This window comes from Cibotium barometz, chromosome 12 (assembly GCF_041138505.1).
Source record: "Cibotium barometz isolate CiBa-2024 chromosome 12, ASM4113850v1, whole genome shotgun sequence".
NCBI lineage: Eukaryota > Viridiplantae > Streptophyta > Polypodiopsida > Cyatheales > Cibotiaceae > Cibotium > Cibotium barometz.
Genome location: NC_141057.1, coordinates 9,427,891 through 9,572,069, shown reverse-complemented (window position 1 = coordinate 9,572,069; position 144,179 = coordinate 9,427,891). Strand labels below are relative to the sequence as shown.

The window sequence follows — 144,179 nt, the reverse complement described above, 5'->3', positions numbered from 1 at the left end:
CCTCTCTTACACACCCAACATTTCAACCCACATGGCAAGGACCCATTGGCCTATTTCTTAATCACCTCCTTAATCAAATGGAGTTTTACAGGGACCCTAGCATACCTCACCCTTCCCCTAATGCTAAACAAGAAAACCTAAGGGCATATGATCTGGGATTTCACACCTTCCCCACTAAACACTTCCATTATATTCATGTAAGGGCATATAAATACAATGCGCTTTGCCTGCGCGGAACGAGAGGACCCCTGAATATGAGCCGAAGTAGCCATGAGAGTATGGATGATATCACCCCATATAGTGTTGATGCAGTGAGACTCAAAAATCTAGACACCTTCAATTGCCTCCATGCATCTAGCTCTCCAAATCTGCCATGTTGTAATACTTACAAGAATCTCCCAACTGGTGTCAATCCTCTGTTTGGGGGGAGGAGGAGGTCTGGTCACACCGTTTGGCTCGGAACTGCAAGGACCAAAGGTGGTGTATGTATTTCAGTGTCAGCCTCTATCTTACCTTGTATTGAAGAAAGACTACCAATAATTGTGGTGAAAGTTGAGTCAGAGAAGGATGACAATGACCCAAATAAGGAACCTCCAGCAGCAAGATCAAGTGGGAAACCATCCTCGCAAGCACAAGCCCCCAAACACCCAAACACACAAGACAGGCAAAAACCAAAGACATGGTGGATTTTATAAGTGGTCAAGCTTGAATCCAAACTGACAGAGGCTGGCAATGGAACGACTTCAAGGCTTTGAATAGGGCGGACAAGAGGGAACCTTCCCAACTTACCCAACGCAGAGTACAATAATTTGTGGGAATTTCAAATAGCCCTTATTCACCAAATAATCAGCCTTCACCAGGATCAAGTGGGAAACCATCCTTGCAAACACAAGCCCCCAAATGCCAAAGCACACAAAAGCAAACCAAAGACACCCCCTTTGGATTAAATCCTACTTTAGCATTTACCTTCTTGATATTTTCACAAACTCTAGAGTTTGCCATTCTTTTTAGATACAATACAATGGGAAATGCTCACGTCTTACTATGCTCAATTTCAAATATGAAATCTGCATTAATGAGCTTGTCTAGCTCCTCTTTGATCTTTGCGGAAAAAATGTTGGTTATAGGCATAGGGTCTTTGCTTTGTGGGTTTAGCACCTTGTTTGATTGGAATTTTGTGATGGAAGATCTCTAGAATGACACCCCTCCAATTTTGTGATGGAAGATCTCTAGAATGACACCCCTCCAATTTTCGTATGACAAATCAAATATTCCTTGAGAGTCTTCTAATTCTTCTTCTTCTTCTTTGTTCTAGTGCTAATCCATAGCAATCCACAATGGTTTAGGCTCTTCGCTAGGTTCCACTAGATTGATCTCTTTGTCCCTCTTTTTGGCCCTCTATAGGTTTTGCAAACAGAATTTGTGGTTTCCCACCTTGAAGCTCTTGAAAAGTTATGAGAAACGTGCATTACATCCTTCTTCTGGTCTTCTGATGAAGACCAGTGCACTTTTAAGGTATCACTTGCACCAGAACTTGTACTATTACTTTGTTGGTCTCAATTACGTAATGAATGGTTGTCGGTTGCACTTGCCATTTCTTTTCTAAGACATTGACAAACTACTAACACTTGCCACACTTGCCACATGTCTTATCAATTGAACTTGTGCTTCCTTTAAGCAAGATACTTTCTTATATTAGAAAAATCATGTACCACATGATTCTAGATAACGCATCTAGCTGCATCATCCCAAACCTTCTCTCAACTAAATTTTCTATATGACATACTTATATTAACTCAGCCCACATTGCTCTAGCTCAACCTTGACCATCTTTGGTAGCCTGGAAAGAGCTACTTACTCTCAAAAATAGCACTTGCCAATCAAACTTTTACTATTGGCATAAACTTTGACCATACAATGCAATCTTTGCATTCAATATCCTAGTTTCTTTCAATTCAGCTATGCACTACTCTAGAAGTATATTGAGAAAAATACTAATTCTATTACGTACTTGTCTTGTTTTGTGTGTTCTTTAATTTGAAGGTACATATAATTGAGCCACTTACTCAGGAAACACTTTACATGTCAAAACCTTTCATAGTCTCACCATACGCAACTAGCGTATGTTTGCTCATAGTTTTATTCAACTCTCCTTTACTGACAAAGTCTTTGGTAGATCATAGATCTTTACACATTTAGATTAGTATCTGCATTGCTTTTCAATATAAGAATTGGTAATAAGATTAGTGTAGCATTTTTTGGTCAAGAAGAACGTGCTGACTTGCGCTTGGCACCTAAGGCAAGGTAGTGTTCACGAATGTGCAGAGAAAACCCACAAGTGAGGTAGATGGAGTCTATGATGGACACACAGAAGTCAAAGAAATAGACTTGGCTAAACTTGGAGAAGATTCTAAGCTAGTCTATATTGCAAAAGACCTGAGACCATCACAAGAGGTTGATCTTGTCGCTCTCCTCAAGGAATACAAAGATTGTTTTTCTTGGAGCTATCACAACATGAAGGGTGTTCCCTCTTCAGTAGTGCAACATACCATTCTTATGAATGAGAAACCTAGACCAGTCCAACAACAAACTTACCCAATGAATCCAAAACATGCTAAGATTGTTAGGAGGCAATTAAAAAACTCATTGAGTCTGGATTCATCTACCCAATTGAACACTCAGAATGGGTCTTACCCATTATGGTTATGCATAAGAAAAATGGAAAGCTCAAAGTGTGTCGATCTCAAAAAAGTGAACGTAACAACATCCAGAGATCATTACCCTTTTCCTTATTCAGAACATGTTCTTCAAAGAGTTGCAGAGAAGAAGACACAAATATTTTTAGATGGATATTCAGGTTATAATCTAATTTTAATTGCACCTGAGGATCAGGCTAAAATGGATTTGTGACCAAATATGGTGTGTATGCTTATAAAGTTATGCTCTTTGGGTTGACCAAAGCACCAAATACTTTCTAGAGGCTTATGAATACTACATTTAAGGAATTCTTAAGGAAGTTTTATGAAGGTTCCTTAGACAATATTTGTATTCGTTCAGCTTGGATAGAGCACCTATCACATCTAAGGAGGTGTTTTGAAGATGCATACTTTATGATGTATCTTTGAATCGTTTCAAATGCCAATTTTGGGTAAAACACGGATTGATCTTAAGACATATAGTGTTCTCTTTTCTATGCTAAGATAGCTCATCCTTTATATACAAGCTTCTCATATTATTTGAATAGACTAAAGAATGTGATCAAGCCTATGAATTGCTAAAACAAGCCTTGGCTAGTGCTCCAATCTTGAGAGTACCAAATTGGGATATCCTCTTTCATATGCATATCGATGCTTCAAACTTTACAATTGGATGTGTCCTAACCCAGCGAGGAGAACATGGACTAGACTACCCCATTAGTTTTACAAGCAAAGGCTGGCGGCGCTGATAAAAACCCTAATGGGCCTAGGCACATGGGGCTTAGGGGCATTTGCACATATGTTGTGTAGGGCATATGGGGCCCTTGGGACTATAAAAGACACCAGCCCTAGGATATTGTACCTTTTGATACCTTTTTGACATATTACCATTTTGGTTATCTTCTTGCCTAGACAAAGCTCCCATGGTGGCTGATTTCTACATAACTTTTGCATATGATGTGAGAACTTGATGAAACTTCTTGTATGTGATATTAAGAAGTTAAGAAGCCTATGGCATCAAAATTTCCTCAAAAATCCTAAAAATAGAGAAGTCACTTTTCTAAAAATGGTAAAAATTATCCAAAATAGTAATATACGATGTAATTTGGAGGGGTGTATAAAGTTATCAGCTTTTATCTGTGTCAAATTTTCTTTTTATTGCATTCAATATATATAGAGGAATTTTTCATGGTAGTTTGAGCCTGCTCTAAAATTATTTGGGCTGGTTTTTAGACCATATAGTAACATCTTGGGTGTTTTAACAAAATGATCCTAGAAGATGGCCATAAAAGCACACCGAATGTCATACATTTTTTTTCTTACTACTTTTATTCAACTTTGGCTAGGTGTTGGGCGCATTTCCCTAAAAGGATTTTACTTTTAGCATGATAGAATGTTTTTTTACAAAAATCTCTACAAGCCATAAAAGTGGCTTCTTCTCTACAAGACTAGTGTTAATTAAACCTTTTTTTAGCCTAAGCTAATCTTGTTTTAAGGGATGGAGTCATGGCCCCAAAGTGAAATCGTGCATCCGCCGGGGAAGTTGGTCCCAACAACGCAACGCACAACGCAACGCACAACGCATGCCTTAAGGAAGTAGCGAAACCGTTCTCACGACTGAGACGACGAAGCTAATGACAAAAGCATTTCTCTGCTCGAGTCTCAAAAACGAGCGTGCTCGTCTCTAACCCCAGCTCAAAAAACAAAAACACAATGCAGCCACCATGACCAACACTACACCAATCAACGATGTTAGACTGTCATTTTAAGTTCATGCATTGAAGTAAATAATTCAATTTTGCATAAAAAAAATAATAATATTTGAATTCTTATTTGAATGATAAAGTTTTAATTGAAAATAATATTTTCTTAGAGATAGAAAACATGTTTTTGGGTAAACTTTTTCAAGTGTGGAAGGGTTACGCTATTTGGTTGTGAGGGCACCTTGAAGAAGGTCTTCATCACACGAGCTTTGTAAATCTACCAAAAAAAGGAAGAAAAAAAAAGGGAAGGGAGGTAGGGATTGCCATGGCTAAAAGAGGGTGATAAAAGGGATTGAAAAAGAGCTCCATGAGCTTGGTGCATGCTCAAAATGTACAAGGAAGGGTTGCCAATGAAGGAGATGATTCAAAGTGTGGCCTTGCCTTGCATTTAATTGTGTGTGTGTGTGTATATATATTATAGCTCACCTCACTTACATAAGTTTAAATATATAGACATACACATATGTTACACGTTTTGGTAAGTAAGAATATTGAAACAGCTACCCATGCTCAGCACATCAATGAACATGACTAAAATGTATGCCCATAACTATGGATGCATTATATATATATATATATATATATATATATATATATATATATATATATATATATAGACACACTCTCTCTCTCTCTCTCTCTCTCTCTCTCTCTCTCTCTCTCTCTCTCTCTCTCTCTCCCTCTCTCTCTCTCTCTCTCTCTCTCTCTCTCTCTAAAATGCATAGTGTCATGTATACAAATAGAGTGGCCTAAATGTTTTATTTGGCCATGAATATATATATACATAAATATATCGCATATTAGAGTAAGTGAATCGGAAAGGGAAAAAATATAGGTTCTTATACGCACAGCTATACATTTTTTTTAAAATGAAAAAAAGGAATCGGTATAGTAGAACTCTTAAAAAGCTAAATATATATAAACATATATAAACCCATCTTAGATGATTTGGGAAAATCACAAATCCAATTTTAGAATCTTATAAAAGTGGGATCATGGTAAACCTCTTTATAAGTATACCAAAACCCCATCATGTGACATATTATTGGAAATCTTTTAAAGAGGAGAATATAAATACAAATTCTTTAATAAATTTGGAATTATGATGCTTGTCACATCTTTTCGAATCCCCAAATATGGTGTTTATATATAACACAACTATTTGCGCACAACTTTGGTAGCGCTAGATAAATTATGTGGTTACATAATAGGTCTTTGGTGTAGATAATTAGATAAAGAAAAAGAAAGCAGGGTATCCTAAACTATAGAGGAGAACAATGAAGAGATGAATTTATCTTTTTTTGTATATCAAAAGCTTAGGGGCTCCCTTGGAAAATATGTGAACTATCACTTGAGTTCAACACAAGGACTGTTTTTATTCATATTTTTTTAGGAGATTAAGAGATGCACCTTTATTTAGCTCAACTCAAATAATCTAACAAGTAAAAGCAATGATCCAGGTCTACTATATCACATGCTCTTAAGCAGATCAAGCCTAGCTAAAAAGGTAAAGCATTAACACACACTATTGTTTATCTCTCTCTCTCTCTCTCTCTCTCTCTCTCTCTCTCTCTCACACACACACACACACACACACACACACATGCACATTTGACCAACCTTGAGAGACCCATGTTGATGGCACAAACATGCACATGAAAGCATGATTGGGGCCTACCTATTTTCTCTTCATCTGTAAATTGCCTCATGACATTTTACTCCATAATATTGTGAAGGCAATCTCAATGTTGTGTAAATAAGCATTTACTTTTAAGATAGATGTTCAATGTAGGGGCATGCTTAATAAAGTGTCATCATCTTGCAAGGGGTTTGCACATTGAGTGTGGTTAGGGATTCAAATTATTTAGAGAAATTTAGCACTTCTGCGAAACACTTTCATTGCAAGATGCCTTAGAAATTCACACAACGATCCATTGAGCATCCACCACTTCCATGCAGATCGTTCTCGTGCTAGATCCTCGACAAACTTCTCGCTAAACTTCCCCTCCTTTAATTTGTATTTCAACAAGTCTTGAGCATTACTTGCAATGGCTATCGAGTCAAGATACATTGGATTCACAACATCATAGAAGTCATCCAATACTTCTTCTTTTGTATCCAAATTCATGAACCAATACTCCAGGTCTAACAAAAAAGCCACATTGTGAAAGGGGTTATAAATCTACATTGGAAGTTCATTAGCAATTTCTTGCATAATCTGCGATAAAAATAATCCATCGGATTATTCTAAATAATCCATCAAATTACCCAAAATAATCCAACATATTATTCTTAATCCCACGGATTATTCCCCTTATCCAAAGAAAAAATCTCGACCATTGAAATTTTGACACGTGACACCCGACACCTCAAAATAATATGACGCGTTATTTTTAATTCAACGAATTGTCTTCAAGTAATTTGGCAAATTATATTTTGATGGATTATAATTGGACGGATTATTTTTAATTTGACAGATTATATTCTAATGGATTATAATTGGCTTGATTATTTTTCATCGGATAATAAGCCTAAAATAATAATTTGACTGCTTATTCTAAATAATTCGACGGATTATCTCAAAAAAATCTAACGGATTATTCTTGCTGAAAAAATAATCCAACAAATTACTTTTGAAAAGTTGGTGACAAGGGTTGCTTAGAAATGATGTTGTGCTTGGCACGATTGTGCTTAATATGTATGCCAAGTGTGGTACTCTCTCCTCCAAAGCACATTGAGTGCTTGAAGAGCTTCCTATTTGGAATGTTGTCTCTTGGACTGCACTCATCACATCATATGCAGAATAGGGCCAAGCTATGAAAGCACCGAATAGTTTTGAACCGATGTAGCATGAGGGCCTTTATTCAAATGCCATGACCTTTATGTGCATCTGAAAATCTTATGGTACCATAGGAGCGATTGACAAGGGTGAATACATATATGATGATATTGCTAGACATGGTCTACTAGGAAATGATATTGTGCTTTGGCACTGCCATAGTCGATATGTATGCTAAGTGTGATGCTCTCGCAAATGCAACATGAGTGCTTGGGGAGATTCCTACATGGAATGTTTTCTCTTAGAATGCACTAATTATAGGATATGCACAACTGCGCAAAAGTGAGCAAGCATTGAACTATTTCCTACAAATACAGGGGGAGGGACTTTCTCCCAATGCAATGACCTTTTCATCCATGACAATAGTACTACCTTTGTGGCCTTACTAAGAGCTAATGCCAAGAACAAGAATCTTTGTAGTAGCATTCAAGTTCATAATAATGTTTTGAAAAGGGGGTTGCTCAAAAAGTGCTTGGACGATTTAGTCACCATATGCAAAATGTGGGGTTCTTGGGAAAGCAAAAGAATTTCTTAGTATGCATAAGAGCAAAAGGATGTATTCTCTTGAATTGATGTCATTGCTAGGGTATGCTCAAAAGGGGCATAGTGAGGATACGCTAAACTATTTTGAATACATCTCGAATAGATACAGCATGAGGGCCTCTCTCTAAATGCAACGACCTTTTCTTGCATCATAAAAGCTTGTAGCAGCATAGGGCAACTACAAAGGGAAACAAATTCATGATGAGATTGCTAGACAAGGGTTGCTTGTTGGAAATGATATTTGTGCTTGGCATGGCTGTGGTTGATATATGCATGCCAAGTGTGATGCTCTCGCCAAAGCACATCGAGTGCTTAAAGATCTTGAAGAGCTTCTTGCTCCCAGAATGTTATCTTTTGGACTCCACTTATCATTGCATATGAACAACATGGCCAAGCTAGGAAAGCAGTGATCTATTTTGAACAGATGCAACATGGAAAACTTTCACCAAATGTCATGACATTTATGTGCATCTTAAAATTTTGTGGTAACATAGGAGTAATTGACAAGGGCGAACAGATATATGATGATATTGCTCGACATAGTTTATTGGGAAATGATATCATGCTTACCACTGAGGTAGTTGATATGTATGCTAAGTGTGGTGCTCTAAGCAACACAATTACTTAGGGAGCTTCCTACGTGGCATGTTGTCTCCTGGAATTCACTAATTGCAGGACATACACAACAGCGCCAAGTTGAACAAGCACCAAATTTTTTCAAACGGATGTAGGGCAAGGGGCTTTCTCCAAATGTAGTCACCTTTTTATGCACTAGGTGGTGGACAATGCCAACCATAGGATGCGGCTTTGCATGGTTGTGAGAATGTTTTGTGCCTTGGAGAGGCAAAGCCCAGTTGAGTCTTGGGTTTTATTCAGTTATGTTGTTGACTCCTCTCTAGAGAAGAATCAATAACCACCTTGTGATTCTCCCTATATGGAGCATGGTTTGTTAACAAGATACAAGAGGGATTGATGATCAGCATAAAAAATAAATTTATTAGCAAGAAGATAATGCCTAAAATTCTTAACCGCATATACCATTCCTAAACGCTCGCACTCTGTGGTGGTATAATTAGTTTCAATCTCATTCAATTGACGGGTTGCAAAACAAATAGGATAGCCCAATTTATAATCACTGCTAGGCTAGGATGCATCTAATTGTAAAGTTAGAAGCATCAATATGCACATGGAAGAAAGCATCCCAATATGAAACTCATGCTAGCCAAAGTTTTCTTCGACGTGTCATAGGCTTTTTGGCATTAATCTGTCCACTCAAATATAATGAGAAGCTTGTACAAAGGTCTAGTTATCTCGGCATAGAATAATATGAACCATCGATAGTAGCCAACATGACCCATAAATCTTTATACGCCCTTGCAGTTTGTGGACGACGTCCAAAATGACTTTGATTGTTTTCCTCATTTGTAGAAATACCATTTTTGGACACTGTGTGTCCAAAGATCACTCCATGCTTGACCCAAAATTGGCATTTGAAAGGGTTCAATGATATGCAATAAAGCCTACACCTTTCAAAGATCTTTCTTAAGCATGCTAGATGTTCTTTCCACGATTAATGAACACATAAGTCATCTAAGAACGCTTCAAAAAACTCTCTTAAGAAGTCCTTAAAGGCAATATTCATCATCCTTTGAAACGTGTCCCACTTATCTTCTATAACAAATGTTGTTTTATCTTGGTCCTCAAGTGCAATGAAAATTTGATTATAACTTGAGTATCCATCTAAGCTTTGCCATGATCTTACAATCTAACAATCTTATTGTGCTACTATCCAAACTTACTTGGTAGATCTATTTTCTTATGACTTGTCATAGTAAGTGACTCCATATGTAACGTTGATCCTTGATTTCATGCAAGTGTGACAATTTCAAAGTAGACACTTATTGAGATCTTCCTCTTCTTTTTATTTAAGAACTCTGAGTCGTCATAGCTTCTTTGCTATTCATGTACTAGAGATCAATCAATCACCTCTGTTGTGGCCATCAATACACTTTTGAGTACAACTTGATGTTCCTGAGCGCACTATCAAAAGCTGCTTACATGCTGCAAGTATTAATCTTGCCCACCCTTCTTGTCATTACACAATAGTGTTCTCTATCACTTACAAGATTGTCTTGTCTAGACATCTAACCCAACAGCCTGCATGTCATCTATGTTCTTTAATGGCTAGTAGTCTATATAACTTAGCCTCTTATTATCACTCGCATTCTACATGGAAAACCACAATCCCTTGGTATAATGGTTGTACATTGTTCCAACCATTGGTCTCAGTTCAATTCTAAGAGAGATTGTACGAGTTTTATAACATTTTGCATGTGTTACAACCTTAGCATGTGTTCAAACATCAAATCTTTCACCATGTCAACATGCATGTTTCAGTATGATAGATGAATTCTATTGATCAATAGTCTTGAAAATGCTTGCTGAACAACAATAGAGCTAAAGCTTAATGACTTTTCTGGTTTTGTTACTAAGCTATATTGTTGTTGTATGTTCATCTTGGCTAATAAGAATGTTTAAGTTGAGACCAAGATTTGCTTGAAATTGCAAAAATCCTTCAATGTTGATGATGTTTTTTGGCCAAGCATTTTCAACTCTTTTAAGCAAAGATTTAAAATCTTTATAAACTTTACAAATTTGCACCAAGATTCTTCTTCAAACCTTCAAAAAGCACATAATATTTGCTCCAATCTGTATTCTGGTTTAAAATCTTCAAAATTCTACAACATAAACTTGTTCAAATTGGAAACATTACTCTAAATCTTAACAATGTCTTTGTAATAATCTGCACAAAACTATAATCTGCATAGAATTGTAATATGAATAATAACTATGCACTAATGTTGAATTATGCACTCAAATATGCAAGAATACTGTAATAGATCTTCAATCTGTTGACTACTGTTGAAAACTACACCAAAATCTGTAATATTTACAATGTCTCTAATATCTCTGATAATCAATACTTTTCTTAATAAATCTTTCATCAAAAAATTACATAACAACCAAGAATCTCTCCCAAAATGCAAAGAACTCAAAAGATCTTGCAAATACTGGTAAGAAACTAGGATTTGTGTTTAGATTTGATTTAAAAAATACTCTAAATCAAAAAGAAATGATTTTGAAAACTGCAAAAATTTATCATCCGAGAACAATTAATAGTAATCATAATAATAATAAAATTCTAAAAATTTAAAACACTAATTCAAAAATAATCAACATTAATTATAATAAAAAATACATTCTAAAAATTAAATTAAGAATAATTTAAAAAATTATTATCTAGTCACTCCCTAAGTAAAGATCTAAGCCAAGAGCTTTGATACAGTTGTAAGAAGATTAATTACTCAAGGCATGGAGTGACATGGATGTGAGTCATCATCCTAAGACAACAGCTAAGAAGGCCATGGAAGCTTGGGCATAAGCTCCAAGAAGACAAGATATTACATCATGATAGAAGGTATCAAAAGAGTACAATATTCTAAGGCTAGTGCCTTTTACAATCCCAAGGCCCCATATTCCCTACACGTGTAAAAGCAACTAAACCCCCGTGTGCCTTGGCCCATCTCCATATGTATGTGCACACTAACAATCCTTTCATTACAACACCTTTCAAAGGAATCCAAATGATGGGTCATACCATGGGACCAAGTTTTCGTCCACCAAAGTCCTAATCAACAATATACACGGAAAGCAAGTATGTACTCGAAGACCTTAAGACTTCTCCTATTTGACATTAACCACAAGGTAATGCAACTATAATGTTCCAATGTAGTCTTACATAACCTACAAAATGCTTAACATCCATACACCTTTCAAGGGAGTCCAAACGATAGGTCATACCATGGAACCAAGTCTTTGTCTACCACGATCCTTCAATTCAAAAATGTACCTAGAAAGATGAGGGTGGCAAGGGTATGTTGCATGCACACTTTGTCATACTTTGATGTATAGCGGGCAACTTTTTCGAGAAGATAATTTGACGTGCGTGAGGCCCGCGCAACGGTTATTTCTTAGGTTTAGGCAAGTGTGAACGTTTTTTTATGTTGAGTGCTCAACTAGCAATGAGTTAAAACAAGGTGTAGAGAAGCAAACTTACAAGGCGAGAGAGTTCTAATTTCTTTAGAACCACTGTGGAGGCTTTTGAGATTAAGGTATTGTGTGAGGAGTTAAATACCAAGTTGGGATGACGAGAAAGAATTAAAAACATTGATGAAAGAAGCTTGAGAAAAACTCCATAGCGCAGTCATGAGAAAGATGCTAGATACACCTGGCCTTTGTCCTTGCACCTAGGTATCTATGGATGTATCAATCCAAGGATAAGAGTATGATTAGGTGTACCGAGTTCTGAGCTTGCAACATTGTGTGAAAACCACCCAATAGATCTTTGCATGTTGGATTCTTGTAAATTCCATTATTTAATATATCTACTACAAGGGGAAAAAAGACTGCTATATCACTGCTTTATAACAATGTCCAAGAGACTACTTTTTCTTACATCTGAATCTGCTAATGACTTAGCAAAACAGTGCTTTTTGGTACACCTTCACCTGCTTCTACTGTCAAAAAGTTATCTTTTCGGCCCTGAAAAGGCTTGTGGATTGGGTTTTCCATCCACAGATAATGCTGACAAATGACTTAATGCATTCATTCATGCTACATAAGGCAAGAACTTAATTCAAAAATACTGTTTTACTCTTACACTCACATCTCAGTTCAAAACTTTGATAGACAGCACGTGCACCCACAGCCTTAAAACTATGCAAAATAATCAAAATCAGTAAGAGTGACCCATCACATTATTATTACTACAATGCGACCAGAATCTTAAAGCAGACGCAAATAATGATATGATTAGGTAAAACCTAGCATGACTGAGCAGCTGTTCGCACACTGAACTTTCCATTTAGTATGCTTCTGAATGCGATATAAACTTTCCTATATTATTAGAATAACAGCTTCTAATTGCTTGGGTTCCAAATTCTGGAGGATGCGAACAAAAAACGCTACTTGGCAGATTGTAGAACCCAAACAAGCCTGAAACATTAACTCTTTTATACTTCACAAATTTATATGTAGAACAACAGGCTCGGTCTATGGATGCCAGAGGTAGCCTTATTTGGCTTGTAACCTGCAACATTTTGGCAATGTTGCATCGTAGTGCATCTTTTGCTCGTAATTTACAAAAAAAAAGAAACAAGACTTGACTACAACACTTCTGACGTTCATATGCCGGATAGTATCCAGCATCTTAGGCATTTGAATCTATGTTACAGTTCCCCCCCTTCATCAGGCTGTTTTAAACCTTATGAGACAAATATTGCAAAATTGACTATCTACACTGCTACAAAATCAGTTCTTACCTATCTTTCCTCTTGGCAAGCAGGTGCCTGTGCCTGCTGCGAAGAGATCAACATCGGAGAGTAGCCATTCACTTCGTCTCCATGGGCTCTCTTCATGCCCATATCCTCATTAATGTTGACACCCACTGCATTATCCTCTGTAACATCATCCAAAACACCTACTTAGATGTAGGCCTTCCAAGCTCCAGCAAACTCACCAGCACATTTCAAATCCCATATTACGCTGGATATAGATAAATCCCCTCCTGGGCAAGATTGATGTCCAAGCCTCACGGCTGGTCAAAATGGGTCCCCTCATTGTGGACCACTTTTAGTACACGGATGTAAAACTTTGATAACCTTGTCATGATTTGTTATTGATATAAAAAGATGAAAACAGGGTGCTTACCAAAAATGGAAACTATCGATCTTCTTTTAGGAGGGCTCTTCTTTCGCAGCTCTCCTGTTGCAGAAAACAAGCTCTGTGAATCAACACCCTCAAGCTTGCAATGATTCAGTAATGCTGCATTCTTATGAGATGGCATCTTACTGGAACAGCAAAAATTTGCCCTTACCAACAGTTGACTGCATGGACTTATAAACATCTGAACTCTTGAAGGTGTAGCCAACAAAATTTGCATCTTTGGAAGGCAGCATCTGAAACCATGGAAGATATTTTATTAACCTAGAAGTTGTCCTGCACTACGGTGAACTGTAAGAGCTAGTTTGCTTCCGTTTGCAAGATCAAACAATACCTTCCGCCATGGTCCAGATTTGGATGACTGATGCTGGTTATTGTCCACCTGCATGAGCCATACATAGCATTTGAATGCCCCTCCAAAATAGAGTTTGGTGAGAACTTGCATACTTTTAAGCAGGGCACAACCAAAGTTAAGATGTGCATTTGAATGCCCCTCCAAAATAGAGTTTGGTGAGAACTTGCATACTTTTAAGCAGGCCACAACCAAAGTTAAGATGTGCATACTTCTTCAAACTTGTCAAAGTTCTGAGTATCCAGTTCACCATTAACTTCTGGTTTATAAGCAGCCTCCATGTAATACAGCTTGTCCCATTGCACACCTCTAAACCATGGGTGATTCTGTAAAAAGGGCATGATTCAAGAAATAGTAGTGGCGTAATCACACAGACAAAGCTGGTTTAATGCGAGTCTTCCATCAAAAGATAATGGAATCCACACCTTGATTTCATCAATGCCTCTTGTACCGAGCCGGTGATCAACATCACAAAGCAGTCTGCACATCAAATGCTTGGCTTCTCGCGACAGCTTCATTTCTTGAGGAAACTTTAAAGAGCTTCTCCAATTTACAATCTGCTCCATTGAAAGACAATTGAAAATTAAAAAGTATTTCCTTCTCTCAACAACCTAGTGATTCTCACCAATAGAATGCTTGCTTCCAAAACACTGAATTACAAAGTATTGGCCGTAAATTGTGAATCTAGAGAGCATCATAATTGATCCCTGGGCCCTACCTTCATCTGAGCTAGCAAAACCCTTCAAAAATTGTGGTATCCCATCAAAGATACAAACAATAGCCACCCAAACATTTCAAAAAATTTACAAAAGCATCCGAAAATGCATCCAATGCCAGGTCATCATGGCATGCCACAAGATCATCTATATTCCAACATGTTACATAGCTAAGGATGCATGCGTCAGCACAATCAGATTGCTAAGGACACAATGCTGCAGAATGAGGATCAGCTGGTTGAAGGTGCAATGCAATGGCAGCTGAGGGCTGCAATCGGCTGTGAGAACGACTCGAAAACAGTGCTCACGCCTTGATGTGTCAACTCAGCATAGCATTCTTCGTGAAGGTTAAAATTTATCTAACATGGAATCATAGCATTACCTCTCTCAACTTGCCAACTAGCAATTCAGGCTACAAATGTCTCAATAGCACTGACTACGGCTCCTCCTTGGTGAAAACATTAGCATAGATGATCCTTGACCATGATGTCATTGAGTACAAGGCTAATATCAGGGTCCCATCTCACCTCTTATCTAAAAACAACTATGGCACAACGTTTATACGATTTTATGACCTTTGAAACACCTTGACAATTGAACTTCTTCAAAAATTACAAGCTTATAAAGCCAACAATGAGAAATACACACAACTAAAACACCTCCAATACGTTGTCTTCTAAAAGGGAAACAGCTCCAATCATAATTAGTAAAATCTGTATCAACTCAAAAAAATATATAATACCTTCCAGCATGTTGTCATTGGATCATCGGAGTAAAACGGTGGATAGCCAATAAGCATCTCATACATTATTGCTCCAAGCGACCACCTGCAAACCCCTTATGGAAGTGAAATGCAAGGAAAAAGCTGATGGGAATCTCTCTCTCTCTCTCTCTCTCTCTCTCTCTCTCGTTTTACCCTTGATAGTAATAGAAGGAGACTTTTTTTTTGTCTTGTACTAGTTTGTTGGTCCATGGGTCATATTTGGCAGCGATACACTCAAGAGACTTGGATTACACCCAATCAGCCTCTACCGCCGAAGATGCTATACTACAGAGATCAGTTTATGCGTATCTCAACGGATGGATTCATAGAGACCTGGATACATGGATGTGTACATGCCTCACAGTGCCCGAGTGGTGATTGGCCAGCTCAGAGTGTCATCACACCAGCTTGAGATTGAGACAAGTAAGGCAGCACGGATCCCTAGAGCAGAGAGGATATGCAGACTATGCCAAGAGGAGGTTGACAGTGAGGAACATTATGTATGCAGATGCAGAGCATATAGTGTCATTAGAAAGAGAGACACCACCATCTTCAGTGGACATCCCTCACTCCACGAGATCATGGACTCCGCAGACCAGCGCAGATTTGGCCAATTCTTATTAGAGACACAACGCCACAGAGAGACACTGATAGGGACTCATACCACAGGGAGTGGTGGGCGACAGCCCTAGCTCGCTGATTTCTTCCAGAGATCTATCCCAGTGCCTACCCTGACACAAGAGGGGGTTACACTTCAGCGCGCTGCGAACCTCCGAGCCAGACGGAGACCGAGAGCACCAGGCTACTAGACTCCCAGACTACATCAGAGGGAGATCACAGAGATACGGGCTCGACATCAGCACCATATCCAAGAGCGGCTAGCTCACTTACAATCACACCCGGAGTTCATGCTCCGAGGTATTTTTGCCTCGCCATTGCCTATGCATCACATATTACACCCCCATTATGGTACTGGTTGGAGCTAGACAGATCTGCATTGCATTCTTGTATACCCTACGCATATAGGTTGCATACTGAGCCTCTAGCAATAGTGCTCCATCCATCACACCCCCACTAGCTCAATACTTTCATGTTCATTTTGTCCTTTTTTTTTCTGGACATCCAGAAGACATTGACAGTTGTACATTGATTTGTCTCATAGGTCGAGTTCGGCCTCTAGTAGACGTTAATACAGCTTTCTTTCTTTCTTCTTCTCTCTCACGACGGGACCATCTTCTACATAGAGACGCACCAAAGCCACGAGAGGGGACTACCACATGTATCGGGATACCATTGGCAGTCAGCTTGGAGGGGGGAGGGGATCAGGAGTAGCGCTTTTATTCAAAAAACACTTACAGCCCATTGTTAGCATAGTCAAGAGGGATGAGGACGCCCGCTACATGTGGGTTCGATTACAGATTACAGTCTCGAGATGCATCTATGTGGCACTATGCTGTCATCCAGGATTCTTCACAATACCATTGGCAGTCAGCTTGGAGGGGGGAGGGGATCAGGAGTAGCGCTTTTATTCAAAAAACACTTACAGCCCATTGTTAGCATAGTCAAGAGGGATGAGGACGCCCGCTACATGTGGGTTTGATTACAGATTACAGTCTCGAGATGCATCTATGTGGCAATATGCTACGTCATCCAAGATTCTTCACAATATGCCCCACAGGAGCAGAGGGAGTCACGTGCTGGGGTACACAGTGACACACTGGCATCTTCATCAATCCAACATTTGTAAAAAAGTATTACTTTTCTAGGAATATTTGTCATATGCCGTGACACCATTGTGAGCCCTCAGTCCAGGGACAATCAAGCATGAGCTACGTAGGTCAGTTTCCAAGCCATAGAGATCAATCCAGAGTCGATCCTCTTAACCCACTTGGAGAATTCATCATATAGGTGCATGTAGCAGTCAACCTTCCTTAGCAGTAGGGTTGCATTAGGAGCATGTCGCAGCATATATGTCAGGATGGCATGCCCATGGACTAGCCAAAGCCCAGCCCATGGCTGGTGGACCTGTCGCAGGCTGGTTAAGGGCTGTTTACAGCCCTACACCCCTATTAGAGGCAGCCGACAGAAATAGGGGATCATGTGTCCCTGTCAGCCAGCATATGGGGCTGCCTTAGGGACTACAGCAGCAAGTCGTGGGGCCTTGAGCAGTCGGCCAGTAGGCTGGCAGCAGCAAACCAAAAAAGCACCAGCCTACAATGTTGATAAAACATTTTATGTCCAATATGTACCTGGCCGACCAGCATCAGGGAAGCATATAAAAGCAAGCGCATAAATTCAGCATAAATCATTCCAGAATTCAGCAAACAGCAAGCAGTTCTCAGTCAACAAATCAGCAAACAGCATTCTACTCTCTCTAGGCTAACATTGAAGCTCCTCTTCCATTCTCAGCCAGCATATGTGCAATCCTACGGCTATTCTGGACTTGCATAAGTGGCCCCAAAGAGTCTTCTACAGTGCCCTTGGATTGGTCGACACTAGATACTCAGCCGACATAGGATCTTCCTCGTCCTTGCGTTGGGCAGTCATATCGCTTGTTCTCAAGCATTGTACAGCAGTTCTCCATAGGATTAATATGAGCAAATACTCCTTGCGTTGGGCAGTCATATTGCTTGTTCTCAAGCATTGTACAGCAGTTCTCCAAAGAATTAATATAAGCAAATACTCCTGCGTGGGTAAATGAGCATCGGGCTCGTCCGACCAAGCATCTCACTATGGCAGATATCCAGGCCATCCGGCAGAGACCCATACTGTGGTCCGGAAAAAACATCCATACCACCACCATGTCGAGAGAGACATCGCATCAAGAAGAAAGCCAGTAGTAAGTTAAGGAGGCACAAAGTTTCCAAAGCGACACACCAAAACAAAGTACGCTTTGCCAAGCACAAAAGAGCTCCTAAGAACAATCATGGAGCAAATAAATTCATTGAAGATGCAGCTTGCCGCCGAAAAAGAGAAGCCCAAAGGCGACCTCTCAGATCTGGCAAAAATGTTTCGGCCTAGAGGAGGAACAAAGAAGAAAAGACGACGAAAGACATGAAGAAGCTAGAAGAAAAGCTGAAGAAGAAAAAAATAAAGCAAAACAGAGACATGCGGAGGAGCAAAGGAGTAAGGAAGCTCCATGCAAGAATGAGGAAGACGAGCACCATCGAGAAGCCGCCGATCAAGAGTTTCAACAAGAGTTTCAGCAAAGACTCAACTGGGAGGCTATGTAAATCCAGCATCAACAGACGATGGCACAAATTCCGGCATTCCTCCCCAAGATGGCTACAAATACCTTGTCCTCCACGGCCCCTACAACCACCATCATGTGTTGCTATGTAGTGAAGTGATGGTAAATGTGATCATGCTACTGTTACTCAGTTCATTCATCAATTTGAAGCACATATTCCATTAGCTAAAATTATAGATCCACAAGACAAAGTCCATGTGGCAGCACCCTAACTCACTGGGAAGCTGTTACTTGGTGACAGCATTGATCACAACTTCACACCGACCCCCTCACAGGCCAATTCCAATTTGATTGGGCTACTTTCATGGCTGACCTCAAGGCCCGTATTCTTCCACCACAGTATATGACCAATCTTGAGGACGAGTTTTACAAACTCACTCAGGGTGGTTCCCCTATTTTGACCTATTCCAACAAGGTCTTAGGTCATTACCATGGCCCATCAATTGGTTATATCGGAAGAAGATAAGCTAAAACAATTCATGAGAGGTTTAGACACAAACATTAGGTACCCATTTAGGAATCTTGAGCCTCAAACTTATGCATGGGCACTGACCCTTGCTCAAAATCAGGAACTGATACTGAACGGAGATAAGCCCAAGCAAGCACAATCTAATGATTAATCCTAAGCCCCAACAGCAATCATCTACCCAGGGTACGGGAGCTTAGAACAACAAAGACCAAAAGGACCAAAAGAAAAATTCTTAGGGTCAATCAGGCAATAAGAAAGATTCTTCGCCCAAGAAGACTCCTCAGGAAAAAGCTAAGGAGGACATCACTGGAGGTTACCTCCAGCCAGATGAACAGACATGGTATAAGGGAGAGAACCATTGTTTCTTCTACCACGATGTGCGCCACACAGAAAGAAAGATTGCACTAAGTTTTAGTGCTAAAAAGTCTACCAAGGCATCCACTTTCATAGTTGCAACCGTAGCATCCCCATCCACACCCCCGCCATCAGCTTCTAATGTTGTTCAACTATTGCTCTCTTTGAATTCAGTACCAGCAGTGGTATTTGATGATAAACATGAGGGTGAGAGTGAGGGACAGCAAAAGGGTCTCATCCATGCCTATGGCACTGCAAGGGGACAGCAATTCATTGTCCTCTTCGACATGGGCAGTTCTGAGGATGCCATCTCTCCGTAGTTGGCAAACAAGATGAGTTGTACCTTGGTTCCTTATCATTTAGATGTGGACGGGTTTAAACCTGGTCGACGTACACACATCTCTCAAAAAGCTTAGCAATACGAGTTTCAAGTTCAAAAGGTAACATTCCAACGAAATTTCATTGTTTTTCCTCTTTTAGGGTGTGACATGATCCTCGGGATTCAATGGTTTAGACAATATGCACCCATCCCTGATTGGAGGCAAGACACTTTCACTATTGTTGAGGGTTTTCTTGAACCCATCATGATTCGCGAGGATCGGAGCATTCTTGGCATACTACTCATTTCCCACATTCAGGCCCAACGAGCCATAAGAAAAGGAGCAAGGTGTGTGTTGATTTATGTCCGCTCTCAATATAATGCAATTCAGTTAGCACCTGTAGTGGACTAGAGGATGGCTGCTCTTTTGTCTCAATTCAACAATTATGCTGCGAGATGACCTCCCACCCAGTAGACCTGAGGACCATCGCAAAGAGTTGGTTCCTGGTTCAGAGCCTCCCAACAAGTTCCCCTATCGCCTTTTCAAGGCATTGGAGAGCGAGTTGGAACAACAATTATCCCAGCTACTCCGGTTTGGATTTATCCGACCTGCCTCATCCCCATTTGACGCAACCATCCAGTTTGACCAAAAGAAGGATAAGACCATACGCTTATGTGTGGATTGCAGGGCGCTAAATAAGCTAACAATTCAAAATAGATTTCCCATGCCCAAAATAGAGAACATCCTAGGAAGACTCATGGTGCCAAAATTTTCTCTAAGATAGATTTTTTTTTAGCTTTTCTTACACAGACATTGTGTCAAATCCACCAATTGTTGTAACCTTTTTGGTCTCATAGGTCATTTTGGCCTTTTGAGGATGTTAATATATCATTTCATTTCATTTCTCTCTCTCTCTCTCTCTCTCTCTCTCTCTCTCTCTCCACACACTATACCACTATACATTTCATCCGCCTTAACTCCAGCTTGTGTTCTGTATAAACCTAATACTTCCAGCTATATGAGCCGAAGGCCAAAACGTGTATTAAAAGAGGGCATAAATGTTAATAGACACTGTGCTTTCACAAATCTTCACGACACTTGTGTTTTTCTCTTAATCCCCTTGTACGACTAGTGCGGTTCTCTGTGTATGTACAAGACGAAAAAGGCCCACAAAAGCTACCCCCTTAATATCACTTCTACAAAGAGTACTTCCTCGAGCTCACACTAGATGGATTCATACAGAGGCCAAGCTACCTACAGAGACATGTCACATGCTATGAGGATAGCCACTGGTCAAATTCAAGTATTCAACCCACAGCTTGAGGATAGAAACAAGGAAATATGGATATTTCAGCTTATGTAGCTAATTTTGTACGAATGTTTTCCATGGTTCAAGTTCATCATGGATACATACTACTTGTTTGGTCCCATGAACCCTCTAGGTCCACCAAAAGATGCACTTCTACATAGATCACTTTTCCTCAAGCTCATTGACGTTGGATTCATCCAACAACCAAGCTACCTGAGTGTTTACATATCCGCGAATGCGGATTGCGATTGGCCACATACAAGTTTGCCTCAAAGTGGAGACAAGGAGAGCTCAGTGTGTCTTCAAAGCTGGAAGACCTCAAGGGGAGAGGATATGCCGATTTTGCCACACAAAGGTTGAGACAGAGGAGCGTTCAATATGTCACTACCCACCATGGCCCTCGGACGTCGGCCATGATCCCATCATCGGCTCCGGATGCAAAACATGCTCCATCACCATCGAGCTGCCTTTCCACATGACGTCGATAAGGGAGACCTCTCGGCCATACTCATTAGTCCCATGCTTGATATTTTGGAGAGTGGAATACCATCTATTGGGGGCTAATGCCTCTCATGTTTCATGTTCCTTGTAGTAGTCCATGATGAGATTTCCACGGACAGTTTTGCATCACTCTAGTGACATAGTTTTGATTTGTTCTATTTTATTTTTCGTTTCATGATGAGATATGCCATGGACATTATTGTATCACTTTAGTCTCATAGACCCATTGGGTCTTTAGGGTCTCTCTCTCTCTATCTCTCTATCTCTCTATCTATCTATCTACAGCTTGTTGAGTGCAGAGGATCCACAAAGGCCATTAGCAGAGCTCACACAAATCCTGACAAAGGCTTTACATACAGCTGCAGCGACGGCCTTCCCACACACGCAGCCCATAGTACAACCACGTCCTGGGAGCATGCCCCAAAATAGTTGGTATGATGATGACTGTAGGGAGCTCAGAGCCCGGCTACAGAGAGAGGTGGCCACAGGTGTTACTACATATAGACAATCATGCATCATCTTCCGATCCCTCATTCGTCGAAAGAAGAGAGCATTCTTAGCTCGGCTGGAGAGAGACATCTATCACTTGTTTTGAGTCAGGATTTTGGGGAGGCCTGGAGATTGCTTAGAGAGCACCCCCCGCCTCCGGCCATTACCTCTCCAGATACATGGGGCGAGTATGTAGCCTCCCTCTACACAGTACCAGAGCAGCCACCACTACCGAACCCTCCAGAGCCTTGTCCACCCACTTCTACCTTCTTCACAGCAGAGATGGTGAGGAGGGCCATCAACAGATTGCATACAAGGAGGGCACAGGATCATGAGGGCATTGTAGCCGAGCATTTCATACATGCTAGAGATATGATTGTAGACTTGCTAGCTCTCATGTTTAATAGAGCCATCCATGTGTGAGGGGTTTCCTGGGACTTGGAGTACTTCCACGATTGTGCCGGTACTCAAGTCTGGAGATCCGAGCCTGCCGACTAACTACCGCACCATTATGATTGGTCACTCGCTGGCCAAGCTATATGTCTCTATTCTTGAGCAGGAGTTGACCAGATGGGCAGAGAGACAAGGGGTCCGGGCTCAGGGACAGGTCGGTTTCAGGAGGAGATTCTCTACTTTGGATCATATCTTTACCCTCGGGGCTATCATTGAGGAGGGCAGAGCACATGGGAGGAGGATCTACTGTGGCTTTGTGGATTTCCGCAAGGCCTTTGACACAGTGCCCAGAGCTAGACTGATGCGCAAGCTGCAAGGCTTGGGGGTTCCATGTGAGCTCATTTGGGGTATTATGGCACTTAATGAGACAGTAGTTGGGCAGGTGCAGACTTCAGAGGGTCTCTCCCAACCAGTACACTCCACTATAGGGGTGAAACAGGGCTGCCCGCTCTCTCCGACTCTATTTGGACTATACATTGATGAGATCTCTGATTATATTGGGACACGAGGGGACAAAGGAGCCCAGTTGGCTGGCACTTGGATACCTCTGCTCTTATATGCTGATGATATTGTGCTTATAGCAAACTCACCAAAGGGTATGCAGAGGTGAAACCCATCCCGTCAAGTGGGAAAGACTCCGTTGGACACCCACACGCTTAATAGCACAACTTTAAAACCACAAATTTGAAATGGACAACTTAAAACAACTTGAAATTTAAATGAAATGAAATGGAAAGATGGACACCAGCACTGGGGCCGGAACAGGCCGACCCCCCCCTCAATATATGATATATTTATTGGGAGTATTTAATAAATACAATGCTCCATGGGTTCCAAGAACCAGATAATGTCCATGTACATATGAAAACAGTACCAAACAAATAGGCTCGAATTTCAATGTAGAAGCTCGAAGCAGAACGACCACTAGTGTGGTCCAATCGCTACGGTCCTGTGCTTTCACTGGACTCCGCGGAGAGCGCCTCACTGGTGTTCCGAGACCACACACAAACAGGCGCTCTCGTACTAACGCCAGGCTCTCCCGATCTCAGCACCTTTGGACCGAGGTTCGCCAATATAGCTTGGACAACCCGGCACCGAACGGGTGTGGCCGTAGAGGGAATGAATCCCTTAGCAGATTTAATACAACGTACTTTATTTAAATCTGAAAAATTCACTTACTTGTTGTGGATGACAGAAGGAAGTCCAATACCCATGTGCGCTCTTACTTGAGAAAGACACCGAGGCACAGCATGTCGAGAGAAGTAGCTTGCAGCCACCGGCCTGTAGCACACAATTGAAGAGGATTCACAGCACACAGCCCCTCTGTTGAGAAAGAGGCGCCCGCAGTAGACAGAGGGAGCAGCGCCTGTAGAGGATGCAGCCTGCACAGCTGCTTGCTTGTGTGATGGGCAGCCCACTAGACAACCAGCGTAGCCCTCAGCAGTAGGGATTCCAGTCGCCAGCAGAAGGTACTGAAGTGCAGAGGATAGGGCAGCCTGTCAGTAGCCGCCTGTAAAAGGCTTGCGCAGCAGTTCCTTGTGAAGGTGGCCCACGTCTGAGAACAGTGGAGAAGGGCAGCGCAGCCTGTAGGAGCAGCCACCTGTGGAAGTAAAGTGCAGCCTGCAGAAGAACTCACGCAGAGGAAAGGACAGCGCCTCTTGCTGGTGTTCAATCGCCTGTGGGAGCAGAGACAGCACGCTGTAATGCAGTTACAGCCAGCCGCCTGGGAGAAAGAGCAGCGTGGAGTAAACAGCCGTAGAGTAAACAGCCACCTGCCACAGTATTCATCCACCTGTAGAGAGGCAGGCGCAGCTAGCAGCAGAGGGTACTGCAGGAGTCGCCTTCATGAAGAACATGCGCCAGAGGGAGAGATGGTCGCTGGTTGATGAATCCACGCCAGATAGAAGCGATGATGATTTTTTTTACGCTTGAAGGAGGGAGTCCTTTTTAATAAATTAATGTGGAGTTTTACTTTGGGATACCCACGCATGCATGTGGGGGGACTAGTGGGGGTAGGTGACCATGCCCACCCCCACATTCACTTAAAAGTGGGGCTCCCCACCTTGGCCCCAAAGTGGGTGCCCAAAGGGGGTGCCCACTTTTAAATAAATGTGAACACCTAACCTTATAAAATAAAGGGTTAGAGATAAAATAATAAAAACTACATGTGCAACATACTTACCACCTGTTCACATGCACTAAAACTTGTCAGAATACAGAGCAGACTTCACGACTCACTGGCAGGCGTCCCCGCTCAGTAAGTAACACGTCAAGCAGGCAAACACACAAATACATGTCATGCGAAAACAGTTTCAAACATGCAAAATATGTGTGCATGTGCAAATAGTAACATGGACATATCTCCCGTTCATGGAACAAGTACAAAATATCTGTCGGCACAAAACTGGCACGACATAAAAACATAAAAACCTGGTCTTCCTATGGAGTGACAGTCCCATAGGTAAGACACAGTTCCAGGCACGAGTCTCCCTATGGTGTGACAGTCCCATAGGCAAAACACGGCACGAATACTGGCTCTTCCATGGCGTGACAATCCCATGGATCGAACACAATCCAGGTCATACACGGGTGGCACTGGTCTGGCTCCCGTCCATACGACACCATCCTGCTAACACACGGGTGGCACCAGTCTGGCTCCCGTCCATGTCAGCAAAATACTGGCCTCTTCACACGAGACACCGGCCTGGCCTCAAGTGAACGAGACGCAAAAACTGGAGATGGACCAAATGGTCGGCCAATTGGTGACATCCCCCCGGGCTTCTAAAGAGTTGACCTCAACTGAAAAGCCTTAAGATATGCCTACAATAACTGTGGATAATCTGCAGAATAATCCTCATTTACCCACTTGGCATCAATAGGCAAATAATTCTTAAACTTCACAAGGTATCTCCTGGAAAGCTTTCCTGCAGGTAGCTTTCTCTCCTTGTGAAGAACAATCTGTTCTGGCTGGAGGATCTCCTCAAGCTCTTCAATTTCTGGCGGATCTTCTGTGACAGGCTCATCAGGATTTGGCCCCACATATTTCCGAAATAGACTCACATGAAAAGCATTGTGAATCTTCCAATGACTAGGTAGAGCAAGCCTGTAGGACACTTCATTGATCTTCTGAATCACCTTGAAGGGTCCATAATAACGAGGAGAAAGCTTAGGATACGATCCTTCTCGTCCTGGCCTCTTCCGAAGCCTGGCCTTCTCAAATTTCAGCAATACCCAATCACCTTCTTTGACTTCCATGTTCCTTCTATGCTTGTCAGCAGCCATTTTATGCTTATCCTGAGATCTTGCAATGGCTGTCCGCACCTGTCCAAAGGCAACATCCAAGTCACGAACATATTCATCAGCTGCAAAAATCTCATCCTTTGTACGAAGGATGGGTGGCAAGACCACTCTGCCATAAATAATCTCAAACGGAGCCTTTCCTGTGAAAGCATGGATCGTATTGTTGTAGGCAAACTCAACAAGTGGAAGATACTTCTCCCATGCACTCTTTTGATCTGCCACATAACATTTCAACAAATCCAACACAGCTGAATTTGCAGCTTCACTTTGGCCATCCGTTTGGGGATGATAAGCTGATGAAAACTCAAGCTTAGTACCCATATTATCAAACAAAGCCCTCCAAAATAGGCTTGTAGTCCTGGGATCTCTATCCCCAACAATGGATTTAGGCATACCATGATGCTTGAAAATATTAGTAAGAAAAAGCTTTACCATATGATCAGCTTTAATGGTTTTCTTGACGGGCAAGAAGTGAGCTTGCTTGCTAAACCTGTCCACAATAGTCCAAATAGCATCATTCCCACGCTGGGATCTAGGCAGATCCATAATAAAATCCATCGTGATACTTTCCCAAGGTTGCGAGGGAATAGGCAATGGCTGAAGCAAACCTGGAGGCTTTTGCCTGTCAAATTTCACCTTTTGGCAAGTAATACATGCACGCACATAAGCCTCAATGTCTTTACGCATGCTTGGCCAAAAGAAATACCTCTGAATCATGCGAGTAGTAGGCATAATACCTCTATGACCAGCATATGGTGGAGCGTGACATTCGTCCATAACTTTTGGACGCAAATCCTTCACCACACATAGGCAATTATCCTTCATAAAATAACCCTCGTTGATAACATAAGAGGCATGTGAATGACCAGCCATCAAATCAGTCCATATATGGCAAAAATCAGCATCCAAATGATACAAATCTCTCATAGCAGATAGATCTCCATAAGAGGCCACTGAGACTGCAGCAACATAAGGCCTCCTGGATAGTGCATCGGCCACCACATTTTTCTTTCCTGGAGTATGCACAATCTGAAAATGAAACATGGAAAGAAAATTTACCATTCTCATCTGCTTCTCTGAAAGCTTGGTTTGAGATAGAAAATATCTCAAGCTTTGATGATCTGTCTTAACTACAAATTCAGCCCCAAGAAGGTAATGTTTCCAAATCTTTAAGGCGTGGATTACAACCAAGAGCTCTTTCTCATAGATATCCATATGAAGCTCAGCATCATGCAAACGACGGCTCTCGTATGCAACTACATGCCCTTCTTGATTTAGGACAACTCCTATGCAATCACCACAAGCATCACATTCAACCACGAATGACTTGTGCAAGTCAAGAACAATCAATACTGGACCACATATGATCGCATGCTTGAGCTGCAAAAAAGCATCCTGTTCCTTTGAAGTCCATTTGAAAGCAGTTTTCTTCTTCGTGAGATCATGTAGAGGAGTGGCAATCATGGCAAAATGCCTTATGAAACGCCTGTAATACGAACATAATCCCAGAAAACTACGTACTTGATGTACGTTTTGCAATTCGGACCAATTCCGAATAGTCTCTATCTTTGCAGGATCCATTGTAACTCCATCCTTGGATACAATATGTCCCAGATAATGAATCTCTGAAAGGAAAAACTCACTTTTCTTGGCATTGACGAAAAGTTTATGCTTCCGCAACTCTTCGAACACTGTGACCAAATGAGTTCTGTGTTCCTGCTCATTCTTGGAGAAAACCAAGATATCATCAAAGAATACTCCTGTAAACTTGCGATGGGATCGGAATATCCTATCCATCATATGATTACAAGTAGCAGGAGCATTGGTAAGACCAAAAGGCATTACCAAGAACTCATATAATCCGAAGGCTGTCCTGAATGCAGTCTTATGGACATCTTGTGGCACCACGCGTATCTGGTGATAACCACTCTTCAAATCAAGTCTCCTAAAGCAAGCTGAGCCATCAAGCTTATCCAAAATATCATCAATTCGCGGAATTGGGAATCTGTTCTTGATGGTAAGCTTGTTTAATGCTCTATAGTCCACACACATACGGAATGATCCGTCCTTCTTTTAAACAAGAAGCACAGGAGAGCAGTAAGGTGAGGAACTGGGCTGAACCAAACCTTTCTCTAAAAGCTCGTTTACCTGCTTCATGATTTCTTCTTGTTGTGCAGCACTCACTCGGTATGCGGGTTTGTTGGGTGGAGAACTACCTGGCACAAGATCTATACGGTGATCTTCGGGCCTTTGGGGAGGTAATTCACCTGGCAATGAATTAGCAAAACAGTCGTTGAATGCATAAAGAAAATTCAACCTATCATTAGACATAGCATCCACATTTTGATGATTTGGTAGAAGGCTATCACGCACAAAAACCAAGTACGCTGAAAGACTCTTTTTCATTGCTTTATTAATTAGAATGTGTGATACAAGTGGGATGGAATCCCCTTCTTTGCCAGCATCAATAAAATGCATGCGACCTTTATGCATAAAAGAAATCATATTAGACTTGTAGTCTTTGCGGGGCTCAAGCCTATGGTGCCACGGCTTGCCCAACAATACATCACATCCATTCAATGGAGCAACTAGGAAATGCTCATTATCAAGATAGCCCTGTATATGGATGCGCAACTTCCCTATCAAAGGGGTAACCTGCACCTCTTTACCAATAAATGCAGCTTCGGCTTCAATCTGAGGTCCCATGTTTTCAACCTCAATACCCAATGCAGCTACCATTTGCATAGAGATGAAATTGTCAGTTGCACAGTCATCAAACATGAAGAGTGCGGGCTGATCCTTGATTTGTCCCCAAGCCTTGCAAACCATACGCTCTTTTGCATCATGACCTGTATTACCTTGCACATCAGGAACTGCATGAACATTTGCTTTGGTGTGCTTGTCCTCGTGCTTTGGTTTGCGATCTGGGCATTGTCGGAACATGTGGTCTTTCCTACCACAAGAAAAGCATTTTCCATCCTTGGCATATTGCTCTCTTTGCTCCGGGGTTAATCCAAATTTGTTCTTCCTTGGGCCCTGTTCTTTAGATGTGTTATTTTCAGCTTTACCACCCTTGTAAGACTCCCGGAAGTTCTTTTTAGGTGGCTGTCCACCCTTTTGCTGATTTGGGACAGCCTTGTCCTTCCCCTTGGAACCTCCTTGATCTTGCTTAATCTTGAGCACCAATTGCTCCGTAGCAAGAGCAGAAGCTATGAGTTGTTGCAACGTATGTTTCGGGTGCAATTCAATGCCCGAACGGTATGCTGGTTGCAATCCAGAACGAAACTTCCTCTTTCTTTCATCCTCAGTGATTTGCATGAAGGGAGTCACTTCCAGCAACACTTTCCAGAATTTGTTAACATACTGTTGCACACTCTCATTATCTTCTTGTTCCAGCCTGTCCCACTTTTGAGTGAGAGTTTGCTCCGCATTGGGTGGCAAGAACTGAGCATAAAATCTGTCTTTGAATTCCTTCCAAGTGGAAATGGGATCCTTGGTGATCTTTTCAGTGATCCACCAATGAGCAACAGTCCCTTTCAAAAACATGCTAGCATGGCGTACCTTTGACTTTTCAGTAAAGTCCTCATCACTAAAAGCAATGTCGAACTGTGCCACAAATGCTAACACCTTAGAAGCATCATGTTCACCATGGAAAACATCAAATTTAACAGATTTGTCACCTGCTTTGAATTCCTTGAGCTTCCTCGCATGAGGCTCATGGTCTTCTCTTTTTCTTTTCCCCTTATCCAACGGGGCAGCCATATCTCCATGGGCTCCATGGACCGTCATAGAAGTTTCATGAGACACGGTGGCATGTGCTCCATGAACTTGAAACTCAGATGCATGTGACTTACCTGCATATGGCAATGTCTCTCCATGAGACAACTCAGAAGGTAAAATTTTTCTAGAAGCAGACCTGTCACCATGAGATACATGTCTTGCATGCATGTGACTTTCATGCCCTCCATGAGCACTTGCATACATATATCTGTCAGGCTTAGTGCCTTGTGGAGAAGATGCATGACGAGAGGTGACTGTCACCTCTTCCTTTTGCATAAAAGATTTCAGCCTTTGAGATGCGGGATCTCCATGCTTCAAACGAGGTGGATTTCTGAATTTCAACTCTCCGTCATCCCCCTCTTTAATATCACCTTTGCGGAGGAGATAGGCAAGTGCCAACTCCCTTGGCTTCTTGCCCACTTCCCGTGCCATTGATTCAAGAGTTACATCTACCATAGCATCAGCCTTCCTGGCTTCAATAGCACTTTGCACATGGGTATCTTCATGCAAAAACTTTAACTCTTGCTCTTGAGCCTGCAGAAGTTTTCTCATATGTTCCATTTCAGCCCTCATAGCATCAGGCTCTTGTTCAAGCATAACTGTCTTTCCTGGAGACAGTTGACCCTTGGATTCACTATCCATAACCCTTTCAAGGGGCTTGTGTCTACCACGCAGGGCATCAGACCCACGAGAGACACTAGATGGACCCCTCGAATTTGGCACTTCCAAAGGGTTGCCTTGGCTGTCCATTGTGTTTAAAGTTTGCTAAAAGCGGGATGTCCAGTACACAGGTTCGTTTCCCCACTAGGAAGAGGGAAACAACCGTGCTCTGATACCAATGAAACCGATCCCGTCAAGTGGGAAAGACTCCGTTGGACACCCACACGCTTAATAGCACAACTTTAAAACCACAAATTTGAAATGGACAACTTAAAACAACTTGAAATTTAAATGAAATGAAATGGAAAGATGGACACCAGCACTGGGGCCGGAACGGGCCGACCCCCCCCTCAATATATGATATATTTATTGGGAGTATTTAATAAATACAATGCTCCATGGGTTCCAAGAACCAGATAATGTCCATGTACATATGAAAACAGTACCAAACAAATAGGCTCGAATTTCAATGTAGAAGCTCGAAGCAGAACGACCACTAGTGTGGTCCAATCGCTACGGTCCTGTGCTTTCACTGGACTCCGCGGAGAGCGCCTCACTGGTGTTCCGAGACCACGCACAAACAGGCGCTCTCGTACTAACGCCTGGCTCTCCCGATCTCAGCACCTTTGGACCGAGGTTCGCCAATATAGCTTGGACAACCCGGCACCGAACGGGTGTGGCCGTAGAGGGAATGAATCCCTTAGCAGATTTAATACAAAGTACTTTATTTAAATCTGAAAAATTCACTTACTTGTTGTGGATGACAGAAGGAAGTCCAATACCCATGTGCGCTCTTACTTGAGAAAGACACCGAGGCACAGCATGTCAAGAGACGTGGCTGCAAACCGGCCTGTAGCACACAATTGAAGAGGATTCACAGCACACAGCCGCTCTGTTGAGAAAGAGGCGCCCGCAGTAGACAGAGGGAGCAGCGCCTGTAGAGGATGCAGCCTGCACAGCTGCTTGCTTGTGTGGTGGCCAGCCCACTAGACAACCAGCGTAGCCCTCAGCAGTAGGGATTCCAGTCGCCAGCAAAAGGTACTGAAGTGCAGAGGATAGGGCAGCCTGTCAGTAGCCGCCTGTAAAAAGCTTGCGCAGCAGTGCCTTGTGAAGGTGGCCCACGTCTGAGAACAGTGGAGAAGAGCAGCGCAGCCTGTAGGAGCAGCCGCCTGTGGAAGTAAAGTGCAGCCTGCAGAAGAACTCACGCAGAGGAAAGGACAGCGCCTCTTGCTGGTGTTCAATCGCCTGTGGGAGCAGAGACAGCACGCTGTAATGCAGTTACAGCCAGCCGCCTGGGAGAAAGAGCAGCGTGGAGTAAACAGCCGTAGAGTAAACAGCCACCTGCCACAGTATTCATCCACCTGTAGAGAGGCAGGCGCAACCAGCAGCAGAGGGTACTGCAGGAGTCGCCTTCATGAAGAACATGCGCCAGAGGGAGAGATGGTCGCTGGTTGATGAATCCACGCCAGATAGAAGCGATGATGATTTTTTTTACGCTTGAAGGAGGGAGTCCTTTTTAATAAATTAATGTGGAGTTTTACTTTGGGATACCCACGCATGCATGTGGGGGGACTAGTGGGGGTAGGTGACCATGCCCACCCCCACATTCACTTAAAAGTGGGGCTCCCCACCTTGGCCACAAAGTGGGTGCCCAGAGGGGGTGCCCACTTTTAAATAAATGTGAACACCTAACCTTATAAAATAAAGGGTTAGAGATAAAATAATAAAAACTACATGTGCAACATACTTACCACCTGTTCACATGCACTAAAACTTGTCAGAATACAGAGCAGACTTCACGACTCACTGGCAGGCGTCCCCGCTCAGTAAGTAACACGTCAAGCAGGCAAACACACAAATACATGTCATGCGAAAACAGTTTCAAACATGCAAAATATGTGTGCATGTGCAAATAGTAACATGGACATATCTCCCGTTCATGGAACAAGTATAAAATATCTGTCGGCACAAAACTGGCACGACATAAAAACATAAAAACCTGGTCTTCCTATGGAGTGACAGTCCCATAGGTAAGACACAGTTCCAGGCACGAGTCTCCCTATGGTGTGACAGTCCCATAGGCAAAACACGGCACGAATACTGGCTCTTCCATGGCGTGACAATCCCATGGATCGAACACAGTCCAGGTCATACACGGGTGGCACTGGTCTGGCTCCCGTCCATACGACACCATCCTGCTAACACGGGTGACACCAATCTGGCTCCCGTCCATGTCAGCAAAATACTGGCCTCTTCACACGAGACACCGGCCTGGCCTCAAGTGAACGAGACGCAAAAACTGGAGATGGACCAAAAATGGTCGGCCAATTGGTGACAAGAGGCACTTGGATACTTTACATGCTTATGCACAGGATAGTAGGCTCTCAGTTGACCTTGGTAAGACCAAGGTTATGGTGTTTAACACTACAACTCAGTGGGTTTGGAGATCAGCGCCTATTTTCACATATGGGCAGGAGACAGTGGAATATGTTGACTCATACACATATCTTGGAGTGGTGTTCACTGGGCCCACATTTTCCATGAGGGGGGCAACAGAGGCCAGATTGACTAGAGGATATGCAACACTAGGAGGTCTAGAGAGGATGTGCTCACAGGTACAGTTTCAAGAGCCACACACTAAGCTGTGGCTTTTTGACACGCTGGTCACTTTGGCTATGCTATATGGAGTACAGATCTAGGAGCCTAGCCTAGATCGTCACAGTCGATCAGGATGCACATACGATGGATGGAGATCGATGGAGAGACCACTTGTGTCCATGATCTCCAGGATGATTCGGTCTACCCATGAGATTATTAGAGCCGAGATGGGAGCACCACCGATCGTAGTCGAGGCTCTTGCCAGATCAGTGTCCTTCATTCATAGTACCTGGGAGTTTCCCCGACACCGGTATGCACGACTTGCTTTAGAGTCCTCTCATCAACTAGCCATGGAGGGAGACACTTCATGTTGGTATGCACAGATAGCATCCTGGTTTGAGCTCCACGGGTTCAGTTTAGACAGACTTCCACCCTTCCAGTACTCTTTGGAGGCACCCTCTCTCACCTTGACACATTCTGAGATTAGTAGAGTCATCAGACAGGACCTCATTCAGTTGGACACTAGGAGGACATGGCTAGAGCCCTCACAGGAGTTGGGGACGAAGATGCCTTTCTATAGAGATCATCTTCTCCGCACCACTGAGGATGGCTTTATACTTAGACCGAGCTACATGGATACCCATCTGTCTCATGGATTGAGGTGCGCCATTGGGCAGATCCGCACCTCTTCACATCAGTTAGAGATAGAGACAGGCAGATTTAGAGGCATACCTCCAGGGGATAGGATTTGTCAGATTTGTTGGATAGAGCCAAAGACGGAGGAGCACTACATCTGCCGCTGCACAGCATATTATGAGATTCGAGGGCGCTACCATTGCCTTTTCAGAGAGGGATTAGGACCACTGGCTAGATTCATGGACTATTATGATCAGCGATGCTTGGGTTTTTATCTCCTGGAGATCCGCAGGCTCAAAGAGTTCATTATCAGGAGCAGACGCCCGACTGGCAGGGAGTCCACACAGAGACAGATTACTGACTTCTTTAGAGGGACTACCCGGGAGGACACACAGCCGACAGCCCACCAGTGGGCACCCCGTGGGACTCTAGTTGAGAGAGCTATCCAATTGGGCAGATCTAGGCCCGAAGGTTCGCGGATCCTCACATCGAAGACAGTGCCTACACCAGAGGATTCAAAGCATCATTGCAAGGCATCGGGCTCGTCCAACCAGGCATCTCACTATGGCAGATATCCACGCCATCCGGTAGAGACCCATGCTAGAGCTCCTAGGATGATTACGACTCCAGCCATATACTGTTGTACTCACTATCACTTTTGTACTCCCCCATATTCATGTATTCATGTATCCATGTACTCATGTACCCCATCATGTACCCCATTAGCTTCCCACTCTCCCTAGTTGCTGCTTCCGGATGCCCCCTACTGATGTATTGTCATGTGCATCATAGATGCCATGGACATTCTCAAGGCTAGATCCAGAAGAGGCAGCCAAATAAAGAGTAGAACCAGGATGATAGAGCACAGATCACCTTTGGCAGTATAGACTGGAGACAAGCATGGAGAGCACATTGAAGACCAAATGGCTGTCGGCCGCAGGAAAAGGTGTTGCTGGCTGCACACAAGGCTGTCGGCTGCACACAGGAGTGGTCGGCTGTACCAGAAGACAAAGCAGATGAAAAGCGCATGCATCAGGACCAGTCGGGCAGCGTTGAAGGAAAAGATGGTCATGGAACTGGCCGACCAGCAGTCGGCCAGTTGGCCAAGCTTGGAAAGGCCTATAAATAGGGCCAAGTGCTCCATGTTGTATTCATTCACTCCCTCTAGGGGTTTGAGTCAGTAGGAGTCCCATAGGGGACAGATTTTTGGTGTTACCACCTTTTATGTAAGGCAGCCCATGGCTGCAGATTTAGGTACCTTTTTGTACCATAACAAATTACAATATACTGAATTTCCAGCACTTCTCTCTCTCGACTCTCTCTATATCTGCATTTTGCATCAGATGGTTTTCCAAGAGTGTTTAGGGTTGAAAGAAGACTCCCAGAGCTTCCGCGTGTTACATTGGTATCAGAGCATCAGGCTCAGCAAAGCTAAACGCTGATTCAGTCCCATATGATGGTGTACAAGTCCAAGGTACAGGAAAGTACACGGATTCGAAGCCCAAGGCAAGAATACAAATCGGGAAGAACTCCCAGGAGGTTTGTTGGTGGTGTTCCACAGTGCCAAATGGGGATGGCAGTTCCGTGAGCCAGATAGGTTCTCAGGCAACGGTCCCAAGGGAGGTTGATCCTCCAAGGGTGATGTGAGAGTGCCAGACTCAATTCCCAGGAAAGAAGACCAAGACGGTGTTCAAAGTCAGGGCAGGAATGGATTGTGGACTAGAGGAAAAACAGCTGCATAGATCTTCATCAGAGACAAAGTGGTTTGGAGAACAGGCCGGGTTTTCACAGAAAAAAGGTTGCCAGGGATGGATGATGACAGAGGGACTTCGGGTCACGATTGGGATGATGACAGTCATCCAAGAGCAGGTTAGAATCCTGTCATCAAGTTTAGCGGAGGGGGATGTCATGTGCATCATAGATGCCATTGACATTCTCAAGGCTAGATCCAGAAGAGGCAGCCAGATAAAGAAGAGTAGAACCAGGATGATAGAGCACAGATCACCTTTGGCAGTATAGACTGGAGACAAGCATGGAGAGCACATTGAAGACCAGATGGCTGTCGGCTGCAGGAAAAGGTGTTGCTGGCTGCACACAAGGCTGTCGGCTGCACACTGGAGTGGTCGGCTGTACCAGAAGACAAGGCAGATAAAAAGCGCATGCATAAGGACCAGTCGAGCAGCGTTGAAGGAAACGATGGTCGTGGAACTGGCCGACCAGCAGTCGGCCAGTTGGCCAAGCTTGGAAAGGCCTATAAATAGGGCCAAGTGCTCCATGTTGTATTCATTCACTCCCTCTAGGGGTTTGAGTAAGTAGGAGTCCCATAGGGGACAAATTTTTGGTGTGTTACCACCTTTTATGTAAGGCAGCCCATGGCTGCAGATTTAGGTACCTTTTTGTACCATAACAATATACTGAATTTCCAGCACTTCTCTCTCTCTCTCTCTACTCTCTCTCTATATCTGCGTTTTGCATCAGATGGTTTTCCAAGAGTGTTCAGGGCTGAAAGAAGACTCCCAGAGCTTCCGTGTGTTACATGTATTGTGGGGCTAGATACTTACCTTCAATTCTTTCTTTTCTTTTCCAGACAGTGTATCAGATGTCACATGGTTGTAACTTTGGTATCATAGGTCACTTTGGCCTTTTGAAGACGTTAATATAACATTTCATTTCCCTCTCTATGCTACCAAGCTATGCGCAGGTCGACTACCTCGACCCGGAGGCGCCCACGCCTGCATCACCATAGGAGGGTCAAGGCCATCATTTTACACCATCACAAGACTCCCTCACACCGGCTCAGCTTTACGACTCTGAGTGCCATGTTGCAGCACCCAATGGGGGATATCTTAGGATAATATGCGGGCCTATGCTCTTTGTACATGGATCAGCTCTACACCTCAACTGTAGCATTTTAGCTTTGTCATTTTCTTTCATTTCATTTTAGTACCCATGATGATGTATTCCATAGACATGATGTAACATGATGTAATCCTTTTGATCTCATAGGTCATTTGGCCTTTTGTAGATGTTAATATAACTCTCTCTCTCTCTCTCTCTCTCTCTCTCTCTCTCTCTCTCTCTCTACATACATACATACATACATACATACATACATATAGATCTATATTTATATATATATATATATATATATATATATATATATATATATATATATATATATATACACATATTTTTTATTTATTTTTTTGCTTTCCCTTTTTTTTTGTTCTCTTTGCCAGCTTACAAATTTGTCTCAAGACCTTCATGGTCTTCAGTATGTATTTCGTCTCATAGGTCATTTTGGTCTTTCATAGTCATCGATAACTTTCTGCTGTGGTACAACATTTTGAGACATTTTTCATTGTGGCTCCACCACCAACAAGAATCGAGGAGGATGTGTTGCCCTTGGATTGATAGAGACCAAACATCTTGACGGATGCAAATACACGGAGACAAGTAGCAATGGTCGTACAAAGATATCAGGATGCACCATGTCCCACTTGTGACCCAAAGACTCATATTGCAGAAGCCGAGGAGCATATGCAAGATAAATATTTAGGTCTTCTCTCACATTGCCATGTGCATATGTTTCATGCTTTCAACATATATCATATACAAAACGGCATGGCCAGATGGCCCGCTGTCTCACTTGTTTCCCCCATCTTGAAGACTCCAGTACGGTTGATAATCTGAAGGTCTCCGACCTTTACCCACCATAATCCTCATGACTTTACCATCCCTCCCCCACCCATAGGCAAAAACCATGCATACCTCTCCTTCTCCATCTCTGGCGAATTTCCTAAAGTTACAAATTCAGGAAAAAGCATGCAACATGTAAAGCAAGGACTTTTAAGGTTATCCTTATGAGACTACATGGTCATCACTATTCCAGTTCTTACCAATCACATTCCATACCATAACCCTTCTTTGATAGCACTTCTGGAGCAATGTAATCTGGTGTGCCCACTGTTGAGTAAGCCTGGAGAGTACAGAATGAAATGAGAAAGGGTATAACGTCATGAAGGCCTCTCTAAACTAAACATAGTCGCAGAATGAAATTACAAGAGTCCGCCTGTTCAGTTTCCAACGTTGCAACTGTTCTTGTTGAGTTCGCCAAGGCCCTGCATGTTGAATGCGTCCATCAATGTCCATATCCGCGTTGCTGAATGCTTCTTCCTCAAAAGGTGAGATCGCACTGCAATCCAGTGGCTTACAAAGTCCAAAATCTGAAAGCTTCATGTGCCCATGTTGATCCAGAAGAAGATTGTCTGGCTTGATATCTCTGCAGCATGGAGAGAAGATCGTGAACTGAAGCTGGCATCCAACAAGTTACGCCTTTGCAAAGTCAATGCAAATGTTAAGAAGTACTCTCTTTCTAGAGCTAAGGTTTTAGGCATGTAGCCCAGCAGTGAGGAGTTTCGAGTCCCACAAGAGGGCCCCAAGTTCAAATCTCCCCAGCCTACACCCATGCCGTGCAAGTTGTGTGTGTGTGTGTGTGTATGTGTGTGTGTGACACTGAGAGAGAGAGAGAGAGAGAGAGAGACCGAGAGAGAGGGATCCAAGTTTAAATCCCCCCAGTCTACACCCGCCATGCAAGTTGTCCATATATATATATATATATACATACCCCACAAAAAATAGAATGAATACAATCCTTTGCACCTCAGGTTGCTTTACCTGTGAATGTAACTGTGTTTGTGTATAGATCCTATAGCAAGAACACTCTCTGCAATATAGAAACGAGCCTCGTCTTCTGTCAATGTATCCTTCCGCGTCAAAAGCGTCATCATGTCACCTCCAGGTAAATATTCCATAATAAGATACAAGTATTCTGCATCTTGAAATGAATAATACAATTTTACAATGCACTCGCTGTCAACCTCTGCAAGCAAATTTCTTTCAGCTCTGACATGTTCTACCTGTAGAACAAGCCGCACAATTTAAGAAGAAAATGATAGAAATTGTATCCCCAACCTTAAACATAACAAGGTTGCAGTTGAAATATAACCTGTCCGCGACTTAGCATTTCAGACTTCTTGAGCTTCTTCATTGCATAAACCTGCCCAGTTGACTTCAGCCTACAAAGCCTTACCTGTTATTTACAAAGAATCAGATGAGCTCAAAGTTAATACCACAAAGGAAAACTAAAACATGTACATTGAAAAATCATGATTAAGAGTCCAGACCAGCCTTTTGACTTATAATACCACTAATTCTTATTTAAATACATAGCAGTAGACTAACTGAGTTTATATCCCTTGTGAACAAACCCACACCAGCCAAGCTCTTTAACTTGCAGTTCTTTTTTTTTTATAAATGTTTAGTGAAATGGAGAAAAAAGTCTAAAACTGCACTGAGAGCTCATCAATATAGTTAAAAATTGAAATGTTGGCTCCATCATGGGCTGTATAAAATGCATGAATTTGTCATTAAAGCCTCTATACAGGGGCAGGTGACACAATCACACATCCCACAGGCATACCCATAAACTTGCCCTTCTTGGAGAAAATGCATTATGCCTTACTCTCAGTAATGGCATGCTCTTGCCATGTAAGAGATCTCATTGGGGTAGATCGTAGGGCTCGTTAAGCACTTCTTTTTGATACCAATAATGTTGTGTCCAGTCAGCATGTTCAACGAGCAGCCACACCAGCATGCCACATCAACCTCTATGTCAATGCTATATGCCACATTGCTGTGAGCAAGGCTAGAGTACCAAGCAAGTAGGTTAATGGAACACAAATAAGTGCAGCCCTTCACCAGTGAAAAGAGGGTGTAGCGTGGTGCAAGCCACCTCTCAAGAGGAAGTTGAGGAGTAGAGCCCTCACTTGTACTATTATTTTAGTATTCAAAATATAAGCTGGCATATTTATGTGTCTCTCTATGTGAGCTTGGTTCCACGATTGAAGGGAGACTTGGTAGAGAGAAAGAGATGAGAGACCTCTTCGCCAAACCCTCCAAGCTCAAGACGGGGGGGTATCCTCTCTCAAAGTTCCTCGGACCCCTTGTGTGTTCTTCTTTTTGTCATTACTTTTGATCTTCTTAACAAAATATAATGATTACTTTTTAGTTGCACATTGTATATAGAATGTGTGTATACTTCTTATGTTAGCAAACGTTGTCTACATCATTATTATGCTTCTTAACAAAGTACAACCATTACTTTATGGCAGAAATACTGTCATGCTTGTTCAAGACAACGCCCTCCCTCCTATTTAACCTTCCTAGGTCTGTGATTGCCACTAATAAAAGAGATTCCCGTTAAGATCTGGAACGTAGAGAACATCTTGCAGTTCCTTGGAGACAAGTCTTAGAATGTGGACAAACTAGCTCTTCCCTTCACATTGCATTTGGTATTGTCGATGATCGTCACACCAAATTCCCCAAGGCAAGACACAGCAATACCAATCTTTGCGACTTTGGCAACCAACATAGAGCAAAGTTCGTTGTCATGTACCCCCACGACACTAGGTGGCCACACGACCATACTTGTAAAGAGTGCACAATTGCAGTTACCTGTCTCGTCTGACAAATCTGAGAAAGTTGTAAACACATCCCCCACCTGTCGTCCAATTGTAGCCTATGCTCCAAACTCTCTAGGTCTATCTCCAATGGTATCTCCACCAAAAGAAAACATTACTGGATCATGTCATACAAGCTCACCAGCAGCCTATTGACTGACCAGCACATCAGATGCCTACATAAGAGCAAGTCGAGGATCATAGTCAGTATCTGAGAGCATAGCCTGCAGTGCCACTTCCCAAGGCAGCAGACAAGCTTTCTCTATTAGTGGAGTACATTTTCCATGTCCATTTATCCATTGCTCAATAGGAGAACAGCAGTACAGTAACCTTTGTTTTGTTATGCATACAATAAGATCTGATTTTGAATCCGTCTTCATTGTATATGATCGGCTGGCCGCTCTCAGAGGGAGGCTATGACTGTGGAGGGGCTAAAGAAAGCCACCCTGGGGGCCTGCTAGATCAGTCCGTCAACCCCTCTAGTACTCCATGTGCACAAGAAGGCTGTGTGACTGCTATATCCGCTCCGAGTCGCCTAGGATATGGACGATGTCTGTCCAGATGAAGCGGATATCTCCAGAAACAGATGGTGTGGCAGAACCATCAATGGCCTCTCTGAATCTAGCCTGCCAGATATGCCAAGCAGCAATGCTGCAGATGAGCTCCCATCTCTGGCTCATGCTGGTCTCCGAGGTCCACTAGTAAGTGTGACCAAAGATGCAGTGATAGCCAAAATCTGAAAGTGTGTGAGCTGCAAGGCAAGGCCTTAGAGCCACACCTACATCCGTGGTCCAAGCAATCGCACTCCATGTAACAAAGCACAAAGTGCTGGTCTCTAATGTGAAGAGCCTGAGAACCCTCCCACCACACCTGCTGGGCCTTTCAGCAATCCCAAAGGCAATGACCCTAACGGCCACACCTACATCCGTGGTCCAAGCAATCGCACCCCATGTGACAAAGCAGAGAGTGCTGGTCTCTAATGTGATGAGCCTGAGAACCCTCCACCACACCCGCTGAGCCCTTCAGCAATCCCTAAGGCAATGACGCTAAGTCTCCACTAGGGCACCCCATCGGCTACATTGGGCTGGGCATTCTGGGATGGCCAACGACGTGCGGTGGGCGTTCTGCTAGGCTGCGGTGTGCCAGCAGCCAAATGAAAAGATTGATCTTTCAAGGCTTCTGAAGCTATTGCAAGAAGTCCACGAGAAAATCTGTGGATAGGCCCTGCGTCTACCAATAGGTACACAATACACAACATTCTTTTAGCTTGGCTTCTTCCTTATCGCTTAAGCTCCACATAAATCTATAAAAATATTAGAAAAACCACACTACTCAAATAGTAAACTTACAGAACGAATACCTCGCCAAATGCTCCCCGACCTATGATAGTCAAAGGCTCGAAATCATCGACACACAGCTTCTGCCTTTGCAGTCTCATGTTTTCAGTTTCTTTTCTTTCAAGATCCTTTATAAGGATTTGATGATCCTCCTCTGAAAGACGTGCATCCTTGACTTTCCGTTCCAATGTCCATCTCCTATAACAATTTAGAAAAAAAAAATACCATAAACCACCATGACGCAAACAGCTCATATCAAAAGCATTTTTATTCCGAAGACAATTACAGCTCATTAGGACAACCACTGAGCTACAAATCTAAAAAATGGAGTAGTGGTACCTTTCCTTCCTTTCTTGCATGTTCTTCATTTGAGCTCTGTAGTGATTCTCTATGAACTGTTTGGCAGCAGCAACTTTCTGTCGGGTTTCATTCGATGCCAGGATTTCCTCTTGCATAGCCGTGCTTGAGTTATTAGAAGGAGAGTCCTCAGGTGACATGTCAAGGGCTCCGAGCTCCCCTTCCACATCTTCAATGACAAGCTTGCAGGTATCAAACCTTGAGCTATCCATGATTTCCGGATCTTCCATAACTTCACAGGCAAGCTCTTTTGCCCTTCAACACAGCTTTAGGGAAAAAATCTGGTCCACCACCTTTTTGTGAACAGATCTACCTTTCTCGGAGTTATCTGCACAATAGTTCGGCCCCAAAAAGCCCATTGTGTGATGCATTGGCACTAGGAAAAAAGCTAACTTCGATTCTTGCAGACTGTGTTGAGGGTTCACAGTATTGTTCAAATTAGATTTAGGGTTTTCCTTCTTCGAAACTTACTTGATGTGGAGAGGCTTACGAAACAGACCATCCCTAGGGTTTCATTTCCTCCGCACACACTATGTTTAGTGTAATCTAGAAGCACATATATTTTAAAATGCGCAGAAAAAACCCCACCTGTAAAGTGATCGCTGATACACCGCTCTACGCCACATAGATTTTCCATTGATCTGAGCATCCGCCAAGCTCCATTCCCTTAGCTCCTGCTTCTTCTGTAAAACTTCATTCTTCATCCGCGAAACCGTTATCTCCTGCTACAGATCGGAGAGCTTCTCTGTCAATTTTCCCACAGTTTGAGCTTCGATCGCCGACGTTTCATCGCCATATCCGTTTTTAGAGTGGCCGATCAGAGTGGAAAACGCTTCACAGAATAAGGTTAAACCACAGCGGATGGGGAAAGACCAGCGCCACAGGGGTTAAAGAGAAGTGAAAGTGAGGAGGAGTGAGCTTGCCAATCGCCATAGCCAAGCTTAACAGAAGAGGAGAGAAGAATAATAAGCAGCTCATCCTGTGCAGGCAGAGGAACCATTTTGATGACGTGGTGGGCACAAAGTCCCAAGCACCACCAAGATGGGAGAGGGCCCACCTGCCGCGTAGGCTTTCCATGTGGGTGGTCTCCTTAGATTGGGTCACCATCTCTAGCACATGGGTGGTGACCAACAATTTGCCAATTAAGCTTTATTTAAAGATTTGTGCTCAAATTGCAAGCATACCATTACCCTAAAAGTTAATGAAGTGATTTTCTCTCTCTCTCTCTCTCTCTCTCTCTCTCTCTCTCTCTCTCCCCAACCAAAGTATCCGCAATAGGGATTAGCAGCACTTGTCGAAGCAATTCAAAACACCATTACTTATTCAGTCTTCTCCAACCTTCCAAGTATCTGCCAAATTTCACTAGGACACAAATGTCCCCATTAGCATATTGAACATGTAAAAATTGGTGACAAGGTGTCTACAACGCAGAGAGCGCATGCCACGTAAAGACCAAAAATGAAGCCCGCCATCCATGCATGACACAAAGGATCTACGAAGCAATTAGAGCATTGTAAGTGGTAGATGATCTCCGAAACTTAGACTTGGCGACCACACATGCCACATATATGTGCAACACACTTCATATGCCTCCTCTCTTGCTAGCAACATGCCCATTATAAGTGTCATTTAACAATTAGGCTTCAAGCTTGGTTGAGGTGTCATCGTTCCTTATTCAATGTCTCAAAACAACATATTTTTTTCCCGTCATTCAAGCTTTACATTTGAAAATGTAGATCAGTATATGTGGGATAACAATATAGGCCATTGGTGTGGTTAAACTTCAATGTCTTATGAGTAAGAAAAGTAGACCATTGCTCGATGTTGATGCGCTATCTCCCAATTAAGCTCTTCATGAAGCTTTTGCTTTATTAGTACATGAGCCATTGGTGGATCATGACGTACCTATTCTCGATTGAGCTCAGCAATTTGGTGACCCATTAATTTGGAACTATGTTGAGCTTATTAAAAGAAAATTAATGTTGGATTGCCATTAGCTCTTATAATATGTTAAATAGCATATTTTCACCTTGAGTTTAACATTTAATTTTTAGGACTTCCCTTCACAATTCACATCAACTTTCCATCACGAGTAAAAGATTGTAATGGATTGGCGCACCAACAAAAAACGTCCACATCCTAGGCAAGAAGGAAAAGGTCGTCCTTTCATTGCATACACGTGCTCTATATGTACATCCCCTGGGTGAGAGACACTATCATATGTTTGCATCTTATGAAAAAACTAAAATTCCTACTTTTACATTGTTGTGCAAAAAAATTGGTATTATTGCAAGAAACATCACAATAGTTAATTTATAAGATATCACTACGTTCCAAAGAAAATTCTTTACAACCAAACATTGATGATTCATACGATTAGTTTTGTTGTCCTTGACATGTTTCTCAATCTCAAAGTTGCTTTATTGCTATTCGTGAACATGCTTGCTAATGCATACATACATTGTCATTTATTAGATTTGAGCTTAGCATTTTAACATATATGATTTTTTGAACAAGTGTAGTGTAAATTTCAATTGTAAAATTTAATTTTTAAAGCTTCATCATGTATTTCTACACGAACATTTTTTTGTGAGCTCACCATGAGGCTAACATTAAAAATGGAAACTACCATAGTCAATATGCATATTACAGACTATAATTATTGTACATAGAATATTAGAGCATGGCAATATCTGCGATACTAATATCACCACACTCTATGGTTATATTACACGATATTATTGTGCCATATGATGTCAAAAAAATGAAAGCATGCAATGTGATGTGAATCATTGTGTGTTATTGAAAAACAACTAAACTTTCTCTTGAAATTTTCATATAGCATTATTCCTAAACAACTAAACTTTCTCATGAAATTTTCATGTAGCATTATCCTAAACGACTAAACTTTTTCTTGCAATTTAAATGTTTCTCATAAGAGTACCATTTTTGGTGCGTGAGATCTAGGAAATAAACTATCATCGAGATATTAAAACAAAACGATGTAAACAAAATCCAAGTTCCAAAATTGATCTACATCTTTACTTCTTTATTCACATTCTTTCTTCTTGCACACACTAGTTGGGGCTTTTGTGAAAATTGGGCAATTGTCTGCACATTGAAGCAATTGCAGTGCTCTTTGGCCTAACCAATGCTCTAGAACCTTAAATGAGCATGTCATTTCTTAATTTTTTTAAATTTTGGTGTTGTGTTTTTTGAACTCAACTACTTTCTTCGACTTCCTTTGTTGCTTTCTTTACCTAAGAAGCTCTAAGCTTCTACTCTAGGGCCACTCTTTCAATGTATGGTTGATGCACGGCAAGGGGTAGTGATCGTAAATTATGGTGGCATTAACCTTTTTGAGGTTAACACACACTCTATGCTTTTTGTTCTTTTTGGTGGGAATGATCACTTTGGCGCGGGTGTATTCCATTTTATACACAAATCCCACATTGATGAGCTTGTATATCTATTCTTTGAACATTTTTCATACTTGTGACCATTTTTTTGTACTTGTGATAGCGTCTATATTTGGGCGGTTTTGCACCTTCATAGAGAGGGATGGCGTGTTTCACATCATCTAAAGTAATTCCCTCAATGTCAGTGTATTTCCAAACAAAAACATCCTAGAACTCTTTGAGCAAGGCTATCGGTTCTCCTTCTTGCTTAGGGACAAGGTCTTTGGCAATGAACATTGGCTTAGGTTCTTCACTTGGGCCAGCAAGATTTACTTCTTTAACCTTGACGACACTGTCATATGAAGCATGTGGCTCTCCGCCTTATAAGGCTTCTTTAAGCCTTTTTGTTGTGTACCACCTTATCCCCGATGCTGTAGGACATAAAGTACTTCAGCACCTGCCTCAGATCTTCCTCTTAAGGCGTGGTGAGCCCTTTGAGTTTGGCTTCTTTCTCTACCTCAACCTTGATTTTATTAAGCTTGCGTCTGGCTACTTGCAAAGCTTAGTTTGCTCAAAGTTGGTGGACTCTTTGTCACCTTTATCTTGGCCTAAAGAGTTATTTTATTTACATCAACGAAGAGAGTTGTGTTCCCATTCACAAGGTTGTGTAGCATTGCTTCTCTCATGTAGCGGTGGAAACTTAGTCTATAGATCTTAATCTTTACATCTTGTAGGACCATGTCTATGGGTTTAGTTGTGTTCCCATTCACAAGGTTGATCATAAGGCTTGTGTCTATGAGTAGTTGGCTTCCCTAGACCTCCTAGTAATCCTTGGTGATTATATTTACACCAGCACCACCATCTAAGATCATGGAGACCGCTAATCGTTTGCACAGGACAAGTAACACTACGTTCATTTTGGCGCTTTTAAAATAGTACCCCGACGTTTGGCTATCCTTTGGTTTTGGTTTTGGTTATGGAGGGAGGGTGATCAATGATGGGACATGGCTCATCCTCCTCCCCTTTAAGTTTAGGTTAACTATGTGGGCTGGTAGGTTCCCATTCATCGAGTTGAAAAAGTCTCTCCAAAGTTGAAAATTTCCTTAGAAAAGAGAACTTATCAGAACATTCGAGGATAAGAAGGATGTGAGGCCTACTATGTCCCGTGGGGGTAATATTCACACTTATTGAGTTTATACTCACTCTGACGTGGGCTAGGACCTACTAATGTATAAGGAATATGCATTGATCCTTCCCTAGGAGGTGGTGACTCTAAAGAGGTTGAAATAATGTTATCGCTTGTTACCTTGGAGAAAATGTTGTGGTGACTACGATGAGCCATGGAAAGCCAACTTTCACCTCCCACTAAGTCCTCATTCACTGCATCTAGCAATGTTGTGGGGTCTAGTTGGTTTGGTTCCAAAGATAAAGGCTCCACAACTAATTCTTTTTGGTAGCCCCTTGAGAATGGTTAGGGGTTTATCTTAGATCTTTGGCAAACTCCAAGGCTTCCTTATTGGTTCTAGGATAGGGTCAAGGATATGCTCAGGCCGGATCAGTGGTTTATATTTGACCACTTACTCCAGTATTGGCTCTAGTTCAACTTGCACCTTCTTGGCCTTTTTTTTTTCCAACATAGGTTTTGTTGTTGAGTTTCTCGGGAAGGTTTTTCTAATCTATAGGCTTCTTTCCTTGGGAAGACCACGTTTGTGTGGGAGATCACTCTTTGTTTTTGCAAGGGAGGTAGCTTTGGAGCTCTCGTCCAAACCACTTTCGATAGTTATGATGACGTTGTTGCCCCTGACAACAACTATCTAGAAATGGGACATGAATGGTGGATGAGGGAAACTTAAATTGATTTTGGAATTGATCCCACCTACAAACTATCTAGAAATAGGATATGAATGGTGGATGAGGGAAACTTAAATTGATTTTGGAACTGATCCCACCTACAAACTACAAGGAAATATAACATTTTATGTGACACGTCAATTACTATTGACGATTTATCATATTATAGTCAGACCATTGTATAGCGTATACAATGGTGTGACTACAAGGAAGTATAAAACATTTTATGGGACACGTCAATTACTATTGACGATTTTTCATGACCATTGTATAGGCGATTGATAGCCTTTGAGAATCGCCGCTATTAACCGCTTGCCCCGCACCTAGTACGTCATCCCAGGAGTAGCTAGCCTTGCCGCCTCAGTTGTGGGCGCTAGATCACTGCACTGCCACCAAGCAGGTGATAAGAAGGGGGGTGCAGAGCAGCACAATCGCTCGCCGCTCTACTGTTATGCTATGCTTGAGACCGACCCCGCCACCCTACTGAGAAGATTACATGCATCTGTTGAAAGCAAAGAGGCAGAACGCCTGCGTACCGTCGAGCAGCAAAGAGAGAAAGGGAGGAGAGGGAGCAACGGTGTAGATCCACACCGCCGGTAAGCCGAAGAGAAAGGGAGGGGCCACTGCACCTCTGGGCAAAGGGAGATCGCCCCAATTGGGCCTTGCCATCGACATAGCCTTGGACAATAACCCGGCAAACCCCCCCGCCAACAAACAAGTCAGACAAGGAAACCAAACCCCCACCACCGCTGCTCCGCACGGGGAGAGAGTGAGAGAGAGAGAGAGAGAAACCTCCCCATTGACAACCACACCAACACCTAACATGAGGCAAACCGCAACCGTTAAGATGTCTAAACTCCAACCAACAAGATACTTGGAACTGGATTTGCAGCAATTGGGAAGTGGACTTGAAGCAACTAGAAAGCACCGGCTTCTGGCAAGAGCCACTCAATGTCCTACCCTCTCGTGATACAACCCGATAAGTAAGGTAAAAAGCTTCCCAACCTTCCATTTATTGCTTATTTTGTCTCCCACCACCAATGTGCGTGAGAGCTAGGTACTTGCTCAATAGCACACCCCAAAAGTCTAACCGCTTCCACCTTCTTATGAGTCTAGTTAACTAACCCACAAAAGCCATTTCACAATGACTCAGCCGCACTTCCCACATAACGACTGTGCATATACTCACGCTCCAGATCTAATCTCTTGCACAAGAAACATTCATGCCAAAACCATGGCTGACAGAGCCACATCCACATCATCACCACCACTGCATAGGGAACCTATAAAGTGGTTCTTTGGTTCTTCTTGATCCATTCATCAAGGTAACACTCACCATTAGGGATGATTTATACTTCCTAGACCTTGATAAATTCTGAAGAACCCTCATACATGCCCAAGTCAAGACCCCTCTTGGAACCTCTTTAAAGTCACCTATCTATCAGTAGAGTGTCACCTAGACCCTAATAAAGTCCGAAGAACCCTCGGCCATGCCCAAGTCAAGACCCCTCTCAGACACCTCTTTAAAGTCACTTATTTGTCGATAGAGTGTCATGCCATTTTCCACCTACCCATAGTATCCCCCCTTATCTCAACAAGGTCATCCGCCTCATGGCCTCCTTGTAACCAATCAACATCGGGTCACTTGAATTTCATGCCTAGAGAGGATTAGAGTTTGTAGAAATGGATTAACACCAACATTTTGACATAATAAGAATGCAAGAATTTAATTAGGGCAAAATGACAAAGCTAGATAAGAAATCTAGCAAAGGGCTCATGTCTCAAAACTCATGTATCATTCCGTTAAATAGGGGCCTTTATATAGGCTTTTAAGTTCATGTCCTTTAGCCACCACTAATTATGACTCATAATCTTGATTAAGCCAGCCCCTAATCCTACCTAGATTTGAGGACCACCTCCCTTGAAGTGATGAGCACCCACTTAGGGCCTCTTCTCACCTGATTCTAGGTGCCTTTTTTTGGGCAACCTTTAGGTTAGACATTCCACATTCTCCTTCACATTTAAACCTTTTTTGGGCCTTTAAACTTTAGTCCTATGACTAGTACATTTTCTGCTTCATTTGAGGGCCACATAACACTCCCCCTTGCTCCTAACGTTTATCCAACAGCACTTGCTATTCTTAACACTCCCCCTCAAGTGATGAACTCCTACCACCATACATGCACATACATACATTGGAACTACACTCTTAGTCATACATGCACATACATACTATCACATCTGCCTCTTAGGCTACAATGTTGGCTTAGGGCTAGGAGTTTTACACAAGGGTATACAATGAGTGGGTTTAAACACAAGGTGGGAGAGGTGCCCTCTTCCGTTAGAGAAGAGATATTCCAATGATTCGTTGCTATCTTGGGAATCCCCTTCAATTGGTTCTTCTCTTTCTTAGATTATTATGTTTGCTTGAGTGCTACCTTGAGTCTTCTTTATGTGCCAACAATGTGGCCTAGTTTACCACAAAAGTTACCCTTTACTTTGGTGAAGAATGTTTTTAATTTACCACAAAAGTTACACTTGATTTTGGCTCTTAGTCCTTTAGTGAAGAAGGATTTCTCCTAATGTGATGAAGATCCACCCGCTTTGACTTTGAGTCTTTCTTCTCTTCAATCAAGGTTGCTTCAATATCATTGAAGGTATGGTCGGGTAGTTTTTTAAGGTAGCTACCAATGGGCTAAATACTTCCGAGGTCAAGTTGTTTGAGAAGGATTGCTATGACATCATCCTTCTCCTCCACCACTAGAGCTCCAACACATGCAAGTTATTACATGACACTTTTCATTTTGTTTAAGTGAGCTTAAAGTGACTCACTTTCTATAATGTCCAATCCCAAAAACTATATTTTCAAACTAATTTTTGAGTTATTTTGGTTGGTCCCAAACAAGTCTCCTAGTTCATCCCATGCTCCTTTTGAATTTTCTTTTGATGATATAATATGATGGATGAAACTAACTCCTAGCCCTAATGCAATGGTGGCTAGGGATCTCTCATCTTTCGATGATGAAATATGATGGGATGAAACTATTTCCTAGCCCCTATACAATGGTGGTGGCTCGGGACCTCTCATCTCTACCAAGCCAAAAACTTTTCGCTTCTCCTTCCATTATGGAACACTTCTCTCTTTAACTCATAATCCCCCAAAGTCCTTCTTTCATGAGTACAAATTTAAGGTTCACTCACCATGTATGGAAACAATCACCATTTAAATTTTTCTTCTATGAGTGGAGTTGTCATGATTTCTTTATGAGGATGGGAAGGCCTTAGGAATGGAATGACTCAATGCCACTATTTAGTCCCTTACAAAGAGAGAGAGAGAGAGAGAGAGATGCTGGTTAACTCTTCCCAATTAAAAAAAAAGCTATAAAAAATGAGATAATACCATGTTTTGGGAGAGCAAATTAGAGCACCAAACCAAAGGGAAAAAAGAGTTTGATGATGCACAAGGATTTAGCAATACCCTAATGGGAGAGTTGAACTCTTAATGGCTCAAAAAAACAATTATGACTCGCACTAAAGCACACTATTAACAAAGTTTTTTTTATTAACAAACCAAAGAATGATTTGAAGATTAAAGCTCAAATGCTTGTTGTTTGTGCTCAACAAATCAACATGTACATCCTCCACATGATATATGATGAAGTCGTGGCTCAACACTTTACAAGATATGACAAGAAATAGTAGTTTTACCCTTGTTTTATTGGAGTTTTTTCTGTTGCCTACAAGGTGAGTTTTGGAGCTTTAATTTGATCACGGTTCCCATCCTTTGACACCTTGAAGTCGTTGAAGATGTTGTAGATGGTAAGTGAAGCCATCCTTGCTCGTAGATGTGCCCAATCACTTTGATTTTTGATGATTTGTGAGCTTGGGAAAATAGGGAAAGACTAGATTAATGCTAATTAGGATGGTAATGATTTTGCTAACTAGAGTTGTCCTAGGATGCATAGATGATCAAGGGATGATGGTAGGCTCTTATAGTACCAACTTGAATTTCATGCCTAGAGAGGATTAGGTGTGTAGAATTTGATTCATTGACGTTTTGACATAATAAGAATGCAACAATGTAATTAGGGTAAAATAACAAAGCTATGACACAATGATAAGATAAGAGATTTAATAGAAAGCTCATGTATCATTCCATTAGATTGGCGCCTTTTATAGGCTTGATTACATCTCCATTATCCACTAATTATGACTCATAAACTTGATTAAGCCATCCCTTAATCTTACCTAGATTTGAGGACCACCTCCCTCGAAGTGTGCACCCACTTAGGGTCTCTTCTCACATGATTCTAGGTGCCTGGACATTCCACATTCTCCTTCACATTTGGACATCTTTTAGGCCTTTGAACCTTATTCCTATGACTAGTACATTTGTTGCTTCATTTGAAGAACACATAACACTCCCTCTTTCTCCACAATACGAACAATTTACGAGAGGTCGAGATACCTAACATGTTGCATTGTCGAATGCCTCTCATCAATTTACGAGATTTCAAGATACCAGACAGGTTGCATTGTTGAATCCTTGTCATCGAGGATCTTGTTAGAAGAGCCCTACACCTTCCACAACCACCGCATCAAAATTCCATGACCGAACGAGAGCCATGGCTAAGGTTCAGCCCCTGATGATGGTCTTAATTCCAATGAGGCTAAATTTGAGGACATCATAGTTCCCAAATGGGTGGCCCTAGCCCATGTGCTCACTTTTCCCACTCCCCAAAAGGCTATGGATTGACACCCTAGTGTCTCTCACAATCTTAGCCAAGCTACTTTTCGGCCAATGCTTTCTAGCCAACTTGCAAATTGGGCAGAAGCCTTTACCAATGAACTCCAAAGCTCATGCAAGAACCCATCGGGCAAGGTACATTGCATCCACATTCTCACAAGATCCTTATTTGGTGAATAAGCCTTGCATTATGGAGCGTATCGCCAATAGTAGCAGATGGTTGCTCATTCTTTTGGAGTTTAGTTTCACAATCATCATGTGACAATCCATGCATAATGTTCACGCCATCCACCTCTCTAGAATTCCAAATGGAGAATCCCCTCTAGGAGTGGAATATGATATTTATAACACTCCATTGTTCCACATTGACCCTTGTACGAGAATGGAGTAAAGTTATTGCCCACTTCTTAGCCAATGGATTTCCAATTGGTCATCCCATCAAGAAAGATAGAACAAAATGATTCATTTGGAAAGTGCCCCCTTATAAATTAATAGCAAGAATGCTTTACAAGAAAGGTCAAGACAACATCATGATGAAATGCATTCATGAAGATTAATTTATCATTGTTCTTGAGCAAGCCCATACTAGCATAGGCAGAGGACACTTTATTGGGGACACGACTGCCTCTAAGGTTCTTTCGTGGACTGACTATGGCAGCCTACACTATTGGAGATGCAGCCAAGTTTGTCAAACGCTATGATATATGACAAACATTTGCCATAATCCAAGAGAAGAACCAAATTCTCCAAGCCCCTATAACTTTGGAACAACCATTTGAAAAATGGCCTCTAGACTTTATGGTCCCATCAGCCCAACCATTGTTGGGAACCTAGGTGTGCTTCATAATAGTCATCACCATATATTACTCCATAAAATGGGATGAGGCTAAGGCTACACAAAATGTTGATGTGAGATCTATTGCCCACCAGAAATAGTGAGCAATCACAATACACATTTTGTAAACGAAGTGGTGGAGTTCATGCTCAAAGAGTTCCTTCTTGTGGTGCATAAAAAAGTCAACACCTTACTACCCACAAATGAACGACCAAAGATGAAAGCATAAACAAGATGTTATATGCATTATTCTCACTAAGACGGTAGAGACATTGAGAAGCAGATAAGTTGTACTATGCTCTATGGGCCTACCACATTACATATACAAGGTGGTTATATCAATGGCACACCTTTTTAGCTTGCATTGGATGTAATCATGCCAATGGAACACTTGGTTCTAAGCCTCCAAATTGCAGTAAGGCATAACCTCAAAACCCTCTCACAGAGAGGCTAGTTGCATTAGAGTAAGCGAGCAAAGATTGCCATTCACTTATGAGGTTGATAGTTGAAAAACTACAATGTAAGTAGTGGTTTAACAATTAACTCAAGGATAAGTGCATGAAGGTAGGAGACATGGTACTTATGCAGAGTGTCAAGAACACCAAACGAAAGCTCAAGCATATAGGCCAAGGTCCCTACCAAGTCATAAAAATTCCTCAAGGTGCAATAAAGATAGAGACCCTGGATGGGGTTGAGATAAAAGGAGGATATTTCAACATTAGTAAGTTGAAGCACTATTATGGACCTCTCACCCAAGACATGCTTTATCAAATCCACAAGAAAAAGGAGGAGAAATGAGAGGTTGATAATGAAAAACAGAGGGCATGCCTCGAGGTGAATGCTCAACAAAGAAGAAAATGTCGGTGGAACAACTTGCTCACCTTGAGCTAGAGTTCCCCTAGAAAGACCACCTAGCTTAGCTAGACTTAGTGACACCAGAGCTAGCCATAATTAGTTATCTTGGGAGAGATGTGGACCTTGTCAAGCCACCACCCCCTTACTATAGCAACCATCACAAACAATTCCCAATCCATGATCATTGGTAGTTTTGAGATGGAATTTTTCATTCTCTCTAAACTTGCATTTGTTGCTTTGAGGTGGAGTTTTTCATTTTCTCTAAACTTGCATCTTGCAAGTTTTATGTGACCACCCTATAGGTACAATGAGAGAAAGCATCATCCTTAGACAGGAGGGGATGGTCACAATGATCTAAACTTATGCCTTGCAAGTTTTATGTGACCACCCTATAGGTACAATGAGAGAAAGCATCATCCTTAGATAGGAGGGGATGGTCACAATGATCTAAACTTATGCCTTGCAAGTTTTATGTGACCACCCTACAGGTACAATGAGAGAAAGCATCATCGCAGCCCATTGATTGCATAGTCAGCCTGTTGGCAAAGAAGAACCACGATGCTTGAGCTCCCTTATGGAATTATTACCATACCTTTGGTGAACAAGGATATCTAGAACTTTTCAACATCCCAAGCCTCACAATCCAACTACACAACATCGTTTTAGGTAACCCCTAACAATGCCCCCTCCAACCCTATTAGCGACCCCCTGAACACATAACACTCCCCTTGCCTCGACATGTCGGCCACCCTCTCCAGCCCTATTAGAGACCCAAAACCTCTCCAAGGATGAAGACCACCCCCTAAATGTCAAAATTCAACACATGTACAAAATAATGTAGGTGTTTTCTAAGATGTGTACGTACATGTGGAAAATGTGTATGTACATGTGGAAAATATGTACGTACATGTGTAGGTGTTTTCTAAGATATAAATGTGTACGTACATGTGGAAAATATGATAAATGAGAGGCATCTTTATCAAACAAAGCACTTGGGATTTCCTTGATCTGAATGTGCACACCGCTGATTCTAGTGAGATACACTAACCAAATAAAAGGGTCAAAATATGTACTTGAGATCAAGCATCAAGCATCAAGCATACAGGAGCTAGAATGTTCACAACTAGCCCACATACATGACGAGTGTGTAATAGAACACAAGTAGTCTTAAAACAACAAATGGGGAGGACTAGAGTGTTCATAAGGCCCACATACATGACCAGAGTGCACACATGTCACCAAAATAAATAGATAGAGGGAAGTAGATTGTTCATAACTGTTGACATATGTGACTAGAGTGTGTATAACTAGTTCAAATAAAGCAAATTAAATATAGCTAGAGTGGTCACCAACTAGTCCACATATGTGACTAGAATGCACGCAACTAGCTCAAACACATAGACACGACAAATGAGCTAGAGTGTTCACAACCTCCCTATAAGGGTGGCATAGCATGTACAACTAGTTTAAACTACCATGTATCAATACACTAAAATTAAAATTAAATTTAAGCACAAACTATCTAAGTTTTAAAAAAATATTAAAGCTAAAAGTATTATTCACATGAAAAATAAACATGTTAAAATTATAAAACAATAAATTTAAAGACAAATAAAATAAAATAAAACTAGAATATATGATTCTAAGTGTCCACACCTGGTGCACATACGTAGCCACAACGCACTCACCATTCAAAGTGTATACAACTAGCCCACATGTGACTAGGGTAGTTACATAGAGTTACAGGCACGCGCGCACACACACACACACACACACATGGTTCAACATGCACACCGGCCCACATATGTGACTAGGGTAGTCACATATGTGGGTTAAGTGGTTCTTTGTGACCAAGGTGGTCACAAGGAACCACTACACACACACACACACACACACACACACACATACTCATCAATTCAAAGTGCACACATCTAGCCCACATATATGATTAATGTGTGTGTGTGTGTGTGCGTGCACGCTCACATGCACACACGCACACACATAGGGAAAGAAGAGAGAGCACCTGCTCTCTCTCTCTCTCTCTCTCTCTCTCTCTCTCTCTCAAGCTATCAAAAAAAATTCAATGAATACGTTTCAATGCACCGCTCATATAGGAATTTTTCAATTGAAAGCCTTTTAATAAAAAATATTTCATTTGAAAATAATAATTTTTATATGTTATATTTGAAGAACTCGGGAATGAATGTGATTAATTCGTATAGAAAAAAAATAGTCAAAATCTTTACACTCATTACACTTTGATATGCTCATTTTAATTTTGGGAGGTCTCTTGCCCTCTTTCCCTCTTGTGAATTCTTCTCACCATTACTCCTTGTGGTGCTTCTCTCTTGATATTTATTGCTCCATGGTACTTGTGAGTGCTCTAACTATCATATAAGCTCTTGTCATGTTGATTTTTATATTAGTTTATTGATTTTCTTGAGGTTTGAGGTTTATGTGAGTGTGGGAAGTTTGCAAATGTTCTCTTGAGTGAAGGAGCAAACTCTCATACCAGGATGGAGTGAAGGAAAAATCTTGGGCTTAACTCTTATACTAGGGTGGAGTCCACTAATGGTAGTGGAGCTTGGAAGACAAAAGAGAAAAGGGTTTCTAAAACAGGAAGAGTTGATAGTAAGAGAAATGTTGTGAGAGTCCACCAGTGGTAGATAAATCTCTATTGCATCCTTCCTTATATGTAGCTTGGAGTAGAGAAAGTGCAAGGAGGCATAGTCTTGAGAGTGAAGGAGAGAGGAGAGTGGAAGAAGCTGGGTTTGCTCTCCACACAAGCTCGGTTCACACTTGCACATCTCACATCATCATGAAAATCATTATGCAATGTTGCATGCCATAGTATCATGCAATGTTGGCTACATCTTTGTGCAAATGTTGAGTGCCACATCACCATACACATCATCATGCAATGCTAAGTGTCATGAGAATATATTTTAAGTCCTCTAGAAAAATATTATTTATCCCCTCTTGAGTAATTTGGGGACGCCTAGGTTACTCTTGCGTCATGCCGGCTAGGTTAATATCGTGGGTGACACCACTATAAATATTAATACGTGCGGTATATGACGTATGTTTGAGGCCATCTATGATTATCTCAGTTAGGTTCGTATGGCAGGGTGATTCCTGGGGTACTTACGCCTGGTAGTCATGAGTTGGTTAAGATTTGTGCCTGTTTAATATTTGTGGGACTAATTTGATTATTAATTGGGCTTATATTTTCAGGTGATGAAGACTATGGAAAATGAAGAGTTTACTTTGGAAGAAATGTCTTGGTTCATCACATTTAATTTTTGGCAAGCATAGTAGCTTGCAACCTTAGCAAATGATTTTTCCATTTTGAACTTTAGGAAAGATACATTTATAATGTGGAATTTACTATTTTTGTAAAAGAAGAGTGCTACTCTAAAAGCACATTTTGTATATTTTGGGGGCTATGGCCTATTTTTGGTGGAAAGAAAGCTAATAAAGAAATACTCTTGTGTGGGGGAAGGCCACGCACAAGGGGGGAAGATTGCACCCAGCATGGTCTATTGAGCTAAGTATTTTAATTTTGCTAAGTGTTTGAATTTCAATTAATTTGATTTAGTTGAAGCTTACAAAGCATTGGTCTTTATGGTTGAATCAATTCTTGTGAATTCTCTACTCTTCCACACTCTATCCTAGAGTAAGATTCCGGTTGCAGTGGTATCAGAGCTTGGGCTAGGAGATTTGTGGAGAAGGTAAGAAAGGGCTTCATCTTCTCAAAAATCAAGAAAGTGCAGGAATTTATCCATTGGACAGAAGGGTGTTTTGTATAGGTCTTTACCCAAAGGTCAAAAATTCAAAACTAGATCTACTCACAAACCCACTCACCACCCTGCAAAACCACGCCTCTCTATCAAAAAATGGTTTTTCTAAATACTCAGAGAAATCAAAATCTGACCGCATGGATGAAATCCCTGTAGCCAGAAACCTCACACGATTTTCTCAGAAATCAGAAAGCTTCAAGCACTAGCAAATCTATAATGGACGGAGCATGTTTATCTGTGGAAAAGCTATAAAAAAATCACAAAATTCATGAAGAAATAGGCGCAACGTGGGCAGCCTGCCGGCGCAAATCGATGTTTGGTTTTGATAAATTTTTTTATTACAAAGGCTTAATCCTCCTCCATAAGCCTAATCAATCCTTAACCCAAAACCTACTTTTTCCAAGTCCCATGCAAGTCACATCACCTTTTTGAGCTTTTACTGCTCTTATTTTCAAATTTGAAGAGAAATTCAAAAAGGTTTCCTATTTTGCAATTTTTGGGTGCAAAAAAGTGATTTACAGGTTTTAAAAGGCTTAAAAATTGCCTAGAAAAGGCCAAAAAATTCCAAAATCATTTCTGAAAAATTTTAAAAAATTTTGAAAAATATTACAGAGATTGGGCAAGGTTTACAGGACTATTTCAGCAGGTTTCAAAGTGCAAAAAAATTATTTCATCAACAATTCGACTAGCCCAAGTCTCGTAAATCACGTGGAATCGCTCGAGATGAGAATGCCCTGTAGAAATGTCAGGCATACCAAGGGGCTCAACCACTTTCTCTTTTCCTTTACATGATGTACTAATCATATTTGCAGGACTGGTATTATGAAGCAGCCTGCCACTCCATGGTCTATCAATAAACCCACTAGATGAGGACTCTCCTGGTCCACTCAAAGCCTGTGATTGCTGACCTGCATTCTGTGTAACCACACTTACACTCACATCAGCCCCAACAGCTTCTTTTTCAGCAGCATACCAGCTGCTCATCTTATCAAAGACAACATCCCTGCTTACCCTCAACTCACGTGTAGCAGGGTTATAACACTTGTATCCCTTTTGCTCAAGGGAATATCCAATAAACACACATTTTTCAGCTTTCGGATCGAGCTTAGTTCTCAGCTCATCTGGCACATGCACATATGCAATGCATCCAAAGACTTTGAGATGAGACAAATCTGGTTTTCTGCCAGTAAACCTCTCCTCTGGAGTTACATCATGTATGGCTGCAGTTGGAGTCCTGTTCATGATGTATACTGCTATAGAAACAGCCTCAGCCCAATAGCTATGCGGCATATTCTTCTCTTCCATCAATGCTCGCGCAATCTCAGTAATGTGCCTATTTTTTCGCTCAGCAACTCCATTTTGCTGCGGAGTGTATCTGCATGTAAACTGTCTCTGAATACCATTCTTCTTCAAAAATTCGGAGAACTCATTGGAGAAGTACTCTCCCCCTCCATCTGACCTTAGGCACTTTACATATTTCCCTGTTTGCTTTTCAACCAAAACTCTGAAATTCTGAAAGTGAGTGAACACCTCACTCTTCTCCTTCATGAAATATACCCACACTTTCCTTATGTGGTCATCAATGAAAGTCACATAATACCTGCAGCCTCCCATAGATATGGTCTTCGTAGGACCCCATACATCTGAATGCACAACATCTAGTGCATTTCTACTCACATATCTGTTACGTGGAAACACATGCTTTGTTTGCTTCCCAAATTGGCATGCTTCACATATTTTCTACATACCTTCCACTTTAAATTTTGGCAGCCCTGTCACAATTCCCTTAATCTGCATAGACTTCAATCTCTGCACATTCACATGTCCAATCCTTTTATGCCAAATGTCTGTGTCTGCAACAATTCTTAAACCATTTACAACCATCGCAGCACTCATTTCAGGCATGTCTACATTCAACGTAAACATTCTACCCACTCTGTTGCCTTTTGCAAACCAACCTGCACTTGTCTTTGAAGTCTTCGACATAACAACCATCGGGGTTAAACCGAACCTGCAAACCCTGCTCAATCATCTGGCCAACTGAAACCAGATTCTTTGTTATGTTCGGAATGTGAAGTACATCTGCAAGGTACTTCACTTGCCATCCTGCATAGACAATGGCACATCTCCAACATGGGCAATTGGATGAGCAGTGTCATCCCCTGTTTCCACAAAACCTGGTCTTTTCGAGTTTTTCATCTCCTTGAACCACTCCCCATGACTTGTCATGTGGTTTGGAGCACCTGAATCCACATACCACACATCATCTTTTTGTGCTGCTTCAACATTTTCAGACATGGCATTCACGACATGCTGCATAACAAACAACCTTTCATTATCCTCATTATTTCTGCTTGAGGATGCATAGTTATTTTGCTGCACTTTCCCATTTGGCATGTCAGCCTGCTTTTTATAACATTCTGCCTACACATGTCCAGGCTTACCACAGTAATAGCATTCACGTTGCCCAATCATGGTGTCTTGTATACTAATGGAAAGCCAATACATAACTTTCTTGGCTCCTTGGTTCCAGTCTTTAAACTCTTTCACATCTGCAGCAGTCGGATTTATGTCTGGTATCTCCGATGCCTCTTCATGCTCACTTTCTATGTAGTCCCAATGCCTTTTCCCATCAGGAAATTCGTCAACCTGAACCTCCAAGCATGGAAGTTATTTATATCTAGCTTCTCAGTCACAATCTGAGTTATCCCATCATTTGACATCTTGCAAAAAAAACACACAATTTTACAAGAAACTGCACTCTGGTTTTTTTGCACAAACTGCTGTATTTTCTGCACAGTAGTACTGTAGTACTCTCAAATGTCACAACCAGTGACTTCAATGTGCATACATACACCCAATGGCAACTGTTGACCTCTCACAACACCCACAGTGTCCGCACAGTCAATCTGTCTTCCTGCAGTTCTTAAAACAGAGTTTTGCAGAGAATCGATGACTTACCCGCAGTGCTCGAAATCGCATGCTTTCTAAAAAACGGAGGTCCAGACGCGCCCGAAACGCGTTTTCGGCCCAGAAAATTATGTCCGATAGGACGATACAGTTGCCCTATAACTTTGCTCCCGTGAAGAAAGCTCCTCAATCAGAGATCGTTGCCGGTGCCTCCCGTAGAGCTCCCGACAAGGGTGTAGTCACCAACACAAATAGGGAAGAGTAGTTGAAGCTCTTACCCTCGTACCGCTTCCTGTGGTTCTCTTGCTTGCAGCTCAGCCCTTAGCACAAACCAGGCTCTGATACCATGAAAAGATGCAAGGGGGAAGAGAGCTTGAGCTCTTGCAAGCACACACACACTCACAAAACCCTAATAGAGAACACACAAGGTGAGAGGCTGAAAATCTTCTTCCTCTTCACTCAACACTCAACACACCATATACAAGATAAGAGTACACATAATATGAAAGGTACTCAACCAATACATACACGGATTCTCTTTAGTGTGAACCCAACTAAATGAGCTGGCGCTATAACTATGCCAGTCTCTAGAATGGCTGTCACACAGCCTGTCATCTCACTGGCCGCATATCACCCAAGATCTCACCAACCATGCCAGTGGTGTAAGTGCGGGGCCTATCCCCCAGGCGGGTCATCAGTGTCCATCGCCTCACTAGACGAGCTCGATATCTCAACATATTAAGCATGAGGATGATGATCAAGATCATGAGCTTTAGTGGTGGGGAGTTTGCTTTTGATCCCAATAGAATTCATGATGGGGATTATGATGATGGATTACCCACTACCGTGTTTGTTATAAATTCATCAAAGCGTAATGCTATCTTGTGTTCACTCTCTTATGATGGATATGCTAGTTACAAAGGTACAAATACTTTGAGACTTAAAGCTTTGATAAATGGAATTGTGGCACATATATTGGTGGATAGTGGTAGCATGCATAGTTGTGTGAATCGGAAGTCACAACCTCAAGTTTCATTCTATGTCTTTTTCTTTGTATATGGTTCAAGTGGAAAATGGAGCAAAGGAGAATTGTACAATGATTTGCAATGATATGGTGTGTTATGTGGATGTCATGTGGTGTATGGAAGACATTATTCTCATGGATAGATTTGAGGCCATGAAAATTTGCAATGATGTGGATGTCATATGGTGTATGGAAGACATTATGCTTTAAAGGATAGATTTGAGGCCATGTACATTGAGGTCACTACATGATATATATGGCTTACACGGTTATTAGAGTTGCATTCCATCTTGGGAGATGAATATTCAACCAATGGGCAGGGATGGTTTGTAACATGGTTACTCTTAATTTGTATATACTTATATGGGCAGGGATGGTTTATAACATGGTTACTCTTAATTTGTATATACTTATATGGGCCAAAGGCTAGGGGATATGAATAATGGGTGTGGACACCCTGCAGGCTAAAGGCCAAGGCCACAAGGGTGGACATTAATAATGTAATGTGTAATGGGGCTTAATGTGTAATGTGTAATGGGACTTAAGTATAAAAAAAAAGTATAAGCTTAATGATGTAACTAATCACTTGTAATGAGTGCATCCTTCTCTTTTTCAAAAATTAACACTTCAAAAGGCTTTCCAACCTCTGATAGCTTCAAGATAGGGTTTGTTTTACTAACACAACCTTTAAGTTATCAAAGTCATGACACATAGGGGTCTATCTAAATGGAGCTTCCTTATTGAGAAGTGTAGTTAAGGGAGAAGCAATCTTGGAATATTGGTACATAACAATATGATACCACCCTATTAAGCCTAAAAATCCCCTAACTTCCTTTACTATCTTTGGTACTAGAGAGTCGATAATACTTTACATTTTTATCAGGTCAGCTGGTATTCTTTAACATTATGAACCCCAAATTTTTAATACAATCAGTAAAGAAGGTACACTTACTCTTCTTAGCGAAAATCTTGTGCTTCCTCCAAAACTTTGCATACATACTTCTCATGGTCTGCAATGTTTTTAGAGTAGACCAAGATGTCATCAAAGAAGACCAAAATGAAATCATCCAGATTCTCCCTGGAGATCTCTTCCATTAACGAATTAAAGGTGGAAGGGATAATCAAAATGGCATTACTATAAATTTATAATGTTTATGTCGGGTATTAAAGGCAATCTTAAGAATATCCTTCTCCTTATTTGATAGGACCCTAACGTCAAGTCAATCTTTGTAAATATTTAGGAACCATCAATCTAAAAGCTCATCTATCCTGGGAATGGGGTACTTATTCTTGATGGTGGTTAATTGATTCAATCCTCGATAATCAATACACAATCTAAGAATTCCATCCTTCTTCTAGAAAAGAATAGGTATAGGTGCACCCCATGGGGATACACTGGATCAAATAAAGCCTTGCTTGAAAACTTTCCTTAAGTTTTCCTTATGTTCACAATTGCTTTTGGAATGACCATCTTATATGCTCTCTTTGTAGTTGGCTTAGCTCCAGCTACTATCACCTCAATCTCATGAAAAGAACAGGTATAGGTGCACCCCCTGGGGATACACTGGATCAAATAAAGCCTTGCTTGAAAACTTTCCTTAAGTTTTTCTTGTGTTCAATTGCTTTTGGAACGACCATCTTATATGCTCTCTTTGTCGTTGGCTTAGCTCCAGCTATTATCACCTCAATCTCATGGTCTACTTCACGAGTTGGAAGCATTTTAATCAAGTCCTCAAGAAATATATCAGCATACTTAACCATTTAGGTGCTTTGACATCACCATTTAAGTTCTTTGGCCTACACAATTCATTTTATCGATGTAAATGGCATGTTTCTTCCTAAGCCTCTTCAATAGCTTACATGCCTTCCCAAGTTATAAGGTAGGAGCTCCACTTACTCCAATTCCTTACACCTTGTTCTCATGAAGATCCATAAAAGAAATAGTCCTCTTGTGGCACTGGATGTTAGCCTAATTTTGAGTAAGCCAATCCATCCCAAGAATTCTATCATATATGCCTAAGAGAAAAATTATAAGCTTTCATTCAAGTTTTTGTCTAAAAATAACTGAATCATGTCCATCTCATAGTGGGTAAAAAGAATTTTATTTCACTTGCACTGGTTTACATTGCTTGTGGTCAATTACTAATTTATCATACATCCATGTGAAATGAAAGAATGAGTGCTTCTTAAATCAACCAAAAGCCTAAAATTCTTACCTTGGTAATTGGCTGGGGTCTAGATTATACAAAATTGTTGACTATAACCATGATGCTCTCAATAGCGGCATGCAACCATTCCTCTCTCTTCTTCCTCCTAGTTAGCAGCTATAATATCATTAAATGTAGCTGACTAGGCTTGAATTTATCTTCTATGATTTATCAATTATGAGGTGGGGTCCCTTGATTACTCTACACTGAAGCTACAAGTCTTTGATATGGGGATCCTGGGGCATTTTGAGAGTGCAGGCAATCACCCATCATGTGCCCTGACTGCTGGCATATAAAGCATTCGTGCTCCCTCTCCAGTTAGAACTGAAATTATGATGGCTAATTGGAATCAGAATCTTGTTCTCTAGGTCCTTTGGCCTCAAAGCCTTGACTGCGATGCTGTCCCCGACTCTACTTAGGTTTGGGTCAATCAAAATTATTCGCCGAGGTTGAAGTTCTCTTTGGGGGAGGAGGTGGCAAGGATTTCTACTAAGTTATTGGGAAAAGTCCTTAACCATTTTTATTACTTTTGGAAAGGCTTAGGGATTTTGCATTCTTCACCAATCTATCCGGTGGAGGATCCAAATTTCTAATTAATTGATGAAGAAGTCCTTGACCATTTTATTACTTTTGGAAAGGCTTAGGGATTTCGCATTCTTCACCAATCCATCCGGTGGAGGATCCAAATTTCTAACTAACTGATGAAGAAGCATTTTATCATACATCGATATGTTTGTCTTCACCTTCACTTGCACATCTTTAAGATTGGCCTGAATCTTGTGCAAGATTTGTTATCTTTCATCTCCCAATGTTTGAGCAATGTTTATATACTAATATTATTGTCTTCACCTTTACTTGCACATGCATAAGTAAGAAAACAAGGGGCATAATACTATTATGCGTACTTCTATGCATGCATAATGCCTTTATGTATACTTTTATGCATAATGCTATGCATGCACAAAGAGAGCATGTTCATGCAAAGTTCGACCACCATTGGACATCCTTTGGGTATGGTGGGATTGATAAAACCCAGATTTTATTTTGCAAGTGTGGAAAGGGGTACCGCACACACACTTACAGAGTTTGACCACTATCAGACATCGTTAGGCGGTATGACTGTATCAAGAAAACCCATATTTTTTATGCATTTGGATCCTCTTAGAGAAACTCGCTTAGAAAATGTGAGATGGAACACCATATCTCACTTGAACGAACGACGTACAATGGTGACCAAAATTTGGAAGTGTGTGGGGAGGGGTACCTCCTCACGCACACTTTCAAGTGGGGAAGAATGTAAGATCCCTCTTTCTATGTAATAAATTAACATGGGGTATTGTTTTCTATAGAGCACATTCTAGTGAGAGAATCCAAATTTAAAGAGAGAAGGTGTGCATTTAATGTGAAAAACTTGAGAGCTTGTAGAAAATGGCCAAACCCTAGAAAAGAAAATGGAAACTGATGAGTTAGAGTTATTCAAATTAGATGTGGAGTTTAACCATCATAAATAGAAAAGAATAACAGAGAGAATCACAGTTAAAACCTCAGAGGGCTTGTTGTTTTGTAAATAGTAGTAACTTCTTACGAGAGCATAGTTTTTGTGAACATTGATAAATCAACTCTTAGGGTGCAAATCAATTTAAGTTAACACAATATTAGGGTTAATATTAGGGTGCAAATCAATTTAAGTTAACACAATATTAGGGTTAATTCAAGCCTAATAATACCACTTATCAAGTTACAAATTAAGGGTGCTTTACCCTAAAAAGGATGCTATTCATGAACGTACACATACACATACACTAATAAAGGCCGAAGTGTGACCTAGAATGTAAGAAGGAAGTTGAGATAAATTAGGGTTAAATGATAATTAAAGAAATGTTAAGAAACTTAAGAAGACGACCTTTGATGACCCTAAAAGACTCTCTAGATATGATTGAAGGTCTACGGAGTATCAATGAGAGAGCGATGATGTTTCATTGAGCTTGCAATGGTTTGCATTGTTTTAGATATGTATATAATGCATGCTACTTGAATTCATGTCTTGAACAATTGTTTGGACATTGTATTCATGTGATATATATGTGTTGTTTGTTTGTGGAAGTCTATGAAGGTACCACACGTTCATGGGTTGTCGTGTGCATGCTACTTGAATTCATGTCTTGAAACAATAGTTTGAACACTGTATTCATGTGTTGTTTATTTGTGGAATCCTATGAAGGTACCACACATGTTTATGGGTTGCCGTGTGGATGTTATCTACGGGGTGCGCCACATCAAGGCAACTTCGAGACCTTGAACCCTCTCAGGCAAACATGGGTGTACTCCTAAACAATTGGTGTGATCAATAAGGAAGCGGCTCCAAATTGCTTTATGGGTAGGATGGAGCCTGGTGGCTACGTATGCATGTTGTACTAAATATACGTGGCCCTTAACATCGAGTACTAGAGTGTGTGAACTTCTGGGAATAGTGATGTGACATGTGATTACTAATGTTTAGGCATATGGAACTATGAATGTTATGCGAAAGTTTTGCAAGTTTTACACAATGTTAATGGAAATTTCAATTATAGGTGTGGAGTGCATGATGTTATATATTTATAAAAGAACTATTTTTGGAGGAGTGCATGTGTGAACTGTGTTAAGTGGTGTGTGTGAATTTGATTGAAAATTCAATTATAGGTGTGGAGTTCACCTTGGCTCCATAGGCCTAGTGGTTCGCGAAAAAAGCTAGACCATTGGGATTGAACGGGGCTAAGTTGAGTCTATGAAACCAATCTAGGTAGAAAAGGATCAAACACTTGAAAGTGGGTGGTAGGGTGGACCCAAGCTTGCGGGTACTTTCTATAAGGAGACAAAATTGTATTTTAGAACAAGAAATTGGTACAAGTAGTCTAGATTAGTCATGAAAAAGGATAGAGAAATTGCCATCATGAACGAGAAGGCATTACATCTTGATGAGTCTCGGGGAGCCGCTTGATGTGACCTACTTGTGAGAATCGTGAAGGAAAAGATGTGAGAATTATAAAGGAAAAGACCTAGTGGAATCATTTACCTTTCCTTATGTAAGGATTGTTCCACTCAAACAACAGAGGAGAGCTAACAGATGCCAAGTGTCAGGATATTGTGATATGAGGCCACCTCAAGTAAGTTGCTCTACCCTTAGTGTGGTTTCTACACTAGATTATTGTAGAGATAAAAGGGTAGGAGTCTCACATGTCCCACGATCTCACAAATTTGATCAAACTTTTCTAGGTACTCTAGTTTCATCAAATTTGATCATCATCTTTGAGATGAGGATTTCGCCCAACTTTGAGCACGTCCCACGACCTCACAAATTTGATCAAAATTTTATAGGCACTAAATGGGATCTCTAGTTCCATTAAATTTGGTCATCATCATCTTGAGATGTGGAATTGCTTGGTTTTTCCCAACACTAAGCCTCTAGGTGTTGTGTTGGTTGCAACCCCCCTTCCCATTTCAAACACCATCCTTAGCATGTCTTTTGCATATTCTTGTGTTGGTGGAACATCAGGATCTGGTTGGAAAAAACCCTCTATTTCATGGTATCTGATCTTTTGTCCTATGGAGTTGGGCTATGAGGTTTGAAATGGCATTTTTTTCCATCATCTTCGCTTTGAGGCTATAGGCTCAGTTGCGTCTGAGGACACATTATGTGAATGCTTTAGTGGATCCCTTTGTGTTGAGGTAATCCCCCACATTGGCTCATTACCCTTCCCCGTTCCATGTTTCTTGTTTAAATGGACAAGAAGTGGAACTTGGTTCCATGGTAAAGGCACTTCTATGAGCTCTTGTGGAGAGTGGGACTCCTGCTTGTGCTTCTTGGGTGTATTAGGAAACACCCTTCCCTAATGGTATAACAAAAGACACATGTCCCGATTATCATAACTGTGGTTGTTGGGATGCTTGTTGATCATGGTCAGATTGGGATGAACCCAACTTGGGATCAACACTAAATGTTTGAAACATTATGGGGTCTGACATGGTTTGGCTGTTTTTTTGAGGGAGAGAAAACCTTGAGGTTCCTGGTCCTATTCGCGCTCCTTCGTAAGAGCTTTGCCCAAAAATAGGATGTTTTAATGCCTTGTTTATAAAGTTTAACAAAGCCAGTTGTTGGTGAGTGTCCAAAACTACCGTGGGCGGCTCGTGTCTTCAAGGGTTTCATTGTTCCTCCACTCACGTTTGTGACGTTTGTGATTCATTGGCTCATTTTTTCCCAAATCTCCTCACTTGAGGTGGATCCAACTCTACTAAATGATGTTTGCCGGGATCAAAGGCTTGATGGCTTTGAGGAAGTGTGATTTGATGTGCTACAGTTGATCGTATTATTGTTTCCACCAACAATCAATTCAGATCGGTTTGCATCAAAGGTTTGGCACTTCAAGTGCAGGTTTGGGTTTAAAGACATGTGATTTGATGTGCGATAGTCAATCTTATTGTCATTTCTAACAATCAGTTTAGATGGAGTTCACATTAAAGGTTCTTGGTGCTACTTCAAGTGCAGGTTTGGTTTTAGGCACTCTTTTTTTTACTGCTAGACTCACATTTGTCTAGCTTCATGCCTCTAGACTCATGTCTACAGAGACTCATACATACAAGCTAACGTAAGTAGGCTCACGTGTTCAATCCATAGGCTCACGTGTCTAGGTTCAGGTTTGGTCTCTAGGTTCACGTTTAGTCTCTAGGTTCACGTCTTTTTTGTATGAACTAGGCTTCTTTAATTCCCTAATAATTGCAAAAGGACAAGAATTTTCCTTGGAATTTATAGCTGTACAGATTATATGACAGAAAAATCCTCAAAGGACATGAGTAGGTATGTCTTTACAAGTCGTCAAGGTAGTAATAATTGGTTAGTACAATGTTAGGCATACCTACCTTTAGACTCACATCTGTAGGCTCATGTCTATAGGCTCAATAAGTATCAAAACTCACATCTCACATGTCTAGAAGGCTCACGGCTCATGGGCTCACGTCTCTAGACTCACGGCTCATGTGTCTAGGATCACGTGGGTAGGCTCATGTGTCTAGACTCATATCTCCCATGTCTAGGCTCACAGCTCACGTCTACGAACCCAATCTTCTTGTGCGAGAATGTGGGCTTACGTCCCCAACCTCTTAGGCTTGGTTTTTGGTGTTTTTGGACTTGGTAAGAGGTGATTACTCATTCTAATCTTAGCTATTGGTTGTTATGTAAGAACTTATGTATTTTTAATTATTTTTTAATGGATTTAAGCTTCAAACAATGCATTAAAAAATATGAAAAATTTGGCATACATGAACACACTTGACTATCCCACTCTAATCCAACCTAATGGAGCTTAATGCTTATGTTTTCGGAGTGGATTCCACTCAGAATCACAATTGCTCAGAGGCATTACCTCAACAAAAATTTGGGGCTTTCCCCAAACATGGAAAATATCAACAAAATGAAGCTCCCAGAGCTACAAGAAACATAGACTGTTCAAAAATTAAGGTCAAGTTGGTCTAATTACAACTTCTATTGAGAATTTGGGACTTTTCTCAAATGTTGAGAAAATCATCTAATTGAAGACCTTGCACCTGATAAATGTTTGGGACTTTTGCATAAGAAAGCCTTCTACATCAAATTGACCATCCTACATCAATAAAAAATCGGGGACTCTTCATTTACAACTTCCAAGTCAAGCATTAATGAGTACTTTGCCTTGGTTCATGAGTCTAAAATGATGACCCAAGTGTCACCACCTACTTGGTAATGATGTCAAAAGAAGATCTTCATTGACATTACACCAACATTAAACTTCCAAAATCTTCTCTAGTTATGTACGAGTCAAGGGTTCTCTAATAGGGATGTCCTTCAAAATATGAATATTTTATAGTCATGGGGGTTCTCTAATAGGGATGTCCTTCAAAATATGAATATTTTATAGTCATGGGGCTATATAAAGCATTGTACATGATGGAATCATTGTTGTGCTACGCAATCTCTCTCTTTTGTCGGCTATCAGATCTCTCTCTCTCTCTCTCTCTCTCTCTCTCTCTCTCTCTATCTCTCTCTCTCTCTCTCTCTCTCTCTCTCACACACACACACACACACACACACACACACACACACACAGAGCACCATCTCCATGACTTGAACCTCCATCTCCATCTCTCTTTGCACAAGATCTACTCCTACAGTCACATCATGGCCCACCATAGCATGAGCTCTGATCCTGTGAATACCAACATCAATATTATTTGATATTGGATTGGTTTTGCGATGACCTCCACCTTTAATGTAGAGAATTCAATAGAAGTAGCTAAATTTGCATATTTTTCATATCTTTGGGAGCAAGGTCTTGGAACTTTTCGAGTCCTTGTGTCAAGGACCCGTATGGACATTGGTAATTTTGATGGTGCACTGGGTTTTGGAGCCTACTTCCCAGGCCAATTTAGGTAGTCTATTAGTTGGTATGTCCTTGACCTTGGTCACATATCTATAAACCCTCTTAGGGCTATAAACTTTAGTAGCCATGTAGTTGTCTCTAGTAGCATGGCTGTGTGTGTGTGTGTGAAAGAGAGAGAGAGAGAGAGAGAGAGAGAGAGAGAGAGAGAGAGAGAGGGAGAGAGAACAAAAATGCAAAGCTTGTGGGGGACGTGAAGCTCAACCTTCATAGGAAGACCTCCTGGAGAGAAGAGAGAACTTAGGGAGGCATGTTACACATGAGAGACCTATATTTTGAATAAAGGAAAAAACATTTTTATTTACTTTTTCTATCTACTTGTGATAACTCTGCACTTCTTGCTAGAGTGCAAAGACTCTCCTTTGTGTACGTATGTGTGAGATATTGAAAGTAGGCGAGATCCTTTTTAACCTCAACACTATTTTGACAAAGATGTCCAAGTTTTGTTGGTAACTTGCACTAAGCCATTTCATTCTTATGGTAGGGTGATTTTCTAGCTAATTTTTTTTTATTTTATAAGAATTCTGCTTCTAACCTTTCAAAAACTCTAAGGAAGATGAGAAAAAACACGTGGCCCCATATGCAAATGTTAGGGTGCCATGTGGGCCTATTAGAGACCTTCCCATTGTTGTAGAGGGTTTAAAGATATTTTTTGTTTTAACATTATGTGAAAATTTGCCTGAAGGTTAGATCACTAAGTGAGTGTGGCACACAAGAATTTAACTTAGGAGACATATCACTTAACCAACCAACCATAACACCCACTGGTGGCATCTTGTGAAACTTATGCTTGTAATTTAGGTAAATGGTAATACATCAAGGGGACTAGAGTAGTGGGCATCATAAACTTTCTCTTGAATATGCACAAAGTTACTCCAATATTATATTTCTTTTGCACTCATTGCCCATGCATAGATTCTATTTTCCTAGTTAAACATGTTGTTCAAAATCCACTTGAATATAAATAAAAGTCTCATGACTCCTTAGAGACACATGCCATCAAATAAACGAGAAATCATAACATAAAGGCTAGGTGAGAAATCATAATATAAAGGCTATGTGAGAAAGAGTCGAAGAGAGCATCACGATGTGCACACATAGTGAGGAGAATTTTTTTAGATATACCATCTTTTATTAGCACAGGGAGGTCCACACTCATTATAAATCACTTGTGAATCATTACATCTTAAAAATACTTCTTGCACAACAATGCCAAAAACTAGGAACCTCAAATAGGAAAGGCTATGTGTCAAAAACTAGGTAAACTTAAGGCATTCTTCAAAGGTTATAAGTTGTCTCTATTATTCAAAAGAAATAAAAGGGATTATGACTAAATAGTATAAAAACTATCTTTATAAAAAAAGACAAGGATAAATTTAAATCTAGATTTCTTAATTTCAACCGAAAAAAACACACTAAATGCTGAGAGTATGGGTACATAGCTAGTTCCATTAATGGGAAAAAAGTGATTTCTCCTTTCTTCAAGCCGTTGTGCCACGTAGGAAATTGCTAGGGGGGAACGTTGGGGCGGGGGTGACGTGGCATAAGGAGGGCTTCCGATCAACGCTTGTGCAGACCATTTTTCCTTCAGCCCGGATTCGTTTCTTCTCACTTCTTCCCTCAATTTGGTACATCTGCAGCAGACATTGCAAGCTCCTGCTGCATGCTGTTTCAAAGGTATTTCTTGCCCTAGCCTGTCGATTGGATGAAGAGGGCAGTCCTTTCCGTTCCATAGCTTCAATTCAGAGCAAAAGAAAAATGTCGAGTCCTACAGAGCTTACGCCTGCGAAGGTCGAGACTCTCCTCGGAGGTCTGGATATGGAGACCTTGATGGCGTTTGCAGACAATGACATTGAAGGCATTTACGAGACTCTTCAAGAGCCTTTCGAGGACATGGAGAGGCGAATCGTCGTTTCCAGCATGGTGCAGGAGGCCGTTGCTAAAGGCTTTCTTAAGGCCCTTGAAGAGGAGTCCTGCACACAATTGGCTTGTAAAGACAGGGAGATATGCCATTTGAAAGATAGCTTGAAGGAGAAAGATTCTTCCATCTCCGACCTGCAGAAGGTTTTGGGAATAAGGGAGGACGATGCTTCTGTTGCAGACAGTTCGGATAGGTCTAGGTCCCAGCAGCTATGGGATTTTCTGCAAGAAAGCCAGAAGAAATGGCGAGAAAGCGAGGCCAGTGTTGATGAGAAAGAAAGGGAGTTGGAACGCTTGGCTTCCAGCATGGCTCACATGGCTTCAGTTCTGGACAATGAAAGCAAAAGGGCAGCTCTGCTAGACAAGCAATTGAATGATTTGAAGGAACAAGGAACAATCAAAACTGGGCAGATCTCCTCTTTGCAACAGGAGATCAATAAGCTCAAGCTTGATAACTCAAGATTGAAAAGGCAGGCTCGATTAAAAATGCTCCAGTTTGATGAGAGCATGGAACACACACAAGGAGAACTGCAGCAGCAGCGTCTTGATACAGAGAGACTTGCACAGGAAAGGGAGGGTTTGGAGAAGGCTTTGGAAGACAAAAACAAGGCTTTTTCTGATCTGGAAAACGATTACTGGGCCTTGGAGTCTAAGGTCAGTTCAATGGACGAGAAGGTGAAGAGCTTGTTGATGGTAGAGAGCACTCTTCAAGAGATTATTGAAGGACTGAAACTGATGCAGGAAGGTGAGCGGGAAGTGTTGATGACATACATGGAACACCAGCTGATTGAAATACATGCAGACCTTGGACAATTTCTACATGGGGGTGAATTTTCACACCCTCAACAGGCTGCAAGGGAGCGACAGGTATCTTCTTGGGATGCTGGAGATCCAAGTGGAGAAAAATCTTCTGATGATATGAAAGAGTTAGCTTGGAAAGCTGAAGCAGAAGGTGTGCTTGTCCAGATGGTTATGGAGGGCTGGTACAAAGAGGTTACTGAGGTGTTACATAAGACGACCTTTGAGCTGGCATGGAAAGATGAAGGGATCTTCTACCGTGACAGAGAATTGGGAAGTCTCAAACACGCTGTAGAGGAGTTGGAAAATGATTATGCCACCTTGATGTCCATTTGCTTGACATTAATCAGGGATCAAAATGATAATGATACAAGAGAAGAATCTACAGCCCTGTCGGTTCACGAATTGGGAAGACGAAAGTTAATGGAACTCAGTGAGCTTCTCAACTCAAGAGAGGTATCTGGAGGGCAGGCAGAAAAATCCTCTCCAGGGTCAGCGTTCGAGGAGGAGTTTGCGGCGCAGCAGCTTCAGCATGAGTTAAAGCTTGAGATTGTTTCAGAAGTCTTTAAACAAGAAATAACAAGTGAGTTTTCCACCTCAAGGGACGTATCTGGAGGGCAGGAAGGAAAATCCTCTCCAGAGGTGGAGCTTGAGGTGGAACTTGCTGGAGAGAAGCTTCAGCACGAGGTGGAGCTTGAGATTATTTCAGAAGTGTTCGTACAGAAATACCAAGAGGCACTTTACACGGGTTTAGACTTGAAATTTACCTCATTATGTGATCATGGCATGGTTGAAAAGAAAATTTGCAACAACTTTGAGGAGCTAGAAGCTCAGCTTGAGTCTTTTCTAGAGCTTGAAGCTTGTAGGCTTGAAAGGATAAGGTCTGGTTGTTCCACATCGATTGCTAAATGTGAGTTTAAGCTAGAGAATTTGATGAAAAGCTTGGCTGACCAGGTTAATGAAATGAAGGCAAAAATTTCGTTTGTGCAAGAGGCTATCAAACAACAGGAATGGAAGCACATGGTCGAGGAGGATATCCTTGTATTGGTGTTGTGGGATGCTCTTGCAGAGATGTACAGAAAACTAAATTCAAGGGAATTCACACAACAGGTCCGAAATGTGCATATGAGGCTCTCCAAGTCCTCAAATGATTCAATGAGTTCTTTGGATGACATAGATACTTCTGTTTCACTAAAAATGGCTGGAGATTATTACTCGAAATCAGAGAATGAGAGTCAAAGATTAAATTGTTCCAAGAAACTGGAGTCTTGGTTATTTATTCAGGATAAGGATAAGCTGATCCTTTTATTGAAAAGAGACATAGAAGAGTTAAGAAAAGAAAAGGTTGTCATAGAACAAAATCTAGATGAAAGAACAGAGGAACTCTACAGTCTGAAGAGGCAGTTTTGGAAAGAAAAAGAAATTTGGGTGTCCAAATTATCTCAACCACAGAGAAAAGAAGTGGAAGCACAAGTGGAAGCCCTGTCAAGACATTCCTCAGCATCTCTGGACTTAGATGAGTTCAAGAAACCGGAGATGTTCAGATTTGATTCTCTAGTCTCTGAGCTGAGAAAGGAGTGGCTTTTGGAGAAGGAAGGACTTCTGCATAATATTTCACAGAAAGAGGTTGAAGTAAAAAACATGGCAGTGGAACTTGCAAGGCTTAAAGAAAAAGAGAAAAGCAGCAACAGCACAGAGACAGGCCTTTTGGCACGCATTGCAGACTTGAAGATTCAAGCAGATAATATTTCAAGAGAGAGACTGAACCAGGACTTTCATTTTGCCAAATGTAAAAAAGAGTGGCAGATCGAGAAAGAATCTATGAGAGGAGAGCTTGACAAGTTGTTGGAGAAAGAAAGTGGCCATGTTGCATTAGAAGGTCGCCTGTTAGCTCGAATTGCAGAACTAGAGAATGAGGCAGAAAGTTTACGACTGACAAGACTTGACCAGGAGTCTTCATTCTTGAAGTTAAAACAAGAGTGGCAAACTGAAAGAGAGAGCCTTTTAAAAAGGGTATTAGAGAGTGAAGATACAATGTCAAAACTTGCTGAACTTTCTGAAAAGGAAAAATCCAATGCAAAACTAATCGCACAACTGGAGACTGAAAAGGATCGGCTGATCACAGGATGGCGTTACAAGGAGCCATCTGCTACTTCCTTGATGGAGGAGAAAGAGATTGCCCTAGCCTTGGCCATAAAGGAGAAGGAGGAGGAAGAAAAAAGGAGGAAATTCTTGGAGATTCAATTGCGAGGACTGAGGCTTGAAGTAAAGAATTTACAAGGTTTAAACGACAAAGTGGCTTACCTCAAAGGCAAGTTGGAGTCAGTCCCAAGGCAACTTGAACTCAGGTTTGCAGAGCAAATTGGTCCCTTTGTAAAAGCATCTCAAGAGTTCGAGCAAAGGGTCATTCATATGGTGCAAGAGAAATCTGCTAGGTATGCTTAAGTTCTTTTCTTATGGCTTTCCAAAGCAATGTCTTGTCAATTGTGAAGTAGCAAACCATACAGTGAGTCAAACCTTCAACTTTGCAATGTTTATATTCTTTATTTCTGCTATGAAATCCTGGCTTATACCATTAATCCCCTGAAGTAAATGTATCGTATGCACATTTGATGAATCCTCAACTGTCTCATATAGTAAATGAAAACCATGCAAAATCTTATTTGTTTTTTTTCTTTTTCTTTTCTGGAGAAGAGACTTCTTTAAGTATGAAAAAATATACCAAAGGGAGATTTCAAACCAAACTAGGTGGAGATCTCAACCAATTGGGTCCCATATGAGTGGAAATGAAGAATAGACCATGATCCCACTCTCTCATAAACTGGCCGCGCTTTCTCTCTGTGGCCCTTGAAGATCCTTGGATTCTGGCCCAGGTTGCCATAAGGGTATGGATAATATCACTCCAAATCTTGCAAAGGCACTGTGTGTCCAAGACAATAGTGCCCTCTATGGCCTCAGTGCATCTAGCCTTCCAGATGTGCCAGGCTGTAATACTAGCACTGTCCAATCTCTGTGTCAGTAGGGCGTATCCTGAATATGGCAAATCGTGAAGGCAACCCCACTGAGCAACTCCTTGCATGATCAAAATGATGTGACTCATGTCGTCCCCCTCATACCTAAGTTGGGGCCTGACTGAGTCAACCAAATGATAGCACCAAAAGATATGTAGGCATCCTTACTAATCGTGCCAAATAGGTGGCACATATCACGGTCCAAATCCTCTATGCTTCCCTGCATTCCCATAGGCAGTGATAAATTGTCTTTGAAGCTCCTGCACATCTCGGGCAAGTTGGGCTAACACCAACAACCAATCTCCATTGGTTGGTGGCAAGTCCACCATGTAGTGAAATCCAAAGAATGAGGAGATTTGTGCCTTCCTGTAAGAGTGCCACAACTTCCACCAAAAACTCCTCTGAATGTCAGAGGTAATATCATGGGCTCTGCCTGGTGTGCCACTCAGCCAGCTCTAAGACCTACTTGGCCACTCTGCTTGGGAGCCAAAGGGAGGAAAGAGGGGAGATACAAATCAGCCCACACAAGTATTTTGAACACAAGGCACACAAATTTGGGGCTTTCTTTTTCATACATCTATTGTCAAATTCAAGGCCTCTCTGCCCCATATTTGGGGATTCTTGTTCATTAGGGGAGGTTTTCTAAGGTGGAAGCATCCATAGGCACTCTTGCTCGTGTGCACTGCTCCCGGAGTCTTGTGTTAGCTCATTCAAGTATACACCCTGTTCTTGGTATACTTCCGCGATTGCACCTTCAATCTCGTCATATCCCGGTGCCTTGTGTGCACACTCCTGTATCTCTCTTTTTCTCGTATTTTTCCAAGAGCTCACATCAAGGCCTTCCTGTTTCTAGTTCTCTCTCCAGCTTTGAAAAATCTTGTACTACTGTGAGGATGTCGCAAAGAGCCACTTCCAATGAGCTTTCTGGATTCGGTGCCTTCATGACAACCGAAGATCGACTTGATGGTCCCAACTACTTGTTATGGAGTTTCATGCTCAAGAATCTCTTAATTGCTAAGGGACTATGGGGCAAGAGCCTCGTCTTGTTGCACCAACTCCTGGTCCTTCGACATCAAGGGCGACTCAGACTGTGGCACAAGTTGTGTCGAGCATTACAGCACCGTCTCTTGGACCCAGTGAAGACCAAAGACGGTGGGATGCCCACGATGCTCAAGCAATGACCATGATCGCTCTCTCCGTCAAGCGCTCGATTGTACCTCACATCCAATCTCGCCCTCTGCAAGGGTTGCTTGGGTGGTCCTCGAGACCATGTTCCAGTTCCGTAATGAACCACGAGTCATGTGTCTAATGCGGGAGCTGGATGACCTGACCATGGACGAAGGTGATTCCATTTCAAATCATCTTACCAAGGTAACTAACCTTAAAGAACAGCTACTGAATATAGATGAGGTAGTTGATAACACGAAATTGATCACCACCGTTCTTAACTCCTTACCTAAGTCCTATCAGAGTTTCCATACTTCTCTGAACCTCTCTATGAGAGGAGGAGGCAATTCCTATATCCTTCAAGGAGTTGGTTGGATTACTTCTCCAAGAGGAGCAGACAAGGAAGAACAGATCCAAGGGTGATGCAAGCAAAGGAGACCTAGCCTACTTTTCCAAGGACAAAGGCAAAGTGGACTCGTCACAGGGTGACACCAAGAAGAAGAAAGGAAAGTGTCACTACTGCCACAAGCCAGGACACTACATCGAAGAGTGTCGGAAGAGGCTCGCAAAGCTGAAAGCTGATGAAGGCTCTACAAATTCCGCTTCTTCTACCTTCGACAACAAGAAACAGCAACCAGAAGATAAAGTAAACCTAGTCCAAGATGATTGGGCTTTCTAGCCACATTATCACTATGGGGGGGAATGTTAAATATTAATAGTGATTAATGTGGAAATAAACAAGTGCTAGGTGGTTGAGTAAACTAGCACTGAATGTAAGCCTTAAATAAAGCGGTTCCAATGTGTGAACAACCGCTAGTTTGTATAAGTCTCTTGTGTAGGAGCAGCCTCTTAAAAGGCATATGTGGTGGCATCATACACTTAGAATATTTGGTGGAATCTTATTTAGCATATGTGGTGGCATCAGATCAAGCATATGCTTAGAATATGTAATGAGGTCTCTCCTATAAAAAGGACCTACTTGTATAATGAATTTATGCTTTCCACTACTCCCACAAATCCCCATAATCTTGTGCTGATTCTCTTGTTTATTATCATCTCTCCCTCTTCTTCTCACTATTGTGTGGCTACACTCTCTAGGTATTTGCTATCATCTAAGAAAAAAGCTTCTTGGCAACCCGCCTCTACATTGGAAGGGTTTGAAGGGTTGTTGGATGCATTTTGGAGGTCCAACGAGGGTCAAGAACAGTAAATTAACTTGCCGGAAATTCTTGTAAATTCACTGTGGAAAGCCCTATACCCTTGAGAATTGGATGCATAATGTTTGGAAACTACACAAGGTTCTCATGCCATTATGGGGTAGATGTTATGGCTTGTTTTGAGGGCTTTTTGGGTAGCTAACAGCCATACGTATGCACTTTTCGGCTTCCCATACATGGTGTGAGCATGACCTTCAAGTTCGACAAGATTCCATTATCACATACTCCATCCATGTGGATTGTGGTTGTACATATCAATGGTTTCGAGGACGAAATCTCTTGAGTGGGGATGGTTCGTGTCATGTGCATAGTGTGTATCTACCGTGTGCTATACGCATGCAAGACTAGTTTCGAGGCTTGGGGAAGCTTGGAACTAGGCAGGCTGATTGATGAGCTGAGTTAGGGAAATACTAACGGGCGAGCACCCAAGTATGGACGGGCGGGCGGGCAAGTGTGGACGCCCGATGACCGGCCAAGAGCCTATAAAAGGGTGGCCAAGGTTAGTTATTGTAATATAGAGAGTCTCGCGACTTTGTGAGAGCTCTATGGTCTTGGAGCCTGGATCTAGTGCAGACGTGCACCTGCTTTATGCAGCCGAGGCCGGCAGCAATCTCGAGGCCCGCGAGGGCAGCTTCGTGGCGGTATGGGACATCGCGAGGAGGAGATTGGTCGGTACGTCAACCTAGTTAGCTCAGCTCGTGGCTCGGTGGGGATAGCCAAGATTGTGGGCTTGCCCACGGCTGTCATGGTTGGGAGGTGAGTCAGGCCTGCACCCCCTTGCTTGTTTGTTTGTTCGTTTGTTTGCAGGATTCAAGTTTCGAACCAAGATCGATAACGAGGGGATACGTGGGGATTTGACAGTGGTATCAGAGCCTACCTTGTGAACGAGCAAGTCGGTAGGTAGAGAAGAAGAGGTCGAAGAACGGTATGTGTTAAAAAGCTTGCTGTTTTTTCTGTGCATACTGCAGTTTTCAGATTTAGTATGTGTTTTTTCTTCATCAAAGAGACCCATGTTGATGGGGAGATGGTAGTTTTGGTAGGGTTGATTGCTTTTGCAAAGAAGAGGCATATTGTGTGTGCAGTCATACGTATGCACTGCAGGGAGAGAAACAGAAAAAGTACGATGCTTTTTGGCGCATGAGAGAGAAAGCGAGCGAAGTGTTGGTTGACGCGTTGCTGGCGGGTGTGCATATTGGCCGCAAGAGGCCCTGTTGGCAGGCGCCTAAGGCCATGTAGGCCTGTGTAGCCAGGCAGCCAGGCGCCTAGGCTTACGTAGCTAGGCCTACGTAGCCTAGCGCAGGCGACCCAGGCCAGGCCGGCGCCCAGGCCAGGCAGGCCAGCGCTCATGCCAGGCAGACCAGCGCCTAGGCCAGGCCAGGCCAGGCCGGTGCTCATGCCACGATGCCCGGCCCATACAGGCGCAGGCGCAGGTTGGTGCAAGAAAGCAAGCGACGGCAGCCAGCTCACTAGCGGGTTAATCCAGGAGGAGGAGAAAAAAAAAACCAAGGAAAGCTTACGTTTTTAGCTTTCATTTTTTTTAGAGTTTAAAATTTTCTAAGTTTTAAAAGACCCTCCTCCAAAGTTTAAAGGTGTTTATTTTTTTTAAGAAAAAAGAATATATATATATATATATATATATATATATATATATTCAAAAAAAAAAAAAGCAAAACCAAAAGCTAAGCTTAGCTTTTGCAGATTTTTGACTTTTGGGAAACCTTTATAAACCCCTCAAGTGGGCTTCTTGCCACACATCTCTCAAGTCTCAAGTTTTCAAGCTCTCAAGCTCTCAAGTTCGCTCGCACTTTCATTGTTCAAAGATCGAATTTTCTCTCCACGTACGAAGCACCCATTTATAAAGAAAAGGTCCAAGCACCTTGTTCATTAGGGCTTGAAATGTTGTTGGTGCATTGTACAACCCAAACAGCATAACCAAATAATGGTAGAGACCTCTCTCGATTTGAAATGCTGTTTTGTACTCATCAGCTTCCTTGATTCTTAATTAATTGGTGATAACCCAATCTCAAATCAATCTTGGAGAAGAAACATGTACCTTTCAACTCATCAAGCAAGTCATCAATTCTTGGAATAGGGAATCTATTCTTGATTGTAGATTTATTCAAGTCTCTATAGTCTACACACATGCAAAAAGTGCCGTCCTTTTTCTTAACCAAAAGTACGGGTGATGCAAAAGGTGATTGGCTAGGAGTAACCCATCCCATGTCTATAAGCTCTTGCACTTGCTTTGCCACTTCGTCCTTCTCCACTTTTGACATTCTATAAGGTGATTTGTTAACGGGTTTAAGCTCTATTCCATGATTTTTGGCGGCAAGCACTTTGGCATTTGGAACACATCTTCATACTCCTTTAACAAATCTTTCATATCTTTATGCATAACCTCACCCTTTTCCTCATTGCTTTCTTCCTTACAAAGCTGTAAAACATATATGCATCCCATTTTCTTAAGCTTTGGCATTTGGAACACATCTTCATACTCCTTTAACAAATCTTTCATATCTTTATGCATAACCTCACCCTTTTCCTCATTGCTTTCTTCCTTACAAAGCTGTAAAACATATATGCATCCCATTTTCTTAAGCTTACTCTTGAGTTGTGTTGCATTGATCATCTTGATACTCGGCACATGAGTTCCAGTCAATGTAACCTCATCTTGATACTTGGCACATGAGTTCCGGTCAATGTAACCTCATAGTTTCCATACATGAAACTCATATACCCTTATTGTAAACTCACGTGAAACAACCCAAGAGTTGCCAACCAATCACATCCCAAAACAATGTCAATGGGACACATATCCAATACAAGTAAATCAGCCTTGCAAGTATAATCATTTGTGAAAATTAACCTCACATCTTTGCATACCATTGTGCAATCCATCTTTGCTCCATTAGCCACTTGGACTTCATGCCACAAAAGTAAAGCTATGGGCTGCAATTTGAGACTGCACATGGATTTGGTGTTGATAAAGCTATGTGTGCTTCCACTATCAATCAAAACATGTGCCACCCATCCATTAATGCATGCCTTCAACCTTAATGTATATGCCCCTTGCAACTAGCATAGACATCACTTGAGATATTGCATAGGGTAGCCATATTGTCCTTGTCATGATAAGCACACATATTGTCCTTGTCATGATAGGCAATGGTAACCCATTATCATAGTCAATATCACCCTTCTTTGATCTACCCGGGTCAAAATGGAATTCACCATCCTTTTCTACATCTTCAACTTCATTGTTGGCATCTTCAAAATACTCCTCATATTCATCCACATTCTCCTTAATGTCTTCATGGCAAGGTTCAGTAAGAATCATACTTAGGGTCATCTTCTTGGCCTTGCGAACTTTCCAATGATCCTTGTTCCATTTGTCACTACACTTGAAGCACAAGCCTTTGTCCTTCAAATCATTAATACAATCTTTACCAATAACCTTGCTCTTGCTAGATGCTTTCGCATCAACTTGCTTCCCATCAACATTTAGAGGTCGAGAAAAAGAGTTACCAAATTTGAAATTTCCTCTTTCACCTCTTCCATAGACGGTTGGGAATCTAGGAGGACCTGTGATATAAGCAACTCCACTTGAAGATTTGTCCAAAGTTGAAGTGCCAATATCAATCCTAAACCTATGCCTTGCTCCACTAGCATGTGTATACTTTTCCTTATAGATCTCCGCGAGAAGCATGGCTTCCTTGATGGTTTTAGGTCTTTGAGCATCCATATCAACCTTGATGTTGTTTTGTAGCCCTTTGATAAACTTCCTCAATCTGTACTCCTCACTCAAGCCTTCTACATGAAGTGAGAACTTCATGAACTTGTGCACATAATCCTTGACATTGTCCATTTGAGTGAGATTATCCCATTTCTCCACCATCCTTGATCTATTAAGGGCTGAAACAAAGATTCTCCTCATCTCATTCTTGAAATCTCCCCAAGTAGTCATCAAATAACCATAAGCATTCTCAGCATCGACATCGACTCAGCTATTCCTCAGGAGTGGTTGACTCCTATTCCAAAGCCGACCCCCCCAGTGTGGCTAGGCATGTTCACCAGACACGATATCTTCATGGCGGTCCATGGAGCAGATGAGGACAGTGATCTGCTCACTTTTTCTATTGGATTACATGGCAGATTAGAGAGATCAGAGTACCCCTTGGAGGATTTCAAAGGCTGTACCTTGCAAAGGGTGAGGGTGATTGGTTTTCGGGCACGGGCATGGCACATAGATCCAGCACCGGCCAAGGTGGCTAGGGAGAGATTTTTGCGGTGATGGATTTGGGAGTGCAGACCTCTCACGCAGTTGCAGTGGGATCCTGGAGAGTGGACTTGGCATGATCCCACAGATCGGTGGAGAGTCTGGATGCCCCTTTCTTTGCATATATAGCGCAGCTCGGCCGCAGGATCCAGATACCGAAGATAGATGGCACACCGGCAGCACACAACACGCTGGCAGTCTCGGGGCCTATCACAACGCTTCCTTTCAGATTTCTGGAAGAGGCTTTGGGACAGCTTTCGGCCGAGGAAGATCACTCTCTTCCTTTGGCTGACGGCACACAAGAGTCTGGTGGTTGGTACTTGGCTCGCAGTCGGATGTCGGTCAGCAGCTTGCTTGAGGTGTAGCCATCCCCAGGAGTCTCAACAACGTTGCCTTTGGGATTACCCAAAGGCTCAGTAGATTTGGCAGCGGATTCTCCACATCTTCGCTATAGACAAATCATCACTTGGGGTACTGTTGCTTGGGCCATCGAGGCTAGAGTGGTCAAGACGTACAAGGAGGACGGGGGAGGACTTGCCCTTCAGGTCTCCCACCATCGTATTACAATAGTAACAGTCACAGCCCCACCGGCAAGTGTTTGGTGACCAGGCTCATGCCAGCGATGGGAGATTTGCAGTAGCATAGCCGCTTGGCACATCTGGCGTGCTAGATGTAGCGAGGTCATCGAGGGCACCATGAGGAGCATATGGCTCGACATCATTCTCTTGCTTCAAGCTTGTGATCCCATCATACAACTCCTTGCTCATAGAGTCAACTTGTCCACTATGAACTGAAATCTTTGGTCCATTCTTTCAATCATAGTTTGCATGAGATACATTATGTTGTTCATGTTCATGTCCTTGCCTTCTTTAGGTATTTGTGGAACATTTGCCTCTTGATGCATCCCTTCATTGATATTGCCACTAATTTCTTCTTGCATAACTCCTTGAGCGTCTTGTCTTGTATACGATGTGCCCACTTCATACTCAAGAGCTTCCTTGTAGTTTCCCTTGTCTTTCGGCATCATCTCAAATGTTCAAAAGGCTTTTGAAAGGGTTCCCAAACACCAAATTGAATGGTCTTTGGCTCTATAGAGAGGTGATTCAATGCTCTATCCACTTATGTAGTTTCCTTTGACTTGGTCAACCCTGTACTATTCTCTGTTTTTGAAAAGTCAACTGCAGCACAAAAGTGACCAAATCTCGATCAAACAAAATCCGATTTTGAAAATCTTCAACTTGATAGAATGCTTTAAGTAAGCATTATGCATCCATGTCATCCATGTCAACACTTTGACCAAGTTTGACAGGCAACATTCCTCTATTTTGACCCCTTTGACCAGTCAACTATTCCCATTTGACCAAGTCAATAGTGCCAAAATCAAGAGATTTTTGGTTTTTCGGGAAGCTAATGGCATGTACAATGCGCCCACATGCTCAAATCTGAAATTTAATTTGTTGTTTTTGATTGGGCACCAAGGTTGTTAGAGGCGTCAGAGGCGTTTGGTACGAGGCGGGTATGGTACGCGCCTCGAAAGACTTGTATTTTTTAGAGACGTTAGAGGCGTGGTAGAGGCGTCTATTATATATATATATATATATATATATATATATATATATATATATATATATATATATATATATATATATATATATATATATATATATATATATATATATATATATATATATATATATATATATATATAGTGATAGATAGATATAATATATATAGTGAAAGTTGAGAGAGAGAGAGAGAGAGAGAGAGAGAGAGAGAGAGAGAGAGAGAGAGAGAGAGAGAGAGAAAGAAAGAAAGATTTTATTAACGTCTTCCAAAAGACCGAACTCGGCCTATGAGACAAATCGGAGTACCTGCATGGGGTATCCTCTGTCATCCCAACAAAATGAAAAAGTACTGAACAAAAAAAAGCTGAATCTGGGTGTGCGGGGGATGGAGCTCTACTACTAGGAGAAATGCAAAGCTATATGCATGGAGTATACAATCATGATATGCAACCTAGCTAGCTCCATCCTGTACCATTCTAGAGTGTGTATGTATGAGCCTTGAGGGAGGGAGAGAGAGGTTGTGTATGAGAGACATAGAAATGAAATGAAAATGAAATGAAATGTTATATTAACGTCTTCAAAAGGCCATAATGACCTATGCTGTATTAAACGTATGCAAAAGACCAAAATGACCTATGAGACCAAAAGAGTCCATCCTCATCATCTGGATACATCATCAAGATTCAAGGGTACAAAGTAAAATGAAATGAACCGAATGAAATGAACCGGTAGAGTATAGAGAGAGCTCCAAAAGTGGGTATAAAAAACATCATCATCCTAGTGTTTTTGAACTTTGGGTCTTGAGAAAGGCTGGAGGGAGGGAGGGAGGGAGAGAATGAGGGAGAGAGAGTTTGTGTGAGAGGGGTTGCCTTGGGCCCTTAAAACCCCGTCTAAAGACTCAAACCAGCAATTTTTTTTTTTAAATTTTTTTTAAATTTGTGGATGCCTCGATCAGGCAGTTGTACGCCTAGAACTGTTAGAGGCGCGCCTCCTAACAACTATGTCAGGCACCACTTTTGCCTTGTGGGAAGACTTGCTGGTTGCAGTAGCAAACAGTGTCGGAACGGAGCACTTGAAGGCTCAAAATGTAGCCCTTGGAGAGTAGAATGAAGCTATGTAAACCACTTGAAAATAGCCCCAACCCTTTTGGACTGAATTAACCGCAGCAGAAAACTGCCAAAATTGTCTCCACTTGCTATCCACTCCTTCCCTTTTCATTGGCAATGCCTCGGAATCATTCAAAAGTATGCACCACATCAATTTGCATCTTTGGGCATCCAAATCTAACCCCAAGTGCCATGCATATATGCTTTTTGCAAAAAAAATTGACGGCATCTCCTTTGTATTTGCAATGAAATCTCAATGTAAACTCAAATGAATTTCAATTGCAATGCTATATCCATTGTTTGCCAAAACTTTGCCCAACCATCAAAATGCATCAATTGACAACACTTGGAGGTTGATGTATCGCATTGAAGCTTGCCGATCTCCCGGCCAAGCTTTGATACTAATGAAAGAAAGGGACATCTAGCTTAGCCTTGGATTAGCATAGATTACGGAGATTAGTCTACGTTTAGAGAGAAAAGAGAGTAATGACTTGTATTTCATGGATTATCCAAGTTAGCCCCAAATATGGCCTATTTGGTATATATACATGACCACCCCTTTCACTATCATAAGTGTTGTCCATGGGCATGGTCCATTGGCCTTGGGCCCATTATTCATATGAGACCATTCACTTTGTTATAACACATAAAATGCTAAACTACCTGTAACTGCCCTGCCGCTCCTTCCGACTACCTTGGGGTAAAATACCTAGGAGTAACCCGCACTGTTTATTGCCCTGTGCATGTGACAACGTGGCACTCTATACAATGTACTGCAAGCTGCTTGGGACTGTTTGCTGCATGTTGCTCTTTGTCATTGCCCTGCATGATCTGAACTAGCAGCCTTCCCATGCGCATGTGCTCATCGTCTATCACATAAGGCTCTACCCCTTGAATGCCATGATATCTTGGGATCAACCAGACTCTGACACCAAGGTCACATGCAAAAGAACTGCCTGTATTATGGTATTGTACAAAACGCAGAGATAAACAGAGAGAGGAGAGATGTTGCTGAAAAGTTTTTTCTATATATTCATTAAATCTATAGAGATCCTAGGTAACATGACCTCCAGAAAGGTAACACCTATGTCCCACAAACTTGGGAATCTGGGATCAATGGATACAAAAGGCAATGAACTTGCCTATTTATAGGCTCCCAAATACCCCTACCTACAGTCCGCCAGCAAAGGACAAGCATAAATACACACGCCCTCCAGCTCCTTCTGACTGCCTTGGGTAAACTATCTAGCATCATTAACGTGGGCTATTTACTGCCCCAAAGGGTTCCTAATCACAGCTTAAAACAAGAGATTAAGCATGTCCACATGCTTTGACAATGCACTCACAATGTGTTGCGTGCTACCCGGGACGGTCTGCTGTGTGCTGATCTCTGTCACCGCCCTTAAAATGCCAAACTGCCTGTAACTGCCCTCCAGCTCCTTCCGGCTACCTTGAGGTAAAATACCTAGCAGTAACCCGCGCTGTTTATTGCCCCAACAGGTTCCTAATCACAGCCTAAAACTTGGGATTAAGCATGTCCACATATTGTGCATGTGACTGTTGGGTTTTATGCTGTGTATGCACCCAGAGGAGTGCTAGTGATCATCAGTAGATTACTGGGGCACTTTTTACTTCAGTTAGTGGAGGTTTTTTCCCCCAGTTTAGCTTAGTTTCACTTATAACAGTTTATAAGTGTTTTGGTCCACCCGGCACACTTTATGGCTGGACATGTGAACACATCTTTTAGGTCGCTTCATTATGTGGCTATTGTACTTCACATTATCATACTGAATACAACAAGAGTCGTGTTCTCTCTCTCTGCTCTCTACATTTGTGTTTGCAGTACCTCCAAACCCTAACCCTAACAGCTGAAAGCCTTCATTTGGTATCAGAGCAACCAGGTTGGCCTGCCCTTGCCCTGCCCGTACTGTTCCACACCACCATCCGTACATGCCATCTTCATTAGCTTCACTTGCAACTGCTCGTACAGCTTCGCCTGCAACAGCCCGTACCCTGTAGAGCTGTCCGTACAAGCTCGTCGACAGCTACACAGCACCGTACAGGCTACTGTCCTGCTCTGTACATTGTGCCTGCCCGTACTGTTCCACACCTGCGCAGACAGTGCCGTCAACCTCCGTACACACCTGCGCAGACAGCAGTACTGTCCTGCGCAGACAGCCGTACAGCTGTCCGTACAGGCGACTTGCACCTGCATCATTCCGTACAGGCGACCTGCTGCGTACCTGTTCAGTACCAGTCGACTGTACCTGCTGCGCATATTTGAAGTCAACAGTCGACTGCAGCTTCCGTACCTGCTTCCTTACAGTACTGGTATCTGCTTCTGTATAGTACTACGACTGCAGCTGCTGTGTACCTGCACAGTACAGTCGACTGTACTTGTTCCTTATAGGACACCAGAACCTGCTCCGTACAGTTGTGGTAAGCTTTACAAGTTTTGAAATTTGGGCATTTTTCTCTGTGGAAATCTTCTGGCAGATACAGGCAGATTTTCTTGCAAAGAAATCTCTACAGGGTTCTTGCAAGGTTTTGGGTGCAGTAACTTTGGGCATTTTGGCACTGTGTAAGCCATTTGTGCTGCTCTACTCAGTCAGTGGTGCATTGTTTTGCACATTCAGAGGATTGAGAGTGTAGGCATATTTGGGTTAGTTGTATTCAGTGGAGTACAGTTGCTTTCAGGGTTCTTGCTATTGGGTTTTTTGATACACAGGTACAACATTGTGCATTGGCATAATGGCAAATCAACAACAGAGTGATGTATTCACGTATTTGTCTAAGGAAGACAAATTGGACGGCACGAACTACTCCTTGTGGAGTTTTATGCTGAGAAATGTGCTCGTGGCAAAAGGTCTTTGGGATTTTGTTAGTGGTGATGAACCACGTCCAGGTCCATTGGCTCCAGACACTCCTCCCCAAGGGGGTGCTCGTGGACGAGGACAACAGGTACAGGCACCAGGTCAGCCATTGCCTGTTCAACGAACAAATGCTCAGAAGACATGGGATGCCAGAGATGCACTAGCCTTGTCACTTATTGCATTGTCAGTACAGAGGTCTATTATACCTCATATTCGTTCAGCTGGCTCTTCACGGAATGCATGGGTGACTTTGGAGCAGATGTATGCTACTCGTAATGAGGCTCGGATCTCGTTTTTGAAAAGAGAGCTGGAAAATCAGAAAATGCATGAAGGAGATGATATGTCTAGCCACTTAAACAAGCTGCAGGATTTGAGAGAGCAACTCATCAATGTGGATGAGATTATTCCTGAGACACAGCTTGTGTCCACCATCTTGAACTCTTTGCCAAGATCTTACTTGGCTTTTCATACCTCTTTGAACCTCAGCATGAGGAATGCTGTTGAACCCCTTAAGTATCAGGAACTTGTTGCTCTCTTGCTACAAGAAGAGCAAATCAGGAAGAATATGAATATGAACACAAGTGCTGAACAAGCATTTACTACAGGTCAAAAGGGGAAAGGCAAATCTCAGCCAAAGAGTTCAAATCAGAATTCAGGTGATGGTGGTTCATCTCAGGATACCAAGAAAGGTGATGGATAGCCCAAGAAGAAGGGCAAATGCCATTACTGTAAGAAGCCAGGTCACTACATCACAGAGTGCAGAAAGAGGATTGCCAAAGAGAAGGCAAAAGAATCTGGGATGTCTGTAAATGATGCCTCTAAAGCTCCTCCAGAGACTGCTTCTTTTGTTGAGGACAGGGATTACTGTTTCTATACATGCAGCTATGATGCCTCTTGGTCTTCACAGGCACTCAGTATGACAGAGCATGCATGTACTTGGTATTTTGATAGTGGTGCTTCAAAGCATATCACATCTCGCAGGGATTTGTTTTGTCATGTAGGCCCTGTCCCTGTTGGCAAAACTGTTCAGTGTGCCAATAATGCTTCATATCCAGTTCGTGGCATTGGGGAGATTCAGCTCACAGCCATTGATGGCTCTATTCTTCGCCTTACAGATGCCTTATATGTACCAGGGATAAAGAAGAATTTGTTGTCCATTTCTTCTTTAGCACACTGTGGTATGCAAGTCCACTTCGATGATGACAAATGCATGGTCAGAGACAAAGCTAATGCTTTGACCTTGATGCTTACTGGTACATTATGTCATGGACTTTATCAGTTGGATGCATTTCAGCCAATGGATCAGTCTGCTTATAATGCATTCACTCTTACTCCAGCTATGGTTGATGCGGAGTTATGGCATGCTCGCATGGGGCATGTAAATTTTGGTAGTCTTATGCTTATGCAGCGACATAACATGTTGACAGCCCTACCTCTTATGGAGAAGCCTCCAGATCACATATGTGAAGGATGTATTTTGGGAAAAATGCATTGATTTTCCTTTCCACGTGATCAGGCTCTATGAGCAATTGCAAAGTTGCAGCTTATACATAGTGATCTTTGTGGTCCCATGCAGACGAAGTCATTAGGAGGTTGCTTCTATTTTGCTACATTTATTGATGACTTCTCTCGTATATGCTGGGTCTATCCTTTGACACAGAAATCACAGGTATATGATGCATTTTTGGCCTTTGTAGCACTTGCTGAAATAGAGTCAGAATGCAAGGTTAAGACTCTCCGTTCTGACCGAGGGGCGGAATATATGTCACACATGTTAAATTCCTTTCTTGAGAGTAGAGGTATCAAACATCGGTATACTACTCCTTATATTCCACAGCAGAATGGGGTTGCAGAAAGGAAGAATCGGTCACTCATGGAGATGGCCAGATGTATGTTAAAGGCAAAGAAGCTACCACATATCTTTTGGGTGGAAGCTGTCATGTGTGCTTGTCATATTTTGAATCGATGTCCCACAAAGGCATTGGTTTCCATTACTCCTTTTGAGGCTTGGCATGGCCGCAAGCCTTCGGTATCACATTTTCGTACTTTTGGGTGTCTTGCATATGCACACATACCCAAAGAGTTGAGGAGGAAGTTGGATGATAAAGCCACAAAATGCATTTTTGTTGGGTATAGCCGTGAGAGCAAGGGCTACCGGTTATATGACCCACTATCCAGGAAGATATTCACTAGTCGGGATGTGATTTTTGATGAAAAATCAGAAATATCCATGGCTGGTTATGATGCAAATCAGGCTGAAAATGATGTGTTTGAAGGTCTACTACCTATGGAGTTTCATTCCACAATTGGTGATCCAACTCATGAGGGTACGGGACAGCCAGCAAATCATGAAGGTGGTGCAAAAATTCAGCAGCAAATTGAGCCAGAAGCTGAACCAAATATGGGGCAGCAGGCACCACAGGTCAGACATATACCTAGATGGTATTTGAGGACATTATAGGACAGCCATCTAGAGGGTCCTCTTGCTGGTCGTACTCGTAGGGAGACAAGGACCAATGAGCATGCACACATCATGGATTTGAATATGGTTATGGCAGCCAGTTTACAGGATGATGATGATTCATTTGTGGATGCACGAGACAATGTGCATTGGAATAAAGCCATGCAGGATGAGCTTGATTCTATTAAAAGGAATCAAACATGGGATTTGGTTGATCTGCCCAAAGGCAAGAAAGCCATTGGTACTAAGTGGGTCTATAAGTTGAAAAGACATGCAGATGGATCCATTGACAGGTACAAAGCCCGTCTAGTTGCAACAGAAGAAGGGCATTGATTATGAGGAGACATTTGCTCCTACATCCCGTATGTCGACACTTAGGTGTGTCATTGCATTGGCTGCACATTGTGGTTGGGTTGTTCACCAGTTGGACATTAAGACTGCTTTCCTACATGGGGACCTCGAGGAGGAAGTTTATGTATATCAGCCCATAGGTTTTGCAGAACATGGTCATGAAGGGAAAGTATGTAGGCTGAAAAAGGCCTTGTATGGTTTGAAACAAGCTCCACGAGCTTGGTATGCAAAGATAGATGCTTTCCTACTCACTCAAGGATTTGTGAACAGTCCATCAGAAGCCACTTTATATGTAAAGAAAGAAGAGAAAGATCTGCTGGTCATCAGTCTTTATGTAGATGATCTTTTGCTCATGGGATCAAATGATGACAAAATTGCAGCTTTTAAAGAGATACTGCAACAGACATTTAACATGTTTGATTTGGGGCTCGTACACTATTATTTGGGCATATAGTTTGTGCAGGATAATAGAGGCATTGGGTTGTTGCAATCTCGGTATGTTGCTAAACTTCTGGAGAAGTTTAAATTTCAGGATTGCAAGCCTGTTAGCACTCCTATGGAGCCTGGGATGAAACTGTCACTACAAGATGACAGTATTCCTTTTGATGCCACTACGTATGCTCAGGCTGTTGGGTGCCTTATTTACTTGTGTACTACACGGCCAGATATTCAGTATGCCGTATCTCAGTTGAGCAGATTCATGCACAGCCCGCGATTGTCACATTGGCAAGCTGTGAAGCGTGTATTCCGGTATTTGCAGGGTACCTTGTCTCTTGGATTGCTTTATCCTGAGGGGGGTGACATGCAGTTATACGCTTACAATGATTCAGATTGGGCTGGTGATTTTGATACCAGACATTCCACTAGTGGAAATTGTTTCTTTCTTGGCTCTTCATGCATTTCTTGGCTAAGCAAGAAACAAACCACAGTGGCCACTTCGTCTTGTGAGGCAGAGTACAGAGCAGTCTACACTACTACTGTTGAGTGTGTTTGGCTGCGTCGTCTCATGACTGATATGGATATTTCAGTGGAGGAGCCTACACCTATCTATACTGATAGTCAGAGTGCCATTGTTGTGGCCAGGAATCTTGTGTTTCATGCTCGCACGAAACACATTGAGATTCACTATCATTTTGTTCGGGAGAGACTCCAGGCAGGTGATATCAGTCTGATCTACTATCCTACAGATCAGAATGTGGCAGACATCTTCACCAAAGCATTACCATGTCCGAAATTCGAAGCATTCCGCACTGCTTTGAATTTGTTTCCTTTTGGTGGATGATGTACAGTGATCACATATCACTCCAGGGGGGTTTGTTGGGTTTTATGCTGTGTATGCACCCAGAGGAGTGCTAGTGATCATCAGTAGATTACTGGGGCACTTTTTACTTCAGTTAGTGGAGGTTTTTTCCCCCAGTTTAGCTTAGTTTCACTTATAACAGTTTATAAGTGTTTTGGTCCACCCAGCACACTTTATGGCCGGACATGTGAACACATCTTTTAGGTCACTTCATTATGTGGCTATTGTACTTCACATTATCATACTGAATATAACAAGAGTCGTGTTCTCTCTCTCTGCTCTCTACGTTTGTGTTTGCAGTACCTCCAAACCCTAACCCTAACAGCTGAAAGCCTTCAGTGACAACGTGGCACTCTGTACAATGTACTGCAAGCTGCCTGGGACTGTTTGCTGCGTGCTGCTCTCTGTCATTGCCCTGCATGATCTGAACTAGCAGCCTTCCCATGTGCATGTGCTCATCATCTATCACATAAGGCTTCTACCCCTTGGATGCCACAATACCCCGAGGCTTTGATACCAATGTCACATGTAGAAGAAATGTGTGTATTGTGGTATTGTAGAGATGAACAGAGAGACGAGAGCTGATGTTGAAAAGCGTTTTCTATATATTCATTAATATATACATAGTTACATGGCCTTCAAAAAGGTAACACCTTTGCCTGCGACTTGTCCCACAAACCTGGGATCGGATGGATACAAAAGGGAATGGACTCGCCTATTTATAGGCTTCCAAATACCCCTCCCTGGCCAGCTGTCATCCAGCAAAGGACAAGCTGCCTGTAACTGCCCTCTAGTTCCGTGTGTCTGCCTTGGGTAAAATATCTTGCATTAACCAGGGTCGTTTACTGCCTCAAAAGGTTCCTAATCACAACTCAAACTTGGATTAAGCATGTTCACAAGCTTTGCATGTGATAACATGGCACCCCGTACAGTGTATTGCCTGCTGCCAGGGATTGTCTGCTACACGTTGCTCTTTGTCACCGCCCTACATGATCACTAGCCGCCTTCCCATGTGTGTGTGCCCATCATCTATCACATGGGGTTCTACCCCTTGGATGCCACGACACCCTGGGGATTAAGCATGTGCACATGCTGTTCATGTGGTAACATGGCACTCTATACAGTGTAGTAGTGTACTGCGTTACACCCGGGACTGCCTTCTAGGCGTTGCTCTTTGTCACCACCCTTCATGATCTGAACTAGCGGCCTTTCAATGTGCATGTGCTCATCATCTATCACATGGGGCTCTACCCCTTGGATGCGACGATACCCTGGATCATCGAGGCTTTGATACCAATGTCACGGCCTTGCATGATCTGAACTAGCAGCCTCTCAATGTGCGTTTTCTCATCATCTATCACATGGGGCTGTACCCCTTGGATGCGACGATACCCTAGATCATTGAGGCTCTGATACCAATGTCAGATGCTGAAGAACTGCCTGTATTATAATATTATGCAAAACATAGAGATGAATTGAGAGAAGAGAGATGTTGCTGAAAAGCGTTTTCTATATATTCAGCAATATATACATAGATCCTAGCCAAAATGGCCTCCAAAATGGAAACACCTATGCCTATGATCTGTCCCACAAACGTGGAATCAGATGGATACGAACTTGCCTATTTATAAGCTCCCAAATACCCCTATCTGTAGTCGGCCAGTAAAGGACAAGCACAAATACACATAAAATGCCAAATTGCATTAACTTCCCTTGAGCTCCTCCTAACTACCTTGGGTAAAATACCTAGCATTAATCCAGGCTGTTTTATTGCCTTGTTGGGAAAATACCTAGCATTAGCCTAGGCTGTTTACTGCCACAAAAGGTTCCTAGTCACAGCCTAAAACTGGGGATTAAGCATGTTCACATGCTATGCATGTGACAACATGGCACTCCGTACAGGTCTATCATATGGGGCTCTACCCCTTGAAGTCCTACCAAACACAACCGCAGCCTACACATGCATGCACTTTTCTACCTGCAATCCTTGCTATAGCCCGCAACACACAGGCGCTTCTCTGCCTGCATGGCCCATACCATGACGACTATGCACACACCTACATGAGCAGGTTCTAGGTTTTGGCTGCTTTTAGGGTTTCTACATGCAAAAACGACCATGGACACCACATCTATCTGCATACACTCTCTCTCATACCCTTCTCTGTCCATTCCATGATGAGATATGCTATGGACATTATTGTATCACTTTCGTCTCATAGGCCCATTGGGTCTTTAGTAGACGCTTAATATATCTTTCTTTCTCTCTCTCTCTCTCTCTCTCTCTCTCTCTCTCTCTCTCTCACTCTCTATCTATCTTTCACAAGATCAGTGCCATGCCCCCCTAGAGACTCCCAAGGCTTGCCCTACAGTCCCAGCAACTAGCAACAGATGGGCACGAGTCATGGTATAGCCGAGTATGCACCTGGTTCACGAGGCATGGAGTCAGGATGGATAGCCTCCCCCCACTCTAGTATGACCCGGACTCCCCATTCATTAGGCTCTCTTAGGATGACAGGAAGCGGGTGATCATATATGATTTATTGGGACTATACATACATGATACCTGGTTCACAACACATGGCCCACTCTCACACAAATGACAGTACTACATGGATACTTTCATGAGGCTTATAGAGGATGGTTTCATATTGAGGGCCAGATATCTTGACATATACATGTCACATGCCATGCGGATTGCAGTGGGCCAGTTACGGGTGTCATCGCACTGCCTGAGGATAGAGACAGGGAGAACCATGCAGATACCTCGTGAGGAGAGGATATGTACTATGTGCCAGCTGGAGGTCGAGTCAGAAGAGCATTTCATATGCAGATGCACCGTATATTATGAGATTCGAGGGAGGTTCCATTGTCTCTTTAGAGAGGGGTTTGGACCCTTATCTAGGATCATGAATTACCCAGATCAGTGGTGCTTGGGCCTCTTCCTACTAGAGCTTCACCACCACAAAGACTTACTAATTAGGGAGTCGAGATCCCATGGGAGACACCGAGGCGACCATCACTCAGTTCTTCTGACCACGAGAGGATGCCCCACTAGCTATGGATGACATACCCACAACCTCACCAAGCCACACATTCTTGAGTGCCTGACCCCCCGCCCCTCACTCTGGCGTGACTCTAGACTGGGCTAGGGCACTACAGCGAGCCCGACGCCCCAGATTCCCTGTACCTCGCCAGCAACGCAGACATCAGTCCCATCTTGAGGAGGTCTCGGAGAGGCACAGAGCCGCCTTCCCACGCCCGAAGGATCTGTAGAGCCTCCTACAAGCTAACCCCATGCTCGATATCCTTGATGGCCCCCTCTCCCTATCGGGGGGTTAGCTCCATAGGTTGTATGATGATGGTCCCACTTTGTATCATCTGGCTCGGTTTTGACATTCTCAGCTCGTCTTTGTTTTCTTTTGTACCATGATGAGATTACATGGACACTATCGTATCACTTTTGGTCTCATAGACCCACTGGGTGTTTTGAAGGCGCTTAATATAACTCTCTCTCTCTCTCTCTCTCTCTCTCTCTCTCTCTCTCTCTCTCTCTACCACTGGGTGTTTCGAGGGCGCTACCATTGCCTTTTCAGAGAGGGATTTGGACCACTGGCTAGAGTCATGGACTATTGTGATCAGCGATGCTTGGGTTTTTATCTCCTGGAGATCCGCAGGCTTAGAGAGTCCATCATCAGGAGCAGACACCAGACTGGCAGGGAGTCCACACAGAGACAGATTACTGACTTCTTTAGAGGGACTACTCGGGAGGACACACAGCTGACAGCCCAGCAGCGAGCACCCCGTGGGACTCTAGTTGAGAGAGCTATCCAGTTGGGCAGATCTAGACGCCCGAGGGTTCGCAGATCCTCACATCGGAGATGGTGCCTACACCGGAGGATTCAGAGCATCATTGCGAGGCATCGGGCTCGCCCGACCAGGCATCTCACTATGGCAGATATCCAGGCCATCCGGCAGAGACCCATGCTAGAGCTCCTCGGATGATTACGACTCCAGCCATATACTGTTGTACTCACTGTCACTTTTGTACTCTCCCATATTCATGTATTCATGTATCCATGTACTCATGTACCCCATTTTGACCAGTAGCATTAGCTTCCCACTCTCCCTAGTTGCTGCTTCCGGATGCCCCCCCTACTGATGTATTGTGGGGCTAGATACTTAGTTCTTTCTTTTCTCTTCTAGACAGTGTATCAGATGTCACATGGTTGTAACTTTGGTCTCATAGGTCACTTTGGCCTTTTGAAGACGTTAATATAACATTTCATTTCATTTCATTTCTCTCTCTCCGGACCACACGTTTCAAGCATGCATGACAGAAGAATAAAAAAGCACCATACCTTCTCAACCGAGATCAAAACCCTAGCAAATACCACAAGAAAAATACTTGGGATTCTCTACATACTTGCAACCATACATGAGACATGCAAACCTTGCTTTTTTGCCTCCGTGTTTAGGTCCGCTTTGATGCCAACTATAAGATCCTCCGAGGAAATCACCTAAATCACAGGCTTTTTGACACATGGTTAGTACAAACAACATAGATGGGTGGAGGCAAGCTCACCACCCAACCATAGTTCATGTCCATAGACCTCCCCCGAGCGAGGGCCTAAAGCTCACTCCCGCATATCCATGCCAAATCAGCCTTGGTGTCCCATACCACCAAAACTTGCCCTTGGCAAGAGTATTTATGATCCGCCATGTCCACGACAAGAGTACGGCTACTCTGATCCAGGCACAGACCAACTATAAATCCCACATTAGAATAACCCACGCTTCACTTATATAGTGATAAATAACCATCAAGTCATAAATAGTCATAAATAGCCATTTCACTTATATAGTGATAAATAACCATCAAGTCATAAATAGTCATAAATAGCCATTTCACATGAATTTATTAATAATGAACCTTAACCACCTGTATGTGCTTGCTTTCCCTAATCTCAGGCCCCCCTAACCCTTCTAGATTAGGTCCTAATCTTGAGGATTAGTATTAGGTGCATAATATTTCTCAACAAGGTTGATGTGCCCAGGTCATCCTAGTACTATGATGCTATAGATTGATTGATGCCTTAATCAAGTGATGGTGAAAGGAGGCAATTATAGGGCTAGCACAATAATTCACCTTAGAGGCTTGCAAGAACATGGAAGAATCATCTAAGCTTAGAAGGGACGTATATCACATGTACAAAGATAAAGCATTTAGGTTGTTGGCTCAGGACCACCAAGATGGTAGGTGAATTGATACATTGCTGCAGCTCAGCAATGCAACATTAATTGTGCAGTGTGTTCTTGGGAACTAACCTTGCATGCTTGTCATCTATGTTATTGCTTTTGCAAGGATGCACCTTTTTCTTGAACTTTTCTTTTTGGCCTTGTCATTAACTAGAAGGCAAACTGTTGTGTTTGATTACACCGTTTGGCTCATGACAGTTTGGATGGAATCAAGGAGCAATACCGCTTACTTAAAGGTCACTTGAAATCTAAATCTTTTGCCAACAGAGAGGCTCACTACAAACAAAGACTTGCTAAGGAGTTGAATAATCTGCAAAAAGCTGAGACAGAGGTCAGTTTACTTTTCTTATGTTTTTAGTAATTTGCTAGTGGGATGATAAATTACAGAAATGTTGGTGGAGTTGGGGGTTGAATTTGATGAATTTCTTTTGACACTCATTGATAGTTTTTTTCTTTAGTGCCACCCTTTGTAAAGATTCAGTTCACCTGAATCATATATGCTGTGAGCCAAAAATAGTTTCCCCAAATAAGAGAGTGGATGTGGAAAAACATTTACTTAGAAAATTTCCAAGCCAAAAGAGCAGAATGCTTAAGGCGGGCTGGATTGTTGTGCATGCTTGAGAGTCTTGTTATGAGCTGTGAAAGTATTTCCGAACTGGTCCCCCCCCCCCCTTCTTTCCTTGAGTAGATCCTTCTGTAGTAGCAACTTGAGTGTCCACCTGAAGGTTGCTTGGCGCCCGAAGGCATTAGAATTATGGTACGATGGCCTGAATGCCACTGGGGAGCCTTCGGGGATTTGAACTCGTGAACTCCCTCTTCCTGGTCACAAACCCACACGGCTAGGGTACACAACCATTGGCATCTTCCGAACTGGTTTGCCAAAGATATGGAAGGATTCTGTATGAGCGACTGGTAAAGGCAACTTTGTCACAAATCCACACGGTTAGGGTGCACAACCACTGGTTTGTCAAAGATGCAGAAGGATTCTTCTGTATGAGTGACTGGTAAAGGCAACTTTTAGTTTAATATAAGTTATAGATTGTTTTGGATTTGTCCAGGACTTTAACGAGAGCGCAGATCTCGAAGCCCTTAATGAGTAACAAGATTAAAACACACAATTAACCATAAATGAAAGTAGCATAAATAACCAAGACCATGAACACCACTTTAGAGGTTGAAGATGGGCTGCTCTCTCCCACCCACCCCCCACCCTCCCCCTTGGGCTTTTAAGGTATTTTTACAGCCGTATATGGGTATAATAGCAGCTGCACGTCTCAGTACGGGTATGGCAGCAGGTATAACTGGTTGGGCAGGAAGTGCAGCTAGTCGGACAGGAGGTATAGGTGTGGATGCTTTATGGATAGTAGCAACAGGTACAGGTGCGGTACGGGTAGCAGATACAGGTGTGGGTGCTGTACAGGCAGCAGGTAGAGCAGGTCGTTCTCTAGGATTGAGAGGGAGAGGAGAGGCATGTGTTGAAGAGGGAGAGGAGAGGTATGGATGCTTTATGGATAGTAGCAACAGGTACAGGTGCGGTCAGCCTTTTAAAATAAGTGTGTACGTATCGTATACACGTTAATTCACAAAACCTTATTTAATAAAAATTGGGCCTTCTAATCATACTTTACTACCTACAAAACCATAAAAACACAATATATTAGGCCTTAGGCCCAAACAAGTTTGTGCACACCCATCCACGGGGTTCCCATGCGTCTTTGGCTCTGTGAACAACTCCAGGCAATAAAATTAGGCAAATTCCACGCAGAAAACAAGGATACACATGCACCCTATGCCAAGCAAGCATGCTTTTCAATGCAAAATATAGTGTTGTTTGGGGTAAACTCCCATCGAATGCCATGAATTCAGGCACTAGTGTAAACTTGTGTGTGCCTTTCCACGTGTAAACCTATGTCATAAATTCAGGCACTGTGTGCCTTTCCATGTGTAATCCATCATCTGGGTAACGGCCAAGTCCACAATATGTTCACACTATGGAATCTGGTCAAGTCCACAAGATGTTCACACTATGGAATCTTCGTGACCATTCATGCCCATGGTTCGCATGTAAATCTCCATGAGTAATCATAGCCATGGGTTTGGAATACAATCCATGAGTGACCTATTCTTTGTGAATAAGTCATTCCCATGGATTTAAGGGATTACTAACATATATCTCCCCCCCCCCCCCAACTTCTAAACAATTTTCCACAAGTAGAGAAGCTTCTTGGCCCTTGATGCCGCGCAGGGCGCACAGGTTTCTCGTACATATGCAGGTACTGTGCAGGGCCTCGAACAAGGGCATGTCAGTGGACTTTGCCCCGTGGATTATCCCGTCCTCCAGCATTATGAGAGGCGTCCTCAGGCTGCCCATCGTCTTCTTAGATCGGGGGTCAAACCCTCTTCTCTTCCATGAGAATCGTCTCATGGAATGTTCAAGGCCTTGGAGGGCTTCCCACCCATGGTAGGAAGGGCCTTCTGAAGGACTAGCTTCACCCTACTGTTATAGGAGGGTCTATGGATATACTTTTGTTGCAGGAACACAAATTGGATAGATCTCAGTGTGGCAAAACTGGTAAGATGCTTTCTGGCCACACCTTTTGGTCCTCGGCTGTTGGGACTAGAGGGGGTGTTTGCATTTCAGTTGCAGCATCTGTTATGCCTCATGTTATTGGGCACGGTGTTATCATCCCTGCTAGAGCGCAGTGGATCTCGATCATGCATGAGGGTCAGAAATTGGGAATCTTGAATATCTATGCACCTAACGTGAGAGGTGAAAGGGTGGCCTTTTGGGACACCATTACAAATGTCATTCCCTGGTTGATCATTGGATAGTGGGAGGAGACTTCAATATGGTTGAGCAACCTTCTGACAAGAAGGGTGGACGTGAAGGGGGTTTACACCCTTTGGAGCGAACCTCATGGGAGAGGTTCACGCTTTCTTTTTTTGGCAGGGATTGCTGGACTGAGGATGACTTCCAGAGAAGGCCAAACTCCTTATCTTTCTCTTGGCATAACCGCAGGAGCGGGAATGAGAGCATCTTTGCACGTCTGGACAGATTTTATGTGGATGATTGGTCCATGGACAGAGGAGGACCATTGCTATTATGCTTGGCACCACCAAATCCGATCATTGCCCCGTCGTTTTGTGTCTCAGGGAGCCTGGGGCTGGCTCGGCCTCTCCCCGTGTCCGTACCCTTGACTCTCTTTATCTAGATGCTGACATCTCCCTTGAGATCAGAGAGAGATGGAGATCTTGTGATGGTCCTGATCCTTGTCATAATATTGCGCTGGCTCTTGAGAGGACCAGCCATCATTATCATAGCGTTGCCTTGTCCAAGAAAAAGGAGGCACTGGACAAGGAGAGAGCTATTAGGTGTAGGATTGCTGCTCTTCAGAGGGAACATGAAAAGCATCCACATGCGTCTTGGATTACAGACCTCTTGACCACAGTTAGAGCAAAGCTTTAGTTGGCCATGGACAGGAGGGCTGAGTTCGCGTTTCATGCGAACGAGGCTTTTTGGACTCAGATGGGTGGCAAATGCAACAAAGAGTTTTTTTCAGCGCAAAGGCCTTCCCATAGCAGGGATTCTGTGAGGTACTTGCAAGATTCACAGGGTGAGGTTCAGATTGAGCCTGATAAGGTAAGTGGTATTGCTTTAGATTTTTATCAGTCTTTGTTGACTGCAGAGGTGCCCTCTCCTCCGAGAGATGTGGCACGGCAAAAAGTTTGGGAGTGCATACCCAGGCTCATTACAGATGCTATGTGTTCTTCCCTAGATGCCCCTTTCTCGAAGGATGAATTCCTTCACGCACTGCATGCTCTTTCTAGTGGTTCATGCCCAGGGGATGATGGTCTTTCTCCCGCCTTCTTTATTCTTTTTTGGGATCATATTGGAGATGCTATCACTATTTCCCTTCAGGAAATGTGGCTGTCGGGTATGATGCCGCCATACCTCACGGAGGGGCTGATTCACCTTGTCCCCAAGAGTGGGGACAAGAGTGACATCAAGCAATGGAGGCCCATCACTCTCCTTGGATCTGCAAGATCTTAGCTAAAGCCTTGAGTATAAGGCTGCAGCCGATTCTCCAAAGGACTATCCATGATACACAGAATGGGTTCCTCTGAGGAAGGAGTATATTTGATAACATCTTTTCTTTCTGGGAAGTTGTTGAGTGAGCAAAGTCTAGTCAGCAGCCTCTTGTCATTCTTTTGCTTGATTTTGAAAAAGCTTATGACAGAGTGGATTGGGATTTTTTGGAGGTTTTTGGAGGGCACTATGGTAACATGGGGTTTTCCCAAAACTGGATCAGAGGGGTGTCCTGCCTATACAGGCTCGCTCATAGCACTGTTTTAGTTTGTGGGGGGCGCGGCGAGCGTTTTCAGATTTCTTGTTCGGTGAGGCAGGGCTATCCCCTCACCCCTTTACTGTACCTCATTGTAGCTAAGACTATGAGCAGGTTTCTTCGGGCTGCCCTTGGTGTTGTGGATCTCAGGCTTCCCTTATGCACAGAGAAAGAGTTTTTGGACTCTGAGTTAGCAGATGATACGGCATTGTTCCTTGAGGCTTCACATGCTTGTTATGTGCTTTCCGGACAGCCTTGGAGGCCTTTTGTTTGGAAGCAGGAGCTACTATCAATTGGCATAAATCAGTTGGTTTTTGGATCAATGATTCTCCTCTTGCAAATTGGGGTACATATGTTGGTTTTACTTGGATTGAGAGAGGATGCTCTGCCAGATACCTTGGTTGTCAGGTGGGCGTTGACATCTCCCCTGCACAACAGTTTGCTCGAGTGCTCTTAAGCATTAAAAGCAAACTTCATCACTGGAGTAAGAGGAAGCTCGACTTCAAGGCCTCTAGAGATTTGGTGGTTAACCAAGTTTTGCTAGCCATGGCTTGGTTTATTGCTTCATGCTGGATTTTTCATAAGGGTTGCATTGGCCAGCTTCGTTGCCTTATTCGGAACTTTCTTTGGTCAGGGCTTGATGGAAATGCACACACCAAGGCCAGAGTTGCTTGGGAAACCATTATCAGGCCTAAGCAGGAAGGGGGATTGAATATCATTGACCCTAAGGTGCAATGTAAGGCTTTGCTCTATAAGCTTGTTGTTAAGGGCTTTCTTCCAGGCACTGAGCTGTGGAAGGACTTTCTCATGCATCAGATCACGAAGTGTGTCCTTGTTTGTGGAGGTGACTAGACTCTCAGCTCACGCTTTATTTTTTCGGATGCAGTTCACCGCTCCCCTTCATCCCCCCTGGTTAGGTCCCTCCTACGGGCCTGGGACTCCCTGAGGAGTTTTTTGGTACACATCCCCCCGCGTTCAGCGGAGGAAGCTAACCGGCAACCCATTTTGTGGAATGATTTGATCTTAGATGTGCATGGTAGGCCTCTTGGGGCAGCTATGCATATTATTTGGGCTGGCTGGGAGTCCCTATGCACCACAGTGCTGGCTTGGAAGAGGCTTCAAAGCCTCACCGAGGTGGAGAGATTGGATTTCATGCAGCATTTGAGAGGCTCTAGCCGGAGGATTGCACAGATTGATGCAGCCATTTCCAACCATTGGATTACTGGATCTTTTTTGGAAGGTTGTCATCATTCTTGGTTTGGGGTTTTTTCTAGGACAGGTGTTCCTCTTCAGGTTATGGGTCTCTCCTTGCCTAGGGAGGATGATGTACGGGACTTTTTTTCTGTACAGGATGGATGGCAGCTGGAGAGATGTGATGTGGAGGACCTTATTGAGGGCCCCCAGATTCGTCCAGTCAGAGTTGTTGGCAGGTTAGGGAAGCACGTCTTTGTTGACTCCCCCCCCCCCCCCCCCCCCCCCCCGGGATGATCTCAGAGAGTGTTAGCCTTTGGTTGTATGGTGGCTGCCCTATCACACATTTGCATTGGGACCCTGGTGAGTGGGAGTGGAAGGATGCTTGTAACCCTTTGAAAAGCATGCCTTTTTTCAGTTATACGGTGCGGAATGCCAGACATCTTATCTTGGGACACATTCAGAGTGTTCCCACTCTTAGACCCCATTAGGAGTCTTACGGCATTTCGATTGACATTCAGAGGGTATTTTGGCGGAGATTGTGGCATTCTTATAGGAAGCCACAGATTTCCTCCTTTATCTGGGCTTCCCTTCATGGTGGTCTGGCCACCAATCAATGGAGGTCTGTTACTGGTGCTTGCCCAGCATGCCCTAGATGTGCAGGAGTTTCAGAGTCACTTTACCATTCTTTATGGGAATGCAGGGAAGCACAGAGGGTTTGGTCTGCGATTGCACACCTCTTTGGTAGGATTAAGAGGGATGCTATCATTTCTTTTGGTTCTATCATTTGGTCTGGGCCTCAGCTGAGATTCGAGGGGACTGACAGGAGCTTAGCCATTATGGTTAGGCAAGGAGTTGCTCGGCAGTCTTGTCTTCAGGATTTGCCACTTTCACACTTTGTTCCTCCGGCACATAAAGTTAACTCATACAGGGGAAGGGGGGGGGGGGGGGAAACAACCACACAGGTGGTCTGTAGTGCCAAATGGGGTCACCGCCTCTATTTGTGAGGAAAGGGCCAAGCCTCCAAAGTCTCAAGAAGGCTTCCCGCCGCTTCCGCATGCGGTTAGAACCTCCTTGCAGCTTCCCCACTGACCGTGGAGGGTGTGAATGATGTCGAGCCATATGCTTCTGATGGTCTCAGCCGGCGGAGTGTGGGTACCCTCGATGGCCTCGCTACATCTAGCACGCAAGATGTGCCAGGCTGCTATGCTATTGCAAATCTCCTAGCGCTAGCATGAGCCTGGACGCCAAACACCTGCAGGTGGGGCTGTGACTGGTACTACTGCAATACGATGGTGGGAGACTTGAAGGGCATGGCCTCCCCCATCCTCCTCATAAGTCCTGACCACTCTAGCCTCGATGGCCCAAGGCGACAGTACCCCAAGTGATAATCCGGGTCAATGCCCTATCCATAGCAAAGATGCGGAGAATCTGGTACTACTGCAATACGATGGTGGGAGACTTGAAGGGCATGGCCTCCCCCATCCTCCTCATAAGTCCTGACCACTCTAGCCTCGATGGCCCAAGGCGACAGTACCCCAAGTGATAATCCGGGTCGATGCCCTGTCCATAGCAAAGATGCGGAGAATCTGCTGCCAAATCTATTGAGCCTTTGGGCAATCCCAAAGGCAATGTCGTTGAGACTCCTGGGGGTGGCCGCACCTCGGGCAAGCTGTTGACTGCCCTCCAACTGCCAGCCAAGTATCCACCGCCAAACTCCTGTGTGTCGTCAACCAGAGGAAGAGTGTGATCTTCCTCGGCCGAAAGCTATCCCAAAGTCTCTTCCAGAAATCTAAAAGGAAGCGCTATGATAGGCCTTGAGACTGCTAGTGTGCTACTGTTGCTGGTGTGCCATCTATCTCCGACATCTGGATCTTGCGGCCGAGCCGCGCTATATATGCAAATAAAGGGGCATCGAGAGTCTCCACCCGATCTGTGGGATCATGCCACGTCCACTCTCCAGGGTCCCACTGCAACCGCGTGAGAGGTCGGCACTCCCAAATCCATAACCGCCAAAATCTCTCCCTGGCCACCTTGGCCGGTGTGCTGGATCTATGTGCCATGCATGTGCTTGAAAACCAATCACCCTCACCCTCTTTAAGGTGCAGCCTCTGAAATCCTCCAAGGGGTGCTCTGATCTCTCTAATCTGCCATGTAATCCAATAGAAAAAGTGAGCAGACAACTGTCCTCATCTGCTCCATAGACCGCCACGAGAATATCATGTCTGTGAACACACCTAACCACATTGGGGGGGTCGTGTCTGGAATAGGAGTCGGCCACTCCGGAGGAATAGCTGAGTCAATGTTGATGCTAAGCCTGTCTGTCTCTACCCTGGATCCCTGTCAGGCCTCTCTCCTACTCCTCCTGAGGTAACTGCCTGTGTGCAACCCAATCTCTAAGAGACCTGGCTAGTCCCATGCTCAAGATTGTCACGATTGTGACTAACTCTCTTAATCTCTCCTTAATTACTCCTTAATCCCTTATTAACTGAAAGGACACCTGTGAAGGGTCACACCCTTACACATGGGTCACTATCAAAGGACATGTCTATTCATTAAAAGACACACCCTAAGTCCAAAGGACATAACCGTTGACTCAAGAGCCACACCCCTTCCCAGGGATGTGTCTCTTCACTTGTACCCTTTCGGCCTCTATTTAAGAAAGGCCCTTGTCTCAATGCAAACAACCCAATCTTTCTATCAGCATTTGTCTTATGTTTGTTAATTAAGTCTTAATCATGTTAATAAAGCTATAAAAGCTTTACAGTGGTATCAGAGCAAAATTTTTTCCTACCCGTGGGTTGTGAAACCCTCACCCTCTCCGCGGCACTCACCCTCTCCTCGTCCACCCCTCTTCTCGGTGTTGTATGGAAGCAGCGGAGCGATGGTGGACTTGGCGTAAAGCTTTGCCCATGGTGATGTAAAATATTTATTTCTTTTTCCCCGTGGGTTTTGCGGGCCATTTAGCCTCTTCACTCGGCGTTCTCCCCCCTTGACGACCCACACGTGTGGGCAGCCAGCACCCAACGGCAACGACCAGCGAAAGGCAACCCGCCTGCGCAAAGAAACCCGGCCAGCGACCAGCGCTAAGAAAAAAAAACAAAAAACAGAGAACCCAACGGCCAGCGACGACCAGCGCATTTAAAAAAAAAAGAGAGAACCCAACGGCCAGCCGACCAGCGCATTTAAAAAAAAAAACCATAAATTTACCTTACGGGTTCCTACGAAACGGCGCCTGCCTTGGTCTTCTGCGCGCCAACTTGCTGCCGCCTCCCTTCCTCAAAAGCAGCCTTCTTCATTGCTAGGCTCCTGCGGTCTATGTTGGTGTTTTTTGTGGCTTGACGGCTACTATCTTGGTGCTTCTTCTCCAGCAAACTATTTATTATGGCAACCTCCTTCAGGTGTGATCTTTCCATTTTCTTGAGTATACACATTTCACATAATGTGGAGTATTAACATATCAGCAACCCGCCATTTCATTCTTTTGCGGGCTCTCCACTCCTCCGGGGCCAATACCCCTTTTTACGGGATCAAAGCACCTCCCCGATCGCGTGGACACACACTACCCTCTTCTCCGACGGCTTATGGCAGAGGAAACCTATGACTTCAGTTATTTACAGGATACACCCTCTCAGTCCATAGTGCCCTCTCCTACCCGTGTTTCTCCACCAGCCCCAGCCCCTATTCCAGTGAGTGTGCCTCCCTTTTTCCAGCCCACTCATTACCGCACACAGATAGCCACACCGACTTCTCACCTCCGAGAATTCGACGTGTGGGTGATCCGTGTTCGTACTTCTGCATAGGATCTGGATCATTATTGTTTTATACTCAGGTGTCATTCTTACCTGGGTGCTATCCTCCCCGAGTGTAGTATCATTTTTCATGAATATTGCACCCATCTGAGGACATTCATCCCTCTTCATTCACGGTGCGCCCCAATATACACCCTTGACACCAGTAGCTGCCCCTACCCCTGTACCTTCTTCTCCAGTAGCAGACTCTCGTGTGAGCCCATTCCCAGAGGATCGCCCTTACTATACTGGATGGTCTATAGCCGCTTCACCAGTACGTAGCCTCTCCTCTCGGGATTTACAGATGTTGCACCCTCCAGTCGATGGTTCTTACTAGAGCCTAGCGGCGTCATCAACAACAAAAGCCAGAGCCTCATCACCCTGAAGCCTCTACATGAACATCTCCTCTCATGGCAGAACCTGTTGACATACCAGCCCCTCCGGAATGGCAGTCAACTTTGCAGCAACTCCAACAGCAGTTCCAACAGCAACTCCAGGAGTCTATGGCATCCTTGGCCTCTCAGATCCAGCAGCTTCACACGGATCGCCACTCCTACACAAGTTCCGTACCAGCAGTAGATGTTTAAGCAACAGTACTAGCAGACGAAGACGTCATTCCTTCCGAGGTAGAAGGCGCCGACCTTAAAACTCTTTATCGCCTTTTACAAGCCAGTAAAACAAAGAAATTGGAAATTAAACCCCCTGACTCTTATGGTGGTCAGCGCAATAAGCGCATCTTAGACCAATGGCTCTACAAACTGCAATTATACTTTGAAACCATGACCCTTTTTGACTCCAAAAAGGTGACTTTTGCGGTATCCCTCCTCAAAGACACTGCTTTATTATGGTGGCAACGACGACAGCACGCTGGAAAAATGGTTACAACGTGGGGAAAATTTGAGCGGGTCCTCCGTAAGCAGTTCATACTTGCCAATGCGGATTTCCAAGCCTGTACTCGCTTACGCCATTTGGACCAAACTGGTTCCTTGGCCTCTTATATCTCCCAGTTCACCAACTTGATACTGGAGATTGATTCTTTGTCCCCAGCGGACGAACTTCATGCCTTTGTTGAAGGGCTTAACCCCACACCGCGTGCCGATGTTCAGAAATATAACCCTGTCGATCTTGCCGATGCCATACGATATGCTGAGCGTGTTGCAGACATTACTTCTCGAAATTCGGCCTCTTCCAGTCGCGCTAATGACTTTCAGAAAGCCAATGGATCTCGTATGAGCCGAGATAGTCGCAGAGAGTCAGTCATCTGGCTCTTCTACCTCCCGTCCTAATCCCCAATGGAATAATTCTCAACACCCACGCCGATCAGAAGGATTGTCCTCTTTTCGGTTCCGACGTTCTCACTCCTTCCAAACATGCAGTTCAGACCGTGGACGAGACCAAAGACGTGACCAATCTCGCAATCCTCGTCCTTCTACTGTTCCTTCTGGACGGGATCAACAAAAGACGGGATTGTGCACAATTTGTAATGGACCTCATCGTTGGTTTGAGTGCCCCAAAAGACCAACCCATGGACAGAATTCTAATGCTGAACCCCCCACTTCTGCGGAGAAACCCCTAGTTGCTGACAAAGGAAAGCGTGCAGTCAATCACCATGCTATTGCACATGCTTTAGTAATTACCGCTACTGCTACAGCACAAACTGCCTCTTCACCGTTGCCTCAGCGGTCTACCCAGGTTTTGGTTCTTCAAGGTTCTATTTCCAGTCACCCTATTCAGGTGCTCATTGATAGTGGGTGTTCTCATAATTTTGTGGGAACCACCTTGACTCAGAGATTGAAGATTCGGACTTCTCCAAGTACTATTGTTTATGAAGTAGAGCTTGCCAATGGTTCCACATCCTCGTGTAACACCATTGCCAAACACCTCTCCTTTCAAATTCAGCACTATCGTGACAAATTGGATTTCCAAGTCATGAATTTGGCACATTATGATATGATCCTTGGTCAAGAATGGTTGTATCAATATGATCCCCTGATCAGTTTCCGGAGCCATTCTATACAATTTGCTCAAAATGGGATGCTTGTGGCTCTCGAAGGAATCAGAGACCAACCTTCTACACCAACCCTTTCAGCTCTTCAAGTGAAACGGTGGGTCCGCAAGAGTGGTTGTTCCTCAGCACTTTGACCCTCCCGAGGACATAGATACAAAGGTGATGTATCTCAGGCAACCTTTCTTTGCTCCATACTTGGATCTTTTTCCTCAGGAGCTTCCTACGGTCCTCCCACCTCGTCGACCAGTCGACCATGCTATTGATATTCTTCGTGGCAGTGCTCCATCTACTCGTGCTCCATATCGAGTTTCTTTTACGGAATCTAAGGAGATACAGCGACAACTTACTGAACTTTTGGAGAAAGGACATATTCGACCAAGTAAAAGCCCTTTTGGAGCTCGAGTGCTTTTGGTGAAAAAGAAGGATAAGTCTATGCGTCTTTGCATCGACTATCGTGCCCTTAATAAGTTAACTATCAAGAATAAGTATCCTCTTCCACGCATTGATGAATTGTTTGATCAATTGCTCCATGCAAAGGTCTTCTCCTCTTAAGTCTGGATATCATCAAATTCGCATTCGCGAAGGTGATGAATATAAGACAGCTTTCCACACAAAATATGGTCATTACGAGTACCTGGTCATGCCATTCGGGTTAACCAATGCCCCTGCAACATTTATGAGTCTGATGAATGATCTTTTTCGTCCTTTTTTGGACAAGTTCGTCATTATTTATCTTGACGACATCCTGGTGCTCAGTCGTAATATGGAAGACCACAAGGCACATCTTAAGATCGTTTTCCACGTGCTTCGAGACAATGCTCTTTATATTAATCCAGGCAAAAGTGAATTCTTCAAGACATCCTTGGAATACCTTGGACATGTTGTTTCTGCAGACGGAATTTCCGTGGATCCAAAGAAAATACAGGTTATTGTCAATTGGCCAACTCCCACAAACATCCATGATGTTCGTTCTTTTCTGGGACTTGCCAACTTCTATCACACACAGGTTCATCGATTTTTGGAAATAGCTGCTCCTCTTACCGAACTTCTAAAGTTTGCTCCTGCGTTCCAATGGACTGAAGCTGCAATACAAGCTTTTGAAAATTTAAAGACAGCTTTGACAACAACTCCTGTCATGGCTATTCCAGACCCTACTCTCCCCTTTGATGTTTACACGGATGCTTCCGATATTGCCACTGGTGCCGTCTTAATGCAACAAGGACGTGCTATTGCGTTTGATAGTCATAAGCACTCTGCAATTCAGGGAAGATACCCGGTATATGACAAGGAACTTTTAGCTATTATTCATGTCTATCGTGCATGGAAACATTATCTCCTTGGTGCGGATTCAGTGGTGAAAACAGATCATCATTCTTTGAAATATATCTTCACGCAGCCAGTTATGAATGCTAGGCAAGCACGTTGGGTCGAATTTTTAGCCAATTTTCATATGACAATTGAGTATGTTCCTGGTCTTACCAATGTGGTTGCGGATGCCCTCAGTCGTATGCTGTCAGCTTTGGTCTTGGCTATTTCTACAGTTGAAATGGATATACCTCAAAGTTTCAAGGACCGTTATTCAACAGATCGTGATTTTGGAAATGCATTTCGAATTCTCAATTCTCAGAATGCAACTCCTTCCGACTTAAAGATTTATGGAGTATATACAATAGTGGATGGTTTATTATATTATCAGGACCGTATTTGTGTACCTCATGATACTCATGTTCGAAGAGTATTGGTGAAAGAACATCACGAGGTCACTTATGCTGCACACCCAGGCATTAACAAGACTTATCGTCTTTTGACAGCTACATACTATTGGCCTCAAATGAAGCAAGATGTTATTAAGTTTGTTACAGCGTGTCTCTCATGCCAACGTATGAAAGCTAGCAGACAAGTTCCAGCTGGTCTTCTTCAACCACTTCCAGTTCCCAATGAACGTTGGGAAAGTATCAGTTTGGATTTTATCACTTCATTGCCATGTTCTTCTAAAGGCAATACACAGATTCTTGTAGAATTCATCCAACTTTCCACATTTCTTGGCTCAAGAAGTTTGTGGACGGTGATTTTCTAGTTTTAGATCATTTAGATTATGTTCCAGAAATCGAAGATGAACACATACTCTTAATTCCAGAGATAATTCTTGATGTCAGACAGAAAGAAACACGACATAAACTCACTACAGAATTTTTGGTTAAATGGACAGATCTTGATGATTCCGACTCTACTTGGCAAAGTGATGAAGACTTACAGGAATATCCAGAACTTCTTCGGGAATTCTTTCAAAGACAACCATCTCTTCTTAGCCGGAGTCTTATTTTAAGTGGGAGGGAATGTCACGATTGTGACTAACTCTCTTAATCTTACTCCTTAATCCCTTATTAACTGAAAGGACACCTGTGAAGGGTCACACCCTTACACATGGGTCACTATCAAAGGACATGTCTATTCATTAAAAGACACATCCCTAAGTCAAAGAACATAACTGTTGACTCAAGAGCCACACCCCATCCCAGGGATGTGTCTCTTCACTTGTACCCTTTCGGCCTCTATTTAAGAAAGGCCCTTGTCTCAATGCAAACAACTCAATCTTTCTATCAGCATTTGTCTTATGTTTGTTAATTAAGTCTTAATCATGCTAATAAAGCTATAAAAGTTTTACAAAGGCGCCCCAGGATATGTGCGGTCGAGCCCCTACCATGTGGCCACTGGACTGGGTGCCAAAGTTGCTCCTCTGAGGGCACTGGAACAATCTGTCTGAGGGCTGGCCTGATCCCAAGCACAAAGTAGACTGGCTGCGAATCTGTCCTCAAAGGCAAGACTGAAACCACATGCTCGCATCTCTGTGAAGATCCACCTAGTACTCTGCGGCCATGGGCCTCCAAGGCTCAGAGTGCAGCCTGAAATCCGGGCCAAGAGGAAATCCTTCCAAGGCTCACCACCGGGTTGGAGTCCTCTGACAATCAACTTGCCCAACAGGGCACAGCTCTGTATAGCTGGATCAACGAGACCTAGCCCCCCCTGTGCTACGTGGTTGAATGATTACTCTCCATGCCACCTTGGCCCTAGCTAGCCTCCCATCACTTCCGGCCCACAAGAAGTTCCGGATCAAACGCTGTACCTAACCAATACAAGCCCGAGAAAAGGCCCAGCACAAGGTGATGTACCACATGGTGGCAAGCAGTACTTGGTTCGCCACCACCACTCTGCCTGCTAGGGGTAGCCTTGCCGAGCTTCAGTATAGAGCTTCTTCCGAATACGTAGAAGAAGCAGAGTGAGTTGTTGCTTGGAAGAGAGATCAATGCCAACCTGGTAGTCTAGGTATCGGATTGGAGTGCCCCTCGAGATCCACTGAAAAGCCTCAACTGGTCACCAAGTCGGGGTGGGTGTTGAGCCTACCCAAAAACCACACGACTTGTGCCAGTTGATCTGTGCTCCTGATGCACGATAGAAAATCTCTATTGCCTCCGCGAATCTCTGGAGATTCCCAACATCTCTAGCAAGGTAGGCTACTGTGTCGTCTGCAAACTTTGAGTCCAAGAGCTCCTCCTGCGTGCGGAGGGGAAGTCGCAATCCCTGAAGTCCGGTCTCCTGGGCAGAGAGAAAACTACTCATGGTCTCGGCGACACATAGAAAGAGGTACGGTGCCAGAGGACAACCCTGTCGAACCGAGCGGGAAAGGGGGAATATGTCGCCTCAGACTCCCTGAATGAGAACTGGTTGTGAGATGCTGAATAAAGTCCTGAGACTCCGCGAATCCACTCCATGGGGAATCCCATCCGGTTGATAGTGTCCTCTAGAAAGCTCCAATCCACCCTATCATAAGCTTTCTCAAAGTCAAGGAGTAGCACAATGAGGGCTTGCTGTTGCATCCTGGCCGAAGATGTCGCCTCCCAAAAGGTAAAGATGTTGTCCAGAATCCTCCGATCCTGAACAAAACCAGTCTGAGTGTCATGGATCAAGTCTGGGAGGGAAGGCTGAAGTCGCCTACTGATGGCCTTGGCCAAAATCTTGTAGGCCATCCCTAAAAGGGTGATGGGTCTCCATTGCCGGATCTCCAATCTATCACCACCCTCCTTGGGAATCAAATGTATCAAGCCCTCTGTGAGCCTCTCTGGCATGGCACCTGTGCGCATAATCTCATTGAAGGCAGCGCGAAGGCCACCTTCCATGAGGTCCCTATGGCGAAGAAAGAAAGAAGCAAGAAGCCCATCCGCCCCCAGGCATTGCCCCTAGGTAATGCCTTCACCGCCTCCACCAGCTCCTCTGTAGTGAAAGGGGTCAATAAGAAAGACCGAAGGGAGGCGGGAACCACCTCTCTCGTGTGTCTCTAGACTCTCTCGTGCACATCCATCACCTGGGGGGATAATGGGGCACCAGTGAGAAGAGGAAATCCGTGGGGATGGCTCTCACGTGCGGGGGATCGGAAACAATAACTCCATCCTGGCCACGTAGCCTGCGAATACTGTCTCTCCTCCTGTGAGGGCCGGCTATCTCAAAGAAGCCTCCAGTAACTCTGTCACCGGCTTGAGTTCAGAATGAGGCCCTAGCATGGTATCTATACTCCACCCTCCTCTCCTCAATGGACTGAATCTCCATGCGGGCAGCAGTGATCTAACACTCATGAGATCCACGGGCTGTCCGGGGAACTCTCCTGAAGACGCTGTATAGAGGCTAGGCCCCTCCTCAAACTCCTAACACTTCATACTTATTCTTAAGCAAAGATGCATATCATTGAATTGCACGTCATTGAACATCACATTCATCATTGCGAAGCATTTAAAGGAGAACAAACATGACTATGAGACACATTTGAACAATCTACATTCTTGCTTATTGGACGTGAAAGATCCACAAGGGCCCTCAAGTAAATATTGACTACATTACATGATGTATATAGTCAATATTTACTTGAGGGCCCTTGTGGAAAAACCACTCCTTGCCCAGCAAAATATCTATGCTATCAAAGCACATTCCTGACCGTACCAAGTGTGCATGGGCCTATGGTTGCACGACATTGCCACCACCTTCACCACCACTAGGAGGGTTCTTGCTTAATGGACACTAACATGCATAGCGGCCAAGTCTGTGACATTTAAAACCCTTTTTCTACCAATAGGTTTTTATCTTGGAAAAAAGCCATGTTTATTAGGCGGCGTGGCTGCTCAGCTCCAGACCAACATGGGGGCTCAGTTTTGGGCTTCTTTGGCCCCAAACTGGCTGAATAGCTTGCTGGCTCTGGCTGCATGCTTTCTCTGGACTTTGCGTACCTTAGTGTGCAGCTTTGCTCGTTTGGTTCCTTGCTTTAAACTCTCATGGGCCAGTTGCAAATGCATTCCCACTCACTTTTTTATAGTCTCTTTTGTCCCTTTTACGAACGATGGCTCAGAACAGATATTGGCTGGATTTTCTACTAATCCCTAATCCTAGCAATGAACCTTAGTATGATGCATGCATCTGTGTGGTGGTAAAGGTCTGATAGATGTGGCATACCCTCAATTGTCTTGAGTATCAATCATTACTCCTGGCATGTGTGTTATTGGATTGATAGTGCGTCCTAGGGTTTGAAATGTCTCAGAATAGGGTATTTTGTCGTGGAATCTCATTACAAGGTTGGTGTTTGCAGGTTGATTTACTTGGGGATGAAGTTGAATCTCTTTTGGACATTCTAGAGGAAGTTCAGGTGGCATTCGACCTTTATGCACCAGTTCTTCAACATTATCCGAGGGTAAGTTTGGCCCTTGAATTGAGTTATTAAATTGCAGTCTTGTAGTAGTGTACTCTGCCTTTCCTGTGTTTCGAAGAGAATTTTTTCCATTAGTTATGTACATAGTGTATGTAGTCAAAGCTTTGAACCATTTTTCGTCAAAATGTTAGCCATCTTTTCTTACAATGGAGAATTCCCAACATTAGTTTCATGTGGGATTACCACTTCAGATCAGTATTGGTTATTTGGTATAGTCTCATGAACGGGGATTGTCCATACCAATGCTGCATTGCATTGCATCTTTATGTGCTTGCTTGCAATTGAAATTGCATGTTGTTTTCATGCTTGCTTGACCAATGTGTAGTTCCGGGTAAGGGGGCCCGCCCGTGAACCGTGCGTGTGAAATTGTCTGCTGACATGGTTGTGTGGCATGTGACAGGTGGTAAGTATTGGTCATAAACCTAGCCTTAGGAGTTAACACTAATTTAACACACTTCATCAAGTTTTAGGCGACCAAAACTCACTTATAAATTATAACCAACCCGGTATTCACACACACTGATGTCCCGAGGTGGACAAAACCCAATGTCCACCACCCAGACCTTATCCCCTTTGTACAAAGGGAGTAACCATCCATGTGTCCTCTCTAGCTTGCTCCACCAAGCACTTGCCTGCCACCTAGAGTGGACAACTCACCACCTCACTCCTCCTCTCTCTAGACGTAGGCGCCTCCTTCATGAGGACGTTTGGGCTGTATTTTCTGCACTTTCTCCTTCCCAACTCCATATCCAAGCTTGCTAAGGTGTTTCCCAAGCTTCCAAGAGCTAATCACTCTCCTACACACTCCCAATGACTGAAATTCAGCAAAACAGCTCTCTTTATTACTGTAATTTGTGTTCTTTTTACTGAAAACCCTAATTTCAGTCCTCCTTTCTTAAGTTAAACCATAGGGGAAGCTTTCCCAATGTTCCCTTCATCCTTTTTAAGACTTTTGTCTCGCGAAGAAATGCGACAAATCGAAGATCTCATCACTCCAAGGACTTCCATCACAAAGACTTCCGCTGTCATCGACTCTACTTGCAATTGGTAAGCTTTTGTGCTTAAATATGGAAGCAAGTAGGAGGAGGGAGGAACTGGATTACAAGATCGCATACCCTATGTAGTGTTTTCTTGTCCTACGTGCTCTCTTGCATATTGTTGCTTCCATGTGTTGGTGGAACAATAGAGAGCAGATGGTAGGAAACATGGGCACTTGAGAGGGTAGTGTGAGTTGCAAGTCTACATCGACAACCACTTGTTTGCAATACTGTATTCATATGCATTGGTATGGAAATCTGGTCAGAAATGCCCATGACACTATGTACTTGATTCTCCCAAGATCAATATACTTTATTTGAGGGAGGGGCCAGCCGTTCTGGCTCATTGTGTGTCTCTTGTCAATTCAACAAATTACTTCTTCTATTGAGCATGTCCCCATCAAATCCTAATGTATTTAAGTGTATTGATTAGCATTGTGTTCTACCAAGTTACAATTGCAGCTTGGCACATCTGGAGAGCTAGATGCAACATCAAAAGCACCCACACTCCGCTTGCGGAGTCCATCAGGAGCATTTGGCTTGATATCATTCATACCCTCTGCGGCCAGTGGGGGAAGTTGTAGGGTGGCTTTGACCGCATGCGGAAGCGGCGGGAAGCCTTCTTGAGGCTCTGGCGGCATGCCCTTTTCTCAGAGAGCAGCCAGCCAGAGGAGAAGAGCATCTTTCTTTACCCCTTGGTTTCTTGATCCTCACCCCGCACATGGAGGTGAGTTTGTATCTAGCCCTTTGTGGTTATACTTAGCCCTTCATGGCTGTTGTCTATTAACCAATAGAAGGATCTTTTTACCGGAAAAAATAAATGCTTCCTTGCGTTATTTTGTGGGCAAGACTCGACTTTTCCAGACCTTTAAATTGAATAAGAACCTTAGAGTCTTGATTTGCAAGAGCCTAGAGAACGGATTGCTAATAGAGGCAATTCAGTAACAGATCTGAGTGTAGAAAGCAGTTTGATGTGGTTGTTTGGGACCGATTGAGGCTAAGTTCTGGTAGATGCAGCCTTTTAGTCCTTTGATCATTCTCTCTATCCAGTGTGGGACTGATTGAGGCTTAGTTCTGGTAGATGCAGCCTATCCAGTCTTTTGATCATGAATATCTCTCAGTATCATTAAGTATTTGTATGTGCTTAAGCCCTTTGATATATCTGACACTCCCTTGGGCTCTATTGAAGTGATAGAAACTCAATACAGTGGTTTATCCATGAAGATTTGTTGACTAAACGAGACATCTTTATGCATTAACCTGCACCCGTTCTTGGATGTTGATCACGGTAGCGTAAATCATTGCTGAGTCTGTCCTTCATGTGATAGATACTCAGTACGATGGTGTATTCATTTTCCCCCCCCTAGAAAAAAGATCCTTCAAAAAATCAAACAGCCAAAGGCTACATGTACATGTTTAGAGCCCTTAAAAGAGGTGAGTCCCAAAGGCAGCTGCTGCTGCGACTCCAGGGGGTGGCTGTGACACTGCACTGACCGTCCTCCAATGGCCGATTAAGTGCCGACAACGAGGCTGCAGTGGGCTAACTGCCAGAGGAAGAGTGTGACCTTCCTTGGCTCAAAGCTGTCCTGTCCCTCAAATGCTTCTAGAAATCTCCAAAGAAGCAGGAGGAAATGCCCTGGGAGGTCCAATGGTCTGCTGCCTTTGGGGTGCCATCTTTCATATGCATGTGAATCCTACAATCCATTCTCGCGTGTAGTGAAAGGAGCAACTCTGGGCTGAAAGGGTCCTACCACGCCCACTAGCTAGGGTCCCACTGGACACTCGTCAAAGGTCGGCTTTCCCAAAGCCATAGCTGACATGGGCCACCTTGACCGGAGGAGGGTCAATATGCCATTGATGATCATAAAAGCCGATAATCCTCACCCATTGAAGTGACCCACCACTCAAATCCTTGGTGGGGGGAGGATCACCGGCTGTGGGGTCCAACGGAATATCATGACGAGTGAAGGCTACGAGCCACTATGGGAGGGGGGATCTTGGAGGGGGCTCTGCTAGATGGGGTATGGCTAAGACGATGGTGGCGAGGGTAATTTGGTCTCTGTTGGAGAACAAGCCTTATGCAAGACACAAAAAGCATAAGGCATGTGCACACACTCTTGTAAAAGAGAGCATAAAATCATGAGTCACTGTGGGAGGGGGCGCGTCCGTTTGAGGTTTCGTACGTTTGCCCACCACTCAGCACGACATTGACCTTGAGGTCCAGACTACCCTTGTTGCGAGAGTTTATGGTTCCCACCCCTCTCGTTCGCAGGCCCGTGAATGGCTTCTAGTAGCTCTCCCTTTGGAGCTGATTGTGCACTTTCAAGATACTCGTTTACTTGGTCGAGGCTTCTTCCAGGTCGACTTTCATTCTTCAGAAGCTACTTCTTAGGGTTTCATGTGGGAGACATACACAGAGAAGAAGGGAGAGAGAGAGAGACATATGTGGGGATAAGTCAACTCATCAAGTGTGAGTGTGTGACTCCCCTATCTTACATGTATATTTGCTCTAGTACACATAGTGCACTTAGTACATTAAAAGTACTAAGTGTACTATGTTCTATACAACTTATGGGCTAGTACACACTATAAGGGTGGGCATAATGCCTTTACCCCAACAACCTCCCACTTAAAGGCAAAGTGCCCTTAAATGAAGGAAAAGAAAAATCAGCATATACATGATAATATACAAGGCCATATCCAGGCTGCAAACTGGCCTCATCCAATGCCCATCAAGTGTCTGCAATGAGCAAACCGCTCTTTAGGCAAACTCTTTGTCAACAGATCAGCCGGGTTGTCATCCGTATGAATCTTAACAAGCTGAATTTGCTTGTTCTCTATCACCTCTCTGATGAAGTGATACTTCACATCCACATGCTTCGTTTTTGCATGAAAGACAGGGTTCTTTGCCAACTGGATGGCACTCTGACTGTCACAATGCAACAATGGAATATCCCCTGTATAACCCAAATCAACCACTAACCGAGATAGCCATAATGCCTCCTTGCAAGCCTCTGTGGCTGCAATATACTCGGCCTCTGTAGTAGATAAGGCAGTGCACTTCTACATCCTAGATATCCATGACACAGCACCTCCTGTGAATGTAAACACATAACCGGTAGTAGACTTCCGGTTATCTGGATGACCGGCATAATCCGAATCCGTGTAACCATGCACTAATGCATCCTGTTTGCGAAAGCATATGCACATATCCTGTGTGCCCTTCAAGTATCTCATGACACCTTTCACTGCTTCCCAATGCTTCTTGCCAGGGTTGGCCATGTATCTAGAAACTACTCCCACTGCAAATGCAATGTCCGGCCTAGTAGCAACCATGGCATTCATGAGACTGCCACAAGCTGAAGCATATGGAATCTTGGCCATATCAGCCCTGCCACTATCCGATTGTGGGCTGTCCATAGCACTGAGTTTCACATATGGAGGCAAAGGAGTACTAGTCTTCTTCCCCCCATCCATATTGAACCTTTGCAAAACTTTGCCAATGTATTCCTTCTGAGACAAATACAACACATGCTGATTTCTGTCCCGAAGTATCCGCATACCCAAAATGTGATTTGCATCACCCAAATCCTTCATATCAAAGGTTTGATGCAGCCTCTTCTTCAAGGCATCCATCTCTTTACGAGATTTCCCGGCAATCAACATATCATCAACATACAAGATGAGGATCAATAGACTGCCATCCAAAGCTTTCTTGGTGTATAAGCAGTGATCTATGTCACTTCTCCTGAAATCCTGGGATTTCATGAATGTATCAAATTTATGATACCATTCCCTTGGTGCCTGTTTGAGCCCATAAAGACTTTTTTTCAGCTTGCATACAAGCTTCTCCTTTCCATTCACTGCATAACCTTCTGGCTGTTGCATATATATCTCCTCATGGAGATCGCCGTGAAGAAAAGCAGTCTTCACATCCATCTGAATCAAATCCAGATCATCATGAGCAACCAAAGCTAATACAGCTAAGTGTGGTCATTTTGACCACTGGAGAGAAGATCTCATCAAAGTCCACACCATATTCCTGCTTGAAGCCTTTAGCCACTAACCTGGCTTTGTATCTTGGCTTTGCATTAGGCAACTTTGAGCCTGTAAACCCACTTGCATGGCAAAACCTTCTTGCCTGTAGGCAAATGCACCAACTTCCATGTTCCATTTTTGTGCAGAGAATCCATCTCTGACTTCATAGCACGCTCCCAAAGAGCCTTGTCTGCCCTCTGTAAAGCCTTCTTATAACATGAGGGCTCCCCACAGTCAGTGAGCATCAAGTAGTCAACCCCTGGAACAAACCTGTCAGGGGGTCTGGAGGGTCTTGTGGACCTCCGTACCCAATGACCATCATTTGCAGGTTACTGTCCAGCCTGCATATCACCTATTGGTGGCTCCTGTTCCATGCCATAAGGTTGAAAGATCATGCCCGGTATCTCCTCTATCTGTGGGATATCCATAGGGATATCTTCTGCCATCTCTGGCTGTCCATTTGGACCATTTTCAGCACCATTTAAGGGCTGGTTTTGTTGCTGTAATGGCTGATTTACAGCCTTTGGTTGTTGTCCACGATGTCCATCATCATCAAAGATGACTCTGCCAGGCTCCTGTTGCCTTGGAGGATCCTTATACATGCATGTTTCATCAAAAATGACATCATTGCTGCGTATAATCTTTCTATTCACTGGATCCCAAAGTCTATACCCCATTTCACCTCTGTCACCATATCCTAGGAATATGCATTTGTGAGACTTAGGATCAAGTTTGGTGCGTATTTCCCTGCGTATGTGCACGTACGCAACACAACCAAACACTCTCAAGTGCTTGTAGGACGGAGGCTTCCCTGTCCGTACTTCCTCTGGCACTTTCCCACCAAGCCTCGTGTTAGGTGACCTGTTTATAAGATGAACGACTGTCATAACAGCTTCAGCCCAAAAAACATGAGGTAACGTAGCATGTGACAACATAGAACGGACCTTCTTCTGAACGGTCCTGTTCATCCTCTCTGCTGTCCGGTTTTGTAGAGAATCATAAGGAGTAGAGAGCTCTCTCTTGATGCCTTTAGCATCACAAAAGTCCTGAAACTGTTTGGACATATACTCTCCACCATTGTCGGAACGCAAAGCCTTCAGTGTTTTGCCAGTTTGATTCTCAACATGAGCAACAAACTTCTCAAACACTGAGAATGTATCACTCTTCAAACGAAGAGGATAAACCCACACCTTGTGTGTGGCATCATCAATAAAGGACTCAAAATATTTTGCCCCTCCCAAAGAAAGCTGAGGCATCTCACATACATCTGTATGCACAAGCTCTAACTGAGCATCTTTTTGTCCAAGAGCTTTCTTGTGGGGGCACTTGAGTTGCCTGCCATATATACAATGCTCACAAAACTGAAAACTTGAGAACTTTAGAGAAGGCAAGTAACCAAAACGAGACAAGTGCTCCATTCCTTTGGCACTCATGTGTCCCAACTGGCTATGCCACATAGAGATTCCCGGCAGCTCGGTTGCATTTACATTAACATGGTGACAAACACCAGCATGCATGAAGTAAAGAGTGCCCACCTTAGAGCCTCTGGCAACACTTACTAATCTTCCACTTTCCACGACCAAATGTGGTAACATAATCAGCATCATCAAGCTGTCCAGTAGAAAGTAGGTTCTTCTTGATCTCAGGCACATGCCTGACATCATGGAGCATAAGCTGTGAGCCATCTGAAAACACAAGCCTCACATCACCTCTGCCAAGAATCTTGCATGCATGGTTGTCACCCAAATAAACTACTCCTTCATTGCCAGCAGTATACTTGACAAACAAGTCTCTGCAACCTGTGACATGAAAGGAGGCACCTGAATCAATGATCCATGAGTGCATACCATGACCATCTCCTGCAAGAAGTGAATGGGCATCAAGTGAAGACGTGAATAGGACTTCATCCTCACTGTCGCCTGCATGTGACACATTGACTTCTTCAATCTTGACTCCACTTTTGCCCTTTGGCTTTGCATCTTTGGCTTCATCTTTGTCTTTGTCTTTTCCTTTGCCCTTTTCCTTTTGATCATTCTTCCATTTGTAGCATTGCTTTTTGATATGTCCCTTCTTGCCACAATAATGGCATTCCAAGTCCTTTTTGGAGCGGGACTTGCTCCTTCCCCGTTCTTGGCTTTTACCCCTTTGTTGGGATCTCCCACGTGCATTCATTGCATTGGACTTTCCAACAGAGTTGTTCTTCCTGTTCATCTCCTCTTGAAGGAGAGCACCCTCTACATCTGCATATGACAGCATAGCATTTGAATTGCTAGTGGCTGTCCTGAATGTGTCCCAACTCTCTGGCAAAGTGCATAAGAGAAAAGTGGCTTTGAACTCATCGTCCATTGCCAACTTTTGATTGATTACCTGGCTGACAACACCATTAAACTCATTTAGATGGGCTGTCATAGACGCTCCTTCCTTCATTTGAAGACCTATGAGTTTCTTCAACCAATACACTTTGCTTGAGGCACTTTGCGGGGCATACAAGTCCTGCAATCTTTGCCACATTCCCCAAGCTGTCTTCTCTTCACGAATGCTGAAAAGTAAAGAGTCTGACACAGACAACATGATAGTAGATCTTGCCGGCTCATCCATATCTTCCCATTCTTCAGCAGTAAGAGAAGCGGGCATTACACCCCTTTCTTTGATGGGCTTGTGCTGCTTCTTCTGGAGCAACACATTATAGCACTGGGTTTGCCAAATGTCATAATTATGTGAGCCTTCAAGCTTCTTGATGTGAAGCAATAAAGAGCTCTCACCTGTGGTTGCCATAGCAATATGCAACCTTTGTCAATGCCTGACTCCCTGCAAGATGTGCAAACACTGCACCAAAAGCATACAAAGTGCTCACAGTTGTTCTCCCAAAGTTTATCTCCCACTGCGGAAGCACGAATGCAACTCTACTCCCACTGAATGTGATAAAATCACCAAAATCTGGTTGCTGCAGATTTAGGACAGCACCTTAGATGTGCTCTGTTGCCCTTCCAAAGTACTGTACAACAGTACCAAGTGCTCACCAATGATGTACCAAATCTGTACCGGCAAGTACAACAGCTGAAAATGAGCCTTTTCCTCACTCAAATCAATGTACAGCCATGCCAAAACTTGTACAAAATTGTACCAAATCTGTACCAACAAGTACAGTAGCAATAAATGCTCTCCTGGCTGTCCAAGTGAGTGAAAATCAGACCTTGACAGTCCTCACCACTGCATACAACAGTCCCGGACTGAAATTGAGCAAAAGCCCCTTGACTGCAAGTGGATTTCTGAGGGTTCAAGGCATAAAAGTCTTCCCTGCTGCTTTGCCAAGCTCAACAAGCACAAAAGCTTGAAAAGCCCCTTGATTCAAGATCAATTTCTGATCATGCATGGTACATTAATGCACATGAAGGCATCCAGAGTCTTCACAATGCTTCCCCCTGGCCACATATACATCCAATACATAAAAGCCCCTTGATTTACAGGCACATTGAGTGCTTGACAGGCATCAACACATTGCCCAAAGCATCAAATGCCAGTGCCTGCATGCAAATCAACCCAATTGGCACAAAAGCCCTTTGATTTGCACTCCAATTTCCTGCAATTTTGCCCGAATGTGAGATTTCTCACATCATACAGCATGTATGAATGCCCAATGGCACAATTACATCAAAAACCCCAAATTTTGACATCCAATTTCCTGTAAATTGACGCGGAATGTGACCAATGTCACCCAATTTTGCTCAAAATTTGAGCAATTTGGCACCTGTACCTGCTCAATTGATAATTGTACCTGCTCAATTGCAAATCCCAAAAAAAAATTGAAGCAAATAGCTCCTGGGAATTTCTGATTAATGTTGCAGAAAGGAAGGAGTCAAATTTGCTGCTTCGTATTTGCTGACTGTGCAGGTACGGATGGTTGCTGCTGCTCCTCAGGCGTGTTGCGACGCCCTCTTGGTGTCTTCAATGGCGGTAACGGTAAGTTGTGGCTGGGCGTAGGTTCTCACGGTGAAGACAGAGGGAGACGACTCTGTCAGAGGCACGTGTGTGTGCCCAGCGCAGCTTCTCAGCAGGTAGTTGTGACCGGCTGTTTTTACGTGTTCGCCGCCTTGGGCTGGATGCAGGCGTGGATGAAACCGCAGGCTGGCAGTGTCGGGGATGGAACTGCAAGTTGGCGGCGTTTCGCTACAGGTGCCTCACTGCTCTGCGACGAGCGCTGCCCCAGCGAGTCGGGAGACGAGTTGCGCTATCGAGGTCGGCGACGCACGGCGCCTGACTCCTCCAGCTGCGCGCTAAACTCCTGCCACGTAAGCCTCAAAGTGGGCTGAGCGCCGCCCGTTGTGGATGCGAATGCTTACAAAATCTCCATAGCTTGTCGGCTTGCGTTCCCATGCTGGCTCTTGCCTCTTGCTCGAAATGCTTCTCCGCCTTCTTCTTCACGAAGAAGACTGCACACCGCACTCCGGATACACACGCATAGCTTCCATGGCTGAAAACGCTGTAAACCAGCCCTTGGCTGCAACTGGCTGACCCCCGCAACCAGTTCTGACGCAGGCAACCAGCGGCTAGTTCTGCACACGCAGCACACCCAGGCGACCAGTTCTAATGCAGCACGTAGGTCCGTACAGTACACGCAGGCTCTGATATCAGTTGAAGGAGCTATGAAAGCTCAGCTGTAGAGTTAGGGTTTCATGTGGGAGACATACACAGAGAGAAGAAGGGAGAGGGAGAGAGAGACATATGTGGGGATAAGTCAACTCGATGTATGAGTGTGTGACTCCCCTATCACACATGTATGTTTGCTCAAGTACACATAGTGCACTTATAGTACATTAAAAGTACTAAGTGTACTATGTACTACAACTTATGGGCTTGTACACATGACAAGGGTGGGCATAATGCCTTTACCCCAACAAGAGGTGGACATGAGGGCTTGGTGCATCCTCTTGAAAGAGCGTCTTGGGAGAGGTTTATACTCTCCATTCATGGTAGAGATTGTTGGCATGAGGATGACATTTTGAGGAGTCTATCCACTTTTCTTTATTCATGGTCTAACAGGAGAAGAGATGTAGGATGTATCTATGCATGGTTAGACAGATTTTATGTGGATGATTGGGTGCTTGACAGAGGTGGACATACTTTGATTGCTACAGGCACCTCCAAATCGGATCATTGCCCAGTGGTTTTATGTATTAGAGATCCGAATTGCCATGGATCAGCACCCCATGTACGCATCCCTGATCATTTGTTTTCAGATGCAGAGCTATCGCGTCGTATGCTTGATATTTGGAGATCTCATGACTTCTTACAGGTCTCTCAAAGCCTGGCCTCTGCTCTCTGTGATATTAGTGACTTTTATCACACATGTGCCCTATCTAAGAGGCAAGAGGCCTTGGACTTAGAAAGGCCTATTAGACGTAGATTGGCTGCCTTGCAAAAAGAGCACGAGAAACATCCTCATGCTCAATGGGTTTCAGATTCTTTATGTACTCTTAGAGCAGAACTTCATCACTCTCTTGAGCAACGCGCGGAGTACCGTTTCCATGCCCAGGAATCCTTTTGGACACAGATGGGTGGCAGATGTAACAAACATTTCTTTGCTTCTCACGGCCCATCTCATGCCAGAGATAGTATCAGGCAGTTGCAGGATTCACATGGCACTCTTCACTCAGATCCTCTTATGGTTAGACAGATTGCCACCGATTTCTATTGCCAGCTTCTTAGTATTGAGCTGCATTCTGATTTGAGACACAGGGCACAGAGGAAGGTTTGGAATGCATTGCCACAGATTTCTATTGCCAGCTTCTTAGTACTGAGCTGCATTCTGATTTGAGACACAGGGCACAGAGGAAGGTTTGGAATGCATTGCCACATTTGATCACTGAGGAGATGTGTGCCGCTGTGGATGCCCCTTTTTCTATGCAGGAGTTTAGTCATGCTCTTCATGCCTTACCTCATGGTAAGTGTCCAGGGGAGGATGGCCTCTCCCCTGTTTTCTTCATTACTTTTTGGGATGAGATTGGGGCTGAGATCACATCAGCTTTGCAGGAAATGTGGGACACAGGTAGAGCCTTCTTCTCTCACTGAGGGGCTTATTTATCTTATTCCTAAGAGCGGGGATAAGACATTGATTGGATAGTGGAGACCTATCACCTTACTTGGGATTGTCTATAAGATTCTTGCTAAGGTAGTGAGCATCAGGTTGCAACCAATTTTGCAAGATGTTATTCATGATACCGAGAATGGATTCTTACATGGCAAGAGCATCTTTGATAACATTTTCTCGTTTTGGGAGGCCGTTGAATGGGCTAAAGCGAGCAATCTACTCTTGGATTTTGAGAAGGCCTATGATAGAGTGGATTGGGACTTCCTTGAGGGTACTCTTAGTCATATGGGCTTTTCTCGGAGATGGATCAAGGGAGTTTCATGCATGTATCGTGATGCCCACAGTAGCCATTCTACTCTTGGATTTTGAGAAGGCCTATGATAGAGTGGATTGGGACTTCCTTGAGGGTACTCTTAGTCATATGGGCTTTTCTCAGAGATGGATCAAGGGAGTTTCATGCATGTATCGTGATGCCCACAGTAGAGTTCTTGCTTGCAGTGATAGAGGAGAGCGGTTTCAGATTTCTCGCTCAGTACGACAGGGTTGCCCATTAGCCCTTTATTATATATCATAGTTGTAGAGGCCATGAGCATCTTTCTCCACTCCACTGTTGGTATTTTAGGATTGAGGTTGCCTCTTTGTAGTCATGAGGAGTTGGTTGACTTTGAGTTAGCTGATGACACAGCCCTATTTTTGGAGGCTTCATATATATGCTTATGTTCCTTCCGGGTAGCACTAGAGGAGTTCTGTTTGGCAGCAGGGGCACTCATTAATTGGCACAAATCTGTTGGTTTTTGGATTAGTGATTCACCGAGAGTTGATTGGGGTGCAGAGCTTGGTTTTACTTGGATCAGCAGAGGATGCATTGCTAGATATTTGGGATGCCAAGTTGAGATTGATATTTCTCCTGCACAACAGTTTGCTTCGGTACTTATGAGTCCGGAAGAAGCTCCTCCGTTGGAGCTCCAAGAGATTAGATTTAGCCTCCAGAGCTTTGGTGGCTAATCAGGTTTTGCTTGCTTTAGCTTGGTTTATTGCCTCTTGTTGGTGCTTCCCTCGTGCGTGCATTGACCAATTGCGGAGATTGATTGGCAATTTTCTCTAGTTGGGCTTGGATGGCACCTCAGACACTCTTGCCAGGGTAGCTTGGCTCACAATTATTCAGCCCAAAAGAGAGGAGGGCTTGAATATTATCGATCCGGATGTTCAGTGCAGGGCGTTGCTTTGCAAACTTGTGGTCAGAGGTTTCCTACCAGGCATAGTTGTTTCTCGTACCGGTACGAATGGGTTCGTACCGTACGGTTTGCACCGCACGATATCGTACGGTTCGTACCGTACGATATCGTACGATATCTACGGTATGAGGGTTTTTTTTCCCCCCACCCCCCTCAAAAAAAAATTTCTTGAAAAAAAAAATTCCAAATGCTTTAAAAAAATATAGAAACCTTGCTGATCCCAAATGCTCGCAATACTTTGCAATTTTCGTGTCTACTCAGTATTCCATATGGGGTTGTTGAGAGACCTAAAAAATCTGGCGAGGTAGACTGGTAGTGTACACTTGATTGGTAGGATGAGAGAATCTTGGTACATCACTTGGACATCCTTGGTATAGGTAGGCTAGATAGTTAGATTCTCAAGTTATGTACGAAGGAGAAGATTTGGACATGGCCATTTTGATCTAGAGAGGAGTCCCTAAACCTATCACCCTAGATGCAGTGCTCGTATTTGTGCAAGGATGGTCCCTTAGTCATAAACGCTACACTGGGAGACCTTTGGTATTGCATTACCCATCCAGGTTCTTTTTTGGAGACAATCGGGAGATCCAACTGGGAGTGACACATATCCATGTTCTGGTTTCTCAAGCACTGTAGCCTCCTCCCCTCCCAACCTTCCCTCACATTCAAGCTTGAAGCTCCATAGGTTGTAAGTGTAAAAAATAAAAACCGTATTTTATCGTACAGTATCCAAAAATTTCATATTGTACCAAAAATTCCCGTACGGTATCGTATCGTACAGTATTGTATTTTTGTACTGCGACAACTATGCTACTAGGCACTGAGCCTTGGAAGGATTTTTTCTTGTCTCAGATTTCCAGATGTACACCCAGGGTCGGGAGAGACTGGATGCCTAGCACACGTTTTTTGTTCACAGAGGCTGATATTAGGGCACCATCTTCCCCTCTTATTGCAACCATTGTCAGAGCATGGAGAAGCATGATATATTTTTTGCGACAAAGACTTCCTAGGTCTTTTGACGAGGCTGACTGACAACCTATTATGTGGAATGAGTTCATTAGGGATGAGGCTGGTCGGCCACTTGGTGCATCTCGTTATATGCAATGGTCAGGATGGGAGAGATGTGCATACATAGTTCTTGCTTGGAAGACCTTTAAGAGTCTTCCGGAGGATTGGAGAGTTGCATCCACTCAGCATCTTAGGGGCTCTCGCATTCGTATTGATCAGATTGATGCAGCTATTCCGCATGAGTGGCTTTCTGGGACCTTTCACGGAGACTATCATCCGAGTTGGCTGGGAGTTTTTTCGAGGATAGGCATACCTCTACAGGTCATTGCTCTCTCGGGCGAGGAGGATGCAGATTGCCTCATTTATTCTATCATGCCTGGTGGGAGATTGAGGAGATGTAGTATGGAGGAGATCATCCCAAATACTAGCTTAGTCCAGTGAGGATTGTTGGTCGCTCAAGGAAGCACTGGTATATTGACCCTTCTTCTCAGATAGTGACTCATGGCTCTTGGTGTTTGTGGCTATATGGTGGCAGTCCTATCAGATATCCTCAGTGGGATCCAAGAGAGTGGGAGTGGATTGATGCCTTCGATCCTTTGAAAAACCTTCCTTTTTTCAGTTTCACTGTTCGGAATGCCAGGCTTCTCCTCACTCGACAGATGCATAGGATCCCTACTCTCAGGCCTCATTGGGAGAGCTATGATATTTCTCCAGTGATACAGCGCAGATATTGGCATAGACTTTGGCACTCATACAGAAGGAGCCAGATCTCTCATTTTGGAGAGATCAATTTTCGGTGTAGCACCTTCCTGTCCTAGATGTGCGGCAGATTTTGAGTCCGTACAACATTGTCTATGGGGATGCACCATTGCACAGTAGATTTGGGGTCCTGCAGCCCCAACTTATGGGCAAACTGAGTGGCCGAGCCATGCATGTGACTTGGGGGGCAGTTGCTTGGCTCTCCCAGTCCGGTCCGTAGCTTTTTTATGAGGGCAGTGGTACAGATTCTGCTTTTTTCATTCGTAGAGGTATTGCTCAGCATGGTTTATTACAGGATGTTCCTCACTCTGATTATACACCCCCTAGACAGAGGATTGACACCAGTTGGGAGATTATTGCCAGTATTATAGCATGGCAGATTTGGAGAGCTGGATGCACGGAGGCTATTGAGGGTGTCCAGATTTTGGGTCTGAGTGCATTAGTACTATATGGGGTGATATCATCCACACTCTTATGGCTACTTGGGCTCGCATTCAGGGGCCCTCTCGTTCTGTGCAGGCGAAGCGTGTGATATTTATGCGAGAATGGGACCATGAGAGAAAGGTTGCTATGCCAAGAAGCCTTGTAAACATTGTGAGAAAAACAACCAAAATGAGAAGGACTGCTTTCACAAGAAAGCAGAGGCCAATGTCACAGAGGAAGAAGAAGAAGAAACCTACAAGGAAGATGCAAACTTTGCAGAGTATGAAAACTTGTGGACTCAATGATCTACTAAAAAAAGGTGGCTTGACTACCAGTAACTCTACTCCAAGTACAGAACCAGACGTAACTTCTAGTGAAACTATGTCATAGACATAGATTAATCCAAATGAAGTGTATACTAGGATAAATCCTTGAGGGGAAGTGTTGGAGAACAAGCGTTATCCAAGACACCAAAAGCATAAGGCATGTGCACACTCTTGTTAAAGAGAGGATAAAATCCATAAAGTAACCACAAGGCAAAAGTCAAAGGGGCATCTACATCTACAAGAATCAAGGAGCTGATTTAGGGGGACCTAGAATTTAGGTAAAGGTGGAGAGACACTTCTCAATGGAAATAAGCAAGCATTTGAATCATTTTTCCTTACTGTTTTTCTGAGGCATGTTCTCTCTCTCTATAACATTTCATTTCATTTCATTTCTCTCTCTCCCTTACTCATCAAATGCTATAGCCATGTTCAAACCACCATAGCTCTCCTATTGTTTATCTGATAGTCTCAGCCCCGGATCCCAGGGAGGTGTCTGTCCTGTGTCTTTTGGGGGGCCTCTTGAGGCCCCTAGTCAATGTGGGAATGAGCGCCCAAGGGGTGGTCACTAGGCATCTTGAAGAGGGGTTCCAAATCAAAGGCTGGGGGAAGTTTGACTTGAGGTGTCCCCAAGCTTTGCTCAAGCTGGCTGCAAAGTAGTCCTTCAAGGAGGCAATTGGGAGAGGGCAAACTTGTGCATAAATATTGAGGATAACCCAGTGGGTTCTACCCTAGACAATGGTGCTTGAATCCAAAACTGAAGGGAATAACTGCTCACTGATTGAGATGCAAACATTCCCTGGTTCTCCTCTGGACCAAAAGAAGGGACCAGAAGGTGTGAATACGGCTAGGCAGGATTTGCAAACACGTCCGTGGTTCTCTTTTGGTCATCTGGACCAAAAGTGGGGATTAGAAGGTGTGAATATGTCCAGGCAGGACTTTCCCCCATCTACGGGTCTATCCTGCTTAAAGGTGGTGGTCTTGAAGAAAAAGAATGTCCATTGAGCCTCCGACCACGGCTCTTTGCAGCTCCTGGGTTATGAAAACAAGGCCTACCCATCCCATGAATATTCTAGGAGACAATCTGCATGGCTAAGGATGGGCGGAGTGAGTCCTGTTCAGCACCCCTCTCCAAAGAGGGTTTTCGAAGACGGTTTGGAGAGGGAGTTGCAGTCTCTCTGGGGCTGAAGCTGAGGTAGGTGAGCCCTGATCTTGCCTTCCATGAACGCTCACTCTGCTCTCGCCCTGCTGTATTGATACTCCAGGCTCCAACCATCACAATAAAGGTAGCGGTATGCCAATGTAATGGGCACTACCATTGAAACTTGGAGAAAAACGAAGAGGGTCATCTCTAGGCTCGAAGAGGCGAGGTTCCATCCCTGTTCCGGTTCTTTGATGCTCCTAGCTCCATGTGAGCCAGGGCTAGCAATGGGAGACAATATCAATGACGCACTTGTCTTCAGTATAGTGAGAGAGAGACTGCCTGAGAGGGAATTGTGGAGGACGCCGTCTCGCAGTTCTCCACTCGCTGCGCTAAGGGGGAAGGAGAAGACCACTGTTCCACTGTTGGGTGTGGCAGTATGAGAGATGAAAAATCACATAGACTCCAAGAGGGGCCAACACTTCCGAGAACTCACTCACGTCCTCTGGAAGGCACTTGAAGAAGCTATAGTCCATTGGAATTTGGCTCCCACATGACAAGGGGCTGGCCACCAGGGGACTTTGGAGGCAGGGCAGCCACTGGTGATGCTGCAATCGTCATCTCCATGGGGTCGGAGAACTAATGAATCAGGCTGCGCAAAGAACCGGACTGCTGGCATCGGGAAGGATCAGATGCGGTGGGAGGGCGGCCAGGCATGAAGAGGAGAGGCGGGGGGGGGGGGGGGGGGGTGGGGAGCAGTGGGGGTAGTTTTTTTTGTGGTTTGGGGGGGGGGGTGGAAAAAGGAGTGGGGAAGAAGGGGGGATCCCCTGCTCAAGATCCTTGGGAAACCGGAATCTGGATAGAGGGAACTGGGACTAACACTTCCGAGAACTCACTCACGTCCTCTGGAAGGCACTTGAAGAAGCTGTAGTCCAGTGGCTCCCACATGACAAGGAGCTGGCCGCCAGGGGACTTTGGAGGCAGGGCAGGCACTGGTGATTCTGCAATCATCATCTCCATGGGGTCGGAGAACTAATGAATCAGGCTGCGCAAAGAACCGGACTGCTGGCATCAGGAAGGATCAGGTGCGGTGGGAGGGCAGCCGGGCATGAAGAGGTGAGGTGGGGGGGAGCAGTGGTGGTGGTTTTTTTGGTGGTTGGGGGGGAAATGGGATCCAAGAGGAGTGGGGAAGAAGGGGGGATCCCCTGCTCAAGATCCTTGGGAAACCGGAATCTGGATAGATGGGAACTGGGACCTCCTGCAGGATGGGTGGGACCTGCCCAGGCGCCAAGATCCTGGTCCTTTGCTAAATGCTCACAACGGTTTACCAGTAATAACTGTTGCCTCGGGGCGCAGGGGGGGGGGGGGGGGGTGTGCGGGTGGGGGTGGTGGTCTGGCTCTTTGGCTGTTGACACCCTTGCCAGGGAGGGTATGCTGCCGGTGTGGCCGTCGGACTGGCTGCCAGAGGCCAACGCCCTCACTGTGCTGGGCATGGTCACAAGTGTGCACCTAATTTACCCATGTGCATCCCTAACCTTACCTTGATTCAAGGCCTCGGTCCCTTTCTAATGGGGCTTTCAATGGCAACACTGCTAAATTCTACACCAGGTATTCCCCAATAGTCATGACACATGCATCCTTATCTAAGGATGATACATCTGATATGTCCTCCTACTTAGCTTGGAATTGTAAGGAGTATAATCTATCCCGGGTGATCCACTTGAATATGCTACTCTTGAAGTCTTCTGTCTGCTTTTGGTACAGAATCATTCAACACCTTTGCCGTGCTGGGCCTGGTCACAAGTGTGCACCTAATTTACCCATGTGCATCCCTAACCTTACCTTGATTCAGGGGCTCAGTCCCTTTCTAATGGGGCTTTCAATGGCAACATTGCTAAATTCTACGCCAGGTATTCCCCAATAGTCATGACACATTTATCCTTATCTAGGGATGACACATCTGATATGCCCTTCTACTTAGCTTGGAATTGTGATCCACTTAAATATGGTACTCTTGAAGTCTTCTGTCTGCTTTTGGTACAGAATCGTCCTATATTGGAAAGTATGAGGGTTTTGGAACATCTGCCATTGTTCTTGCCACGTCAAGCAACTTATTAATATTTGTAGCTTTTGTTTTTCGACCTTGGAATGCTGAAGCAAGTCCTCAAAACCTCTGTGCTTGCTAATAACTCTGTCCTGGCTTATAGATCAAATTATTTAAAGAGAGGTATTGATTGGCATGGCTGTTAGAAAATCTTGAAATTTGGTTCTCTACCACACCAAACCATCTGAATTATCATCCTAGGATCAGCATGAATACACCTTACCTAGCCCTTTCAACCATGCCTAAAAACTGGAGCTAGAAATCCCTGACTAATAATGATGTTGTGATGTGGCCAACTAATGGCTAGGTTGTACTTTTGCATAAATATGATCCCAAAAAATATTTTTCTGCCTATGGAGATACTGAGATGTCAATGTCAATGTGCACCTTCGAATCTGTGTAACAAGAAAATCCTGAAAAAGCATTAGTCAAACTTTACACCGTGGTGGGTATTATTGGGTGTTCAACCCCTGCTATGGAATTGAAAATGGTTTTAAGTGTCAAAGTCTTGTAGGGATTTTATTTTATATTTTTGGATAAAACCATGCTATAGCAATCAAGGGACCATTTGATTAATTTGAGTATACATGTCCACGGAAGTTGCAAGGAGAGAGATTCCCAATTTCATGTGAAGAGTTTCAATTTGCTCCTTAGATACCAAAAAGTGTAAGCTTGGATGGATTCTGATCTTATGAAGGTGTATCATTTGACCAGTAAGAAAATAATCATAATATCATTGTGTGTCTACAGATGACAGAGGTTGCAAAGCTTGTGAAACAAGAGATTCAGCTTCGTATTGACCCAAAATATGGAGCATGAATCACCTACACCGCAGAATATATATTTGTTGTGGGCGATATAGCTGTAATTATCAATTTTTTCAGATGGCTTTTCAAGCTTTAGCAATGAGCCCTTTGTTTTAGTCTATTTCAGTTTTGAAGAATGTTTTTGTTTCATTTCAAAGGCTCCTGTAATATGTTTAGAGCAATGAGCCCTTTGTTTTAGTCTATTTCAGTTTTGAAGAATGTTTTTGTTTCATTTCAAAGGCTCCTGTAATATGTTTAGACTTCAGAAATTTAATATACATACTAACCAATTTTTGAGTCATGTTCTTTACTAGTGCTATTTTTATAATGATAAATCGTAATTGTAGTAATATGTTAAAAGTATGTAAGTTTTTCAAAGCAAAGTCAACTATATAAGCCATTGCCTTTACGAAAGTTCCATTTTTGTTTTTCATAAGTTGAAGCTTCCTGTTCCCAACTTTTGTCTACTCTCGCTACCATGGCCATCGTAACCTCCCAACTCCAGGACTTTATTGAGAGAGCACAGCTTTTTATGAGACGATAAGCAGATGCTAATCTTCTTTCATGAGATTGCAACAAACTCTCTCATCGCACAAAGATCATTTTCAGGTGATTCTCCAATACATGGACACCACAACTCAACCCTATTCCATGATCTTAGATAACATCAATAAAACAGTGGGTGCTAACAAACTACATTGCCTTCATTTTCAACAATGACCATGCGTTCTTATATAGCCTCAAAAGATATATTAGTTGTATTTCACACATTACCATACCCTAGATCTAAATCAACTATAGTGGATCTGGGGATCTGTTATGTAGGAGAGAACTTCCTCTCTTGGGAGATGATAGTGAAATTCTTCCTTAAAGAGTCAAATCTGATGGAGGCTTCCTCTCTAGCTAAGCAGGCCAAGCCTCAAGCAAAGGTCCATATATGATAAGCAGGGTGCAGGAGCCAATGGACCCTATGGTTGATGAGCTTGCCTTGGCAATACCTTCCAAGTGCAGATGTACAATGTTATAGAAGAAGAGTATGACTTGGAAGCGGAGGTCAAGGAGCTTCTCCTAGATTTGGATGTTTGTCACTTGAACTTAATAATTTTGAATGGTGCACAAGAGTTTCTATTGCTTGACGACATTCAAAAGGATTATTTGGACTTTTGGGAGGATGGCATTTACCTCACAAGTAGCTTGAGTACATGTCTATAGCAATGGAAGCCGAGGCATAAAGGAGCCACTTGCTTCAGTCCTCCCCTGCTATCAAGAATGTAGAGTCGTTCTATAATCAGATCTAAGGCAACAAACGTGATTGGAGCAGGAAGACGACTACTCCAAGACCTAATGTTGGCAACTCCTCTGGTGAACCAACATACATTCTTTCAAGAAGTATTTACTTCACCAAGTCAAAAATTATAGAGAAAGGTAAGGACTTGGTGGTAAGTTGAACTTCACACATCATCACTACATTGCACTATCAAAAAAATGTTATCTAACAAAATTATGATTTTGTAGGTAGCACTAACCAACTCTTTTGTATCAAGGTATAGAGGTAAAAGAAATGCTTTGAGAAGGGATGGTGTGCTTGCACACTACCTCAACAAAATGCCCTTAGGAGTGTTGCGTGTTTTCCATGCCAATTTAGCGGCCATGCCAAGGACAAGCTGCTTACATGAAAATCTTTAAGCAAGCTATTATATGTGAAAATCCCCTTTTGTAGCAATTGTCCATGTAGAAATTTGACAAAGCGTGCTTTTGCACTCGCCCCTCCACATCTAAGAAAATGCATCAAACCCTTACGTGTTGAGAAGGGGAATAATGCTCGAAGGTTGAATAATCAATTCAACATGTCCCAATCAATACAACATGTCAAAAACGTGTCTCATATTCTACTTTAAAAAAGGTGGTCATATACCATAAAACTTACGTACTCAGATTTTAGACCACCATGCCTTCAACCTAATATTGTTGCCATTCCAAACAAAGAACTCTTTTCCCTTAGTCCGTCGACCACTCATCATTGAGCATTCTCGAAATCTGCATTCAACAAATTCCATATAGGCCCCCATTCTTGCACAATGTCTGTCATATGCATGTCATCCTCAGTGCTCACTAGGTTTGCACAAGGAAACCAAAAAAGGGGTGCTATCCAGAGTATATCCATTTAATTCAAAACTTCTCCTCAAGGTTTCCACTTGGCTTGAGGCACCTCATTCGAACTAGACTGTGAGTGGTGGCTCTGTATTGTGCCTCATGCAGAATGACTACATTACATCTTGCGAGAGATCAAGGTGAATCTCCTTTCCAAGGATTTGTGGATGAGCTTATTTGTTCGTTGGTTGCCCACCTTCATCCTCTTGCCCCCCTTGGTCCAAGGTCTCACCCTACTCTTCTATGCCTTCTTTGATGACCTTGTCTTGATCATCTTCTCCTTATTGCTCAACATGAGCTTCATCAACTATGTGATTCGGTGGATTGAATTCGTCTTGAGGATTTAGGGTTGTAGAAGTAGGACAGTCTTATGATGCCTCGACATGTGTTTGCATTGGAAGTACATTCTTCACTTACAGTTTTGCCAAATGAGCCAGAGCGCAACCCATAACTCCTCGTAGCTAAGGCAAAAAGAGAATGAGTGTGCATGTGCAATTCAACATGCATTCATGAAGATATTGTCAATTGATTTTGATCGATCAATTTTGAAAGGTTTATGGATCTTAAGGAGTACAAATATCCGATAAACATCTAGAAATTATCATTTGGCAACTGACGTCAAGAGTCGTAGCATCGAAAGATGGAATAGCTAATGTTTTTTCACCTGGGGAGCTTATTGAACGATCACAAGCATAATGGATGAACCGCGTATTAAAGAGATCAAACGTAATTGTCCAAGAGATTACCTTTTACGGCCATAATCGCATGCAACCATCCATGCGTAAAGGCAAGATAAGTTGTCCCATAGAGTTCACTAAAGGCAAGATAAGTTAAACATGAGCATAGGAGCACTCTAGTGTCTATAAAAGATGAAACTTAACCCAAACATTGTTATGTTGAATTGTAGCTCAAAAGCATGTGTGTGTGTATATATATATACACACATATTATTATTTATATATGTGTGTGTATACACACACACATACACTGAGTGTGCGTGCGTGTGTGTACATAAATATATTTGTATATATGTGAATACAAATATGTATGTATGTATATGTATATATATATATATGTATGTATATATATATATATGTATGTATATATATATATATATATATATATATATATAACTCGATATTAGATAAAATGGAAAAATCCCAATTCTCAGCATGGCCATGTTTTGACTTAATAAGCACTTTTGATTGAAATTGGAAAAAAAAATAACTTGGATTTTCATGGACATTAGTAGAAAAAGTACTACTAGGTTTTATTTTTATGGTAAATACGACTCTCTCTCTCTCTCTCTCTATATATATGGTAAATACGACTCTCTCTCTATATATATATTTTTTGTGCACGACCACCCTTCGATTTCGAGGATGAAATCATTGTAGGAGGGGATGGTTTGCAATGAAGTAGATTTGGTTGCACATGTACATGGGGAATGGAACCTAGGCACTTGGGCTTAGGGTCATTTACATGTGTACTTTTGGGGGCCTTGGCTATATTAGGCACAGGGCTCATAGAAATTGTACCTTTTTAATCATATTCACTCTATAGACATCTATGTCTTCTTGGTGCTCATGCCCAAGCTTTCATGGCCTTCTTGGCTATTGCCTTAGGATGGTGATCCACACCCATGTTGTCACTCCATGCTTTGAGTGGCCAACCCTCATTTCTTGCACTCATGCTAACCTCTCTCTAATCTTCTCTCTAACACATGCTTGTGAGTGCGTGTAAGTGATTTGAGGTGAGAGGAGGGTGTAGTTCCCCCTCAGTGCAATGCAACAGTGTGACAACACTCGCACAGCAGGAGAGGGTGAATGGTAAGCTACCCATGGTGGTGTTGAGCTTGGAGACCTTAAGGGTTATAAGCTTGGCCATTGGCAAAAAGATCCTCAATGACATGTTGAGGTGAGTGGTTCTCTCGAAGCTATCTCTTAGTCTTAACATAAGTGGCATCGTTATGACATAAATTATAGAATGGTTCTTCCCATGAAGAATTACCACATTATAAGCTTCATAATGAACTTATTTTCGATAAGGATAAGGTCTACTTGATGTCTATATCAAGCTACAACCAAGAAAAGGCTACTGGAAGAAATTTACTCTTCTCCATTGTTAGGGCATATGGGGCTGTTTAAACCTTTGACAAAGTGTATAAATTTTTTTATTGGACGGGGATGTGGAAGGATATGCATTCGAACCACGAGACTTTGAGTTGATTAGAATAAACCCTCGCCTAAATATTTTAATTACTATACATTGGATAGCTAACAACTATGCCTAATGTGCATCACCAATCATTATGGCTTATATTATCATGTATTTAGTTGAGTAGAATAAACACTCGCCTAAATAATTTAATTACTAGCTAACAACTATGCCTAATGTGCATCACCAATCATTAGATTTAGCCATATGGCCATATCAATAGAAAACCACGAGACTTTGAGTTGAGTAGAATAAACCCTCGCCTAAATATTTTAATTACTATGTATTGGAAAGCTACAACTATGTGTCCTATGCTTTGGAGTAACCATTAATCTAAACACAAAATTTTGAGAGATCTTTAAAGTTATATATGTGGCCGTGTGGGCCATTTCCTGCATGCTTTCTAGTGAGAGAGCAAATTGGCATGTCTAGTTTTAAAAAATACAATGGATGGCGACCAATCATATCTACGTTATGATCAAGTTCAATTGTGTGAGTTACAACTTAGCCCTTCTTGTGTAAGAAAGATATGGCCATGGTGCCATTTCTTCTATGTAAGATATTTGCCCCGTGTCCATTAACAAGGTCTTCTTTTGCACAAAAGATATTGTAATGGTGATATTTATTTCATGTAAGAGAGTTGTCACTTTTACCATTGACATGACTTTCTTTTGTAAGAAAAGATATGGTATTTATCTACAGCTTATAAAAATTTTGACGATATGGCCATGGGGCCATTTCTTCTATGCAAGAGATTTGCCACGTGTCCATTAACAAGGCCTTCTTTTGTACAAAAGGTATTGTAATGGTGCTCTTCATTTTGTGTAAGAGATTTGTCAGTTCTACCATTGACAATACCTCCTTTTTTAAGAAAAGATATGGTATTTCTCTGGCAGCTTAAAAGAGACAAATATATGAAAAACAGTAAGCCAGCTTATAAAATTTTTGATTCACTACTAGAAAGAGACAAATATATTGAAAAACAATATGCTATCTTGATGCTAGGCTAGAAAGAGACAAATATACTGAAAAACAATATGCTATCTTAATGCTCAAAAATCTATGCTACACGAGAGTTCCTTTAACATAGGGCGCACTCCACTCATATAGACAACACATACGAGAGTCCTCTTAGAGTAGGGTGCACTTCAATGACATAGACAACACACAAGGGATCCCCCTTAAAGTAGGGAGCACAAAAGGAAACAAATTATGAAAACTCTTGTAATCGACAAAATTATGACAACAAAAAAATCCATTGATAGTAAATATATGTCAAAGACTAACACAAATATAGCTCATACAATATATAAAAACCACAAGTCTCCATTGAAAGAAAATCATGGAAATAGCTTCATTCATAGTAGTGAGATATGAGAAACACGTTTATATATTTGACACTTGTGTGTGATTGATAGCAGAGGTTGTAACTTGAAAATGGTAGAGATATGGGTGATTGCAATTTGGCCCATGATTGTATAGCTCAATATTGTTGTAGCCTATCTGTGGCAACCTCATAAATCTCCCGTATATATTGTGAGTTTAAAACTCTTGGCGCTGGAACATTCTCTGCACACAAAAAGTTTTAAGAAAAATCACTCATGCAATTTAAGAGGACGAGGATAATGAGAAAACTAGGATTAAATTTTATTAAAACAACCCACATATTTACACAAGAGCAACATGCATATTTATTAAAAATTGAGTGTTATCAATTTTTGCACTCATTACTTATATTACAGTCATATATTATGAGCATATACTCTACACAAAGTTATGGCCCCAAAGCCGTACTTAAATTGAAAGAGGTTTCAAATTGGTATTGAGAAGTGGATGTGGAGCCATAGTGGTAATATCTCGTGTGTAGGTAGGTGGGCCAAGATTGGGAATTATGGCCAGAGAGCCATATGTCCACATCTAGTGGAAAGGGAAATTAGACACAACATAGCCATCCCTATTAATGAGATAGGTTATCAACCTTTGGGAAGGCTCTAGGCATGAAGATATGGCTCACGTCCCATATCTTTCCTTGAGGTTGGTTTCTCATGCCTTTGGAGGTGGGTGTGAAGAAACGACCATCGGGCCATATCTCTTCCAAACGTAGGTAGCTCAAGAACTGGAGATATGGGCATGTAGCCATAGGTTTTATGGATATTGTCCTAAGGTAAAATCTCATCGGGCTATGGATTTAGACCCACAGCATAGGCTCTAAATCTAGCTCAAGGCATTAGAGGTGGGTAGCTCATGCCATGGAGACATGGAAATAGAGCCATATGGTTTGGAGATATGGCCCAAGGGCCATTTCTCCCTTTTCTCTAATGACTTGCTGATCTAGAGCCACACCTTCGTTAGATATAGAGAAAGATACTAGTTCATTTGAGGTGAATCATATCTCATGTAGAGGCGGGAATCTCTAGGTCTGCTCTAGATATATAGCCATAGGGCCATTTCTCCAATTTCTCTAATAGAGCCATTTCTCAAGCTGTGAAGATATGGCCATATAGACATTTCTCCCTATCTACTATCTACGGCTTGAGAGTCAAAACTTGAGGCTTAAAGTCTAGCGCTTGGCTTAAGAGTTGCATAGCCATGGGAGAAAAGATATGGCTCTTTGGCCACATCTAGCTTGATTGTGTAAGCATGGCTCTAAAAACTGGCTTAAGGTCCATATCTTTTCAAAATATTGGTAGCTCATGCCTCTAGAGGCAGGTGTCAAGAAATGACCCTTGGGCCATATCTCTTCCAAAGGTAGGTGGTGCAAGGAATGAAGGTAGGGCCATGTAGTCATATCTATATCACCCTAAAGCAATATCTCCTATTAATCTTGTGGGTTATGGCTTTAAAAGACACAACATGGGCTCTAAGTCTAGCTCAAGGAATTAGATGTGGGTAGCTCATGGCATTAAGAAATGTAAGTAGAGCCATATGGCTTTTGAGTCACATCATGGGGCTTAAAGTCTAGCTCTTGGCTTTATATGGACAGGTAGACATATCTTTTATGGATATGGTCATGAAGCCATATCTTTTATGGATATGGTCATGCAACCATATCTTTTATGGATATGGCCCTAGAGCATTATCTCCTCTTGATTCATATGGCTCAAGGCGTTAGAGGTGGGTAGCTCATGCCATTCAGATATGAAAGTAGACCTATATGGTCTACAGATATGGCCTAAGGACCATTTCTCCATTTTATCTAATGATTTATCTCTCAGAGCCATGCCTCCTCCATAGATGGTGGGTCATATCTCATGTAGAGGTGGGAATCTCAAGGTCTAGAGATGTGGCATCATGGTCATTTCTTGCCATCACAGTGGATAGGGCTTTAGAACCACAACTTGCAGCTTAAAGTATTGATCTTGTATATAGAGTTGCATGGCCATAGCAATGGAGCAATGGCTTTGTGGCCATATCTATCTTAGACTTTGTACACATGCCTCTGAAAAATGGCTCATGTTATTGAGGTGTTGAAGTAGAGCCATATAGTTTAGAGATATGGCCCAAGGTTCATTTCTTCTTTTTCTATAATGACTTATTGCTCAAGGGCCATACCTCCTCTAGCAATGGGTTGAGATAAATAGTTGATTCAAGGTGGTTCATATCTCATGTAGAGGTGAGAATCTCAAGGTCTAGAGATAATATGGCCATAGAGCCATTTCTCACCATTACACTTGATAGGGATTTATAGCCAAAACATGGGGCTTAAAGTCTATATCTTGTCTCTAGATCTACATGGCCATGGCAATGCGGAAATTTCTTTATGGTAATATCTAGTATAGCCTCTGTAGCCATGTGACTCTAAAAAAATACCTGAAGGTCTTTTCAAGAGAATGGTAGCCCATGCCTCTAGAGGTAGGCATGAAGAAATGATTCTTGTGCCATAGCTCTTCAAAAGGTAGGTGGCTCAAGGAATAAAGATATGGACATGTAGCCATACCTTTTATGGATATTTCCCTAGAGCACTATCTCCTCTTAATAATCTAGAGGGTTATGGATCTAAAGCCATAACAAGGGGCTGTAAGTCTAGCTCAAGGCATTAAATGTGGGTAGCAGAGACAAAACTGAGATATGGAAGTAAAGCCATATGGTTTGGAGATATGGACCAAGGCCCATTTCTCCCTTTTTTTAAATAATAACTTATTGCTCTAGAGACACACCTCCTCCAATGATGTGGCCATATAAATAGTTGATTAGAGATGGGTCATTTTCCATGTAGAGGTGGGAATCTCTAAGTCTGTAGATATGGCCGAAAGCCCATTTCTCCCCATGTACTTGGCCATTTCTTTAGAGACGTACCTAAAAAAATCTAACCATGATATGGCCCTAGAGCCATTGCTTTACTGACATGCTCATTCACCTCATTCACCATGAGTTCCTCTAAAAGCCCCATGTTGTGGCCCTAGAGCCATGAGTTCCTCTAAAACCCCCTGTTGTGGCTCTCATCCCTTTCCACTAGATATGAAGATATGGCTCTATGGCCATATCTCCCTACTTAGAGATACCCACCTCTAATTAACTATTAATCTAGCCCTATCTCTAGAGGAGGCAAGGTTGTAACACCAAAATTTATTAAAGCAAGGGGTGACATGGCCTCATGGTCATGTCACCAAATAGATATGGCTATATTGCCATATCTCCGTACCTTGAGATACCCACCTCTAATTAACTATTGATCTAGCCCTATCTCTAGAGGAGGCAAGGTTGTAACACAAAAATTTATTAAAGCAAGGGTGACATGGTCTCATGGTGGCCATGTCATCAATAGATATGGCTATAAGGCCATTTCTCCATACCTTCAGCTTTGTACTTTTAAAAGATATGGCCATATTCCACTAGAGAAAGGGGAGATATTGCACTAGTTCCATATCTTTAAAAGCTATAATGTCTCCCATGGCCATGTTTCCATACCTTAAGCCACCTACCTCTAGAAGAGATATGACCTAAGGGTCATTTCTTCACACCAACTCTAGAGGCATGAGCTATAAATCTTTGAAGGAGATATGGCCCTATACCCATTTCTTTAGATCCATGCCTCCAAAATCTAAGCAAGCTATGGCCATAGAGCCATTGCTTTACTGACATGCTCATTCACCTCTAATTAACTATTTATCTTATCCTATCTCTAGAGGAGGTAAGTCTCTAGCACCAAAATTTATCTTGTCCTATCTCTAGAGGAGGTAAGTCTCTAGCACCAAAATTTACTGAAGAAAGGGTCGAGATAGCCATATCTTTAATAATTTGGCTCTATGGCCATATCTCCATGCCAGGATCTACCCACCTCTCTAACAACTTGATGTAGACTTAGAGCCCGTGTTATGGCTTAGAAGAAATATTTCTCTAGAGTAAGGGGTGATGTAGCACTACGGCCATTAGTATCCTTAAAAAATATGGCCATTTATCCATATCTTGAGCTATGTACCTCTAAAAGATACGGCCATTGTACTATAGCAAGGGGAGATATTACACTAGTGCCATATTCTTAATAGATATAATGGCTCCATGGCCATGTTTCCATACCGTGAGCCACCTAGCTCTAAAACAGATATGACCCACATGTCATTTCTTCACACCCAGCTATAGAGGCATGAGCTAGAAATCTCTCAAGGAGATATGGCCCTACATCCATGTCTTTAGATCTCTGCTTAAAAAATCTAAGCAAGATATGTCCCTTGTGTGGTGGCCCTCCCGTTTGGGATTTCTATCCGGGCCACCTTGGTGCTTTGGGGGTGTGCTTGACCGCCCCGTATTGGTTGCACTAGGTGAGGGTTCTTGAACTATGTTTGATTGGCTATAGGCACCCATAAATCTGTAGCCTTCCATCTATGCTTTTATATATATTACCTACAGGTGGATAAGCTAAGTATGGCCTTTTTTCAATCATTTTGTATGTGGGAGTTTGTACTCCAAGAGAGGGATCATAAGGACAAGGAGGGTCAAATGTTGTTACCTAAATTAATGCTTGAAAAAATAATTGAGTCTTTACCCATGCATTCCCTTCTTTGATCACTTAGTCCTTATCTGGCAGCAACTCAAAGACATCCTCTCCTATAAATATATGCTCAATATTTTCAATTGCCATGGAAATGTCCTTAAACACTATGTACCTGCATTGTTCAACTGGCACCTCTATGGAAGTGTTAGGACCAGTTGTTTGTTCCTCTTCCATAAATGGTTCTTTCTCTCACCATCAGTCAGTATTTGGAAAGTTATAATCCTAATGTTGTTTTCCTCTTGGCACATAAGGCACAATTTCTAAGCCAATTGTACATTGTGAAAGGGCTAGATCTTCTAAGTGATTTGAATCTATAAAAAGCAAGGATAGGTTAATTTTTGTAACTTTTATCTGTATGCTACTTGCAAGATCCCAGAGGCCATGATATTTATTTTGCAACTCTTTCTTGTGTGCCTGCCTATGGATAATTGACCAAATCAACATAGACTCTTGCATCAGCATCTAAAAGCATATTCTTTAAATAGTTGTGTATGTTGTAGAGCACTTTGACAAACCCCAAGGGATGGTAAAAAGGTACCTTGCAAAGTGTTGGTAGACAGTCCTCACTTCTTGCACACCATACACTTCTAACCACCATACATTGTCTTCAA

General features: G+C 43.0%; 2 protein-coding genes across 3 annotated transcripts; one reads left to right on the top strand and one right to left on the bottom strand.

The window, feature by feature from the left end:
- Nucleotides 1–12,892: 12,892 nt before the first annotated feature.
- Nucleotides 12,893–42,895, bottom strand: LOC147633030 (uncharacterized). Of its 2 annotated transcripts, none has more exons than XR_015267072.1 (14): nt 42,376–42,876; nt 41,770–42,115; nt 41,454–41,628; nt 38,581–38,664; nt 38,250–38,491; nt 37,635–37,854; nt 37,472–37,551; nt 15,433–15,517; nt 14,400–14,531; nt 14,149–14,300; nt 13,957–14,004; nt 13,777–13,858; nt 13,611–13,664; nt 12,893–13,359 (listed from the first exon to the last, which is right to left on the bottom strand). XR_015267072.1 is itself a non-coding variant. In XM_086806028.1 (14 exons), the coding sequence occupies exons 2-14, from the start codon at nt 42,015–42,017 to the stop codon at nt 13,223–13,225; spliced, it is 1,701 nt and encodes a 566-aa protein (XP_086662154.1). In that variant the 5' UTR covers nt 42,018–42,115; nt 42,376–42,895; the 3' UTR covers nt 12,893–13,222. The 2 variants fall into 2 exon arrangements, 1 of the variants encoding a protein (XP_086662154.1); XM_086806028.1 differs by having other exon boundaries at nt 14,187–14,300; nt 42,376–42,895.
- Nucleotides 42,896–71,336: 28,441 nt separating this feature from the next.
- On the top strand, nt 71,337–133,509 carry LOC147633029 (uncharacterized). The gene is made up of 4 exons (XM_086806027.1): nt 71,337–75,016; nt 97,363–97,495; nt 114,127–114,228; nt 133,153–133,509. The coding sequence occupies exons 1-4, from the start codon at nt 71,622–71,624 to the stop codon at nt 133,219–133,221; spliced, it is 3,699 nt and encodes a 1,232-aa protein (XP_086662153.1). The 5' UTR covers nt 71,337–71,621; the 3' UTR covers nt 133,222–133,509.
- Nucleotides 133,510–144,179: the final 10,670 nt, after the last annotated feature.

Excerpts from the sequence above, each read along its gene's own strand:
- LOC147633030 (XM_086806028.1), bottom strand. The coding sequence starts at position 42,017 with ATGGAAGATCCGGAAATCATGGATAGCTCAAGGTTTGATACCTGCAAG. Across the intron at positions 38,665-41,453 it reads GTCGGGGAGCATTTGGCGAG|GTAAGGCTTTGTAGGCTGAA; the intron begins GTATTCGTTCTG and ends TGTAAATAACAG. Across the intron at positions 14,532-15,432 it reads CAATGACAACATGCTGGAAG|ATTGTAAATTGGAGAAGCTC; the intron begins GTATTATATATT and ends TCAATGGAGCAG.
- LOC147633029 (XM_086806027.1), top strand. The coding sequence starts at position 71,622 with ATGTCGAGTCCTACAGAGCTTACGCCTGCGAAGGTCGAGACTCTCCTC. Across the intron at positions 75,017-97,362 it reads GTGCAAGAGAAATCTGCTAG|TTTGGATGGAATCAAGGAGC; the intron begins GTATGCTTAAGT and ends GGCTCATGACAG. Across the intron at positions 97,496-114,126 it reads TGCAAAAAGCTGAGACAGAG|GTTGATTTACTTGGGGATGA; the intron begins GTCAGTTTACTT and ends TGGTGTTTGCAG.